Source organism: Coptis chinensis, chromosome 9 (assembly GCF_015680905.1).
Source record: "Coptis chinensis isolate HL-2020 chromosome 9, ASM1568090v1, whole genome shotgun sequence".
NCBI lineage: Eukaryota > Viridiplantae > Streptophyta > Magnoliopsida > Ranunculales > Ranunculaceae > Coptis > Coptis chinensis.
The window spans coordinates 76,281,040-76,419,067 of record NC_141464.1 but is presented as its reverse complement, the minus strand read 5'-3'; the positions used below and the strand labels follow the sequence as shown (position 1 = coordinate 76,419,067).

Below are 138,028 nucleotides of genomic sequence, written 5' to 3'. Positions count from 1 at the left end.
ACTTTTGGGACACTATATAAATCCCCTCTTCATCGGGTCATAGGCAGCTGTGAACGTGAAGATATCGATGATGAAGAAGATCTGTTTGAAGCGATTGATAAGCGTGAGTGTTGTTCATTATTTGATGTTTGGAAGAAAAAGAAGGATTATTACCTTTTTCTTAGAGTGAGTTTTAGTTTTCTACGATTCCCATATTTCTCTCTGGATATTGACTTTGGCTTTGCCTAACAGTAAGTTAATTTCTGGTGCTGCAGAGATGAGTGTCGCGTGACTTTTTGAGTGCAATGAATTTTTTGAGTACAATGCACTTCACCTCTTACACTGCATTTGATTATTGTTATGAGATAGCTATCCAACCGTGATGATGGCTCGAACCGCTTAAAGATGGGATTGGTAGGGTCCTCTTCGTGCAATGGTTCTTGTCCCCGGCAGCTTTACGTGTCATGTTCTTGGCCCTGTCTTAAGAAAGGGAAATGAAGGTATTTATAAGTGCAGAAAAACAACGTTAGTTAAAACAGTTTTCAGAGTGTGTCCATGAATTATCTCCTCTTTTGAAGCCATGATTGTTCTGGGCTTGCCGACGCGAAAGGTTTCGGTAATAGAATTGAAACCTAAAAACAACCAAATAAATAATTTCCTTGCCATGGTTTTTCGGATAAGGAAAACTATACGCCCGATAAAAAAAAAAAAAAAAGAAAAGAAAGAGAAAGCACTAACCTTTTGTTGTTCCATTGACAGGATCATCCATGCATTCAATCAAAAACTCTACATTCCTCTCCATAAATGGATTGGTTGATAGTCTGTAGACGATCATAATCACACCGCAAAAAGAACCTCAAGAGTTCAATGATTGACCAAAACTCAAGGAGTCGGGGTAAGAAGTTTCAAAATAATTAAAGAATAACCTCGTGTGACAGTGTATCGTGTTCGACTTCCAAATCATAAAGGCATTGATAAGTGCTGAATTTGAAACTTTGATCCGATAGAAGCAAAAAAAAAAACGAAAACGTAAGTGAAATATGATTGTATGATTCATATGAAGCAATCGGATCCAGATTCCTTTGCTTCTAGGAGGGATTCAAATGTGGTCTTAGAGTTCTAGTTGTGCTTTTCTACATGAATTTAGAAGTAGAGAAAGAAGGTTTTGGGGGAAGTGGAGAAAGAAGGTTTTGGGGGGACCGTGGGGTATAGAATCGTATTTGTGGGGGACTCATATATAATTCCTTTTTTCTCTCCTTTTTTCGGGTTTTTTTTTTCCTCTCCTGATTTCTCGTGAGTAAAAAGGGTACTTAAAATTAGCCTACGTGGACACCCTCAGAGAGCAGGAAAAGGGACTGCTATTATATATACTAGGTATTATACCCGGGCATATGCCCGGGTTCTTTTATGAAATTTTCATTTCCAGCATTGTGTAATAGGAGTAAGGGTATTATCATGTAATTTAACTAATTGAGAAATTTCATTTCCAACATTGTGTAATAGGAGTAAGTGTATTATCATATAATTTAACTAATTAAGAAATTATTGCGTAATAAATCACAAACATGTAATAAATTTAAGCATATATTTTGCGTTTGATAAGCTTAAAACTTGGCACAATCTATAACCTAATTATTACTCCTAAAATAAGTAATAGTTCCATTAACATTTATTCTACTGATCATCATCATCACTAATGTTGATTATCTTAACAACTTCATCACTCGTCATGTCAACATTAGCAAATGATGTTCGTAATATATTCTCTATTTTCTTGCCCAACGTGTATAATATCAACATGCGTTCTTGATTTATTTCATGAAACGCTTCATTGGCTTCTTGAAGTTGTATGATTTCGTTTGTAGCTTCTTCATGAATCTGACGCAGATGATTGATTTCGCTCCATGCTTCTTTAAGTTGTTGTCGATATGGCTAAGTTCTTTGAAGTTGAAATCTCTGACTTCGAATTGGTACAATTCACGAAGTGATATGAGAGCAGCCCGTGTGCAATGCTTTTGATTTTCAGCTATATTTTGTGTTTCTTCTAGAGTTCCATAACATGTTTGCAATGTTGAAAAATTATCATAGTCGCCACAATATTTTTAAATATTCCTTGTAAAATAGGAACGTCTATAGTCATATTAGATCCAAATCTATCGCCTATAATTTCCGTTTTGTAAACTGGTGGTGTATAAATTTCGTTATGCATTAGTATCTGATTCAATATTGCTTTCCTTGAAATAGGAAATATTTTATCATCATCCATTTTGCTGCACAAAAAATTAAACATAATTAGTAATGCTTAAATTGTGAATAAGTTTATATACATGTTGGCATAATATCTACTATCGTGCGATGCAATATTCCGGATATGGCATTTACCAATACATTTGTTAATTATATATGCTAAAGTAATATGCCAAGAAATATCGTGAGTTCCACATAGCGATATTTCTTTAATATTCAACAATGATAATAATTAGTATGCGAATTCCATGTACGTGTAATCCAAATTCCAACTAATTAGAAACACGTACACGATATTAAATAAATATCGTGAGTTCCACATAGCGATATTTATTTACTATTCAACAATTCAAAAACACTCGCCATTGGCACTCTGGCAGTACTGCTATTTCTGGTTTGGTTGATCATTATTGATAATTTCATCAAGCAATGCTACGACTTTGAGTATGATAAATATACTCAAAATTTGGAAAGGAAGCATTGAAGAATTGTAAATTCTTTTTCTAGTTATCCACGTTTATTTTATTTTATTTTTTTTATCTTACAATCTACTCTAAAAGGTAGAACTAATCTTTTTCCAACTGAAGTTGGTGTTGTGTCTCCGACAACAACTGCATCTTGGAGACCTTGGTACAATTCTGATCTGATCTTTTTATGGTTATCACGTATCCAACGTAGGCGGAGTTCCACCACGTTTGTTTCTGCATCAACAACTAACTGGCTCAAAAGACGTCCACCTCTCATCAGTGTCTGTCCTTCATTTTTTCTATGTTGAAGCCTGTAAGCATAGAATTCTCTAATGCTTAATGTATTGTGTTTTGTCAGCTTACCTCCACGTACATTATTTTTTAAAATCTGCAAATAGAAACCGTCTTCTCCAAATGGAAAAAGAATAGGATACTGCATAGCCATAAAGCTTGGTTGTAACTCATTCATCCTTTTTAAGCCTTCTGATCTTTTCTCGACAATTACGTCTCTACCGTTATTATTTTCATGTCCGTCTCCAACAATTAATCTAGCAACTTTTGCTGCCTCTGGTATGTTGTACTGCCTTGCATCCTTGTTTTCGTGTTCGATGATTCTCAAAGCGCCGTGGATCAAATCGGACTCTCGGAATCTTTCTCTTGTTGTTCTGAAAGATTTTATCAGATTATTCTCAACATTGAACATTTTTATCAATCCGTCAACAATTTCTTTATCTATGTTTTTCGGATCTTTCCTTTTCTTTTCTTTTCAAAAATCCACTCGGTGTTGAACTTCGTTTTACGGTCATGTATATATAACTCGAGCAAATCTTGGCTTCGGCCCGACATTGGCAATAAAGAACCTATCTTATGATGCTTTTGCCCATCAATTTGAAAACATAGGGTCCACAACCTTTTTGTTTATATATTTGTCTATTTTTCCACCCATAGACGCGTCATAGCAAACATCGTATTGTATGACCGTATGTTTTCTCTGAATTTTCTTGATCTAGGTCTCCCATTGTAGTCCATGAGCTGCTTTATAAAAACTTCGGAGGTTCTTTTAGTAATGGCAATTTTACCTTCCCTTGTTGGCAAATGATAGTGAACTTTGGATTCTTGGGTCTCTTATATTTTGTGTTCCTCTCCTCATGCCAAAGTATAGCACCACGGTGAGAGTAGACACTTGAAGGTCCTCCCAAATTCCACGGCGTAGAGAATTTTTCCTGAAAAATGAAAATGCACACATGTTAATAATATAAATTAATTTAGCAAAACAATAATACAATTAGAACTTACTATTGGTGACAACTTTGTCTTGATTGTTCTCGTTGATCCGTAAACATCTCGCCCTCGCTAAATTGTCATCGTCCAGTAGCATTAATAAGGTGTTAACAAATGATTTTGTGATATACACTAAGAAATACATTAATAAGGTATTACCAATTGTATCGTAATCAATTTCCATATGATCATCGCTTGCCAAGGTTGTGGCATTTGTGTATACAAATAAACCTCTTGTGACCTTTGTGTATTGCAAGAGCCAATATCCGGACGATAGATGAGAAAAGTAAGAATCCTAAAAGTTTTATTTCATAAATATATTATCATATTTTCAATATTGTACCTGATTGATATTGAGGAAGATTTGCATATTGAGTCTGCTGGAATAATGATTGTGAGATTGGATGTGATGGCTGCACATTGTTATATCCAATTGCTGCACACATAATGATGTAATTAACTTCTCATAAACGTATATAAATATAATATAAATATGAATTTTTTTTACCTAGTGAATGTTGAACATAAGGAAAGTACTGGTATTGTGAATGTGAAATCATAGGTGATGATTGCACGTTCCTATTGTACTGAAAAGATAATGGATACGAAGGAAAGAATCCATGTGCTTGTGCTTTTGAATGTTGAACATAAGGAAAGTATTGGTATTGTGAATGTGAAATCACGGGGGATGATTGCACGTTGCTATTGTACGGAAAAAATAATGGATATGAAGAAAAGTATCCATGTGAGATAAAGATATGTTAGTTCATGTGCTTGTACATGCTTGTGCTGTTGAGATAAATGAATGTGATAAGAATTACCAAATGCTTGACTGGCGGGTGAGTTTTGTCTCGGTGTGTTATGCATTCTTCTTCTGTGTGTATGGTTTCCTTTTGCTCTCAACTTAAACATTCTTTCGATGCGTGCTTGTTTTGCCTTCAGTTTTTTGGAGATATCCATTTAGTTATGCACTGTAAAATAAATTAGTCAATAAAATAAATATATACAAACTAATATGGCATGCTCTCTGCAGGATGGCTGACTCCTCATGCTACTATGAATGTTATTGTGCTATGAATAATGGAGATCAGCTTATGAAGGCCTCACAATCTAATATATAAGGAATAAGCAAATCTAAACTCATCGATGAAACATTCGAGAGATGGAGGAAGCTTTGTGGATTTGTTATGAATCGTAATCGTTTAGGTTTCACCGCCAATCTTTCCAAATGTTATGAAGCTCAGGCTATGTGTCAAACCAATCAGGTTGTTACATTTCCTACCTTGTCTCGTTTGTAAAATTTGTGCATGTTGATTTTTTCTTCTCCTAACTTTATCTACATAAGTTACTTTAATTTTTCTTATGACGGACAATCAAATTTGGATTCTCTAATTGTTTGAACAAAAATCAATGTGAGTTGGGGTGGTTCGGAATGGAATTTTTATTCAAGTGTAATTGAGGATATAGGTCTATCTATTTATTTCTAGTTCGAGGACTCGTAGTTCTAGGAGTTAACTCAGTTCTAGGACTATTATTTCCATTAATAAGGGTATGGTAATTGGTCGGACTACAATAAAACACTTATTAGCTTCCTTGATCTAATCCATGACGCCTATCATAGGATGGACGAGAAGAACCGGAAATAAACGATTAAAGTTCAATAAGATAGAAATGAAATTGAGATTAATATTGTTCCATTTTTTATTTTTTCACAGGTAAGTCAGTTCCATTCTTTATTTTCGTGCTCAAAGTAAGAATTGAGATGAAAGAGGAGAAAGAGTAAACCCCCCTTTCAGGGATTGGTATCAACTATGTCGTAAGGTCATCGAGCCTCCACCGATTTCGAAGCCTACCTCAGTGAGGCAGCCTTGAAGGAAGGCTAGAAGAGCCCAAGCATTTCAAAGTGGAATACCCGTTGTGCACTAATGTGGACCGTACTAATGTGCGGTCGGTTGGAGCAAGATGTTCGATGCGCATATGTAAAGGCCTACATGGGTATTCAAGTGGAATACTGAGGGGCAATGGATGGTGCCAAGGAAATGATAAGAGAAGCGATTGGAGAGAAGCTTCATGTTTCTTCTTCCTCTCCATCGTGCACAATTATTTATATTGCAAACTTGGGATGTTCAGTATGACATAATACATTCCTTGCAATACAGACCATAGTAGAAGCCATATAATGCATATTTCAATCGCAAGGCCTTGGCCCTCAAACCCCTGAGTTTCAAGTATGCTTTAGTGATCAAGTCTCAGATGACTTCAACAAACTCTTCACTTCCCTTTCTCCCAAAAGACAATATTTTGCAGCAGCTAGCATCTCGGTTATTTTTTACTTTTGCCTTTTTCCCGAGTCTCTCTATTTTATTTACTGTTCATATTCACTTCAATGGCTCTCGAAAGTACCAAAAGAAATCTAATGAAACAAATCAAGGACGCTATGATTAGTGCTACTGGATTCTTACAATGTTGAATGTGCCCAATCTAATTGCATATGTTGACGCATTGCGAGGTATGGTTTCAGACTAAAGTTTTATGGACTAAAGTTTTCTTTTGAAGTTGGTGGTAAGGTTTTGTTGGGGATTTTTCTGGTCAGCTTATGTGTGTTTATTGTTGTTTGGTTTGCTAGTATTGGGATTAGTTATAGGTGGTGTTACAATGTACTACCTTGATGAAGAAATTCGATTCACATATCGATAACCTTAACTTCGATTATACCAAGAGTATTATTTCCATCATCATGTCTTGCCCAAGCGTGTCATGTGGCTTGAATTGTAAAGAGAATATTGAACTTGAAAAATATGTAGGATCGCGTGTTATTGCTCCTAATCAGAATTTGAATCTTGCTATTTCGTTGAAGTTGTCGGAGTTAGATTACAATCAGAAGCTTGGAGATTCCAGGTATATACATTTGAATCACTTTAAAAAATGTTAGATGTTTTACGTTCTATGTGTAGTGATTTTGTTGTCTGCATGTAGATCTAAGTTTTATGTGCTTTTCGTGCTTATGCTAGTTTCGTTGTCTTGTTGCATTCCATCATGTTGGGAACAACTTTCCTTAGAAAGACTACAAAGGACCCTTATCAAAACTTTGGTTCTTTGATTCTTAATTGTACACCATGGTTGTTCATTATATATGTGTGTCTGACTTAATGACTTATCGACCAATGTTGTGTGTATAGGTTAAGGTGAACCTCTTATCGACTGATGGTGAAGTTACTGCCAGTCCAAGCTATCCATGTTGATATACATGGTGGGTGTTAGCAACTATTTTTATCTATTAAACACGGTGGCATATATTAAACACGGTGGGTGTTCCATTATTTATTTTCAAGTTTAACAAAAGAATTGAGATTAAGGCAAATACTTTCGGGTGGACTCGAAGCTGCGGATAGATCAGCAGATAACTTGGGCAGATGAACAAATTATTGTTAATATATAGAAGATAAGCAGCATAATTCAATTGCTAATAGAATTTGTTATCTATTTGTCGTACGGATTTGATTGCTAATAGAATTTGTTATAATAATATTTAATAGATTGTGATGTTATCTATCTACAGAGTTTTAGTGCTACAGAGTTTTAGTGGAGAGATGAGTCTACGTAGGAGAGCTCTGTTATAAGAAATTGCCACCTAGGATTGTGATTGCCACCTCAGATGGACTCTGTTTTAATATATAGAGATGTGATGTGATGTGATATAAAAGATGATGAAACAATTGAAAAGTTCCATCCAAAATTTAAAGTCATGGGGTTGGAAAACCCTATTGACACCTAGACGCAACATAAAAAAAAATTATTTTTACTTGTTTTGTATCTCTACTCCTGGAATTGGATCCAAAGTTAATTGGGCTTCTTGTAATTCCAATAGATTACATCTCCCCCCTCAACTTGATTTGGTTTATAAGTCATTTGGGTCTCCATGTTTTGTTGGATTTGGACTGGTAAGGCCTGACCCATTTCAATACCAACCGCCCGACCCGCTTTATTTTATTATTCCCCTTAATCTCACCACAAAAGTGCCCCGAGATATGTGTAATATATATCTCAATTCACTTCAACGGTAGATTAACCCAGTAGTTATAATCTATACTACTTGTTAGGGTTTAGTCAGGTTTTTCTTCAACGGCCGAATCAATGGGGCCAACATCTTCCCTCTCATTATTACCCTAACCCTAAAAAGTACAAATCTTGACACGTCACTATCTTTACTCTCTCCTTAAAATTGATAAACCCTAATTAATTTCTTGTTTTTTTTTTTTTTTTATATTGTAGCAATGGCAGAGGGTATAGAAGTAAATTCCAATACAGAAAAACCATGTTGTGCTAAGGTATTGTAATTTTAATTGTCTTTAATTGATTTACAGTATTTAATTTTGTGAATTTGTCTAATTTTTTTGATTCTTTTGTTGTGTGGAATAGAGGAAAGAGAGATACTTGAAGTTGAAAGAGAGTAGGGATTTTTTAAGGAGTGCATTGCAAGGTCTCCAGCCGAAAATTATTGACCTACAAAATGAGAAAGACAATCTCATTCAAGGTACATTTTTTTTTTTTTTATTTTTTTGATTAATGTAGATAAATGAATGCAAAAAAAGAAAAAGGCCTAGTTCGATTTAATACCACATGAATTATATTGCTGCGTAATTTATAATAAGGGAGTTAGTAATATTGGTGTTTATGTTATGTAGCTCGTGACACAGAGCGGGCACGAGCTGATTCTGAAAAACAGGCAAAAGAAAAAGAATCTGCTCTTAGAGATGGTTTGGAAAAGGAGATTTTAAATTTAAAATATGAGTTAGCTTCATTAGAGGGAAAAAAGGAAACAAGAAATCAGGAAGATGACGGTGAAGTAGTTCTGCTTCGTAACCGTGTATCTGAATTGGAGGGAGAAATTAATCAACTTGGGGAGTGTCTTAAGGAAGGAAGGAAGGAGGGAGAATTGGGGAAGAAGATCGAAGGAGAGAAGAAAAAAGTTGAAGAAGCTTGCAAGGTTGAAGAAGAGGCAGATTTGAAAGAATCCACAGTAAGGGCTAGCTTAGAAAATGAGATATTGAACTTGAAATCTGAGATAGCTTCGTTAAAGGGAAGTAGGGACACAACAGGTCGAGATGAAGTTGTTAAGGTAAATCTGCTTCAGAGTCGTGTTACAGAAGGGGAGGCAAAAATTTATAGGCTGAATGAGCTTCTTGAGAAAGAAAGGCAGCGCGGAGACTTGGAAAAGAAGAAGGTTGAGGCAGAGAAGAAGAAAGCTGAAGAAGCATGGAAGAAAGAAAAAGAAGCAAGATCAAAAGAATCTTCTGCCAGAGTTGGGTTGGAAAATGAAATTTCAAACTTAAAGTCTGAGATAGCTTCATTACGCGCAGAATGTGCCTCAAGAGATCAAGCTGAAGGTGGTGAGACGCTTCAAATTCAGTCGCGTGTTTCAGAAGCAGAAGAAGAATGTAATCAGCTCAAGGTGCTTCTTGATGAAGAAAGGAAAAGGGGTGACTCTGAGAAGAAAAAGGCCAAAGCAGTGAAGAAAAAAGCTGGGGCATGGAAGTTAGAAAACGAGGCAAAACAGAAAGAATCTGATAAAATGGAAAATGAGATCTCTCTATTGAAATCTGAGATAGCTTCGTTACAGGAAAAATGGGTTTCTAAAGATCATGATGAAGGTGGTGAAGTGGATCTGCTTCGATCTCGTGTTTCAGAAGTGGAGGCAGAAATCAACAGGCTCAGTGAGCTTCTTGATAGTGAAAGGAAAAGGGGAGACTCAGAGAATAAAAGAGCTGAGGTAGAGAAGAAAAAAGCTTCTGATGCATGGAAGCTAGTTAAATCTGAAAAGAATAAATTTGAAGAAGAAAGGAGACTTGCTAATATTGAGAAGAGTTGCGCTGAGGAATGTAGGCTAAAGTTAAATGCATCTCAAACCGAGGTTAATGAGTTGAGAGCAAAATTGGCTTCAGAGAGATCAAGGATCGAGGAGGGACACAGACAGCTTGAAACTGAGAAGAAAATTGCTAATAGAGAGAAGAAACGTGCTGAGTCAGAGAGGGTAAAAGCAGAAGAGCAGGAGAAGTGTGTTGAACAGGAGAAGAAGAAGTTAATGGACGAGAAAAACCGATCTGATTATCTGTCTCAGAAGTTGGAGGAGGTAAGGCAAAGAAGTGAGTCCTTGGAGAAGGAAATGCAGGAACTGATGTCAGCTAGGAGAGTTGAAGAAGCTGTTACTGTCCCGTCTGATTTAAGTAGAATTGCTAGCGGAAATGTTGTGCTTCTAGAAAAACAGCTTAAGTTGGAAAAGAAGCATGTAAAGCATGTGAAAAAGATGGCTAAGCTCGAAAAGGTGCGAAACAATCTCTTGGAGCAAGAATTACGTCGTTTGAAGCAGGACTTTGTCCAATTCTGTTACCGTCTGAATGTTCTTGATGGCTGTTTCTCGGATGGCATTGAAGGTATAGATGCTTCAGCAAAGGTTAGTATCTCGTTGTCTTTTATCTCTCACTTTCCTCTCTATTTCTCGTGTCCTTTCGAATCCCTAAATTGTTACCTGGTTGCCAGTACAAGTTACACCTTTCTGGTAAAGTTCTATTATATAGTAATTTAATTTATATTCTTGTTGAAAAAAGAACCTTATTTTTGAACACATGGTCTCTACTGATTGATTTTACTAATTAAGGTTGCTGCGTGCTTGCATAAGCACTGGATGAGGTTCGCTGAGATGATTTAAAGTGAGTGCGGTTTTCTTTTTTATACGACCTTTGATATAGGATCAGTTTAATTTCTTGATGGAACAAAAGATCAGATGTACTCTGAAAAAAAAACTGTATTTTCTTACTACAATCAAATCATAATTTGTTACTTTATTGTTTTTGGGACTCTTTTTTGATCCAGTAAACCGATAAGAACTAAGAATACTACACTTCTTTGTAATTATATATTGATCGTTTACCTCATCCCAAAAAAAAAGAAAAGAAAAGAACAGATACTACACTTGATCTTAGCCAAAAGGCCAAGATAGGTATTCCTTTGCATAAAAGTGACTTTCTTTTGCTTCTTGTTTTAAACTAGATGTATGATCAGCATTCAGGTGAGCAGATTATTATAGTCGCTGTTTCTTTGTTGTTATAGAAAAGGGTTTTAAGATGGTAAGCATTAACCTGCTAAAAAAAGGTTGAACTGTGAATGATAGGTAATGCGGTTTTAACTTAGAACCGCAAAAGAACACATAGTACAATTCTTCATTGTACAAATTTTGCGGTATAATCCTGCCAAACTGAACTTTCTTCTCAGTAGAATATGTTCTCCAATAATCATCTTGACTAATTGTTTCTTTTACATCTGAGCAAACATTTTGATCTGTAGACTGCAGCCCCAATTTTAATTCTCATAAAAAATATAATAAAAATCGTGTATGGAATGAATTTTCTGGTGGACCTGACTTTTTGCTATGCAAATTCCTTGATGGGTAATACAATTTGGATTGGTAAGAAGTTTATTCTGGTGCATGTGTAAGGCTTCGATAATGTATACAAATAAATGAAAAAAAGAAAAAAGCAGAATGTGTTTCACCTATAGGTTCTGGTTTGTCATGTAGACATTTTAGGTGCCTCTTTTATTTGTTGTCTTGGTTGTTTTTGTTGTCCTCTTTCCTCTTGATGTATGTAGGATATCTCATCCTGCAATTTCTCAGAATATTTATATTATATTTATATACACTTTAGTGATACAAAAACAGAATTTTATTTAGTTCACCTTAATAACTGTTTTACAGCCCCTGTCACAAACTCATTTTCTCAATCCAGTTTTCGAATAGGAACTTTTTGGTGCTTTTATTTGTTTTATTAAAAAAATTTCTTGCTGCTTCATTTTTGTTTTGATCAACCATTCTTTTGTTTCTATGATATATTGGTTTCCAAAGATCACTTTAGTAGTTTCGTTGCTTTCTTTAGCACACTTGTGCTTTTATTAGTCTGTGTCGAGAAAGGGGCCTGAGTTGCTCAAGTTTTCTCCAGCCTCGGAGTGGTGCTGTAGAACACAGTTGTAGCTTTTCTTAGATAAGTATTCTTTAGTAGCTCGTGTTTCAGTTAAAATGTGGTTGGAAAGGTGACAGTTAGATAGGTTTGCTTGTCTGGTCTTTAATTTTATTTAGATTGACATTCTTGTCACTTATCCAGGTATTTCTTTTTCCTACTCTCCGTGAGTTGTATGTATGCACAGTTCAAGTTTAAAACAGTCTACATGTTTTGTTAACCTGGATTTCTTTTACTTTGCAGGTCAGTAAATCCTTAAGGCTACAAAGCTCAAATGTGAACAACAAATATACAGGTAAAGAACTATTTTCGTTGTATGGTAAAAGCCATAATGAGCTTGTGAAGGCTCGCTACACAAACATGGAGGGCTTTGACCATTTTAGGTCCACTGTAGGATGTTCTGCGCCTATGTCTGATGGGAGTGGGAGCTCTACAAAGCCAATATCAGGTATTAGTTCCACATTGGAGTCTCTGAATGGAGGTTCTGTCAGAAACAAGTTACAAAATTCTGCCATATATTCCACTAGCACATCTTTTTCTGATAGACCATCGGTGGGCTCACAGGAAAACAACACTTTTTTTGTCCCAAGACCGGACAATATAGTAGAGAACTTGAAACAGAGGCCAACTATTCCCCTGTTGTCTGCTGAAACAACCAAGCTTAGGATCACTGAAAATCTTGGGGTGGTGGCTGAAGATAGTGTCAGGACTCAAGTTCGTAAAGATGTGGAAAATCCATGTTTAAATTTAATCAACAATGATAGTACCAAAATCGTTTGCAGTCAGTCTGGTCTTAAAAGGAAGAGGGTCTCAGATGAGGTAGAATCAATCGAGGGTTTTGGTACTGGGCATAAGAATGGTGCCTCACAGATAGAAGGGAAACTAGCATCAAGTAATGCATTAATCCTGGAAAACAATGTTGGGACAGCTATCTCTTCTCAATCTGATGGGAAATTGAATGACTTGGATGAAGGAAGACATCCAACTGCTCCTGTGCTGAAAGATATGTGTGCCAGTTCTTTCATATCCAACAAGAAGAGAAGGGCATCTCTGGAGGACATTTTGAAACCTTGTAGTAAAGATGTGGATGAGCTGGTGAAGAATCTAGAAACTGAAGCTACTAAGTATGCCGGAGTCTTCAACCATACTGTATCACAAGCTAATTGTTTTTTAGAGACTGTTCATTCGTGCAGGGATGAAACAGTTGATACTGGTAAAACCAACCCAGAAGCTGAGGAATGCATTGAGAACATGACATTTGAAGACATTATGAAGTTGCTGGAGCTGGATGATGCAGCTGATGAGGAGAAGTATACGATGGCAATGGACACACCACTGTCTCCTAGTCTGCCTGAAATTGATATGCCTGATATGGAGGCATTTGACGTGGGTGACTCTATTATGGCAGAGGGAGGCGTATGCAGGGGCGTTGAAAATGATGTTGCCAATACCGTCCCCCCTTGCCGCTTTGATATTATCAATGCTGAAACTGATACCAATAAGCTGAAGTTCAATAGCTCTGGCAGTTCTCTTTACTCCACAATACATCATTTGGAAGGTCCTGATGTCAGATTTCCAGACTCTCTGAATGACAATGCTGGTATCCATATTGCTACAGATACAGTAAATACTCTTACCCATCAGGTCTCAGAGACTAGCATAGAGATAGTGGTTACGAATCAAGTGCCTGGAAATGAGGTGATGGATGCTCCTCACACTAGCAGTGAGCAACAAGTACACAAAAAGCTTTCCAAATATTTTGTTGCTTTTCCAAATAGCAAGGACAAAAACAGCATTTCTAGGATTATATCTGCTCAAGAAATATGTATATCTTGTAGCTCTATCGTCTCTCAGAAAGTTTGGGTGGTGCAGAAGATTTTGGTTGCTCTCGCGAAGGAAGAGAATCTTGTATGCCAGTAAGTAATTTATGTTATCGTGAATCACAGTTTCTGTATGATTTTTGAAACTTGGTAATGTTTAGCATTTCTTTTCGGCAAAGTAAATGCATTATCGCTTAATAGCATGTTTGAGTAACAAGAAAATTTGTTCTCTTCAAATGTAGGGAGAAAGCGTGTGTCTTCTTTTCGTTGCTGCTGCAGAACTTTGTGGCAGTTACATCAGTGAATTTCGAAAATTCCTTTTCTGATGATATCTACACCTGCTCGGATTCTTTTCTAAATCACATTAAAACAGGTATCCTTAGGCTCTGTCTTTCCCCTTATTCTTTTGAGATCTTTGGTCTTGGATATATATAATAAAGATATGAATTTTATTTTTTCCACCATATAAGTAACATCATAGTTTATACTCTTCTCACAGTGATGTCTGATGTGGAGATGAGACACATACTTCTGGAAGTAATCCAGTTGAACAGCTTGCTTTGCGTCATTGAGAGTTTCCTCGTGGATAAGAGAGTTATGGTGTATAGTGATGTATCTTCAGAAACCCATTTTCCATGTGATACACAAGGTATCAGACTTTTGGATGGCACAAATATATTGCTGTCCTCAGAACCGGCCACTACTCATAAATTGGTGGCCGGGAGCATTATACTGGCATCCATATGTGCGACAACTGGGCACACTGGTTTTATTTGCGAGGCATCGTATAAAATTCTTCTGACACACAAATCTGACTCTTATTTGATGCTTACAATGCTCCACGTATTTGCTTTTCTTTGTGGAAGTAAATTTTTTACTCTAAGCAGTCACAGTTTGATTATGACCGTTGTTAGATCTATAGTTATACTCCTTGAAATAGGAAAAGGGTCGATTGACGGTTCATGTGATTCCTATATTCGACCTTTGAGAGAAAGTCAGCCCAGGTTTCCTCGATGTGCTCATTGCAAATTTTCGGAAGCTGTAGCTTCGGTAGATGATGTTTCAAGGATACTTCTGGAAAAGCTTCAACACTGTGCTCTCACTGTGACTGGACATCAACCTACTGCCTCTGTACAGTTCTGTGTTCCTTCTGAGATGGAGAGAGCTGAACAAAATTCTGAACACAATATAGCTTTTTGTGGCATTGGCTGTGATTCTCCCGGTTCCTTAAATAAATATGGATGGCTTGATACTTCTCAATCTGATTCTATTCCGCATCATGTCAGTGATATTCTTTCCTTGGTGGAGCTACTTGCGTGCTACATGGTATGTACCTCTCTCTCCTGTTGACACTGGTACTTTTTCTTTCTTTCTTCTTGTTCATGTTTGCTCCTCATTATGATAGGTATATCCGTATATTGTTTTCAGAATAAAATGAAATCAACTTCTAAGGACTTAGATTGAGCTTGAATTAGGATTTATTTTAATTTCTTTTCACACAAGCTAAAAAGTATAATAATCTCCAAATAGATGACCAGAAAAAGAAAATTGTACCGGACCAATTGCTGTATTGCCCCATCTTAAAATTTCAAGTTATCGCTAATATCCGATGATTATTTCGGTGCTTGTTCTTATGACTGCAACTTGAAACAAGTGCAGAACCTTTTTTCTACCCGTATTTAAGTCTGTCAGTCTACTGCAACAACGTCAGTATACAGGTTGAGTTATAGACTCATAGTACTAGGTTACTGTGGTCTGCTCCAGAATCTAGAGTATACTTGGATGCCCCTAGAACGTCATTTACGCTTGGGCCAAGGAAGCAAAAATTTTAGGGAGAAGGCCTTGGGAAAGATAATTCTACTTGCTACCGTTGGACTTTTCAGAAGAGAGAAACAACAGCGGTTTCCTGAGCAAGGAAGGAGTGATGGATATCATTCTCACAATCAAAGCATGTCTGTGGCGTCTTATCTGGAGGTTTTTAACTATTTTTTGATAGGTTTAATATCTTGTTTCATTTAAGTTGCAGGTTTTCTCTCTGTACTGGCATCTTGTATTTGAAGTTGTTTCTCATCTGATCCTCTTGTTATTAACTAAATTTCTGTTAGAATTTTGTGATGTGACCAATTTTCTTTTGCTCAGAATTTTAAGTTGTGAAGAGTATAATATAATATATCAATGATTTTTGGGTCTCTTCAACATTATTTTTTAAAATTGTCTGCAGCTTTAATTGTGCCTTTGTGTTTATATTCCCTCCTGTTGTTGATAGTATTGCAATCTGACACCGAATCGTTTATTTCGTGCTCTCAGAGTTGGGAGTGGACAAGGAGCAAAATTATTCCTCATCTTGTAAAGATATTGGAATCATCTGTCTCGGAGAAACTTTCATCTGCTGTAATTCTTGTTATTGGTCAACTGGGAAGGTATGCCCTTTGTTATTCTTTTTGGGATGCTTGCGCATTTGGTTCGACGATAATTCTCTTGAGTTTCTGGTTTACCCTGATTACTATCTATTTGTGGTCTGTATCTACTAATAGAAAATTGCCAACTTTTGAGTTTGAAAGTTGTACACTTCGGTGTTCTTTAGTTGTATAAATTATTTTATGCTAGTTCATACTTGAAAACCATATACAGTATGTACATGTAATACCATAGTACTGAGGTAAAATAATTCAATAAATCTATAAAGCAGTTGTTGTGTTACTAAGATACACCTATTACTAACATCCATGGACTGTTGTTCGGAGTTTGGACAGCACTTCATAAAAGGATGTCATCATGTATTTCTTGTTCTTGTCCCAAATCTGACACCTTATATCTTTATCGCCAAAACACATGCCGTCACTATTCTATAAATGGAAGGATAAGAGAGCAAAACAATTCAAGACGCCAATCTGTAAGCAGATGTCGAAGTCTGACGATCCATTCAAAGACATTGGTACTGCAATTAGGGCCTTCTTGCTGCAGTCCAAGTTCTATATTTAACCAAGTTCTGTAGTGGGGTTCAAAGAGGAAACCATATGCAAACTTAGGCCACACATTGTAAAATGAGACTGATAGATGATAACAATTTGTGCGCATTTAATGTTACCACTATTTAAGATTGCATAATATTTATGATACAACCTGATTATTTATTAGGCTGCTGCATTAGCTATTCATAATTTTAGGAGTTGGGTTCTAGATTAAAGCTCTTGGTCATTTGTTCCTTTCAATGTTCACATGATACTCTTCCTTACTATTATTATTAGTTTATTACTATCCATACCATCCCTTCCAATGGCATGTTTGAAAGCAATTTGTCCTTCACTTGAGGTTTGTTTGTTTAGATTTCAGATTTTGCAAGCCACTTTTTTTCAGTTCACAATCTACTTGTGGAGTTTTAATATGTTTAATTTTCCTTCTCAGGTTTGGTATTGATGATAGTGGGTGCGAACAGCTGGGAGTTGAACAGTTGAGATGTCGTTTGGCCGTCCTTTTTAATGAGAAAACCAAAATGAACTGTGGTCTGCTTATGCAATTTTCCCTTGTTCGTGCTTTGATTGATCTCCTTTATGTAAACTTTGAAGACCTTGTTACAAAGGAAGATATTCCTGTTGCTGCTGGTCGTCGTGTTCATGCCAATCTTGTAAGAACATGGTTTTCTCAGCTTAGTAAAGAGCAAAAGTCTCTGTCGTTTGGCATTCTTCAACCTGCAGGTATGCATGGGAACTGAGACACTCACAGCTGAAAATTCGTTCATTGCCAGTGTGGAAGGCATACCAAAACTGAGCTCTCTTTGAAGAGTTGTTGAGGCAAGCTCTTGGCCTTCGTGATCACTGGATTCTGCCTATCACGTGCCAGTCCAAGATCTGTCATTATGCTGTTGGAGCGAGCAATTGATGTTGATAGCAAATTCCAGTCTTATAAGAGACATGGTTTCTGTAGGAAGAGCAGCAGTTCTGACTGGAGATTTTTCCGTTGGATTATGAACATGTGAACAGAGATGCATGACACAATTGAAGTGAACGCTATTGTACTACCAGCTTTATTTGTGCTCTATCTGCAGTGCTTTTGGAGCTCATAGTATTCCATTTTTGTTGTCTTAGTTGTTGAAAACATCTTTGTGGAATACTGTTGCAATTTTGGGAATAAATCAATCTTCAACCTGAAAAAAGCGGAGTATGTTTCGACCGAGGCATTCTATTAATTTTTCCTCGCTATATTTCTATATTTTGTTCAGGTGATTGTTTCTGCATACAGTATCTGTTTTCTTTTTAGTTCCTGGGTCGAGTAGCTTCTAGCCTTTAACTGCATGTCAAATCAGTTTTTTTGTACCAAATCGGTTGAAGATTTGTTTAGTGTAAATGTCGTTGAAGAAAAAATGCTGAGTATATTACATTGAGCTGGCAGCTTAAACCTCGAGTTTACTAAACCTGATGCTCCAGAGCAAATACAGTTTGTAGGGGCTGTAGTTTGTAGGTGGAGCGTGGAATGTTCATTTCCTGACAATTAATACTTAGTTTAAACCTGTATTACTATTCTTTGAGCTGTTTAATCTTGTCATGCTCCAATGAGCTTAATTTGTTTGTAAATTTGTTATTTTAGTAAAATAACCTACAAGTGACATGTGTGATCGACTTATTGGTTACCAGTAATGCTCTAATGATTCTTCATTCTTGGCAGCTCGGCCAGATTTGGGTTGAAAATGGCGAATATGCAAAGAAAGAAAAGGTAATGGTCACGAGTCTTGATAAGTCTAGGCATCTGTGTCAGTGGATCTGCTTTTTAAACCTCTTCTCTAACGAATCACCAGCTTTCTTGGGACTTGGCTGGTCAGTCAGACCAACTTTTCTTGTTGTTGAAGCAGGTACATCATTTGACACTTTTACACTTAAACTAACTATTCCTTGCAAGTTTGGAACTACAGTCTGGTTCATTAGTTCGTGTCTCAAAAGTCAAAATAAGAGTTTTGTACCGAGTATGTAGTGTGAAAAAATAAGTAGAGATACATTCAATGTGCACACATGAATCTTATCATGCTAACAAGTCAGAAACAATATACACCTGTAAACAGCCAACATGTGGGAACAAACTAAAAAAGAACAGTTCAACCAAACACAAAAATATACACGTGTCGACAACTAAAAGGTCCAACATTGGCTGTAATTTGCTGTCCCGTTCTACAATTTAGCCGCACTTCCAAAACAGAATATACCATTTAACGGTAAACAATTAATACCAACTTTCCAAACCTACCCTTACTTCCCTTAAACCTACTTAACACCGTCATAACGTCCGTCACCGCCCACCGTTAATTCTTGCTTATAATGTTTCCACGGCCTTCTTTTTCATAAAGAAGTAGTTCCAGACTTCCAGCAATGGAGGACAATAATAAGAAGAGCATCATGCAAGGTAGATTTGAGGTTGGTAAACTTTTAGGCGTTGGAACATTTGCAAAAGTTTACGTAGCAAGAAACTTGTCAACAAATGAATGCGTAGCTATCAAGATACTTGACAAAGAAAAGATCATGAAAGGTGGTTTCATCGCGCATATTAAACGAGAGATAGAAATCTTACGTCGCGTTAGGCATCCTAACATAGTACAACTATTTGAAGTCATGGGTTCGAAAACAAAGATATACTTCGTTATGGAGTACGTGAAAGGTGGTGAGTTGTTTAAACGTGTCTCGAAAGGAAGGTTGAAGGAAGACTTGGCAAGAAAGTATTTCCAACAGCTAGTTTCAGCAGTTGGGCATTGTCATGCAAGAGGTGTGTTTCATAGAGACTTAAAACCACAGAATCTTTTGTTAGATGAAAATGGTGATTTGAAAGTTTCTGATTTTGGTTTGAGTTGTGTTTCTGAGCAAATTAGACAAGATGGTTTGTTTCATACTTTTTGTGGAACCCCTGCTTATGTTTCTCCTGAAGTTCTTGGAAGAAGAGGGTATGATGCTGCTAAGGTAGATATTTGGTCTTGTGGTGTGATTTTGTTTGTTTTAATGGCTGGTTATTTACCATTTTATGATCAGAATATTATTACAATGTATAAGAAGATTTTTAAAGGGGAATTTCGTTCTCCGAGTTGGTTTACGCCACAACTTAATAGGCTATTGACTCGATTACTTGATATAAATCCATCGACTAGAATTACAATTTTACAGATTATGGAGAATAGATGGTTCAAGAAAGGGTTCAAGAATATGAAGTTTTATATTGAGGATGATAGAGTTTGTAGTATTGAGGACGAGGATAATAATGTGGATGTGGATACACAGTCTGAGACATCAGTTTCAGAATCGGAGTCTGAGTCGTCAGAGCCTTTGAAGAGAGTTGGTGTGCCCGGGCTTCCTAGACCACCGAGTTTAAACGCGTTTGATATTCTATCGTTCTCGAATTTATCTGGGTTGTTTGATGAAGGGGGTGAAGAATCGAGATTCATTTCAGGTGCACCAGTGTCAAAGATTATATCAAAATTGGAAGAGATTGCGAAAGTGGTGAGTTTTTCAGTGAGGAAAAAAGATTGTAGAATGAATTTGGAGGGGTTAAAGGAAGGTGTGAAAGGGCCATTGTCAATTGCAGCTGAGATATTTGAGCTGACACCTACATTGAGAGTTGTGGAAGTGAAGAAAAAAGGAGGAGACAGTGGAGAGTATGTGGAGTTCTGGAACAATGAATTGAAACCTGGTTTAGAAAACTTGGGACATGATGATGAAGAACTTGTACTCAATGATTCTGTTGTTGGTATTGATTCACATCTTCCATCAGATAGTGAGTAGTACTACAGAGTAGACAGTGGATTTGGGAAAAAGAGTATGTTCCTTCTGGAGCTTATTTTTTGATTTGTTGGGCCTTTTTTGTATCATATGCTTTTGTTTGTCTTTGGTACTTTGTTGTCTAATTTTAGATCACATTGCAGAAAGAAATATGGAATGTTAAATTCTTTGGCGGATGATGTTTGTTTGCATTCACTCTTTTATTTTGCTTGAATAGATATGTGTTGAGTGCATTGATATTTTGATACTGATAAGAGAAATGTTGGAAGGGTTTTGTTTCCAAACCTCACCAAAAGAGATATGCTTTAGGAGCTACCCCTTTAAGGAGTGGCAACATAACTACAAACACAGAACTTCTTGTAGGGATCCTAGATTTGGTAATTCTTTTAATGTTGGTTATTTTCGGTAATCTGATTTAAGCATTTCCCATATACGAATTTGGAATGTTGTTCTGCTAGTCATATTCTGATTGAAATGGGACTGCAGAGTTTGAAGTCTATCTATTGTCAGAGTAATGGATCCACTCTTCAACTCTTCTTGTTGGGTAACTTTTTCTTTGTAATCTTGTTAGTTGGAGAACATATGTGTTATGTCTGTGTTTTGGGAATGTCAGTATATACTTGCTGAGTTCTTTGGTTGACCTGGTGGAAAGAGATTAGTTTTCTATTAGTTATTATCTAATTTTAGGTCTCATTGCAGAAGTGAAATGATAAATTCTTAGGTGGATGATGGGCGTTGCAGTTTCTTTTAATTTGTCTTGAATCGGATAGTGATCGATGTGTTTTGATAGATAATGGCAGAGCTTTGTTTTCAAACCTCATCAAAAGAAATATGGTTTGGACTTCGGAACTGCCCCTTTCAGGAGTGGCAACTAGCCGACAATATTCTTAGAGGAGTTAAAATTGGTGCAGTCTAAATCTTCCCTACAAGGAATATTGGTCAATTAGGTGAATTAGCAACGTTTAGGAATTTTGTAATGTTCATAGATCTCCAATTTAACTTTCCGAGATTATAACTGCTGAAGTTGCTACAGGATCAAAAGTATGCAATGATGTATTTGAAGTCATTGCATTTTATTATTGCTTGAATAGATAGATATGTGTTGAATGCATTGGTAGTTTGATACTAAGAAGAGAAATATTCTTTAGGAGCTACCCCTTGAAGGAGTCGCAAGATTAATTACTGATTACTACAAAAACAGAACTCTTGTAGGATTCCTACATATGGTTATTTTTCGAATATTGATGATTTTTAGTCATTTGATTTAAGCATTTTCCTCTAGAGAATAGAGATTCATCTCTGGTAGATTTATGAATTCTGAATGCTCTTGTTATATTCATACTTTGGTGGATTATGTTGTTTGCATTTATTTTCGCTTGAATAGATTTGTGTTGGATGCATTGATAGTTTGATACTAATAAGAGAAATATTGGAAGGAGCTTTCTGTTCAGACCTCACTAAAAGTAATATGCTTAGGAGCTGCCCCTTTAAGGAGTCGCAACATTACTACTAAAACAAAACTTCTTCTAGAGATTCCTCTCTGGCTTATGTTTGGAATCGGTGTTAGTGTTTGTCATTTGATTATTTTAGCATTTCTACTTATATATACCTCTCTGGTATTCTGATAGATCTAGGAATTTGGGATGTTGTTGTGCTATCGATATTGTAATTGAAATGGGCTGCAAAATTTGGAGTCAATCTACTGTCAGAGTAATGGATCCACTCTTAACTATTCTTGGTTGGGTAAGTTTCTCCTTGTAATCCTGTTAGTTGGAGAACAGCTGTGGTATGTCTGTGTTTTGAGATTGTCAGTATATACTTGCTGAGTTCTTTGGTTGAGCTGGTAGACTGTCAGAGTGTTAGTATATACTTGCGGAATTCTTTTGGAATTGTCAGTGTATACTTGCTGAGTTCTTAGTACAATGGCACTACTGATTATCTAATTTTAGATCTCATTGCAGGATAGATTGTTTAAACGTTAAATTATTTTGGTGGATGATCAATGTGTGTTTGCATTTTCTTGTCTGGAATTGGTTAGTGATGGATGAGTAGTTTGATAGATAACATATAGCAGGGCTTTGGTTTCAAACCTCATCCAAAGAAATATGGCTGCGAACTACCCCTTTTATGAGTGACAACAATTGGTACACTCTAAATCTTGCCTGCAAGGAATACTGGTCACTTAGGTACAACGTTTACTGTTCATAAATCTCAAACTCCAGTTTAACTTCACAGCACAACAAGTGTTTAAGTTACTACAAGATCAAAAGTATGCAATGCTTTCTTTTACAATTGGTATGATTTGATTGAATATTTTCTCATTACTCAAAACAATGTTGATTACACTTTTATATAGTCATTAGCTGACGTAAGATAATTAGTTACTCAAGAATGTTCTGGAACTATCTTTGATGAGCTGGCCCTTTGTCTGTTGACTCTTGACTTGTGTTTACTTGATTCTTTTGCTCAATTCCCTCCCTCAAGCTGAAGGGATTAGAAAGCACTGAAAGCTTGATGGTAAGAAAATGAAATCGTTGAGAAGAAAGAGCCTTAGTAAGGATATCAGCAATCTGATCCTTGGTGTTGAGATACTGAACATCAAGAAGTTTACTGGTGACCAATTCTCTGACATAATGGTAATCAATTTCCACATGTTTTGTTCTTGCGTGAAATACAGGATTGTGAGCTAAGGGAATTGCACTAATGTTATCACAGTGAATCAATGGAGCTGAAGGTAGAGAAATCCTGAGATCCTTTAGAAGTACACGAATCCAATAGATCTCACCAGCAGTTTGAGCTAGAGCACGATATTCTACTTCAGTTGACAATCGAGCAACAATTTTTTGTTTCTCAGCAGACCAAGATAAAGGATTATAACCAATGTAAATACAGAACCTTGTAATTGACCTTTTGTCCATTGGACAACCTGCCCAATCTGCATCACTATATGCTTGTATTATGAGATTGCTCTTTGTAAACCATATGTCATGATGGATAGTTCCTTTTAAGTACCTGAGAATTCTTTTCACTGCTGATAAATGAGGAGCTCTCGGGCTTTGCATAAACTGGCATACCATGTTGACTGCAAATGAAATGTTGGGTCTGCACCATGTTAAATATTGTAAACCACCTAGGAGTAGCGGTAGGCTTGGCATCTAACATCTTTGTTTTGGTCAACAAATCAAAAGTATATTTTGTTTGAGATAGAAACAATCATGTGGAGTTTTTCCTTTAGCCTCTAGACCCATAAAATAATTTCCTCTAGCCTCTAGCCTTTAGCATCTTTTTTTTATTTTTTATTGTTAAGTCTGTTTTTAAATGAGATTTTAACTTCTAACAAATTATTTTTAATTTTGGTTTTAAAACCCAAAAGGTTTTTTACGTTTTTGAAAAGTTTTTTTTTTTAAAAAGTCTTATAATTTACTTTTAATCTAGAATAATTCCAATTATATATAAGAAATTCAAAAAATTAAAAAATTTTTCGTTTTGAATAGGATAAATTTACTTTTGATAACTCAAAAATGGAATTTTAATCCACACTCTAAAATATACCCCCCAAAGCTTTAATATTAAGATATATATATATATTTTAAATTTCCAAATAAATGAGATCATTAACTCCATTACCATTCGTCCCAAACTTTTGTATCATCACCCAAAGGTTTTAAATGACCATCACCATTATATACCATTATCTCCACCACCATTGATCATGAGGGGTTGTTTGTTTTTTCACCACCATTCAGAGTCTTAAACTTAAAATTTAAGCATTCACCACCACTACTTGTTTGTTTTTTTAAGTAGTTTAAAGATTCATCTTTTAAGATTTCAAGATTCAAACCAAAAATTTCTTCCTATCTTTAATATCAAACAAGAACCACTTCTTGCCCTTTATTAAAACATCCAAGAACCCATCTACTTTTTCTACCACCACTTTTATGGCTATTAAAACCAATATCATCAAAACTTTGACTTGGCCACTTCAAGTTTTTTCATTTTTTGGGTGAATGATATCCACCACTTAAAAAAAAATTACATATATATTTCCTAAAAATAAACAAAATATGAAAATTATAAAATATATTTGAAAACATAAAATTAAACTATAAATTTATTTAATTAATATTTTTTCGATTAAATCCATCTAAAAGTCCTTAAATTTAATATATATTTTCTTTAAGATGTAAATCAAGTTAGTTTTTTCTATTTTTTAAAAAAATTGTCCGAATGATTTATATTAAATTTTAAGAGATTAAAATTATTCTTAAAAAACAAACATGTTTTTTAGAATTTAGCAATCAGCATTTAGCATTCAGAGAATGAGCCATTCATAGGCTCAGAAAAACAAATAGCCCCGAGTCTTTCTTAATGAAACTTAATATTAGCAACACCTCCATGGATTTGTTTAATTCTTCTTAATCTATTCTTAAATTGCTATCACCTCCCTGAAAATCCAAAGTTTGTTTTTTGGGTCTCTCAAAACCCAAAATAGGGGACTCCCAAGAAGAAGACGATAGATTTTTTCGCAAAAAAGGTTAGCACTTTTTTATTTTTTTCCAAAAGATTTTGATTGGGTTTATTAGTTATTTTGTTCTTGATTTGATTCTATTAATTAATGATTGATTTCTTATATTCATTTTGTCTCGCGCATAGTAAGACATTTGCTTATATAAATCACCATTTTCTTTAACCCACCACTTAATTAGTACTTTAATACCACAGACTAAATTAAATTTACTTAAGATATAAAAGATCATCACTTGGACGTTTGGAAGGTTAAGTGGTTGATGCACAAGTTCATTTACGCATGTCTTAGAAAGGAGTTTTTTATAGTCATTAGCTGAGTTAAGATAATCAGTTAATCCAAGAATGGTCTGGAACTATCTTTGTCTGTTGACTCTTGACTTGTGTTAACTTGATTCTATTGCTCTATTTGATTGACAGTGTATCGTCTCGTCTCAGGTAGTTTATGTGTATATCTAATTTTCTTTTTTAATTGAATCAATTGTTCATTTCTAATTTGATTCTGTCTTTTACAGGTTTAAACATGTCCCTTTACTTGCGCAATGGGAGGCTGGGTTCAGAAATGCGTTTATTTTATATGAAGACTACTATAGGGATCTCAAGGAGATTGGCGACTGCAGTTGAGAAATCAGAACCGGAGTCTAGTTCGTCGTTTACATTTTCATCTGATAAGATGAAGAGTGGTGATGATAATAATATCTTTGTTAAGACGAGAGAGAAAACGTCAGTGACAATGCCTATGTCGTTCATGACGGGATCAATTGTAGGGAAGAGGTTCTATAAGCAGGTTACTACAAGGGAGTCTGAAGATGGAAATGGATGGAATGTAATGCTTGATTATAGAACGCTCAAGACTCCTTCTAAGAGACCTCTCAAGCTACCTACACTTGCACTTGCTAAGGCCATTGCAGCTGAATGGGAATATCAAGAAAGTGATGGGATTAGACCCTTTATGATGCCTCTTATGAGACTTGCTTGTACTGCACTAGAGAGGGTTCCGTTAACTAGGCTTAAAATTGTTGAACATTTGATGAAGAAGTTTCATCAAGATTTGGTCTTCTGCCGTGCTCCAGGGGATAATGTGCTGACAAAAGGTGTGTTTGAAAAGCAGGTGGAGAAAATTGATCCCATATTGAATTGGGTAGAATCTGAATTTGGTTTTAAGCCTGTTGTTTATTCTACCTTCTTTGGCGGTAAGCAAGAGGATGGTCTTGTACATGCCATAGAAAGCTTTCTGAAAAACACAAATGACTGTGAATTGGCTGCTATTGATGCCATTGCCTCTGCAGCACATTCGCTGGTCATTTCTATTGGAATGTTCCGTGGGAGGTTACAGATTGAGGAAGCCATTGAGTTGATTAGGCTTGAAGAGGATCTTCAAGTTGATCGGTGGGGACTAGTTGAAGGTGGCCATGATCTTGATATTGCCGATCTCAAGGTACAAATCTCATCTGCTGCTGTATTCCTTGGACTTTCGCAAAAATCTTGAGTTATTTATACCCTCATAGTCTCTATAGTGTATGTTCGGGAGATATTTTTGTAGTTGCTTTATGTTGTAGCTCGACCTGCTTCTAAGTTCTTAGTATGATGCCAATTGATGTAAAAATTCTGATAGCTTGAATTTATTTTAATAAGCAATCTTTGTTTAAGCTTAGAGTTTAGATACAGAAAAATCTCGCTTATCTTGATGATGATATTACTTTTTCACACAAATTTCATCATAATCTTGTCATAGCTAGTTTATGCAGTACTTGACAGACTTAATTTGATTAGCAGACGTGAGTTGAGGTTTACTTCCTTATCTATAAGCATAAGTTGATATATATACCCCATAGTTCTTCCATAGCTTTTTGTCATGGAATGATAAGACTAGAGCTAACAGCATATCAACCTATGACTAGTAGATCCATACAAGGATTTAAGATAGTTTCTTACAGTTTTTTGTCGAGGATATAAATTTTTCCACCAATTAGTACTAGAATACCTAATTAGATATTATGAATTGAGATAATTATTTAACTGCATTTATTAAGTAATGGTGAACGTGGTGTTCGTGAACTTTTCCTATAGAAATATGTCAGATCAAATTTATCAGCTGACGAGATTAATTTATCTTAGTAAGAATGGTTTTGTTTTTCTGTCTGCATATCTATTACTCTGTTAGATAAGCTGTGAGCTAGGAAATATCGCTGACGACACAGAGCTAGATTGAGTGACTAGACTTGGTTTCTCCTTTAAGATAGTGATATATTCAGTCTTGGAAGTACACATTTTCTATGCAAAGGATCAATGATTGCATACTCAGGCACAGTTCATTCTTGGATGTTTTCAAGGCTCGCCACACAGTTCATTTTTAGATGTTTTGAAGACTCGACCTAGACCATTTCACCACCATAGCCTTTTATACAAATTCAGACATTCGGTTGCAAACATGGATGTCAGTTTCATTGCTCTGACTCTAACTATAGCTGTTTCCCCAATCAAGTAAATCTCATTTGAGCTTTTTCCTCATCACTTTAAGCTACACCATTTTCGCCTTCTTGCCTTTGAAAGCGTTTATGCAAATGACAGATTGGTACTGACACTGTTACACAGTTAACTACTTGATCGAGCAAAGCTTGAGGTTTTCCTCATTGCTTCAGTATTTTTATGCTAAAATTCACCTTCTTGCCTTTCTAACTGTAAAGGCCTTGGGCTTAAGGGGTTTGTGGGCTGAAAAATAGAAAGGATGAGGGAAGTCCTCTCTCTCACGCTCTCAGAAGTCGAGTTCGACCACCTCTCTCTCTCCGAGGGTTTGGTGTCCCCCTCTCCATCTCAAGTGAGACAGTCAGCCCCCTCTCTCGAATATCTTATAATCTACGGTTTCGCTGCTGCTTTCTCTCGGAAAGGAAATTTAGTCCTTCTATATCTCTTAATTCTAAATATAATTAGTTTTATTTGCTGTTGCAAGGTTAGTTCAATTCCAATTTTATTAGTGTAAGAATATTGGATTCTAGTTGTTCAATTGCTTATTGTTTGTGAGTTTGATTTCTATTTTGTGGTAAACTTTTACGTAAAAGAACCACCTCTCTCTCTCTCGAATTTATATCTATGGTTATGGAATCGGTTTTAGCATTGCTGTTGGAATTTCTTTTCATTGTTAATTCGTTAATTAAATTATTTGGGTTATTTATTTTATTATTTTTGGTTTTGTTCAATTGGTTTGAGTTTGATTTCTATTTTGTGGTAAACTGGAGTGTTAATGTTGGATCGGTTTCATTGTTAATCTTAGTGTAAATATTGGCGGGGTTGCTTGACGTAATGGAGTGTAATGTTGGGTATACTTACTTGGCCGGTGAAGTTGAAGGTTGCATTTCTTTATCGTTTGATATAATAATGATTAATGGGTAGTACTTACGAGTTAAATTAAGTGAATTAGAGACCGTGTTTAGAATGATTATATCCCATTCTTGTTAATCTGTTCTTGTTAGATTGTTCTTAAGTGAGTTGTATCCTTTTATATTGAAATTACGGTTCTTTTGCACGAGTTTTTTGTTCCTTGTGAACCACGCGTTCAAGTAGTATTCTAAAGTTGAATTATCAGGTTCTAATGTAGAGTTGTCGAGTTCTAGTGTTGAAATGTCGAGTTTTAAAGGAAGAACTATGTATGACTTGATCTCTCGAAGGGTACGTAGGCACTTGGCATAACCACTTTATGATCAGTAGAATTGTTTGATTTTTGGATATTTGATTATTGTTTGATTTCGTGATAACGTGGGTTTATATACGTAATTGTGGTGACATAGTACTCTTATTGTGGATGGTCTATTGGAAGTGGATAGAGTCTTCATGTTGAACCCTTGTGGCTCGAATGATGTTATGTTGAATCCAATTTGAGTGGCGTGACCACGTTGAACTCATGGTGCTAGAATGGTGGCTGATGTATGTGACCAGGTGGAACCCATGATGTTAGCATGGCGGTCAATGCATGCAACCAAGTTGGACCCATTAAGCACATGATGGGCGAACTCTTTGGGCTACATTTGTGGGGTAGGAACAACAAGAATTACTATTTAGTTTGTGTATTTGGTTTGTTGTTTACTGCTTTTGGACTTCTGTAAGTACCTCGTAATAGCTTACAATTATTCGTTCACGAGTCTTGAAAGATTCAGATACGTAGGCAACTTTGTTTAAAGTGCAGCCTGTACATTAAATATAATGTATCTTATTTTGATAGGGTAGTTTGCAATAGGATGTGGTTATTGGGGATGTCGTATGTGTGTGATATTTCTATTTGTGTATAATAATCTTATGTTTTGGTTATTGCTTAAGTTGTTAATCTTTTGTTTATGGGTGTATTTAGAATATGTATGGTTAGATGGTTTTGTTGAGATTGTTTTGGTAAAGTAAATTCTAGCAAAATAAATAATGTAAGCAAATCTGTTCTTGCACCCTAATCCGTAGCACTGAAAGTTAAAAAGACGTCTAGTTTCCATCTGTTTCGTATGGGTAGATGCTGCACCTGGTTTGATGGCTTTTATCTTGTATTTTCCAAGTAACACCCTTTGGAGCTCTGCCTCACATGGGAGGGTTTATGGCTAGGCTGAGATTTGACATGTTACGCCCCTTTGGTATAAAAGCAAAATATCACAAAGCAGTATTGGATTAGTTGTGTTGTTATAATCAAGGCCCAAAATATTGAATTAGGTGAATATTTTGATGTACTAAAAAATCGATATATATATATAAGATATATTAGAAATATTAGAGATATCTATTTTTTTTGTTAACTAGTCAAAATTTTGTTTTGTATGTTGATATATTGAAAATATCGTTGATTATATCGAAAATATTATTAATATATCGATCAAAATCAACAATTTATATTGGATATATCAATTGATATATATTGTTATATTGGAAATTGTAATATATATCAAAAAAAAATTAATATTCGGTTGAAATATATCAAAAATATCTATATCGGTGTACTAAAAAAATGATATATAACGGACGATATTTTGGGCTTGGTTATAATTGTAGAAGACCAAGTACGAAATGACCGCATGGCGTCACAAGTTTTGATGGAGTTTTGACTCATTATTCCATCACGTAGAAGCATCTTCGTTGCAAAAACCCAACTGAGACCCTCTTCAGATTGCCCTTAGTTTAGTTTACTCATACATATTGCTATATATCAAGAAGATCCCTGTCTCAATGTAAGTGAAAATTTCTGTACCAAACAAACAACACATGCTGTATTCCCACTGTACAAGTAGCCGCTCAGTTGGATCTGAGCTCCGATTGGAGTTGCAAAACGGATAAAAATGGTGAGGAAAAACCAATAGTGATACAAATCATGCTAAGAATGCAAATGCAAGGTATAGAAGCACTCAACTCCAGCTTCTGATTTAAAAAAAAACAGAAAAAAAAAAATACAAGTAGTTTAAGCAGGTTGTAGTTTTGGTGGTGGTTGCTGCTGCTGCTCTCCTCCTGGCCAGGCCCATACCAGATCTTTTAGAGAAGGTCTCAAATCATGGTTGCAAAAGTTCTCATACTCTAATGTGTCACCAGCCCTTTTTTTCAGCTCCACTACGTGAAATGAAGGTGTAACCTCGAAAATCTCTGCGTCTATAGCAAGCTGTCCCTTTCTTCCTTCCTTGCTGCATTGCATCTTTACCAGACCATCCTTCTTTTTAACCTTGAAGCGTTCTGTCTCTGCAATTTCCTCCAACTTGGATACAATTGCTGCTGGTGATTTTGTTGTTGTGAACCGAGCTTCTGCCTTGTGTTCATTATCTTTCTCAAACAGACCTGATAGATTAAATCCCTGAGATAGAGAGATGATATCAAATGCATTCAACCAAGTTGGTCTCATGGAACTGGTGGCTTCATTCTTCTTCTCTGGTTTTTCATCAGAAGTGGATTCAAACGCTGCTTGAACATCCCCCAGATTTTCCGTTTTTTCTTTTTCATGCGGTTGGGAGTTCTCAATTGGTTTATATCCTTTCTTAAACCAGGGGTTCTCCATGAGCTTATCAAGGGTGATTCGCGTGCTTGGATTGGGATCAAGAATCCTTGACAGAATCTTTCTGACCTCGGTGGGGAACCAATTAGGACATTTGAAATCTCCTCTGCTTATCTTCTTATACAACTCCATGAGATTTGGATCCTGGAAAGGGAGATAACCTGCCAGCAGAACAAAGAGAACGACACCACAGGACCATATATCGGCTTTTGCACCGTCATAACCTTTCTTGTTGATGACTTCTGGCGCAACATAGGCTGGCGTTCCGCATGTTGTGTGGAGGAGACCGTCCTGCCTACGTGACTCAAATAGTGCGCTCAGGCCAAAGTCAGTGACCTTAAGGTTGCCATTCTCATCTAGAAGGAGGTTCTCTGGCTTGAGATCACGGTGATATACTCCTCTGCTATGACAGAAATCAATGGCACCGATCAACTGTTGGAAATATTTTCGTGCGGCGTCTTCCTTCAGCTTTCCTTTTGCAACCTTGTTAAACAGTTCTCCGCCCTTAACAAATTCCATGGCAAAATAGATTTTGCTTTTGCTTGCCATGACCTCGTAGAGCTGAACGATATTAGGGTGCTCAATACGCCTCATTACGGAAATTTCTCGTTTGATCTGATCAATCATTCCGACCTTGAGGACCTTCTCCTTGTCAATTACCTTGATTGCGTCGCTCCGTCCAGATCTTAGATTCCTTCCATGATAAACCTTTGCAAATGTTCCCTGACCGAGCAGCCTCCCTAGTTCGTATCTTTGCATCAATATGGTCCCTTTCTTCTCCATCAGTCCTTCCAGACCAATCCAACGAAATAAACTTTTCAACAACTACACTGTTCTAGTTTCGTTTTCCTTTGTTTTCTCTTCTTGGTCTGAAACTGAATTAACAAACATGCTTTAGGAGGAGGGTGAGAAAGGAAGTTAGGCCCAAGGCAGGTTTATCGTTGGAACTCTCTCTCAAAGAAAAGAAGAGTTCAACACAGTTTTATTGAATGTCAATCCTTCATTGTTTCCTGCTAACAGACTTGTTATTGGCTTAAAATAGCAAAATTTGGGTGCATTTTCAATGAAGGACAACACTCTCTACCTATTGAAGGATGGTATGCTGGTTGTGATGATATGTATAGTATATATATAAATTACAGGTAGCCCATTCAGTTTAAGCTATTAGCTATTAACGGTATGATTTTCATGCAAAATGAAATTATGAATACCAACTAACCTCTAGAGAGAACTGATGGTCATTGATTTGGTGTCCTTATTGCGTTGGCAGAAAGAACTAGAACTTCTCTAGTTCTGTTTTTTATAGGGAGAGAAAGCAACTTGTGGTGTATAATGCAGAAGGATATTGTAGCATGAACAGATTGTTTACCCTTTTTTTATGGTTTTGTTTATGGAGGTTGATGTAACTATTTCCTTATTACCAAAAATAATAAAATGCAAAACCTTTTCTATTGGATCCAAATATATTATCTTGATCGGATGGTGTCATGGTGGGACGAAGATCAGATATATATTCTAGACATCAGACATTTATATTTTCTTAAGCCAATTAGATATTGAAAGTCGACAAATATGAAGGGCTTCGAATTTCGGCATCATAGCAATTTATTTCAAGTCTCTTACATATCCATATTTTTAGACCAAAAGACGTATGTGATTGAATCGTTTGGCGACATTGGCGCATATAATTTTCTATATCCATTCTCCAGACGTTAATCATATCCTACATTCAGTGATGAAGAATTGGTCCTTAAATACAGAGAATAATTGACTATGTAATGTAGCCACACAATAAGTTGGATATCAAGCTATGCCATGTGTCTCAGTGGTAAGCTGAGAAAGGTACACTTTCCATATCGTCTGTGGTCCAATAATGATCGGAATGGACGAGATGAACATAATTTAAAGATATCCACCATCCCATGTGGTATAGCTTTTTGGTTTATTTGAGGCACACATCAAGGACAATAACATAATAATGTATTAACAAGAGCTTCTGTTTGGCCGAACGAGTGAAAGGGGGTCATGCGTAATGAGCTATTAACTATGATTGAATCGCTTTTTGATTGTTGTGACAAGGCCATACCTTTTTGTTGATGTAGGAGAGGGCACCAACTTTGTGAATGACTTCGAAATCTGGACTGAGAAAGCTAGGTATCTTCAACGAATATCAGTATGAGGTTGTAACTATTAATGTATAAGTCAAGAGCATCAGAATAGAAGACTTAAAACAGTTACAACTAGGGGTGTTCACGGTTCGGTTCGGTCCGGTTTATAATGAAAACTTGGCCCGAACCGAATTGATCGGTTCTATAAAATAGCAACCGAAACCGAACTGACAAGTCACTAAAACCGATTAAAAACCAAACCGAAATTCCACAATTAGTTTTTGGACTTTGACAACAACTTTTAACAATTAGTCAGCGGCCCACCGATGGACCCTCAAAATGGAGCCCTCCAGAGCACCTGTTGAGGCCCATGCCTCAGCTACTCTATTTGTAACTTCCTTTTAGCGTTACTTTTGGCTTTTTTAAGCAATATGGGACTAAAACAGTTTGTTGTTCCAACTTGCCATTATCACTATCTCTTCTTCACCAAATTGCAACACACCAATTTCTAACCCAACACCCATTTCTTTATTTCTTTTAATACACCATTGTTTTTCCCAATCTCACATAACTTCTACTGTTTCTTTTTTTCATTATATCTAATTCCAAGCACATAGTCCATTCTCATCACTTTGGTTGGTAATGTTAATAGTTTGTCAAGTTTTTGAGTTTTGGTATAGTTTCATACTTTCATTCAATTCAATTTTATGAACATGAGACGACTTAAAAGTTAATTGCTCAATCCATGCTCTAATCTACGTTTCATACGAAATAGTAACTATGGAGTTTTCTCCTTCACTTTTCATTTCTAACCAAGTTTTAATGGTTGATGAGTTGGAATCATAGTTTTGTGAAGTGGGTCATTGTTAGAATTTGAGAAGTTTGTTTTAAATACTTCTAAAACTTTTAGAATTCTTCATGTCTTCATTTTGGATTATTTTATAAATCAAAATGCTTTTTGAGCATTGAAGGTGAAACTCTTACCATTTTACTTTAGTCCCATATTCAACGCATATGCCCATCAAAGAATATTGGCCCATGTATATGTAGGTGTTCTTAGGTAAAGTTAAGAGTTGGGTGTCCAAGTTGCTGTGCTGACTAAGTTTAGTAAGTCAACATTTATGGGCAGTCAAAAAGAGAAAAATTTAATAATGTAAAATAAGATTAATTTCGGTTCGGTTCGGTTTATAACGGTTAACCGAGGTATGAAACCGAAAACCGCACAAAAGTAGTCGGTTCTTAGTATTGAGAACCGAAAACCGAACCGGTTATATTAGAAACCGAAAAAACCAGTCGGTTCGGTCCGGTTTGGTTCGGTTATTTGGTTTTCGGTTATTTGTGGATGATGACCTTAGTTACAAATGTAAATCCATTTCGGATTCATGTAATGAAATGAAAACAGAATTAGTTAGATGAGTGAATGTAATAGGAACACTATATAAAGTGTATTCATTGTAATGAGAAATTAACAAATGAAAATAAGGTCATTACTCATTTCATCATGGTATCAGAGCCATGTGTCATACGGCCATGAAAACTTCATGAAGGAAGCTCGCTCATAGTTGAGATCGAGTCTCAAACATCAATCTCACTCATCTAAACTCAACTCATTCACAGTTTCAAGTTTATCAGAAAGATAAGTCTTTCAGTTCATCAGTGATAAGTTTTTTTTTTTTTTTTTTTTTTTGGTTGTTCATCAGTGGAATTTGTATTAGTGAATCTTGATTTGTTCATTAGTGAATTTGTTCATTAGTGAATCTTGATTTGTTCATCAGTGAATCTAGCTTGATTTGTTCATCAATATGACTTCATCAGTTGAACAAGTTTTACCTCCATCTTCAACACCATCATCAACTCCATCTTCAAATCTGTTTCAAATCCAAAATATTACAAATTTCGTTCATGTCAAACTCAACAAAGATAATTACATGGTTTGGAAACAATTATTCTTACCAGTTCTTTATAGTCACAATCTAATGACATTTGTTGATGGAAGTAATCCTTGTCCATTTAAATATCTGGGAAACTCCTTCAGTATCAATCCGACATATATCGAGTGGATGAAAACAAATCAAATGCTACTAATTTGGATCAATGCTACAATCTCTAAAGCTGTGTTACCGTATATTGTTGGTCTTTCGACTGCAAAGGATTTATGGTGTACTCTAGAACAAAGATTTTCTGCTATCACTATTACGCATATTCATCAGTTGAAAGATAAGTTACAAGCACTAAAGAAAGGAAATAAGTCTATGTCTGAATATTTGCAAGAAGCCAAACAAATTTCCGATGGTTTAGTTGTTGGTGGAACTCTAGTATCTGACAGTGATATGGTGTATTACATATTGAGAGGTCTTTCAAGTGAATATAAGGCCTTCACTACATCTATCAGAGTGAGCAGGTCTAATCATATCACAGCTGATGAGTTACATAGTTTACTTTTGACTGAAGAAATAATAGTGGAAGAAATGGATAAAGCCATGACAGCTGAACCTACTACTCATGCATTCTCATCAGTCAAATCACAAAGCTCAAACTGGAAGAATCCAAATGTTAATCCTGGACAGAGTAGTGGAACTACACATTCAACTGGAAATACTCAGTTTAATGGTTCCAACAGAGGCAGAAGTCCTCCAAGAGGAAGAGGCAGAGGTAGAGCATCATTCAGGGGAGGTTTTAATCAATAGCAAGAATTCAATTTGAATCAACAGGATTTTAATTCTTCCACAAGACCTGTGTGTCAAATCTGTGGGGAAGTTTGGTCATATTGCCATCGATTGCTATAATAGGATGAATTACACCTACATTGGCAAGATTCCACCTTCTAAACTCTCTGCAATGGTTGTTGGTACCTCCAATGATTCAAATTATGTTGCATTTTCTTCTACAAAGGATTCTAATGCTAAAGATACTCACCGGATAGCTGACTCGGAGCTACTTAATCACATTACTGCAGAGACTACAAACATGACAAACTATTCTCCATATCATGGTGCTGATAGAGTGCAAGTTGGCAATGGGGAAGGTTTGCCTATTCTAAACACTGGTTCTTCTTCATTTAATACACATGATTCAAACTTTACTCTTAAAGATATACTTCTTGTCCCAGATATTTCAACCAACTTATTATCAGTTAATAAGTTTGCTATTGATAATAACTGCTCCATTGAATTTACTCCATGTAAATTTCTTGTGAATGATCTCAATTATGGGAAGATCCTTTTCCAAGGTCCAACTAAAGGTGGTCTTTACCCTATAAGTCTTACATCATGTTCAAAGCATAGTTCGGAATTTTTGAAATTCCGACAAATTCAAAAACCGAAATTCATTAAATTTCGACCCTTGTTACATTCGGAATTTCGGATGATTTCGGATATTTCGACTCTATATTCGGAATTCCGGAGTTTCATTTGGAATCACGAACTATGGTTCAAAGACCATTATTCAACCTACTGCTTTTTTAAGTGATAAAGCGGATGCTTTACTTTGGCATGAGAGACTTGGTCATCCTGCTCAACAGACTCTCTCTTAAGTACTTTCTATCAACAAGCTAACCTTGCAAGGTTCTCGCTTAATCTCCACAGCTTTTTGTCAAGCATGTCACCGGGAAAAAGTCACAAGTTACCTTTTATTTCGCCTTCATCTAGATCAAATGTACCTTTTACATTACTTCATTTAGACCTATGGGGTCCAAAATCCTTTGCATCTCATCACACGGGTTGTAAATACTATGTCAGTATTGTGGATGATTGGTCTAGGTACTGTTGGATTTATCCCTTGGTTAATAAATCAGATTTTGCAAAAGTGTTTGTTGATTTTAAATTGTTTGTTGAGAAGCAATTGTCTCATTTTATTAGAGCTGTTAGAATAGATGGTGGTAGGGAGTTTACTAGCAATATTTTTGAAAATTTTCTAAAACAAAATGGTATTGGCCATTATTTTTCATGTGCATATACTCCTGAACAAAACGGAGTTGTAGAAAGGAAACACAGACACATTGTTGAAGTAGGTAGAACTCTACTTGCCCATTCTCAAGTCCCTTTTCAATTCTGGGTTGAAGCCTTTAACACAGCAGTCTATGTAATAAACAGACTCTCTTCCATAAAGCTACAAAACAAATCACCTTTTCAACTTCTTTTTCACAGAATTCCACATTATTCCTTCCTTAAAGTTTTTGGTTGCACCTGTTACCCTTGGCTCAAGCCATATACCAGTAATAAGCTTCAATCAAAAACCACACCATGTGTCTTTCTGGGATATAGTCTTCAGTACAAAGGATATAGGTGTATGGATATTGTTACAAACAAGTTGTATATATCCAAACATGTGGTGTTTAATGAAAGAGAATTTCTGTTCATAAAACAAAATGTCAAACCTCCATCTGTCAGAACTCATAGTCCTTCAAACTCCAGCTACACTCCTATACAATTAAATCCTCCTTTCTTCTTAAATCACTCTTCTTATCCCTCTGCATCATCTCAACCACTCAATCAATCTCATTTTAATCCAATTCAATCTACTCACATGTCAGAACCCCAACCTCAAACATTTGAACCATTCGTAGTTAGTACATACCCATCATCTCAAACTCAACAACTAGAACCTATTCGTGTCTCAACATCATCCCAAGCTCAAGTTCAAACCTCACAACCAACTTCAGTTTCAATGCCAACAATAGTTCATGGTTCAGATTCAGTACCAATTCATCATTCAACACCATCAAACCAAGTTCAGCATCCATCAGAACGAGTTCAGAATCCATCTCAACAAGTTCAGAATCCAGTTCAGCATTCATCAGTTCACACAAGATCAAAGAGTGGTATTATTAAGCATAATCCAAGATATGCACATAATACCATTGTAACTAAGCATCCCTTACCTCGGGCATTGTTGTCAAAGGTTCAAGATCTCCTCAGAACACCAACATGCTATTCCAAAGCAATGAAAGATGCAGGGGTGGCGAAAGCAGAATGGCATTAGAAATTAATGCCTTACATCATACTGGTACCTGGGAGTTAGTTCCTTATGATTCGTCAATGAATCTAGTTGGAAATAAGTGGGTATTCAAGATAAAGTACAAGCCAACTGGATTGATAGATAAGCTCAAGGCTAGGTTGGTGGCAAAAGGATACCACCAACAGAAGGGCATTGACTACACAGAAACTTTTAGTCCAAATTGCCAAACCACCGCATCGATCGAGTTATTCTATGTCTTGCCTTACAATATGATGATTGGAAAATTACTCAGCTGGATGTAAACAATGCTTTTCTGCATGGAGATCTCAAAGAAGCTGTGTATATGTTGCAACCCCCGGGATTTGAAGATCCTACTAAGCCTCATCATGTTTGTAAACTAAAGAAGTCACTCTATGGTTTGAAGCAATCACCCAGATCTTGGTATGAGAAACTGTATCAAGCTCTACTTGCTCTTGGCTTCACAACTACCCATGCCGACTTTTCTCTGTTTGTCAGACATTATAACAATACTATTACTATAATACTTGTTTATGTGGATGACATCTTAGTCATTGGAAATTCAACAGCAGTGTGTGCTTCAATCATTAAGCAACTCAGTCAGACATTTTCTATGAAAGATTTAGGTGAGTTGAGCTAATTTTTGGGGCTTGAGATTCATAGAAGTAAAGATGTTATATTCATGTGTCAGACAAAGTATATTTATGATCTTTTAAAGAAATCCAAGATGGAGAATGTCAAGCCTTGTTCTACACCTATCTCTACAACAAAAGCTGATTCCTCTACATCCGACTTATTGTCTGATGCAATAGAGTTCAGGTTAATTGTGGGAGCTTTACAATATTTAGTATAGACTAGGCCTGACATTGCATTTTCTGTCAGTCAAGTCTGTCAACACATGCATCAACCAAAAGTAGTTCATTTCACAGCCATGAAAAGAATAATAAGGTATTTAAAAGGTACTATTACTGAAGGTATCAAGTTCTCAAAAGGACCAACTCTGGTTACAACTTATAGTGACTCTGACTGGGCTGGGTGTCCAATTGACAGGAGATCAACAGGAGGTTTTGCGGTATTCCTAGGATCAAATCCCATCTCATGGTCCTCCAAGAAGCAAATCACAGTGGCTAGATCCAAAGCGTAGGTGAATATAGATCACTGGCTCACACTTCGGCAGAATTATATTGGCTATGCATCCTCTTAAGAGACTTAAGGTTTACACTCTCTAAACCTCCTTTCATCTGGTGTGACAACATTAGTGCCATTGCCCTTTCTTCCAATCCTGTATTCCATGCTCGAACCAAACATGTCGAGGTGGATTACCACTACATTAGAGAACTTGTCACTAGTAAGACTATTGATATAAACTATCTATGCACAGAAGATCAAATCGCAGATATCTTCACAAAAGCTTTGGCAGCAGCAAGATTTCAAATGTTAAAGACCAAGCTTTCGGTTCAGCAGCCTCCGTTCAGCTTGCGGGGGTGTATTAATGAATAAGTCAGGAGCATCAGAATAGAAGACTTAAAACAGTTACAACAGAATCCAGCTCAGTATTCCTGTAACAGAATGAAAACAGAATTAGTTAGATGAGTGAATGTAATAGGAACACTATATAAAGTGTATTCATTGTAATGAGAAATTAACAAATGAAAATAAGGTTATTACTCATTTCATCAGTAAGATTCAAAGCTAGCTCCATACCCTCCATGTACTACTGAGAACTGACCTTAACAGAGGTGTCTCCCTATCAGAAGTTGAACTAGTTACTGAACTGAGTGAAATATATGCATTATCCGAACGAATCTTGACATGTGGAGTCCAGAAACGGAGCCAGGATTTTGGGTTAGGGCCTTAGGGGGGGCGCAAGCCAGCAAGGTATATGATGGGGCAGTAGTGCACTACTATGAATTTTTTTGGAGGGGCGTTGTAGATTCAGGAATTTTTGTACTGATTGTGTGGGGAGATTGGTATCGCAGTAATAGTTTGAGACTTTGAGCAACGAGTTTGTAAGTTTCTTTGTTAGACAATTAATAAGTGATTTATGATCAATTGTTCTAATGCCTAAACTTTACTTTTAGCATCGCGTCTCACACATAACTCAGTATGGACGTAGTTGTTGTTGTGTTCGTTGTTGTTGAGAATCAAAGGGAATCTGTGTGATGGACAGCAACTTCTCACTATAATTGATTTATTTATACCTCTGTGATCAAAGCTTGACAATTCAAAATGATGACCAAATTGAATGATTATGAAGTGGTGATCTAATTGTGTATGCCAGCAGATTTGTTCTGGCAAATGTAAAAGTGGAACCGAGCTGCAGTTTCCATGCATTAAGCCAAGTCAGTATGGTTATTGTAAACAAATAAAACAGGGGTCTCGTCAGCCACTTGTAAAAGAGTCGGAGCAAGGAGCAAGTTCTCATATATGTTCACGATCCAATACCTACTGAAAGGTCTTCAACTATGAAGAGAACCACAGCAGTTCTTCGCATCTACAACAAACTTATTCACAAATACACCTAGTGGCCAGTTCGTTCATAACCATAAGACGATTTATATGGTAAAAATTAATCAAAACTCAGCCAATGTAGTACATTGGATTTGGTAGCTTGAAGGTCCTGTTGCCGACGTTGGTTCCTAAAATGTCACTCCACTGATCCCCCATATTCCCAATTATTCTGAATCCTAGTTCTTCAAGCTTTTTTCTTTGATGAGATTTGAATACCACAGCCTTTTGTCCATATTCCGACGGTTCCCTGTGAGCAAATATCATCAACTGGTTAATATAGATCAAAGCAGCTATAGTGGCATGTATAATGTTTTCCAAGGTGTTAAGATCGCCTGCGGTAAGGAGATCGAAGAGTTCCAAAATAATGCATATAACATAACTAACATATATATATATATATATATATATATATATATATATATATATATATATTTATTTTTATTTTTTATTTTTTTTTTTTTTATTTTTTATTTTTTCACTGAAGAAGGAAAACTTCGCTCCTAGGCGTTTATGAGAAAAAGTCTCCTAAACATCTATCCACCACACATCTACCATCTCTTTTAACTAGTGATTAATTCTAATTAATTAAAATCTAAACAAATATTTATTTTATTCTCTCTCCAAATCATTTTATTTTATGAAACAATGAATTTTACCTGAACACCAATCTTTCCCATGTGTGGAAGCCAACTTTCTTTAGATTGGTTTCAGTAGCATTTCTCTGGAAATCTGGTCTTCCTGCAATGAGCACTACCTTGAGACCTAATGACAATAATTTCTCATACAGCTCAAGACTCTCAGGCAATGCTGGTGCTTTAACCGAGTCCACCCATCGATCAAACAATGTAGCGTTATAATGCTGAGCCCTGGAAAATAACTATGATCCCCAATCAGTTACATACATACTTATCAAAGAGGACAGCAACAATATTATCAAAGTCCAAATCAAATTTCAAAATGTCCTAGATATACAATTTCATCATATTTACGGAATTCTAAATCATTGAAAATAGTGTGCAGAACCTTCTAGTTGAATTACTCAAGCCACATTCATATCGTTGGTCAAAATATTGTCAATATCTTCCCCTGATATGAACCTCTGACTCTCTGAGTCATCCATGAGAAGCAGCCAGTAACACAAAAAGAACTGACGTTCTCCAACTAAGGCATAGGGCATTTCGACAGCCATCTTTATGATTAGGTAATAATGGAAGGCTCTGGGTCTGTCTGAACAAACTAATAAAGCGCAATATTAAATTTTACATGTGAATTGAACAATTACCTTAACAATTTGTGTAATGCAAAGTGGACACAACATAACTTATCAAAATGGCACATTAGTGGTAGCCTTTTAGGGTTGGTGAGCCTTCGGGCTATGTTCTCTTTGGGGTTGATAAGCCTTCAGGCAATGTAAGCTTTCGGACTAGGGTCCTTCAATGTAACCGGCGTGGGTCTATTTAACCCTCTAAATATTTTTTTTTTAAAAACATAACTTATAAACAAATGGTCCACACTCTAATATATATTCTTTTAGGTGCCATTTGAATCTAAATTATAAAATATTATTGCAACATTATGTTCTAAGTTCTACCATCCACTAACTTAGAGAACTTGAGTGCAAGAGAACTATTAGAAGTCAGAGTGCACATGCCCTCTATTCCAATACAACTAGAGCGCGCCCGCGCCTTCCATTCCAATAAACAGCTCTCACCGCTTGTACAGTTTGTTTCCTATTTGTTTTAGGATTTCTATTAACGTAGATAGCAACTATTAGAAGTCAGAGCGTGCACGCCCTCTATTATAGTACAACTAGAGTGCGCCCGCGCCTTCCATTCCAGTAAACAGCTCTCACCGCTTATACAGATTGTTTCCTATTTGTTTTAGGATCTCTATTAACATAGATAGCAACAATATGTACGGATTAGGAACTTGTAAACTCTATATAAACAACTGTGTAAACAGTAGAGATCAATCAAGTAAATATTCTCTCAAATTTATTGTGGTATCAGCCTAATTTCGATCCAAACCCTAACCCTAGCCGCTCTAAGCTTCCTCCTCCTCTCAATTCTCAATGGCCGACGACTCAAACACCAATAATGACTCTCTTTCAGGCTCCGATGATCCTTTCTTTGTACACACTCACATAGCCCCACGACTGTTCTCGTATCTCTTCTGTTATCCGGTGACAATTATCTGACATGATTACGGTCTATCTCTAGAGCACTTCGAGCAAAGAATAAGTTTGGTTTTGTTGATGGGTCCGTCACACCTCCCACTACTCCCAAAGAGAAAGCCAAGTGGTCACGATGTGATGATCTCGTTGCTTCATGGATTTTTAATTATGTTACTCCAAATATCCGTGGAAGCATCCTTTGTGCCGACTCTGCATTCGAAATCTGGAAAGATCTAGGTGATCGTTTTTTACAAACTAACGCACCCAAGGTCTTTCAACTGAAGGATTCCGTCACTCTTTTCAAACAAGACAACCATCCGGTATCTGTTTACTTCACTTTACTTATGTTTACTTCACTTTACTTAAATCTTTATAGGATGAATTAAGTTCTTTGTCTACTATATCTACTTGTACTTGTGGTCATGCATCTATTTTTACCAAAGAGATTGAAGATGGTCGTTCTATGAAATTCATGCAAGGCCTCGATGATCTTTTTACATCCATTCGCAGTCAAATTCTCTTAATGGATAATTTTCCTTGTATGTCAAAGATTTACTCTTTAATCCGACAGGAAGAGAAGTAACAAGAGATTCACGCACTATCTCTTCCTTCTGCTCCAGACGCTGCTGCCCTGAGTACCCACTTTAAAAAGCCCAATTGGGCTTCTTCTTCGAAACCAGGCCCGTTCAAACCTCAGCAGAGCAACAGTGGTTCGCAACAACCTAGAGGGTGCGCGCCCTCAGATCCAGGGCAACCAGAGGGTGCACGCCCCTTCTCATCGCGTCCGTTTTACAATAATTGTAACAGAGTTGGACATCATATTGGTACATGTTATAAACTGCACGGTTATTCCCCCAAGCCTGCTCAAGCCAATTCGGTTGCTACGAACTCCAATCCTCATGTTTTCTTCATAGAAGAAAACAACCAACTTCTCAGTTTGCTCGATTTAGGTAGCACCACTTCACAAGCCAACTTGACAGGTATTTCTCTATCGTGTTTCTCTAAATCCATATGGATCATCGACTCTGGTGCTACCAATCATGTTTGTTCATCGTTAAATTTGTTTTCTCATTATCATACTTGTTTAACACATTACACTCTTAAACTTCCAGATGAAATAGACCATTTAATCACTCATGTTAGTAGTGTTATTCTCTCTTCTCTATTGCGTCTTGACAACGTTCTGTTTGTTTCCACTTTTCATTTTAACTTGCTTTCCATTAGTGAACTAGTCAAGTCTCACCTTATCTCTGTCACATTCACTAATGATTCTTGTTTTTTTCAAGACTAATTATCGAAGAAGAAGATTGGATTGGGATGGCTTAATGGGGAACTCTACTATAACACCCCGTGTTTTTATTTAATATTTTTCTAGTACAATAAATAATAATAATAATAAAAATAATAATAAGAGATAAAATAAAATAAAAGGATAAATATTAGAAAAAGATAAGGTAAAGAGGATAAACCCCATTCCCTATTTTTAAGGGGTTTTTGAAAAAAAATGTGTTTACACAGGAGTTTATACGGAGAGTTTTAAACAGTAGAGAGAGAGTGTGTGTGTTTTTACACAGAGAAGAAAAAATAGAGTTTTATACATAAAGGAGAAAGGAGAATTCTTACTGAAAATCTACTGATAGATAGCTGATAGCAGGAGCGTATCACGGGTGAGTGGATTTTTCTTTTTATTTCTCTTTGATATATATTCACTTCTACGATCTATTATCGTAATTATTAATGTATTGAAGTTTGACAAAAGATTGGTTAGAACGGATGATGCAAGTTTGTTTGATATGGTGTCAAGGTTAACAATTAAAATATAATGGGTAATTTCCACGTTGGTTTCTTGTTGGATAATTTCGTATGTATTAATACACTTATCTTGTGTGTGCTAGATTTCTCCTCTTAAATTTTGTTAACGTTTGGTTATTTATATTAACTAGGAATATTTGAGAAGAAGATGAATTGAAAAAGGGTGACCTGAAAAACTACACTGCGCAGTCAGAAGTTTCTTACTAGATGGAGGTCAAATTATTATTGTATTTATTTCATATTTAATCTGTAATTTTATAAGACATTGTAGTCTGACATATTAAAACTTTAAACATATCCAACGGTTGGATTTCTATTGAGGCGCGCATAAGCGTGATATGTCGTAGTGTTTCTACACCAGAAAAACTGCAGTGCGCAGTCTTTTGTTTCTACTTAGATGGTGACCTTTATTTACTCGGATTTGTATGAAATTTAATCCATAGTTTCTTGACACATTGTAGTCTTCCATATTAGATTTTTAGATTTACCCAACGGCTTGATATCTGTCAGGCTTCCATTAGTGGGATTGGTCGTAGTAGAAACTACACCAGAAAATTGATGGGCGCAGTCCTTTGTTTCTACTTAGATGGAGGTCAACCTATTATCGGATTGACCTCAAATTTAAATCCATAGATTCTTGATATCCAGTTAAATGACATATACAAATTTTAGGCAGATCCAATGGTGGGTTGTCTGTCAAGGCATGGATTAACAAGGTTGTTAGAATTAGCTAAAGTTTAAAATGGATATAGTTGGGTGGTTACATGATGACATTAGATGGTCAGTGGTTATTATACTTTCGATATATTCTTACTATTGTGGAAATATTGGTGTGGAATGAAAAGATATCTATATGTTTTCTTTTATCGTGATTATTAAAATATTTGGAGAATTGGTTAAGAACTACGAAGGTTTGATTCCAATTATAAAAGATTTGGATACGTAGGCAGCTTTGAACAAAAGTGTGTGTGTGTGTGTGTGTGTGTGTGTGTGTGTGTGTGTGTGTGATAACTATGTGATTGTGTTAGAAATTACTGTTGTTTTGAGACTACATAAATATATATGTGTGAGATAGAAGTTGTATATGAATATAGACTTTAGTATATGTGGATATGTTTTGGACATTAGTGTGTGTGGACTTGAATTTAGGCTAATGAACTATTTGTTTACGATATTGTGTATATGAGTGTGGTTATGTAAATTGTATCTGTTTGATTATAAGTCTGTTTACATTCAATGATATTTAAGTGCTTGATTTGCCTTGACGCGCGAAAATGACCCTTTGCATGTGTGGTCTGTTTTGACATGAGTAATGCTAATATAATTATAAGTGATAATAATGTTTTAATGTGTTGCCCACATCTTTAAAACTTTCCACGCCTCAGGATTTGGTAATGAGATATTATGAATTGTGATGTCATATGATAGATGGGTATTCATTGAATGTGCCATGAATGACCCAATAGTTTGGACTGCTCTAGAGAGGAACTAAGGTATTCGCCTTGCGGGTTGGTCGTATTCCTTGAATGTACGGGAATATAGGTTTGGATATTCCTTGAATGTGGCGAAATGACTCAGGGCATTCATTGAATGTGTCATGAATGGCCCGTTAGTGTTATGATGGGTATTCCTTGAATGTGGCGGGAATGACCCAAGGTATTCATTGAATGTGCCATGAATGATATGAGATTTTATAGCCAAAGAGGCTGTGATTATGTGTATGGAAAGCCCAGAGATGGCTGTGATATAGTGATACTCGGTGGGAGAGAGGCACACGTGTATGTGTGATTTGGCAAATGTGTGGAGTGCAAATCGTGGAGTAGGAACTAAAGGTTGGGTTGAGTCTGTTTATAAATGAGTCAACAAGATAATTAATAAGCAAAATGAAATATTGATTTTACGTATGAGTGAGTTATTGCCTATGAATATTTATGTATTATGATGTATATGCTTTCTTACAAAGAAATATAGAGGTGGTTTGTGTTAGGTTATGGATGTGAAGTGTGACTGAGAATAATATTATTGAATGCTTGTGATCTTTTCTGTGATTGTGAAATGACTCTAAAATGATATGTTATTATGAAAGCATTAATGACTTGTAATAGTCTGAGATATATAGATATGCACTTGGAAACTTTATGACGTAATGATGTCATGTGAATGACTACCCTTGATATAGGTGGTATGATAAGTAGTATTCCCCGAATATGTGGGACGATCTATGTTGTATTAATTAGACTTCAATGTCTTAAATGAGGTTTGATTATGAATGGAAATTTGACTGACTGAGATAAATCCTTTTATAGTGCTGTCTAACTCTGTTTTTGCAGGAGGGTAGGATCTGTTAATCTTTTATGCAGGGATGTAAATATCCTACCATGAGATGACGTGTTGGCTTAAAGGTAATGTGTATCAAACCAATATTTAATTAAGTTATCATATGTGTATGTAATAAGTGGTATTTCTATTGTGAGTTATCTTGGAAATGTATATTGGGATTGAAATCTTAGTTGGGAAGAAACTATACGCCGTTTTGGTTTGGAAAACGGAATTATATTGTTTTCCAAGTTGAAATATTTTGTAATGTTATATTTATTAATTTGAAAGATTATTATATATATTTTGTTGTTAGTCTACTCATACCAGCAAATTCAATTTGCTGTAATGTTATATTTATTAATTTGAAAGATTATTATATATATTTTGTTGTTAGTCTACTCATACCAGCAAATTCAATTTGCTGACCCATGTTTGCTTTGTTTTGCAACATGGGTGTGTTCTTGGGAACATAGATGGTGGAGTGCAGTGGATAAGGACACGTGATTGGGAGTTGCTCTTGGAGTCTTCTGGTTTAAGATTTTTTGAAGGGTACGCTTTTGTTTGAGACAGATGTAATAGAGTTTGTTAGTTTATTTGTAGTTTAATAATGTGATTAAAGGATTGTTCCTTTTAGTGTTATTTTGATTTCAATTTTGTATATATCGTGTTTGATAACAGAGTTTTGGGTTTTGTTTCACCCCGGGTTTCCAGATAATTGAATATAATTGTTTTAAATATTGTTTGGAAATTTGGGGTGTGACATCTACCATCTTCAACTAGCTTCCGTTTGCCCATCCCACAACTCTACCACCAATAATTTATAGCACTATCGCTTAGGACATCTCTCTTCCACTCCTTTGCAGATTTTAACTAAGCAGTATCCTTTTATTTATAGTTCCAATAATGCTACTTGCCATGTATGTCCACAAGCTAAGCAAATACATTTATCTTTTTTCCATAGTTCAATTAAAACTATTAGACATTTTCAAATGATTCATTGTGATATTTGGGGTCCTTTTCACTTACCATCCTATTCCAATGCTCGTTTTTTCTTAACTATTGTCGATGATTTTAGTCGTGCTACATGAATTTATCTTATGACTGTCAAATTTGAAACTGCCATGCATTTACAATCTTTTTTGCCATGGTTCATACTCAATTTCATTATAAAATTCATTTACTTATATTTGGCCACGGGAACATTGATGGCCATTTTCATGAAATCCAAGTCCTTCGATCCGACAATGGATCCGAATTTATATCCCACACTATGCAACAATTTTTTTCCAACCATGGGTTATCCACCAACGTAGTTGCGTTGCCACCCCACAACAAAACGCTGTTGTTGAAAGAAAACACCGCCACTTACTCAATGTTGCCAGAGCATTACGTTTTCAAGCTCATCTCCCATTATCTTTCTGGGGTAAATGCATTCTCACCACAAGCTATATCTCATTAACAAACTTCCTAACCCTTTATTACATCACAAATCCCCTCATGAGATTTTGTTTACAACATCTCCCGCTATTGCACATCTTCGTGTTTTTGGTTGTTTATATTTTGCTCACAACACTTCCATTAAAAATAAATTTGATCAAAGAGGTAAACCTGGCATCTTCATTGGTTATCCTTATGCTCAAAAAGGCTATTGCGTTTATGATATTACTTCAAAAAAAAAAAATTGCATCTCGTGACGTGCTTTTTCATGAGCATGTTTTCCCTTATCAACACATATCTTCCACACCATCTGACCTACCTGTTTATCCTTTACCCATCCCAGACAATGAAACTTTCGACATCTCTCCTATAGCTCCTGAAATCAGAGCGCGCTACAGCGTGCCATAGATCCAAGGTAACTTCGAAGCCCTCCCCTCCAAATTTGCCCTTCTTCCATAATCAGTGAGCGCAGCGCCCTCGATCCAAGCAGTAACTAGAGCGCTGCACACCTTCCCTCCAGCTGACTTTCTTCCACAATCAGCTCCACCACCCACAGGCCCTCCTCCAGCACCACATGCAATTTTGGACCCCCCTGGCTCACCTCGATCTCATAGAGTATGAAACCCTCCACCACTTCTCATCAAAGATTATCATTTGTCCTACTCTCACCAAGGCACCCACAGTCCCTCATTCGGCCAATCTCATTCAATCGGATTCTAAGATAACAAAGACTTCCACCCCTTATCCTATGGATTTATATGTTTCTAACACTAATTTTTCTCCTTGTCATAAAGTTTTTTTTTTTTTCTAAAGTGTCTTATTTAGTTGTTCCTGTATCATTTTCTCAAGCTGTCAAAATTCCAGAATGGCGAGCTACTATGACTGCTAAAATTACAGTTTTGGAGAAGAATAACACATGAACTCTTGTCCATTTATCCTCTCATCTTAAGCATATTGGTTGTAAATGGGTTTTCAAGATCAAATATCATTCCGATGGTTCTACTGAGCGTTACAAAGCTCGTCTTGTTGCTAAAGGTTACCATCAGATTGCAGGCCGCGATTATCATGACATTTTTGCTCCTGTTGCAAAATTAGTCACTGTCTGATTACTTCTTTCCATTGTTGCTATCCGGAACCGGTTTCTTTATCAATTGGATGTCCACAATGCTTTTCTCCAAGGTGATTTGGATGAAATTGTCTACATGACTTTACCTCCTGGCTTTGCCAAATAGGGGGAGCACAGAGTATGTCCCCTCAATAAGCCCTTTTATATGGACTCAAGCAGGCTTCTTGGCAATGGTTTGCCAAACTATCTACCGCTCTCATCGATGCTGGATTCATTCAGTCCAAGTCTGATTATTCTCTGTTCACCCATATTCGTGGCTCTTATTCTACATTTGTTCTTGTTTATGTGGACGATATTTTCATCACCGACAACAATCCATCTATCATTCAGAACTTGAAGCAAATTTTAGAAGCAAAGTTCTATATCAAGGACTTGGGACGTCTTAAATATTTCTTGGGTATTGAAGTGGCTTGCTCCAAGGAAGGCTTATTCCTTACACAGCGTAAGTGTATTTTAGACATTCTGTCTGATTATGGTACCACTGGTAGTCGCATTTTTGAGTTCCCTATGGAACAGAACATCAATCTCAATACCGATGATGACACATTACTCCAGGATCCTACAGTCTACCGTCGCCTGATTGGGCGTCTTCTATATCTCACGGTTACACGGCCAGATATAACCTACTATGTTTATTATCTCAGCCGTTTCCTGCAGTCCCTACGGACTCCACATCTAGATGCTGCTCATCGTATACTCTGCTACCTTAAAGGTTCGATCAACAAAGAGATTCTCTTATCTGGTACTAGTTATTTGCACATTTCTGACTTTTGTGACTCCAATTGGGCAAGCTGTCCTATCACTCGTCGTTCTACTAGTGGTTATTGTACTTTTTTTGGTTCTAGTCCTATCTCCTGGCAAACAAAGAAACAAATCACAGTGTCACGTTCTTCCACTAAAGCAGAATATCGCTCCATGGCCACTCTTGCCTGTGAACTTCAATGATTGAAGTATCTTTTGCATGACTTAGGCTTCTCTCACTCCTCTCCGATGACCATGTTCTGTGACAATCAAGCCGCCCTCCATATCTCTCAGAATCCAGTTTTCCATGAAAGAACGAAACACATCAAACTGAACTGTCATTTCTTACACGAAAAGATACAAACCAAGTTATTATCTCCTACGTTCGTTCCATCCTCAGATCAGGTGGCTGGCACCTTCACTAAACCTTTCGGCAAGGATACCTTTATGAGATTAATTCACAAATTGGGAGTTCTTGTCATTCACTCTCCAACTTGAGGGGGAGTATTAGAAGTCAGAGCACGCACGCCCTCTATTCTAGTACAACTAGAGCGCGCCCACGCCTTCCATTCCAGTAAACAGCTCTCGCTTGTACAATTTGTTTCCTATTTGTTTTAGAATTTATATTAACGTAGATAGCAACAATATGTACGGAATTGGAACTTGTAAACTCTATATAAACAATTGTGTAAACAGTAGATATCAATCAAGTAAATATTATCTCAAATCTCTCTATAATGAACGATTGCAATTGTTTTTTTTATTGAAAGAATGTTAGAGTAGATCCAACAATACACTATTAGTTAAAATAGCAAGTTTCAAGCCTTAGACTTACCCGAATCCTGTCACAGCATAGTAAGGCACATTAGACAGCAGAGTGTCATCAATATCGAACACCCATACGTCCTTGCCATCTCCGGTAAGATCAAGACTTTCAATGTATAATGTGGCTAAGTTGGCAACAAATTTTGAGTCCTCACCGTAAAGGTCACGAAGCATGTAGTTGCCTACATAGTTCTCGCACTCAACCGGAATTCCATGCCAATAACCAATGTTGTTAGTCTCTACTGCGAGACGCCAACTATCACATGATATGCCCGTGTTGAGGTGGTCATCGGAGTGAAATTTTGACCGGAGGTGAATTGGAAGGGGAAGTCCCCCATGATGAGAAGCACGACATATTGCTACAATGAAGGCAAGGAATATAAGTGATAGTCCTTCCATGGAAAATCACGCAGAGGAACCTATGTATCCCGCTCAGATTGTTAGATCTTTGGCTCCAAATACAAGCTTTCTACACAAATGACCTCGATTATGTGGATAACTACCATATTGTCCAGGACGACTAGGACCACAAATAAAAATTATGTACATGGATCATGTCATAATGAGAACCTTATTTGCCAAAGTTGACGATAGCCTTCTATCGAAAAAAAAAAGTTGAAGGTAACCACAAGTAGGATATTGGCGGATTTGGCGCACATCTTCTTCTTTTGTATATACCTCCTACTGTATCCAGACTACTGAAATGACTAAATTATATACCTCCTTATTTTGAAGCTCCGGATATCGAAGGATTAAGGTGGGTGCCTACAGAAGAATGTTCAGGGATACCGGATACATTAAGGGTTGTAGCATTTTAATTATGATGTAAACTCATTCCTAACTGGTGGTTGAAATTTTTTATCGGATCTTCACAGATCAATACTCGCATTACATAGACCATTCGGGTTACAAACAAAATTTAACCAGTCTACTAAAACTATTGGGTTACGCCTCTTTCAAGTAAAATTTGTTAAATGCTTATGGACTATGACCATTTTGAGGGACTGCTCTTGGATTTGGAGATACATTTTCAAGAATAGAAAATATGCCATCAAGTTAATCAAATATATTGTGGTATGATCCATGGTGCATCAAGGACTCACTCATTAATTCAGAAAAGACCATAAATCTTATAGATTATTTACCCTTAGATGCAAAAGTTAGTTCTCTAATCTCCAATGGATATTGGAACTAGGTAGTACATGATTTACCCGATAATGATTTTAAAAAAACAATTTTAGCCACATATATAAACACTCATTTGCCCGGATAGAGTCATTTGGCTTAATACTCCTTCAGGAACATTTTCATCTAAAACTGCTTATCAAGCACTTAGAATGAAAAGAGGTCAGCCTAACTGGTGCAAGATGGTGTGGGGAAAATTGGTGCTACCCAAACACTCTTTCAATAGTTGACAATTGTCCTCAGATAGCCTTTGAACACAAGATAGACTCATGCATAAAAAAGTCCTTACCAAAGTGTTGCTTTTGTAATCTTGAAAGGGAGAACTTGAAACACTTGTACTTCGACTGTTGTATGCAAGTAAGTAAGGTTTGGGCAAAAGTCAAACAGATGGTTGGTTTTGGGAATTTTGTCAAATCCTGATCAAATGAAGAATGGTGTGACCTCATTAACTTGTGCAGAAAAAAGACCCCCAATTCAAAGCAGATCAAAATTTATAAGGCCTATGCATGTGCAACTATTGGCTATATATATATGGATAGAGAGAAATGGTAGAAGATTTCAGAACAAATCAAAATCTTGGGATCAACTAGCTTACTTTATTATTAAGGACATGAAAATCTATCTGGGAATTAAAATAGTCTTGATGCCTAATGTTGGAGATATAAACACCCTTTTGATAAGACTTGGCATAGATGTTCAATACAAGAACAAGAACAAGACTCCCCTCTATTGCAAATGGAAGCTACCCCCCATTGCATTCATCAAGTTAAATACCGATGGTTCCATGACTGATCAGTATGTTGGCTATGGTGGTATATATAGCAGTAGACCTTAATGGAATTGTGATATTCACATTTACTGGAGGTGGAAATAAAAGATTGGTATTATATATACCAAGAGCTCATGGCAATTGAAGTCAGTCTACAACTATGTCAACAACACGACTTTAACAAGATTTCAGTGCGTGCAACAACTTTCGGGCAGCCATAAAACACACACCAGATTAGTTGCAGAAAATAACATGCACATGTGTATCGAGAAGTGAACAAAAGTGCTGATCATTTAGCAAGGCTTTCATGTTGATGAGAGTTTTATTTGTAATGGTCCTCCTCTCACTAGTGTGTTAACTGAGATAAACGCAAATAATGTAAGAGGAGAAGTTTATGTAAGATTATAATCTTCTAATGTTGTTAAGGGTTTGCCTAACCCTATTAATCCTTTTAAAAAAAACAGTAAAATTTGTTGACCTCGTGGCTTAGTGCACGTAAAATTAATCGAAATGTGATGAAATGTGGGACCACACATGTCACCTTCAAGTCACCTGCACAACCGCACAAGATTACACGATTTGGATCAAACCTTGATAGAAGATATGATCACAAAATATCTGAAATAGACCTCTAAATTAAAATCTAAGTTGTTAGTTTTATAAAGGGAAGACTCCACTCTTTTAGAAACACTATAGACGATTGTGCACTCGTGTTGTGCCTATATAAATCCCTATAACAGAACCCTAATATTTTCAATCAAACAATAAACCTCTTTCTTCTCTAGTGGACGTAGGTTGCCACAATGGCATCAAACCATTATAAATCCTGTGTTTTGTCCCTTTAATTAGTTGTTGTTTGTTATATGGTATCAAAGCGGAGCATTTAATCTCTTCTCTCAACCAACCTCTACTTATTTGAACCAAAAACCATGACAGATCCAAATCCAAATCCAAAGTCTGCTGTAACAATAGAGACTGAGTCTAATCCCGATTAGAAACTGTCACCAATTTTTTGAATGGAACAAACTATATACCATGGTCTAGGGGTGTTTTTTTTATCTCTGGGTGGAAAAAGGAAACTAGGGTTCATTAATGGTGCAAAGGAGTGTCCTGCCCTTGATGATGATGAATATGAGAATTGGGTGTCTAATGATCAACTTGTTCGATCTTGGTTACTCAATTTGATGGAGTCAATTATTGCTGGAATTTTTATTTTCTATGATTCTGCAAAGGAGATGTGGGATTCAATTAAAGATTTATATGGAAACCAGAACAATTATGCCCGTGTTTTTGAATTTCAACTTGCAATCGGTGTTTTGCAACAAAGTGAGAAGACTTTTAAAGAACACCTTAATTGGAAATTTGAAGAAATTGTTGGATGAATTAAACATATATTGTCCACACACCACAAATGCTAAAACTCTTTTGAAACTTGCTGAAGAGGATAAAATCTTCGCATTGTTTCGTAGTCTCAAACCATAATATGAAAATCTAGAAAGCAATATTCTAATGGAAAACACTCTTCCAACACTTGTTGTGGTTTGTGCAACTATTCAGAGAAAGGAAACAGGAAAAAACCATGAGCTCTGAGTTGAAGTCTTCAATCTCTGAATCTAGTGTACTACTTGTAGAAAATGATTTTCGAAAGAAGTCACAGGGATTCAAAAAAGGTAAGGGTGTGGTTCATCTTAAGGGAAAAAGGGAATTGTCTCATTGTGATCATTGTGGTAAAAACTGGCACACCAAGGACCGTTGTTGGGAATTACATCCACACATTAAAAGAGAACTGTCCAAGAAAGATCATGCTGCAGTAGCCGAGACATCAATTTCCAACTCAGATATTAGTCATCAGTTGAGTCAAATTCTCTAACAACTCACTAAGTCCATGCCATCTAGCAAAGGTCAGTATGTCTCAACTGATGTGTCAGGTAATTTACATGCCTATTTCACTATGCCAGAAAATTGTAACTCATGGATAATTGATTCGGGGGCTACTGATCATATGGCTAATTGCCCGGCCTCTGTCCATAATTTTGTGTCCAAGACCGAAAAACATAATATTTCTATAGCCAATGGATCCACCATCCCCATTCTAGGTAGTGGTCAAGTGGATTTTTTTTTTATCAAAGTGTTAAAAGTGATGCTCTTGTTGTTCCTTCCTTCTCTATCCAACTTCTAGCTGTTGGAAAAATTACAAATTCTTTAAATTGTGATGTCATTTTTTCTCCTAACTCTATCGTCTTTTATGATCAACAATCGAAGAGGACGATTGGTGAAGGAATTTATTCCAATGGGCTCTATTATTTGTTGAAGTCTCATAAGAAGGCGTGTCAAGCTAGTGGTTTAGTTGATAGTCGCATTTTGCATAAAAGACTTGGGCATCCATCTAGTCGTGTCCTGTCAAATTTATTTTCACATGTTTTTATAAACTCTGATGATGTTTGTGATGTTTGTCAATTTTCTAAACAAACTCGTTTACCTTTTCCAAACTCGTATACTGTGTATAATAATTTGTTTGAGTTAATCCACTCTGATTTATGGGGACATGCTCCTGTTAATTATTATGATGGCTATAAGTATTTTGTGTTGTTTATTGATGATAAATCTCGTGCTACATGGTTATATTTATTGAAATTGAAGACTGAGGTTGTGACTATTTTCAAAGATTTTCATAATATGGTTACTAATCAGTTTGGTGCTAAAATCAAGATGTTTAGATTTGACAATGACACTGAGTTTTGCAAAGGTATGTTACCTGAGTACCTTCGTAGCCAGGAGATAATTCATCAAACTACTTGTGTTGGCACACCTTAGCAGAATGGTGTGGCTGAAAGAAAAAACATACATCTTCTAGAGACTACTCGTGCTCTTATGTTGGGCATGAATGTTCCTAAGCAATATTGGTCTCATGGTGTCTTAACTTCTGCATATCTGATTAATCGTCTTCCCAGTCGGGTTCTTGGTTTTAAGTCACCATTGGAAGTGCTCAAATCTAGGCCGTTAGATCTCTCTCATCTGCGAGTTTTCGAGTGTGTTTGTTATGTATATTAGTAAGCTATTCATCGAGATACATTCGATGCTCGGGCTACTCAATGTATTTTTTACCACACAGAAAGGCTACATATGTTACAATCCGGCGACAAGAAAACTGGTTATCTCTCGTGATGTACGATTTGTAGAATATGAAGCTTTCTTTCAAGCTCTAGCTGTGCCTGGAAATTGGTCCTAGGGGGAGTGTTTGGCAGATTTGGCACCTCCCAGTAGTTAGTGAAGGTATGGTTCCTGCCGTAGAAGTTATTGAACCCACTGCAGAAGTTATTGGCACCTGTACTGAAGACGCACAGATAGTGGCGCGTGCGCCCTCACCAAACAAGCAACTAAGGGGCACGCGCCCCCTCATTGATTCTCTTGTTGGGCCTAGTACAATTGGGCCTATTCATACTAAAGTGTGTGCGCCCTCACCCACTGAACCACTAAGGCGCGTGCGCGCTCCACCTGAGCCTCAAGCTCTGTAATGACCCGAAATTTTACCTACAGGTAAACCGGTCATTTTACATGTTAGTTCAGTGCCACTCTAGGTAATTACGTACTATATGGCGAGGTTTAACATTTATGTATTTGGCGGGGTTTGATATGAGTTTTGATATGGATTTGGATAGTTGTTTGAATTGGGCTTTTGTGTGGGCTTGGGTAGAAATCTATGCATATTCTATTAAAATGGAACCGATTAATTACTAGATATATGGCGGGGTTTAACGTTTATCATTGGCGGGTGTTAACGTATATTATTGGCGGACTTTGATGATTATGGGCTCTTCATTGATGGGTATTTTTATATTGGGCCTGTTTATTGTATTGGGTTTGTTATTATGTTGGGCGGATATATATTATATTGGGCAGGGTACCAGTAAGGATTTTCTTTTTAATATTAATTTGTTTAACTTTTTTGATATTTTTATGTGTTCTCATATTTTTTATCAGCCAGGTTTTTGCTTAAGTACTTGACGATACGGGGAAGCTGGATATTCGTGTTGGAATTATCTTGGATATTGCCCGTCCATAGTATGAGGTAATTAATGAAAGCACGCAAAAGGTATGCCTCACTTCTATATTTATTTCTTCAACATATTATAATTGTTTATTCATTCAAAAACCAAAAGTTTGTGTGTAAAAACAGATTTTTACAAAAAATGGGGTCTAGTATTAGGTGAATTTAAATTATTCAGAGCATGTTTATGGGTTCGTTATCCCATTTCTTGTGACAAAAATGAGATTGATTTTGTGTGCGGAAGGAGAAATTCCGGTTGTATGATTTGTGTGCGTAAGTTTCTTTGATCTGGACATGGTTGGATTAGTACATCATGACCGAGCCCGACAGAGGGAGTCATAGATGATATTGTAATGAACGCATCTCAGGTAAAGTAACTTGCGGCACAGTTAATGAACAAAATCGTTTTTTAAAATCTATATAGTTGGGTGCGTAAGTTTCTTTGATCTGGACATGGTTGGATTAGTACATTATGGTAGGCCGAGCCAAGGAGTCATAGATGATATTGTAAAGAACACATGTCGGGACAAAAATAACCATGAACAAAACCATTTTGCATAAAACTAAATAAATGTAATTATGTTGAGATAACTATATATATGGATTTCTTGTTATAATCAAGCTAATGCAATTCTTTTGCAAAATCTGAATTTCCATGAGATAACTAAGCATATTGAAGAGACATTTTTGTCGCGTGAAAAGTTCAAGAATAACATTGACAACGACTTTTGTTAACGGTTGACCAACAACTTCCTACATTTTTACCAAGGAACTTCCAGCATCAAAGTTCCATGATATACTTGGAGAGGTAACCAAGTGCAGTCTTAGCATCAAAAGAGCTTTTGGGAATGACAAATAACCATGAGCAAGCTCATTTTGGTTCTCTCTTTCAAAACTGTATGGTTCAGCAAGAAGAGGAACTCACACAACTTATCCAAGCAATTAACGAAGAATTCAACGATGAAGAAAAACTCCGACTTCTTGTAGAGACATCGTCAAACACTTCGAAGAATACCATGGACAACGACTTGTTAACGGTTGATCTAATGCTTCCTACTTCTTTTCCCCAACATGGTGTAACCTTAGTCACCGAAGTCATAGAATTTGTTTTAATAGAAGAAACAAGTTATAATGAGATTCATCTAAGTTGGGAAGCTATGTGTTTTAGAGCGTTTTCAAAGTGCAATATATATTGAATATAATATTATTATATACTAGCTTATAGGCCCGTGCATACGCACCGACTCTTTTCACTACCATTTTAGTCACTAACCCGTTTTAATTTTCTAACAAATTGTTTTAAATGAAGTTTTAATTAAGTTTTAAAAACCCGTTTTTTCAATTGGGAGAGAGATCTTGTTTTAATAGGAGAATAATTAGATATGCTAGATTTTCCATTTTCAATAGGGGAAGAATTCACATTTTAATAGAAGAATGATTCCCGCTTTAATTAGAAGTGATAGAATTTGTTTTAATAGAAGAGAAATTTCCGTTATAATAGGATTCCCGTTTTTCAAATATGAGAGAAATTCCCATTTTAATAGGAGATGACGTGAAATTTTAATAGAGCTCAAAAAATACCCTTTGTGGGAGCTTTAATATTAAAAAGTTTTAATTAAATTTTAAAACCCATTTTTTTAAAAACATTTAGATTTTTTTTTTAGAAAATTGGGAATACCATTTTAATTAGATAACCCATTTTAATTTTATAACAAAATTGTTTTAAATGAAGTTTTAATTAAATTTTAAAACCCATTTTTTTAATTGGGAGAAAAATCCCGTTTTAATTGGAGAATAATTCCCATTTTAATTAAATATATATATTTTCATTTTTCAAATATGAGAGAAATTCCCATTTTAATAGGAGAATTATTCCCAATTTTATTAGAAGTGTTAAAATTTGTTTTAATAAGAGAGGAATTATTAATATAATAGGAGATGAATTTCCGTTGTAAAAAAAAAAAAGATCATCAATTTTCAAATAGGAGAGAAATTCCCTAACCTGTTTTAATAATAAATTGTTTTAAAAATTTAATAATCCATTTTAAATTCCCCAAATTGTTTTTTAATATTTAAAAATGAAGTTTTAAATTGAAGTTTTAATTTGGAAATTAAAACCCATTTTTTGATTTTGGAAAAGAAAAGAGATCCTGTTTGAATAGGAGAATAATTTCCGTTTTAAGTTAACTATTAAGTTGATGACGTGGAATTTTAATAGAGCTCGAAAAATACTCCTTGTGGGAGCTTTAATATTAAGACTAATTTGTAGGCCCGTGCATACGCACCGGCTCTTTTAAAAATATTTAGATTTTTTTTTCGAAAATTGGGACTACCGTTTTAGTCGCTAACCAATTTTAATTTTCTAACAAATTGTTTTAAATTAAAATTAAGTTTTAAAAACCCGTTTTTTCAATTGGGAGAAAGATCCTGTTTTAATAGGAGAATAATTTCCGTTTTAATTAGATATGCTAAATTTTTCCTTTTCAATAGGGAAGGAAGTCCCATTTTAATAGGAGAGTGATTTCCGCTTTAATTAGAAGTGCTAGAATTTGTTTTAATAGGATAGGAACTCCCGTTGTAAAAAAAGGATTTCCGTTTTTCAAATAGAAGAGAAATTCCGGTTTTAATAGGAGATGACGTGGAATTTTAATGGAGCTCGAAAAATACCTCTTGCGGGAGCTTTAATATTAAGATACAAATAGATATAGATATAGATATATAATAGAAATTAAAATTTGTTTAAAAATACAAAAAAAATATATATATATCATTTTAACTATCCTAACTTTTTTCATACAAAGAAAAAGCTATATTAATATCATGGTGTTAGAGCATCTTTAGGAGTGATATCAACCTAGCACCAAATACCAAATTTCTAACAATTTGGTGTTTTTTCAACTTCAGGAGAGCTACATGTTGATGAAAACACCAAACCAAACACCAAATTAGCCAATATTTGGTTCCAGGTTTGATGTTGTATCAAATCACTCACGCGATTTTCCCAAAACCTTGCGGTTTTCCCAACACTGCGTGGGCTTGGGCTGCTAAATGGGCTGCTATAGCGCGGTTTTGGCAAAACCGCGTGGGCTTGGGCTTCTATGGGCATGGTGTTGGCAAAACTGCGTGCGCTTTTTATGAAAATTAGAACAGTGGTGCATAGAACTTGAAAAATTATGAGTTTTGCATAGAAGTTAAAAAATTAATAATTGTGCAATTGAAGAAATTAAGAATTGTGATTCAAAATCGAAAAAATTAAAGAAATTAAAAAACTATGATTATGATTATGATTATGCAGTCCAAAATCTATGATTATGATATAATCATATAATATCCAAAATGATCCAAAACCTATCATATTACATCAAATTTATTTAGCTCTCTTCTTACGCCCTTTACCACTCGATCCCTCTCCTCTCTCTATTTGGATATTCCTAAACTGCTCCTCTAAGTTCCTAACCTGAGAATCAAGATCTTCTCTGTCTGCACGAAAGTTAACTACCTCAGCCTGAAGTTCCTCATATCCATGATGTTGTTACGTGTACACCTACTGAATATCCTCGTATGCTTTTCGAAGTCTCAAATACACGATGTTGGGATTGCTTGATATGTCCGAGAATATGCCTCCTTCCTTTCTTGGCTATAATGATACACGACAGTCCTCATCCCATCAAACATAAAAATCTGGTTCTCATATCTTTCCCGAATCTCAGCCTGAAAATCCAAGAAAATACATTGTGAGTACATATTATATATATAATTAATAAGAAAAATAAAATAACTAAACTCACCGTGGTATACTGATCAATCTGCGGCTCTAACTCATGGTAACGATCACGAGGCACCTCAGGAATGGAAATGTAAGTAGCCTCCCCATCAGATCCACACATGGCAAACATCTGAGGATTACCGCGCGCATTACGTGAGTTTGGATGATATGCATTCAGAGGTTGTGGGTTGTAAACAGGCTGTGGTGGATGAGGAATACGTAGCTCACGTCTCATCCCTTCCAGGCCCACAAACTCGAAGTTGCTAGCCCAACCAACAGGGGGCAACAATGGACCCATGGAGACACGGTTCCACCATCTATAATACTGACCAGCAGTCTGCTCAACAACAAAAGAAGACCCATCTGGCCAAGGACCACCACTGGCATGAACTTTATGAACTTGAATTCTACCCCACGACTTCGCATCACTAACATTTGGCATGGGAGCACATGTAACTCCATAACGTCCAGTCATTTGCCTCCAACATCTGTCGCCATAGTACCAAACTATACAGTCACGTGCGGCAAATACAACTTTATGACGTGACAACACACAAGCATCTTTGCCTGATTGGATCGTCAAAGGCGTGAGTCAAACGCCAAGGTCTCCACACTAATAGATGACAATGATCTAATATCAATCGAAAGACGAGCCATACATACATTATTTCTAATCGCCTCGCGTACGAGTCAAGTGAGGCCCTCGACCAACTACCAAATCTAGGGCGAGTATCAGCAATCATGTCTATGTTAGGATAAAGAGTTCGAAAGTACTCATAAAACCAAATCTCTAAAAGTCATGTGAATCCTGCAATCTGAGGACTTCTACTTCCGAATGTCTGTGAAGCTTTATCTAACGATGCTATCAATGTGGCATATACTGAGCTACCCAGGTCATAATCTCTCATAGCATGCAAATCAGATACATAAACATAATATCCCAACGTCTCAGAATGACCATTGGGAAACAGAACATGCCCAATAAAAAACATCAAAAAATCTCTAACATGTACATCAGCACCCTCACTACCAGGTAGAACAGTCAAAGCTAACTCCGCTCGTGTATCAGGATCTAAGAGGGGGTCCATATATGCAGTCTTAATATGAGATAGCTTAATACCATAAGAATTATAAGCATCCGCACCCAAACGAGGAAAACTCATATACATACTATCCATATTCTCATAATTTGTATGAAAATGGTATCGGTTGGCCTATACCGATACTCAACCAAGAAATCATAGTTAAGTCTAGTGGTGTGAACCCTAACTCCACACAAGGAAAATAAAATGTATGAGTTCTACTCCACCATCTTTCTACTAAAGCTATGACCACTGCCCAATCAGCCTTCTCATAATCTACATCAACCAAAAGACCCAAAGGTGTATACAAAATATTATCTTTAATATGTACAAACTCATCCAAACTTTTAATAACCTTCCACCACTCTCTAACACCATGTAAAGCTGATCTAACTCGGTAGTCAATAACATGCTGATATTATGAAAAAAAATAATGCGTATAAGATAAATAATTAATTGGTCCAACTCAACTAATTAATATTCAAAATATTTAATCAAAACTAATTAATTACCTCGAAAGTATTAGCCATCGCGACTTTCGACCGTGTTTTGTATCACGTGTAGAAAACACAACTTCCATATCAAGTGCTTCTCCAGGTGCAAATTGACAATCGAAGTCGTTCATATGATACTCCAGTACATATAGATGTCTATCAGTCGGCGCGACATCTTCGGGTTCTTCTCCCCCACCGTATTGTACTTCCTCGGGTGTTTCTCTCCCATCGCCAATGTCATGTGTGTACTGCCAATCATCACCGTCGAAAGGTTCAAAATGATCCATATAAAATTTCAAGAGTTTAGGTAGGTTTTTATTTTTTTTTTAACTAAGGAGAGAGTTTTATAATTGTGAGAAAAGGTGAAAGTGACTGAACCGCGCGGCTTTGGAGCTGTTTATATAGACGTAGCACGCGGTGTTCTGAAAACCGCATAGGCTTAGGTCTGTCAGTTGGGCTTTAGTGGCGCGGTTTTGGCAAAATCGCATGGACTATATGGCGCGGTTTTGGCAAAACCGCATAGTTGCTTGGTGAAATTTTAATATTATTCCTAAAGTTGTTTGGTGTTTTTTTGGTTCAAAATTTTTGTGTTTTTTTTGTAGTTTTTCTAAAAATGCTCTTAACATGTTATATGATTTGTACAGTGGGAAGGTGTTCAGTGAAATTTGCTCAACCAAGCTAGCTGTCTAGAGCAAACTTTTGCCTGGACAGGAACATGTCCTATGCCTTGAAGGATAGAACTAACCCACATAGCCCAACACAAAAAAAACTTTCAAGTCAATTCTGATTGGTGTGTTGTATTAAAATAATGAGTCAAATTCTCTCTCCTCTCCTCCTTGTGTGACCGCACCATTACTTGAATCCATAGTTCGATTTTGGAATTTCAACCAAAATCTATTAAATTTTGACTTATTACATTGAATTTTTCTTTCGTTTCAAATATTTCACCTTATTTGGAATTCTGGTTTTTTGAAAACAAAATTCCGTGGCGCCAACGATGCTTAAATCTAAGTAAGTTGTGTTAGTCTTGAGGAGATGTTTGTGTTCACCCATGTCTGGGCAGGGTACGGTATTTTTCTATTTTCTGTCTTCACGTTGTCGTTGTTGCCGTGTATACAAAAGATGACACGACAGCGCAGTTTGTTTTTAAAGTTATATGAGTTATATCTCGTAGAACTTGTGGCAAAGATCTTGAGCGCGCCCATTCTAGGTAATAAATCAGTTTCATTCGACCAAAAAAAAAATTCGCTCGCTTCCAGAACTGATAGTTTTTCACTTTTCACTTTGTTAAATTGTTTGATTCATCGAGGACGCGTACCTTTCTATTTTCACTGTGTTAATTTGTTTTAGGGTTAACTAGTATTATTCAATTCCGAATGAAATTTCAGAATTTTATCTAATATTTCGGTTTTTAAAAAAATTAGAATTTTAAATATAGAGTCAAAATATTAATTATTTTGAAATTAATTAAAATTCCGAATATAATAGGATTGAAATTTGATAAATTTTAATTTTTAGATTTATTGGAATTTCAAAAATTTTAAAATTCCAAACTATGATATTATCTCCACTAAATGAGTCAATTACAATTTCTATTTCACTAGACGGAGAAATTAGAGTCTCTTTCCTAAATATACGTGTAGGAAAACTCTAATTATCTATCTAATAGGACAAAATTTTTAATTGGCTCATCTACTGGGAGTAACACTAACTGCCCCTTTGTTTTAATTTGGGTTGGGGAATATGTGGAGAATGGAGTGACGATAAAAACCTATTTTAAGATCAAATGATCGAGGACCCAATAATCGATGCATTGAAACTTGAACAAAAATTTGTCATACTCCTTGAATTCTTCGAAGTTTCTTAACATCTTCTCCACCAATAAAAGCCAAAATACCCCAAATACCCCTACTCCTAAATATCTTCTCTCATTGAAAGTTGAACAAAAATTTGTCATGCTCTTTGAATTCTTCGAAGAAGTTTTTTAACTTCTCCACCAATAAAGGCCAAAGCACATGAACCCACAAGTACAAATATCTTCTTATTTTGTCATTATTAAGCAAATTATAAGCAGCTCAAAGTATTTATCATTGAAACTCGAAAACATGATTTGTCACTTTTCCTCTGTTTTAGATATTTTCAAAACCGGAGATTCATTTTCTACTAAACCAAGCCCAAGGAAAAAAGCCGAGAATTTGAAAATGGCACATGTTCCTTCCTATATATATCGTATCACTAGCGAGGATTCAATGCCGCTAGGGGTCTGCCTAACCCCAAGCTTCGTTAAAAATTCCACTAGTGTTAAGGTCCTCAAAATTCATTTGCTGACATTTTCTTTTTTACTTGAAGAAAATTGTAAGAAACTACAACACAGCACAAGTTTTCTATGTGCTAAGCAGGGCCTAAAAATATCCTTGTTCATTCCAGTTTCCAACTAGTGGTACATCAAACTTCGAGATGCGTGCTATCATCATATGCAATGAAATATTTGGCTTGACGGTGGGCCACATAGTTTGCTTATAAACACGAGAAACTCCATTCTCCATACAAACTTTCCACCAAAAAAAAAAAAAAAAACTCACACAGCCATTTAGCTTTTGGAAATGGCAAACCATGAAGTCCATGAGCAAGCTCAATTCAGTTGTTGCTTTCAAAATTGGATGGTTCAACAAGAAGAGGATCTCACACAACTTGTCCAGGGAATGAGCCAAGACTTCAACAAGGACGAAAAGCTACGACTTCTCGTGGAGACAAGCATCAAACACTTTGAAGAGTACCATAAAAAGCGACTTGCTTACGCTCGATCTAATGCTTCGTCATTCTTCTCCCCGTCGTGGTGTAGTTCTTTTGAGAACTCGTACCTATGGATCGCTGGTTGCAGACCTTCTCTGTATATTCGACTTGTTCACACACTCTGTGGTTCAAATATTGAGTCACAACTCGGTGAGTTTCTACAAGGTGTAAGGAAAGGAAAGTTAAGTGAGTTATCAGCTGAGCAACTTGGCCTCATTGAGGATCTTCAGAGAAGGACTGTTCGAAATGAAGATAACTTATCGACTGAGATGGCGAGCATGCAAGAAGAAATGGCTGATAACATACTTGTTCAGATGACAAGTAAGTATGGTCAAGAAACTGCTGAGTTCTCAGATAGGGAGGTGAATGGGATTCTTGACTCACAGGAGTTAGCTTGGTCCAATATTTTGGAAAAAGCAGATCTACTGAGGCTTAACACGTTGAAAGAGATAGTTAACATTTTGAGAATATTGCAAGCTGTTGAGTTTCTGATAGCTGGTAAAAAGCTTCATCTATCTATACATCATTGGTGCAATAAAAGGGAGAAGGGAGCATCAACGTCACAAGGTGGACACATTTAAATCTTCAACAAAATCACGTTCATACTCCAGGACGGGTACGAGACAATAAGAAGTTATTTCGGAGCAACAGAATGGCTACCGAATACTTCCAGCAGTAGCCCCTTCCCACCAGATACACATCTGTGCAATTTTCGAGGCTTAGTATGTACCTAAGATGTTCGAAATTTGCACAGATGCATATCTTGTACTAAGTGTTGGTGTGAGAATGTACTTAATAAAATCAGAAGGCAACAACTGTTTGTTTGCTGGGGTAGTAATGTAGTTCCGCCGTTCCCTATGCTATGGACTGCTTGTTACTAGGCTATGTGCGTTCAGAAATGTTTGTCATGATCGTTGGGTGGAGGCCCTTTTTTCCGTATTAAATTATGGGCTTCATGTTAAAAGTGTGGGCCGATTACTGGGCCTAGTTTGTTTTTATTTTTATTTTTATTTTTGTCTCGATAACTACTTTGTTTTTTTATTTTATTTATTTCTACTACCTTAATATTTTAGGTTTAACGTAGATGGCTAGATGAACATGTTAAGCGTGTGTATCATATATATGAACAAGTATGCGAACCGTGCTACGTATTGGTTTTTTTCAAATCTTTAAACCTGTTGTTTAAACATTTTTAAAAAACAATATAAAAATATTAGGAGGGATTATTTTAAATAATATGAAAACTAATTCTAATTTTAGTAAGGTGATAGAGTTTTTTGTAAATTACTTAAAACGGAGGGAATTTATTAGAATAATTGAGGAAGGTGTTTCTAAATTGTAAAACATGAAAGATTAGAAATAGTATATTCGGTTGAGAAGTGTGGTTTTGATAATCCGGCTATCATATAGTGTAGTCATATGAAGAAAAAAAAAAACTTTCTATCCAAAAAATTGCTTGAATTATACTTCTAACCATAATACAAAATATTGTATTGTTATATTGTAATATATACATGTTCATGATTTTGACGAAATTTTTGGAATTCTGCTTAATATTTCGGTTTTTGAGAAATTTAAAATTCTAGATTAAGAGTCGAAAAAATATAAATTTTAGAATGTACTCGAAATATAATGGAATAAAGGGCTGAATTCCGGTTTTTGGATTTATCGAAATTCCAAAATCTTGAACTACGGATCTGTCGTGATTTATATCTAAATAGTATGAGAGAGAACCAATGTCCTTAATCTCAAATTATATGTACTCCAAAAGTAGATACGAAAGTTGATAACGATCTATCGATTGCATATCACATGGTAAAGTAACACTGCAAATCTAATATGGATAGTCACAAAAGTCTCTTATTTTTTTTAATAAAATGTAAGAACTAAATAGTTTTCGAATTTATTTGTTAGCGATTTTTAAAATGAATAAACAGTAAAAACACAGTAAAATCAGGAGTTTTCTCGATTTCACCAACTTTTAACAATTTTTCCAATCTTTGAATGTGGATTCTTTACATGTATTTTCTAGGTATTTATACTCACAATTTTAAATAGCTGTAGAGGAACACCAAGATTTTGCCAATATATTTAAAAGTCTTGAATTTAACATAAACTCAAAGTGTCATTTAAGATACACAAGCAGTCAAGCACACACTGCCCACAACTATTGAATGTTTTAATTTGTTATGGTTTTCACACTTTATTTTATTTTTTTACCGAATTGAACTTGAATTTAAGCCTTGCTGAATCCCGAATTTGGGACTATATTATGTAAATATGTACAAAGTGCATTTTATTGCGTTTTTTTTGGCCAAATTCCTTGCACAATGCACAATGCTATGCGAGTTTTCGTAAGCTTTTTATAACAAAGTTTTACAACAGGCATAATTAAAAGCGTTCAAGACTTCAAGGATTGCTTTGCTTCTACCGCCAAGCAGATTGTTCGATACTGCGGTGTAGATAAGAACATGAAAAATTCAACACCATTCCTTGGGTTGCATAATTCGAACGAAAAAGCAGTAAAAAGTTTGAAAGTTTGAAGTCGGATGTTTGGATATACATTGGGAATTAATTATTTTTTTTTTTTTTTTTTTTATAAAGAATCAATTAATCTTCTAACAAAATATCTTTCCTCTCATTGAAACTTGAAAAGTAACTTTGTCATTTTGCTTTCCATGAATACTTCCAAAACTAGTTCCAATTTATCCGCTTAAGACAAACTACACAAAGAGCCAAAACTAAAGTACTTTCCTAATTATTCTCTACAATCTACATGCACTGATGACTGATGCACCTGGAAAGAAATGTCCAAACTCCAAACTATAAACACTACTATCACGTCCGTTGTTATTCGATCACATAACCATTATTCGTCAAATGGCAGAACATGAGCAAACTCAATTCACTTGTTATTTTCAAAACTGGATGGATCAACAAGAACAAGAAATCACACAACTCACACATGAAATAAACCAAGATGTTGAAGACAAGGTGAAACTCTGCCACCTTGTCGAAACATGTGTCAAACACTATGAAGAATATAATGAGAAACGTCTTGTTTTGGCTAGATCAAACCCATGCTCGTTTTTCTCACCCACTTGGTGTAGTTCGTTTGAGAACACGTACCTCTGGATCGGTGGGTGTAGACCCACTGTACTGATCCAACTCATTTACACTCTTTCAGGTATAGACATTGAGTCCCAACTCGATGAGTTTTTACAAGGTGTAAGGAAAGGAAACTTGGGTGAGTTATCAGCAGCGCAACTCGGTCTTGTCAATGATCTACAATTAAACACTATTCGAGATGAAGATAAGATGTCGAGTCGGATGGCTACTATGCAAGAGGAAATGGGTCATAAAACACTAGTTCAGATGGCAAGTGAGTTGACTCAATACTGTGAGTCAAACAGTGACCTGCATCAGGCGCTTGACTCACATGAGGTGGCTTTGGTGAGTATTTTGGAGGGAGCTGATAAGCTGAGGCTAAACACTATGAAGGAGCTGGTCCATATTTTGACCACTACGCAAACAGTTGAGTTTCTTTTGGCTGGAAAAAAGCTTCAACTATCGATACATGAATGTTGCAAAACAAGGACGCATTAGCATGGGAGTACTTGAAAATGGCTAACAAAATCCTTGTTTTTTTCTTTTTCTGGTTAACTTTTCTTGCATAAAAAAATATTCCTAAGAAAAACAAAAGACCAACGATTTTGAAAATTTTGGTTTAACAAATAACAGGGGTATAAGAGTTTTGAGATAATTTTGTAGTTGGAGAATTTATGTTACTATATGTCATATGTAAAATTAGAATGTTTCTAAAAAGTCTTCTACCTTTTGGTGTAGTGCTGGTAAATGTAAATTAGAATGTGGCTGGGTTGTTTTTCTTGATCGAGTGGCTTCCAAATCCCCAATACATTACCCCTGTTCCCTGTATCATGATTTGGCTCATTGTTGTATAAAAGATGCTCAGAGGCTGGATTTGGACAGTAGTGAGTAATACAATTTAGCATGCATTGGTAGAAGAACTTCGGCCTCATTGGGGAGGCTTTGAAGGCCAGTCCAAGAACCTTATGAGTTATGAATGAGGATCTGATTAAATAGCATTTTAGCACCTATCATGTCACACGCACAGGTTTTAAATGACCACAATATTAGGAAGTAGGATTGGCCTTAAAGGTCCTTAGTATTCTATGGCGCAAAGGCCTAGCCTGATGGGGATATGGCCATATGGGATACATGTACAATAAAATGGTCTGATGGTTGGGGTCAGAAATGGGAATTGAATGATGTGCATCCACTTAACGCAGATTGTGAGTAAGAAAATCTTACGTATTACATTTACCTGATTTACCTATTACCTTGTTCATATCCAATGTTAGGTCAAACAAATGCATTATGCTTGGTGTCAAGTGCCAACTCAGATACTCATCTCTAGAACAATAGTGGCTTTTTTTTTTTAAACCATCCCCCTATTATTTTAAGGCCTACCCTCCCCTATTATTTTAAAGGCTGAAAATAGAGCCCACATAACTCAGATTACATGGAGGAACAGCTCTTATTTTAAATCTGAAAATAGAGCCCACATGCCAGATTACATGGAGGGTGCCAAACCATTCCCAGTACGACTAATCCAAACAAAAACATGATTAAAGTGAGGACTAATCCAAGCAAAAACATGATTAAAGTGAGATCTGTCAAAAGCAGCATCAAAATTAACTTTAATCCATGGAGGGGAGGGTGGAAACCAAGAGTTAATATTAAAAGATAAAAGTTGAACAGCATAAGAGATAAAGAGAAAAGCAGAACTATTTCTTTCTCTTTTCATATCAGACAAGTTCAAAATGTATTTCAAATATATATATAGGTTTGAATTCCATCCTAACTTTATTTCTGGCCAGCCAAAGTTCATATAAAAGATGGAGACACATATATCCTCTTCTGCATATATTTTCATTCTTAGAGGAGCACCAGCAGATGAACTGATTTACCCAATCTTTAACTTCCCAATCAGAGTGAGCATTAATATCCAGCATGACATTTGAGACATACCACATCATCTTAACCCATTTACAGGAAAAAAAAACATGAGAAGCAGTTTCAATACATCTTTGGGGCAGAAGGAGCAAGTTATATCTCCTTTGAATTTGAACTTATGTAAGACATCCCCCATAAGAAGTCCACCTATGTATAATTTCCATATAAACAGCTGAGTAGCAGCATCTAAATGATGCTTCCATAGCTTTTTCATAGACAAATGGTTGAAAGAGGAGGAGAAATATATATTGTCTTGCTTAGTAAGAAATACATATGCTGATTTAACAGTGAGATAACCATTCTTAATAAGAGGCCAAATAATATGATCAGGGGAGCCTGATGGTTTAATTTGGATTCTATTGATGGATTGGATGATTTGAAAGGGAAACAATTCTCCCAATCTATTTTGATTTCAGGATAGGAGAACTAGGGAAAAAAGAGAGCTAACCTCGAGGTCAAGAAGAGTTGGGCCAGAATCCGGCAGGTCTTTGAGGATAATAGGTTTACCTAAAAAGGTGTGTCAACACCCCAAATATTGTAATTTGATGAAAATCATCTTCAGTCTTTCACCAATCATCCATCACCACCAAAATATGTAGTTTGACATTTTCAACAGTCTCAAGGGTTTTTGAAGTGGTGCGTGGGCTTTTTTTATTAGGCCCAAGCAATTAAACAAGTGCCTGTGCAGCTATGCTACCTCGCCAATTCTCATAAGTAATGAACAATATTATATTTCACCGCCTCATGAAGCTCAACATCAATAGACAAGATTAATCAATCAATGATGTTCAACATCAGAATCAAAATCCACTAAACAACATCACCATCACCAAGATAATCCACCTCCTTGTTCATATTTCCCTAAATCGAAAAATCTATACAAAATGTTACACGGTCCACCACACACAAACACATAGTTGGTCAGGTCAACCCGAGCCCACCAGATATTGAAAGTCAGAAAGCAATACAACTAATAAACAAACTTTGCTTTCACTGCTCTTCACTCCAAGTCCAAAGGAGTGAAAGTAAAATGTCTTGAAGAACAAGGAAAGAAAGCCACAATATTAATATAGAATAACTAAAGCTGCTGCACATCACGGTGATGTTTACCTAGGCTGAGACTTCAAATATTAATGTGAAAATGTTGCAGTGTTGCTGCGTATTAAAGAAATAAATTACTGCTAAAGATAAATCAAATATCCGGGCATCCAGCTATTGCACTAAGTATAGATTTGCTTTGCCGATGGTTATATTGATTCTATGGACCAAAGCACACTCCATTCTATTATACATTTATAATATATGATGCAATCAAAAACATGTAAAGGCAAGCGTATGAACAAATAATTTTCAAACTTCTAGGAAAAGCTCTTACATAAGAATGACAACTTTGGAATGAAACTACAATATATTTGCTACATAGAGTCTACTTAATAAATAAAACTTCGTTCTATATGTAACTCGAGAGATAAAATACAACGCCATAACTTAAAGACTGCTTCTTTCCCGACTGGTACTTCTGTAAAGGAGCTACAGTATTACTCTTCAGACTCTGACGACACACTATATATATACCACAACTGACGATAATTTAAACTGACATTCTAAATGAATTAAACATTGGATACGAGGATATGGGTAATCAGCAGGCAAGTCATTGGATCTGTGTCTTGAAGTTGGATTTTGAATTGCCTAGTTATACAGGATATCATTCTATATGTGAAAACTAACGGTGGAAGCAACTGCAGATTTTGAAGTTCAATGGGATCCAAATAAAGAATATAAGACATCTAGCGTATATTGTTGACTGTAAGAACAATGAATTCACTCTCTCTCTCTCTCTCTGCCGAACAATTCTAATCCTCTTTTTTATCCATGACTTCACTAGCATGCACAACCAAGTATTTAGTATTTGAGTTTGAAGACAACTTCCTTGTTGTTTTGGAACGGGAAGCAACTGTTACTGCCTCTTCTCGTGTTCTCAAGGACTACGGGATTCCATCGGAAAGGTCTTCGGATTTGTTGGAGCCATTTGTAGATTCATCAGATGACAAATACGTAGCCGATGAGGAAATTGGGGACAGTCCAGTGTCCAACCTGGAAATTGGATTTGATGGGCTCCTTTGGGTTTGAACAAAAAGAAAGATGCTCCAGAGGCCAACACCTATTTAAGGCGGCAAACAAAGAACTTGAAGAATGCAGAATTTGGAGATTGAAGAATTCAATCAACTACAAGGCCATGTCAAGTTTGCGCCATAATTCATTTCTGTGCCACATTTATCCCATTTCTATTCAGTTGGGGGGATGCAAGTGCGTGGCATAAGTGGCTGCTGCATAAATGCATGTAATAGGTTGCTGCTGCAAAAGTGTTTGTAGTAAGCTGTAAAATTGTTTGTAGTAAGTTTATGCTGCAAAAGTGCTTCTAATAAGTGGCTGCTGCATATTAGTGAGGTATCATTTAATCACGGGAACAAAATTTTGAAATACCATTTAATTTAGGTAATTTTGTATGAAATTCACTTGATGCCCAATTTTGTATAAAATTCACTTCACCCACTCATACTCTATGGCATGGATCAAAATATCGCCGATATATATTGGTATTTTAGTATCCCAACATCGATATTTTCGATATATATCCACCGAAATAGAACTTTTTTTTTCCGATATATATTGGAATTTCCGATATAATCGATATATTTGATATTTACAATATATATCAATTGACTTTTTGACTATTTTTTAATATAAATCTGATATTTCTAATATATTTTCAATATTTTCGATATTATATTTCTGATATATCCGATATTTTAAATAGTTTGGACTGGTTACCAAAAAAATAAATATATCTGATATATATCAATTTTTAGATACACCAATATATTTATCAATATCGATATTTTGGGCCTTGCTTTATGGTAAAAAAAGTCATAGTCCCTATCCTCTAAAAGGTAAGTGAAGTTGTGAAGTATTGGACTTAAGTGGTGCCTTTGTTGTCGATAACCGGAATACAACCTTAACAGAGCAGGCATCCTGTTGATTTTGTTGATGGTCACGTACATGTGACAGTCAATGATCACATGTTCACGCATGGAGCCAATGTCATAGACCATCATGCCTGGCCGAATATTTGCTGGAAACGAAAGACCAAGAAACCTTACTATGCTTCTCAAATGTATCTCAAAACTCATCTGGATCACTCACTGAGCAAGTTCCAATGATTGGTGTCACTTCTTACCCAAGCTTCTGCGATCTACCTATTTGGTTTCCCGGGAATTGTCACTAGACTATGCAGGTTTGATCAATTGTTCACCATACATGCATGTTCTCACGATCTCTATTCTGGTATTCTGTCCAATAGTCCTGCAGTTCCAAGTCTCATTTCGTTCTCCACACGTACTAGTATTACCCCTCTTGAGATCCAAAAGACCAAACCACAGCTCCTTCCAAACCAGGCCAAGAAGGTCGGTGTAAAAGAATAGGAGAGATATAATTGGCTTTGGTTATTTTTGTGTTTATTTTGGCGACAATTTTACTAACTAACATTGGACCTCTGTACAAGAACCCTTTGTAATGGTGAAGAGGGTAAAAAAGCAGTATTCGTAAACTAATATGCTATAGAGTGCACAAACTACAAGTATAAGTATGTTACATGTCTATTATTTCAATATAATGCTCCCTCGAGCTATTTGTGAGTAACTCGAACTTGGCTCATCGAAGGCTCGACTCAAACTAATCCGCACACAAAAGTATGAGTCGAGTTTGAGCTTAATTTAAAACTCATTCTAGATAGCAAGTAGTTCGAGTTCGAATAGCTCGCGAGCCACTTATGAACTACTTGAGTCGAGCTTGAGTAGTTCGCGAGCTACTCGTTTTATAAACCATAGGTAGTATATAATTTATAATTTATACGTCATTTTATAATTTATACCCAACTATAATTTACAATTTATACTAGTTTTAATGTTTTATATACATTTTTTTTCGAGTTCGAGTTCAAACGAACATAACTGAACTCGAACTCGAAGTGAGTCGAGGTGTAAAATGAGTCGAGCCGAGTCGAGCTTGAACTTCAATATTAAGCTCGAATGCGAGTTCGAGTTGAGCTTCTGCATGTGCGAGTCGAGCTCGAGTATAGCAAAACTTCGACTTCGGGTAGCTCGATGACCAGCCCTAATGCTACGGAATTCTACCCCAATCACTGAACTCCTTTATTCCTCGAGATTTTTACAACACCTTGTTACTTGGAACTAACGTAAACCACTAAAATGTTTAACCGTGAGATTCTCACGGTTAAGTAAGAGGTCATCCCTGAAGGCCGATAACACCTGAGGAAAGATAAATACCTATATTAGAAACATAATCAAACCAGTGAAACTTAGTTGATACGATAACAAGATCTAGAAGTTGGGCGCAGGCAGATTTAGATGCAGCAAGAGCAACAATATGCTCACCACAGGCAACCCTCCCACCAGCATTTCCGGTGACTTTGCTGAGTTCATGACCCCCTGGGAAAGATGAAAATACACATGTAAATACAAGCAGTATCGTGTAGGAAACATGAAACAATGACTGTGTCATAGAAGAGGCACATATTCATATATTACCAAAGGGGTATTCATAATTAGGAGTTTGAACACCTTTTGCTTCCCCTCACCCCGCCCAGGGGCGGATCTATGAGTTGGCTGTCCGGGGCTATTTGCTTCCCCCCCCCAACTTTGCCCCCCAAAAAAAACACATATATAGTTGTCACTATTCATGAATTATACCCCCCAAAAGTCAAAAACCAAATAGCAGTGACAATTAAGACCAGTAGCCCCTCCTTGTGGTGAATCCTGCATCCGCCCCTGACCCCGCCAAACACACACACACACACACATGCACCCGCACTTACTTGCTGTTGAAGATATAGAAATTCAAATGTGGTGAAATTACCCTTTCCAAGATCATCAGGGTCAGCATGCACAACAACAGCTCTTCCAATAATGGAATACGGACCAATGAGAGAAATCTACAACATTGAGGACCGGTTATTCTGTAACCTGCTTATGTATAACTATCTGAAATTTGTGCATTACTAGTAAAAATGAGCAAGAAGAGAGAAAGATCAGATATATAACCTGTTCGTCAATTATGGTGAATTCAGCAACACCTGAAACATGCGACCAATCTATTTATACTACTCAATTCTTCATTGCTTCAATGATTATGAGAATGCCACCACTGAGTATTGTAATTATAATTGCAATGAAGTCTGACTTTGTTAATGAGTATTTCACATTCAAAAGCAATTGTACCCAGTTACGTATTCTATTGCTATAAACTCAGCAATAGCAGCAAGATTACCAACAATCATATGAATGGGAACAGTGATGACCAAGATGAGAGAAACTGCAGCAGAGCAACACAAAGCAACTCAAAAAAATAAAAATACCATCCCAACCAGCTGCGACATTTCCAAGATCACCAACGTGACGTATTTCATCCTCAGGAGTGCCGTGCTCTTTGCCATCTGGGTCGAAATGAGGACCTTCAAATTGAACAATCAAGAAAAGATAAACAAAATGCAACACCCCCTCATTTTAGCTGAAATAAGAGACTTCTTGACAGTGCCACTCACACCTTCACTACCATTAAGCACAGCAATAGCTTTTCCCATTTTTATCTTTGATCTATACAAGAATTTTCTATTCAGTACATATATGTACAAGGAAGAAAATTATCTATATAGTTATGAACACGCGAAAGACAGTAAATACATACAACAACATATTGATCAAGAAACTAGAAACTAATTAATAGTAACAAGAAATACTATTGCAAAAAAGAATACAGACCCTTGATCTAATAATTCAGAAGTATTTGAATCCATTGAAACAAGAAGTACCAAATTTAGAATCAAGAAAGTTTAAATTGAGTATATATAGTAAGGAAAAAGTTGAGCTTCCTAGCTTGCATATCAAGCTAAAATTCAAGCCAAAAGAATAAATGGAATCTATTCTCCAAATGTAATTTTCAAGAGTCAATCTTACCAAAAAAACGAAAAGGAACAGGAGAAGTGAGATACCTGAGAACACCGCTTTAAGAGAAATTATCCGAAAATGCAACATGTAGTATCAGTACAAGTTCAAAAGGGAAGGTGAGACACGTAGTAAGCACAAGCACATTAGCACATATGAATATGACGAAAAAAGTCAAAAGAATTTAAAGGAGCGTCCTAGCTTGCACATCACAGTATACAGAGATTCCAAACCCTCATTCTGGATCAGGATATTTACCAAGGTAAAAAATTGTAACAGTGGATTACTTCCAAAATACAGCAAAATCATCCATCTGGCATTTTGGTTTTACTTCCTTTTCCTTTTACCCCCTTAACAGTTAACACGCTGTTGTTATTTTTACTACCCAGAAAACAATTCTAGCTGAAACCACAATTGCCACTGAAATAGAATTCCCGAATTCTACAAAATTCCTGAATTCTACGAATAAATTGCTAAAGAAAATAAGTTTCCATCAAACAGACAAGACAGACTTTATTAGTTCATTCTAAAGATAGAACTTAGGAACAGACATCGAAACAAGTACACGAAAAGTTCTTTTGTAACTAATAAAACATCAAATGCTAAAAGGAAAACCGGAACTCAAGAGCACCACACAGAAAAACCTCCTTCTTAATACTACTTCTATCTTCCATAACTTTATAAGCCCTGCCCTGCTTCCTTTAAACCTTCTTCTCAATGAGGTTCTCAATGAGATCTGCTGCATCCTGAACAGTTGCAATAGTCTGCGCGCTCTCTTCTTCGACACTGATCCCAAACGCCTCCTCAAGTCCCATCACAATCTCAACCTATTAACATGAATGCCATGGTGAGTAAGTTAAAGGACGTAGATAGTGCAGACACGCAATATGAGCGAGAATATTGTATATCATGGAAGTGTCCCACGAAACCATAAAAGTTCACAAAATTGCCAGCCAACATGTTTAAGATGGTAAGCTATGGAGAATGTAAAGTTGCTGAATAATTACCGTATCGAGAGAATCAGCTCCAAGGGAAGCAAATTTTGACTCACCCGAAACAGCAGAATCAGCTGGCAATGCCAACTGCTTCCTTACTATTTCGCACACCTTTTCAACTGTCTCAGGTTTAGCCTGCACACCAAAATAAAGAATTAGCATTTGCTACAGCTGCGCTGCTAGTATAGCAATCTTTACAACCTACCGAATATATGCATGCATGACCTAGGTAGCAGAAAAGTGGAAAGGGAAGTGTTGATTCCCCTAAAGGTGAACAAAAGGAAACCAATTTGGTATCAATCTCCAAAGAGCCAGATAGCGCAGTCAAATTCTATTTAGCAAGGATTATATCAAGAGTGAAAGCACAACAATACAACTGTGTCATTAACTCACTTACCTACATGTCCTTTTTTATCTTTGGTGTTTGGGATGGGAGGTTTACCCACATGAGTTCCATCCCATAATTCTACGAAACAAATTACTGACATTGTCGAATTAGAAAAAACCTTAAAACAGAGCAGCATGCTTCTTTTTCTACAATTTGAAAACAATAGATACCAAAAAAAATTTAAAAAAATAAAGTTCAATTTTCATTTTTAGGTTCATATTTCTTGTTACAAAACAGAAAGTTATTATTCTTTTGTCTTTCAGTATTTTTTTTTAAATAACTCAAACACGGAGTTGAATACATTAAACAAATAGCTGTACTCGTGTTCACTACATTGCAACAGAATACACAAAACTAATAGGTGACTAATTATTACTCAACAAAAATCACTAAACTGAAATTTAAACTCAAAGTGCGTAACAGCATTGTAATTAGAGATACATACAGCACAAGAGACTCGGAAACGGAGGGGCCCTTGTCGCAGCGAAAGCGATGGGAAGCTTTTCCTCTGAGTACAGAGTGAAACTGACTTCAGTCCTGAATACCTGGTTGTTGCCTGCTCAAAATACAAAAAACAAACACTTGAATCATAATCCTACTACTAATTTTACTCTATAAAGAGTCAGCAGTCAATTGGTAATCATTTGAACACAAACATACAAAAAAAGTTTCATTTTTTACCACAAAAATCCAAAAAAATTGAGCTATACACTAAAAAACAATAAATGAACATAGTGATGCCATAAAAAATCACATATTAATAATAAAGATGAAGATCGTGATAATAGTTATACCTGAGTAGCACACATGAAAGAAGAAACAAATACAGAATTTCCCGCAAAAGCCGCCATAGATTTCGATTACAACGAAACAAACAAAATGAGATCTGAGATATTCTGAGAAAACGAGAGCGAGACGGAGAGCACGAAGAGTGTGACTACTGAATTAGAGTGAATGTGTTTTTGAGGGGTTGCCAATTATAGAGATTTTATATTCGTTTTTTTTCGCTTTGTTTATATCGAAGAGCTCCAGTCGACGTACATTACCGAGTATGTCCTTAGGGTGTTTTGGAGTGTGGGGTTGTTTTTTGGGGTTGGTTGGTAATTGTGGGATAAAGTGGTTGTTGTTTTGGTGAGCTGCGTTTATGAGTAGGTATTCCGTAGTCATGCTTGGACTGTTTTCATTGGTTGGACCGCAGAGTTCAATTCTACTAGATGTGGGACCATGGATTATTATCTCGAGTTTGTTGAAATATTTTGTTGTGTCATTTCAAAACTTCGACATATCAAACACGTTTTACGATATTTTAAAGAGTTAAAAACGCTCGATGTAGCCACTAGGTATGGTGGTATACTGATTGATGGTTTGATACTTAGCCTCTGTATTAAGGATAAGTTCCAACTTCCAACATCTATAGATTACAGACCCAAATTAAGGCATTGAATTAAGAGATTTTGTATCGTAAAAAAAAGTTGTAAGAGCATCTTCAGGCACCAAGTAGATAGAAATAGAAGAGCCAGCTCCAATATTCCATAGAAAACCATTTTTGATCTCTTTCAAAGTTCTGATGATGCCTTTAAAGAAGTAAGAGGTGTCCTTAGGAAGACTTTTCATATCAATCATATGTTGTCATTTTGGATAAGTTTTCTTAAATAACATAGCCCATTTGGAAATCTTATCCTTAATCATCCTCCAACAATGTTTGTTGATCAGAGCTTGTCATATCCCTTGCTTTCCTGAACCCTAGACCTCCATTGGATTTACTTCTACATAATTTGTCTCAGCTAATAGTATGATAGGAATGACTGAATGAGATGTTTTATAACCATTCCACCATAAGTTTTTATTAAGCTGATCCAACTTATCTGTGATCATACAAGGAAGAAGATAAGTACTTTCTGAACTAGATATTCAAAATTCTCACTTTTCTTTTTCCCCGGCAAAATAGGAACTCCCAAATAAACTTCCTTCTCATCAAATAATCTCATCTTCCATTTTTTCAAGATACTTTTCTGGGTGTGTATGGAAACATTCCCACTGAAAAAGGCTCTTGACTTTTCAAAATTCACTACTTGCCCAGAAGCTTCACAATAAGTTCTAATAAGATCCATCATACAGTCAGATTGTTTTAAGTCAGCTTTGCAGAGAACAATAGAATCATCAGCATAGAACAGATGACTGATACCAGGGGCCTTTTTCCTAATCTTGATACCAGAGATAGAATCAGAGCCTTCAGCTTGCGCAATAAGTCTAGAGAGAGCTTCTGCAACAATGATGAAGAGGTATGGAGATAAAGGATCTCCCTACCTGACACCTCTCTCAGGATATACTTTGTCAAGGGGGGATCCATTCAGCAGAACATTATAAGAGACAGTACTAAGACATTGTTGAATCATTTTCCTCCATTTGGCAGAAAACCCAAGTTTACCCAGAATTTGATCCACAAAGCACCACTCAACCCTATCAAAAGCTTTTTTCATATCCAACTTTATGGCCATCCAGCCTTGCTTATGTTTTTTCATCTTTCTCATAATATGCATTACTTTACTTGCAAGCCCAATGCTATCTATAATAGATCTACCTTTGACAAAGGCACCTTGAAGGGGGGAGATAAATTTGTGAAAGAGTGGTTTTAGCCTGGTGGTCATGATCTTTGAGATAATCTTATAGGAAAAGTTGCAGCGGACCACGGGTCTAAATTTGGTGATGTGCTCAGGATTTGAAATCTTAGGAATAAGAGTGATGAAAGTCTCATTTAGACAAGAAGCTAACTTATATAGAGAAAGTGAAGAAAGCTTTGACTGCTTCAGAAATCTCAAGATGGATAGTATCCTAATACTTTTGATAGAAAATACCCTGGAATCCATCAGGGCAAGGAGCTTTAAGGGCACCCATGCTTTTAATGGTAGACCAGATCTCAGCATCAGAAGGCACTCTAGTTAGCAAAATGTTTTCACTTGGAGTGATACAGGGATCAAAGAGATTCAAGATATCAGGGTTGGTATTAGGTTCATTAGAAGTAAAAATATTCTTGAAATAAGCATTGATATTGAGCCCAACCTCTACTTTTTCTGTATCCCAACCACCATTTTCATTTTTGAGCTTTTCAATACTATTTTTCCTCCTTCTATAGATAGTAGACAGATGAAAAAATCTAGTATTTCTACCTGCATCCTTGACCCAGTTTGTGGTTGATTTCTGCTTTCAAAAGCTTGTTTCCTTATCAAGTAAAACCTCTAATTCTTCTTGAAGAGATAGGAACTTGGAGTAGTTTACTGCTACCTCCATATCTTTAGAGAGAATATTATCCAACTCCCTTCTAACTGTCTTGATATTAAGATAAACATCCCTAAAAACCTCAACATTTCATTTTCTCAATTTCTTAATGGTATTTTTTAATCTATTGTGAACAGACAAAGCAGAGGTACCAGAACAGTCTCCCCCAGAAGTATCTTCCCAAGCCAATGCAATAACATCTTTACAAGAAGACTCTTTAGTCCACATTTCAAAAAAATCTAAAAGGGTTTTTTGTTTTTTGGAGGGAATTATTGAGATTTATAGACAGGGAAAAATAGTCAGAAGAGAGGATGGAAATATTTTGAATGAGAGAGTGCGGAAAAAGTTCTAGCCAATTTATGGTGGCTAGAGCTATATCCAATCTTTCTAGGATATGATCTCCAAAGAATCTTTTATTAGCCCAGGTAAACCTTGATCCTTTAAACCCTAGATCCATAAGCCCAAGGTCATTAATAAAATCATTAAAAGCATTCATACTTCTATACTGAGTACCATTACCACCAACTTTCTCTAAAGGAGAAGAAATAGAGCTAATTAAAGTCACCAAATAAGAGGACCCAAAGACCAAGAATTCGCAAGGACATCTCACGCAGCTCATCCTAGACCCTCTTCCTCTTATAGGAGATAGACTCATCATATATAAAAGAGAAAAACCAATCAGAATTTGAAAAGTAATTAGAGAGTTTTCCATTTAATATGATTAGTTGTAGCTCCTAAAATTTCCAGCTGAATGTTTTCTTTCCAAAAAATAGTCAATCCAGCTGCAGGCACTATACATTTACCACCATACGTAATTTTCTTACCAACTAGAACCATTTTTTTTTCCCGTAGCCATGGTTTCAGACAAACAAAGAATATTAGGATCTGAAACCATAATCAGGTTCTTAAGAGCTACCATTGTCGAGGCCGAACCAATTCCCCAACAATTCTATGCAGTTGTCGTCATGGCTCTAGAGGTGACTGAAATGGGTCAGTCACCGCGAACCCTTCTGAGTTGTTTAAAGCAGCCACATTGAGTCCCTCAGAGCTAGGAATGTCAGGACCCGAATAACTAGATGAATTATTAAACCCATCATCAGACTCATCATTAGAGAGAGAGAGACCATTTGAACTAGAAGAACCTCCAGAACCAAAAAAACCAACATTCTTATCTGAAGAATTAAAACCAGTGTCAAAAGAACTAGAACCTTGTGAACCATAAGCACTATCACCAGAACCCCAAAAACCAGAACTAGATGACCCAGAACCCTTAGAGACAGTGTCATGAGACCCAGAGCTTACCGAATCTTTAGAACCATAATCTGCTAAAACCAAACTCTTTGAACTCCTAGAATCAGATTCTCCTGGACCATAAAAAAAGACACTTGGGTTACTTGAATACTTGCTAAAGGAATCACTCTTGATTAACTCAGAAGGAGAAGGGGAGGGAGTGATTCCCATAGAACCATCACCATCAGAACTTGACATGATCTCTTTTCCTTCTATATCTCAATCTATAAGATATTGGGTTCTCAACCTCTTTCCTTTTACTGTATCATCTTCCTCAACAGAATCATCAACTTTCCTTTTGTTTTTAAAACTTACAAAAATCTTCCTTTCCTCACTTCCACTGGCTTCTTCGTAATATTACCTTTCTCCTCTTTTGAGAGAACATGTGAGGTGGGAAGCCCTGAGAGGATCCTGAACTATCACTCATTTTTTATCTCTTAGAGTTTCTAAACTCATAGGAGAAAACTTTTGTAGAGACCATAATCCTTTTGCGAGAAAAATATTGTACTTCTTCAGAGATGTCAGCGCATGCTTGTGAAGTCTCCAAGGTGTAACTTTTCGTTTCATATTCTTGAGATAATACAAAACTACCAACTCCCGAAATTTTCTTGGAAACCACATATATGCTTCCTAGAGTGCCAATTTTTTGAAAATATCGACTAGATTTTTGACAACTTTCCTTTTGAGAGGGGCGAGTATGGAATCGAAACTAAGAGATCACGATTATGGAGTTTTGCATGCTTGTTGGGTATGAGGCTTGGCCAGAGAAACCGGGCTTTTTCTAGCTTTTGGGCTTAGATTGGGCCGAAGATAAGAAGGAAGCTTTGGGCTTAAAGTGGGCCTAGCTAAACTGGAAAACATAAAGTCCATAGAAACAGGTAAGGAGTCCAAAAGAGGTTCGAGAGAACATAACTTCTATCTTTGGACTCGGATGGCCCGAGAAACGGACTCTTGAGGGGGCCCAACATCCATATCGCACAAAGCAAGAAAATCGAGTCCTCGAAAAGCCCATTAACCAAGGGATCCGGGTGGAGCCCAAGATCCATATTGACCAAAAATCGATCTGCATCCCCAAGAGAAGAGTCTAGCCCAAGACACCTTCCGTGCCCGGCCCGACAAACAGAGGTGCCACTTGTCAACAACTCAGCTTGGACGCACTCACCTTAAGGATCTCTGTAACGCCCGTATTTTTAAATACGTATTTTTATATTTATTAATTAATTAAATTTATTTATTTTCAAAATTCGTCGGATTGGACTCGGGATACGTGGGCCTGATTTTTTGGGCCCGAGTCTGGGTTGGGCTTGGGTTTCGGACCCGAGTATATAAACACATTTTTCTAGAAAATAGGGTTCAGAGAAAAAATAAGATATTAAAAATGGAGGCAGAGAGAAGCTGGTTTTGCTGGAGCGTTGGAGCGCGACGAATCGGGCTAGGAGGATTCGCCGAGTACATTGAGTGAGTAGTAGCTATTTTTGCTATTTCACCGATTTATAGTTTTCGGGTATACAAACAAGATTTTTACTTGTCTAAGGTTTACGTTGATTTTCTGTAGTTATTCTCTATAATGTCCGAAAGTGTTAAACGGGCTAATGTTAGCATCGTGTTGTTTTTTTTATTATTGATTCAATCCGCAAAGGTTTGAAGAGCAAAGCTTCGAGGAGCCGCAATGGCGCTCCTCCGTCCTTTTTTCGTGTGTCATTAAACTTTGATGGGTTGTTGGGGGTTGAGTACGGTGGTTGGGCTGTTAGGAGCCTTGAACAAAGTCCAATGGCGCCGAACGTCCATTACTGCGTTCTTGAAAATTGTTGGTTGTGAATTTATTGGTGCGGGTTTGAGCTGTTTTGGTATGGTGGGTTGGTCTATGGATGGGTGTGGATGTTGGAGTTGTGGGAGGGCTGTCGGAGGTGGTTGACGCCATCAATGGCGGGCCTTGACGCCCCTCCAATAAATCGTTTTTGTTTATGTTTTGATTGTTTTGTTGATTGTTTTGGTTAGTGTTGGTTGGGGTTTGATGTATGGGTGTGAGGGCTGTTGAGTGAGGGCGGTTGTCACACCCCGAATTCCGATAAATCAGATAATATAGATGATATCCGACTCCTCGATATCCGAGATGTGACAACAGCTCAAAACCCAATCTATATCATAACCCTTAATGAATAATAACACATGCGGAAAACAAATATAGTAAAATACTCAAAACAATCCACTCATCATTATGAATACTTGTGATCAGAATTAAGTTACAAACTTCTTCACTTAATAATAATACGGAAAAATAAATTAAACATATATCCCCAACAAATTTCCACTACATCTCTGAGGAAAAATGAAACAACATCTTATTGAAAATAAATGCTAACATCAATCACGAGCACAAATACCACCTTCTCGAACATCAGCTAACCCTGTCCAGGCTGATCGACTATGTTCATATAAGAACACACCCGATTAGCAAACATGCAAATCGGGTCAACATTATAAATAATGTTGGTATGAGTAGCCTTAGAAAACCATAAAGATATACATAAAATTTCATTCTCTACATGGCAGGTAGTTCCTCCATCGAGGCGCCTTAGCTTAAGGTAGTTAGTTCCTTCATAAAGGCACCTTAGCTTCTAACTATGAGTAAATAACTTATAGCATCCTAATACTTACCGTTATGCATGCTCTATCACAGAGTGGGTCCTCTCTGCAAGAATAATTAGTTTAACCCACTCTCCTGCAAAGCAATTTGTGATAATCATATTATAAATTGAAACTTAACTTGCTAACCACACCAAAGGGAATAGTAACATATCCGTAACATTTATCAAGTGTCCCTAATAATACGTCGTCTCTATGTTTTACCTAGTTTTCCTGGCTACCACAATCGCTACCCAACGCCGAACATGTACATCCACATGCCTCCCCTTACATAATGAACCACTCCGTGCGTAACCACCCGGACGGGGATGCCGCCACACCAGGTAAATCCTCACACGGAAGCAATTATGTAAGTAATGCCACTATTCGGCATAAAATATTGCGCATCATCGTTCTATTTTGCGAACGGAATAATCAAGCCACTATTCGGCTGCGCCAGAAGGGCCGCCCGAAGGCCATTCAGATTAACTGAAACGCCAGAAGGGCCGCCCGAAGGCCATTCAGCTTAACTGAAACGCCAGGAGGGCCAATCACATGAGTTGTGGTAGCTAGGTTCTAGGATTTTCGTTACGTAATTTATTCAAGTGTATATATCTATGCATCTTAAAATTTCTCTATCTTCACGTGTCAATATTTACACAAAATCAACGTCAAATCTATATTAGATACTGACAAGCAAGTTTATACAAGTGTCACCCACATCCTATCATCGGATTGGTCCATAATATCAATCTATAATATTTTTAGAAAAAGTCAACAGTCAACGGGTCAACAGTCAACCCAACAGTCGACGGTCCTAACCGGTGGTCATTCCACCCGGTCCTCACCCAAATCCATATTTAAAAAGTTCAAACCCTGGTCCTAGGCGACTGGGTTAAACTGACCCGGGTTAACCCGGTCCATAACTGATCTGGCCCAACTAGAAATCTCAATTCTAACTAGATCCCATGCAACCCAATTCAAATTTTAGGACCAGCCCACATAAACCTTGCAAACCGGCCCAACCAGAACTAATAGGGTCGGCCCAACTAATTAGTCCTAAGACCAAAACAGTTATACACCGCCCGGGAGCACTGGATCGTTATCACTGTCATCCCCTCCACAGCAACAGCCACTTGCTTCCAGCCACCCAAACATCCTTCACACACCACCAAAATCGATCTAAACAAAAATGGAGTGGGTGAAAAACCACGCGACTTTACTTCACCACTCCACCCCCAATTTTCAGTTTTTAAAACACTTCAAAATTCTTAGATCCGACCGCCATTAGTGTTCTTGGAGCTTTTCCAACCCCCACAAACTCTCTACCACCACCATACCTCATACCAACAACCCTCATTACATCAAAACAGTTCAAACACGAAATAAAATAAACAATCACAATTACTCAGTAACTCAGTAATGGCCGAAAATGGCGTTTTTACAGAGGAGGTTAGGGGCTCGCGCCTCCCTTCCCCACCACCTAATGGTGTCGACATTACTAACAATTCTTCAGAGTATAAACATGTACAGGAAAAGAAATCCATGGTTGTTCAGAACCAAAAACGGCATGAAAAGTAATAGAACGGTGGTTCTTCAGTAAACTGAAATGTAGTCTGTGTATGTGTCTAGATGCGAGGAACAAAACCGAATCACCACTAACAATAAGAATAATCTTTGCAGAGAAAAAGAGCAGACAATGAAGGATGAACAAAACATGGTTTTTAAAGTCCAAATCTGATGTCTATATACGGGAAAAACCGAAAAAGATAAACTACTCACCGTATGTGTTAACAGCAACAGAAAATATCGACGAAAATAATGAAAGATCCAATCCTAGCTAGCTCGCGAAATCCGTGTTCTTCTCCGCTGTTAGCTTGTGTGTGTTGTGTGAGGTTTTTCCAGAAAAACAAGTTTCTCCGGAGACACTCTATATTCTACTTAACTTCCAAATTACTACATATTCTTATATCCTAACTATGGAAATATTATTTCTATTAACAGTATCATATATATTATGTTCCTTAAGTTAATACCTTGTTTCCTTTTTATTTAAAGCTTACCAAAAATTAAAGATAAATTACCCCCATTCAAAATTCAAAATGCTAGTTTCCTATCTTATCATTATTCGAAATTTCTATATAGTATTCCCTCCTTAACTATTTGGTATTCCACATGCTAGCACGTTGACCAGAAAATATCTGATCAAATACAGAAAATATTAAATATTGGTACGCAGATAATGTAAATATAAAAATAGGGGTCTTACAGCTATACACACCTTAAAGGGATCTCGTCCCGAGATTCAGCAGTAGAGGACACTAAGCGAATAACTCCGGGTGCGCGATTCTAACCTTGTCCTCTAACTCCCACGTAACATCCTTCTCATCTTCACTATCCATCCCGGGGGTACGAAGATGTATCATGACTTGAAGAGGACTTTCTGGTGGGAAGGTATGAAGAGAGATGTGGGAGAGTATGTGTCTCGTTGTTTCACATGTCAGCAGGTGAAGGCAGAGCATCAAAGGCCTTCAGGTTTGTTGCAACCTTTGGAGATTCCCACGTGGAAATGGGAACAAATCTCAATGGACTTCGTGGATGGATTACCTAAGTCCCGGCAGGGAAATGAGTCTATCTGGGTTATTGTGGATCGATTGACGAAATCTGCTCACTTTATTCCAATTGGGGTACGCAATGAAACACCGATAGTTTGGCAGTGAAGTACATTCGAGAGGTGGTGAGACTCCATGGCGTACCTGTTTCCATTGTCTCTGATAGAGATCCCCTTTTTGCATCAGAGTTTTGGGGAGCTTCCAGTGCTATGAGCACGGCTAAACTTGAGCCCTGACATATCACCCTCGCATGATCGGACAAACAGAGCGGGTGAATCAGATATTGGAGGACATGTTGCGGGCATGTGTCCTTGATTTTGGAGGCAGTTGGGAGGAACACATTACTGTCACACCCCGAATTCCGATAAATCAGATAATATAGATGATATCCGACTCCTCGATATCCGAGATGTGACAACAACTCAAAACCCAATCTATATCATAACCCTTAATGAATAATAACACATGCGGAAAACAAATATAGTAAAATACTCAAAACAATCCACTCATCATTATGAATACTTGTGATCAGAATTAAGTTACAAACTTCTTCACTTAATAATAATACGGAAAAATAAATTAAACATATATCCCCAACAAATTTCCACTACATCTCTGAGGAAAAATGAAACAACATCTTATTGAAAATAAATGCTAACATCAATCACGAACAGCCCGCCACCTTCTCGAACATCGACTAACCCCCGCCCAGCCGATCGACTATGTTCATATAAGAACACACCCGATTAGCAAACATGCAAATCGGGTCAACATTATAAATAATGTTGGTATGAGTAGCCTTAGAAAACCATAAAGATATACATAAAATTTCATTCTCTACATGGCAGGTAGTTCCTCCATCGAGGCGCCTTAGCTTAAGGTAGTTAGTTCCTTCATAAAGGCACCTTAGCTTCTAACTATGAGTAAATAACTTATAGCATCCTAATACTTACCGTTATGCATGCTCTATCCGCAGAGTGGGTCCTCTCTGCAAGAATAATTAGTTTAACCCACTCTCCGCAAAGCAATTTGTGATAATCATATTATAAATTGAAACTTAACTTGCTAACCACACCAAAGGGAATAGTAACATATCCGTAACATTTATCAAGTGTCCCTAATAATCGTCGTCTCTATGTTTTACCTAGTTTCCCGGCTACCACAATCGCTACCCAACTTAACATGTACATCCACATGCCTCCCCTTACATAATGAACCACTCAGATGCGTAAACACCACTTCCGGGATCGCGCACCGTAAATCCTCACCGGAAGCAATTATGTAAATACCGCCACTATTCGGCATAAAATATTGCGCATTGAAGTTGGGGATTTTGCCTTTTTGAAGGTGTCCCCTATGCGTGGTGTGATGAGGTTTGGGAAAAAGGGCAAGTTGAGCCCTAGATTTATTGGACCGTTTGAGATTGTTGCTCGTGTTGGCAGGGTGGCATATCAGCTCGCGTTGCACGCTACTTTATCCTCGGTGCATGATGTCTTCCATATTTCCATGCTTCGAAGTGTGTGTGAAAGACCCGACACGCATTGTTGAGCGGTCGAGATCGAGATTAATGACGATTTGACACACTTTCGGTGAAACCTATCACCATCGTGGACCGTGGCGTGAAAAACAACCCGGCGACAAGTGAACTTGGTGAAGGTGCAATGGAGTGAAGATGAGAAGGATGTTACGTGGGAGTTAGAGGACAAGGTTAGAATCGGCGCACCGGAGTTATTAAGCTTAGTGTCCTCTATCTTCGCTGAATCTGGGGGCGAGATCCCTTTAAGGTGTGTATAGGCTGTAAGACCCCTATTTTATATTTACATTATCTGGCGTTACCAATATTTAATATTTTCTCGTATTTGATGTATTTTCGGTCAACGTGCTAGCATGTGGAATACCAAATAGTTAAGGAGGGAATACTATATAGAAATTTCGAATAATGATAAGATAGGAAACTAGCATTTTGAATTTTGAATGGGGGTAATTTATCTTTAATTTTTGGTAAGCTTTAAATAAAAAGGAAACAAGGTATTAACTTAAGGAACATAATATATATGATACTGTTAATAGAAATAATATTTCCATAGTTAGGATATAAGAATATGTAGTAATTTGGAAGTTAAGTAGAATATAGAGTGTCTCCGGAGAAACTTGTTTTTCTGGAAAAACCTCACACAACACACACAAGCTAACAGCGGAGAAGAACACGGATTTCGCGAGCTAGCTAGGATTGGATCTTTCATTATTTTCGTCCATTATTTTCGTCGATATTTTCTGTTGCTGTTAACACATACGGTGAGTAGTTTATCTTTTTCGGTTTTTCCCGTATATAGACACTGTAGCTGGACTTTAAAAACCATGTTTTGTTCATCCTTCATTGTCTGCTCTTTTTCTCTGCAAAGATTATTCTTATTGTTAGTGGTGATTCGGTTTTGTTCCTCGCATCTAGACACATACGCACTACATTTCAGGTTCTTGAAGAACCACCGCTCTATTACTTTTCATGCCGTTTTTGGTTCTGAACAACCATGGATTTCTTTTCCTGTACGTGTTTATACTCTGAAGAATTGTTAGTAATGTCGACACCATTAGGTGGTGGGGAAGGGAGGCGAGCCCCTAACCTCCTCTCAGAAAACGCCATTTTAGGCCCATTCTTGGAAGTCTTGAGTAATTGTGATTGTTTATTTTATTTAGGTGTTTGAACTGTTTTGATGTAATGAGGGTTGTTGGTATGAGGTATGGTGGTGGTAGAGAGTTTGTGGGGGTTGGAAAAGCTCCAAGAACACTAATGGCGGTCGGATCCAAGAATTTTTGAAGTGTTTTAAAACGAAAATTGGGGGTGGAGGGTGAAGTAAAGTCGGCGTGGTTTTTCACCCACTCCATTTTTTTTTAGATCGATTTTGGTGGTGTGTGAAGGATGTTTGGGTGGCCGGAAGCAAGTGGTCAATTGGCTGTGGAGGGATGGGATGATAACGTTGATAACGATCCGGTGATTGTATAACCTTTTGGTCTTAGGACTAATTAGTTGGGCCGACCCTATTAGTTCTGGTTGGGCCGGTTTATAAGGTTTATGTGGGCTGGTCCTAAAATTTGAATTGGGTTGCATGGGATCTAGTTAGTATTGAGACTTCTAGTTGGGCCAGATCAGTTATGGGCCGGGTTAAACCGGGTCAGTTTAGCTAGTTGCTTAGGACCAAGGTTTGAACTCTTTTTAAATATGGGTTTGGGTGAGGACCGGGAGGAATGACCACCGGTTAGGACCGTCGACTGTTGGGTTGACTGTTGACCCGTTGACTGTTGACTTTTTCTAAAAATATTATAGATTGATATTATGGACCAATCCGATGATAGGATGTGGGTGACACTTGTATAAACTTGCTTTGTCGATTATCTAATATAGATTTGGCGTTGATTTTGTGTAAATATTGACACGCGTGAAGATAGAGAAATTTTAAGATGCATAGATATATACACTTGAATAAATTACGAATCTAAAAAATCCTAGAACCTAGCTACCACACTCATGTGATTGGCCCTCGGGCGTTCAGTTAATCTGAATGGCCTTCGCGCGGCCATCTTCATCCGGAATAGTGGCTTGATTATTCCGTTCGGCGAAAATAGAACGATGATGCGCATAATATTTTATGCCGAATAGTGGCATGTTTGCTAATCGGTGTGTTCTTATATGAACATAGTCGATCGGCTGACGAGGTTAGGCGATGTTGAAGGTGGCGGTATCGTTAAGTGATTGATGTTAGCATTTATTTTCAATAAGATGTTGTTTCATTTTTCCTCAGAGATGTAGTGGAAATTTGTTGGGGATATATGTTTAATTTATTTTTCCGTATTATTATTAAGTGAAGAAGTTTGTAACTTAATTCTGATCACAAGTATTCATAATGATGAGTGGATTGTTTTGAGTATTTTATTATATTTGTTTTCCGCATGTGTTATTATTCATTAAGGGTTATGATATAGATTGGGTTTTGAGTTGTTGTCACATCTCGGATATCGAGGAGTCGGATATCATCTATATTATCTGATTTATCGGAATTCTGGGTGTGATCTTCGATCTCCGAGGTGTGACGCACTCTCCACTTCCAAAAGCCCATAAACAGTTTAACATATGCGGATAATTAAAAACCAATAAAATTTTTAACTTATACAAAGTCCTCTTCCTTATAAAACAATTTACAAATGAAAATGCAAATAATATTATCTCAACTGAAAATCTATATCACTTCAAGGGAAAACAAAACTCAACCTGAGATGCAATGCTAACGCAAACCACAAGCAGCAACCAATCTTCTTCATCACTAAACCTGTCAAGACTTATCAACTATGTTCATTTAATGAACACACCCGATAAACAAACATGCAAATCGGGTTGACATTATAAAAAATGTTTGGTGTGAGTAATACCCTAAAATACAACATATAATCTACATATATATAGACAATCCATAATGGCAGGTTAGTTCCTCCATCGAGGCCTTTAACTTTCAACGACTAATATAACATCCTTAAGAATACTAATTAAAGGCGGTGGTTCCTCCAATCGGCTTCTTTAACTTCACACTAACCACACAACAAACTATACTCATAATAAATAAGGCATGTAGTTCCTCCATCGAGGCCTTAGGTTCAACTAAACAAATAACCAACCAAACATATTATATACATTCATCTATTTAAAGATACATCATTAACCAAGATATTACCATAATTATATTATTTCGGGCTTTTCTTTGCGTGTCCCTAAATCACGTCGTATCTATGTCTTACCTAGTTTCCCCGGCTACCACAATCGCAACCCAACGCCGAACATGTACATCCACATGCCTCCCCTTACATAATGAGCCACTCGTGCAATAACCACCTCGGCGGGATGCCGCGACACCGTAAATCCTCACACGGAAGCCAAATCTATGTAAGCATCGCCACTATTCGGCATAAAATATTAGCATCATCGTTCTATTTTCTAACGGAATAATCAAGCCACTATTCGGGTACCGGAGGGTCGCCGAAGGCCATTCGGATTAATCAAACGCCGGATGGGCAGCCCGGCCATTCAAATTTTAATCGAACGCCGGAAGGGCCAATCACACGAGTTGTGGTAGTCGGGGTCTGTGGATTTTCGTTCGTGAATTTATTCGGTGTCATACATCTATGACTCATAAACATTTCTACTATATCACGTCGCGGTCAATTACCTTATTGCACTAAGCCACAATCTCTAGAAATATCTCAATATATCTCATAACCATATTTCATACTTTCACGTGCCAATATCTTATTGCACTACACCACACTCCCCGTGAATAAATATTCACCAATGCTATATTAGCATCTCACATATAAAATAATGGAGTGTATATACATTTTTCCAAGATATTGCATTAATATAAATATCCCAACATATGATATCATGTCATAATGCTTCAACGATATCATCATACATTTTTTTTATAGCGTAGATAGGAATATAATGTCTCCTAACATCTCAATATCGTCCGTCAAAATACACAACATCAACTGTCAAATCTTTCTTAGATAATGACAACCCAATATCTGAGGGCCACAAAGATTTTATTACTATATGTGTCCATATAATATACACACAAAACGTAAGACAAATAAATGGGTCCATCCAAAGTTCTCAATATATATATATGCTTTACACACTACTCACGTCAAATCTAAATTAGATAATGACACACAAAGTTATACAATATGGACAATATTTTATTACTATATATATCCATATAAACAAACATATGAAAAACTGGAAAAGTCAACATTTCACAGTCAAAGTCAACGGTCAAAGTCAACAGCCAACGGTCAAAGGTCAACACCTCGTGGTCAAGGTCAAACTCAACATGTCCTGGTCAAAGTCAACATGTCCTAGTCAAAGTCAAACTGTTCTGGTCAAAGTCAAAGTCAACATGTCATGGTCAAAGTCAAACTGTCCTAGTCAAAGTCATGGTCAAAGTCAAACTGTCCTGGTCAAAGTCAACATGTCATGGTCAAAGGTCAAAGTCAACCGTCAAAGTCAAATTGGCGTTTCCGTGTTTGACAGGTTCAGAGTCATAGCCATGGTTCATGGCTAAGGGCAAAGGTGCAGGGCTCATGACCACGGTCCTGGTTTGGACCCAACTGGCCAAGCCCAAACCTTAGAACCCGAAAGTCTAAAAGTCCACTTATTTATTTTACCTGACCCCATTGGATCTATTTTAAGTCCTATGGACTGGCCCAAGCAATATTAAAAACGGGCCCAAAACGGTTAAGGGGTTCCTTCTAAAATACAAAATGAAACGGGCCATAGACTAATATTAGAACTGGTCCCAAAACTTAAGTTAAACTGGTCCAAAAATACAAAGGATTAATCCGGCCCAAAACAACTTAAAAGGAAATGGGCCCAACACACTTAAAATGAAATGGCCCCAAAGACTTAAAAGAAAAATGGCCCATCCCAACTAAAATAGAATCCGGCCCAACATACAAATAACATTTTGGCCCAACCAAATAGGCCCAAGCCCAAGAGAAAGATCAGGTCGTCTTCCCCCTTCTCTCTCTCACCATTTCGCACCAAGGTCGATACCACCGCTACCACCCACCGGCACTCCAACCTAACCCAAAACGGTTCGGTTTTGAACCCCCATAAAAACCCCATCTTCCCATACCCACAAAAATCGATTTCCCTCACCTCCAAAACTCGACCCCGCCATTTGCCGTTTCGCGACTTCCCACGACCCCACTCTCCAACCAACAAACTGACATTCATCCCTAACTCCTCCGACATCAACCCACAACCCATCAAACCGACAAATTCCAACTAATCAAAACTACCAAAAGTTCAAACCACCACAGTATGATAGGGGACGCCATTAACGCCTCCTTTAAAGCTTCACTGCCCCGACATCACGCAAACATCAGCCCAACAACCTAACATTCATCCCCTTACTACCACCCCTCTTCAATCAACAACAAAACAACAAAAAAAACAATTAAAATAAACTTTACTGGCGTTTACTCTGGCCGCCATTAACAGCTTGCTTCGAGCTTCCACCAGCGCCCATCTCCAGCGCTCACACCCTCTACACTAGCTACCCCATCACCAACCACACTTTAATCAATCTACTTCAACGACACAGTATAACCAACAATATACCGGACAATTGTTTGTTTGGGCTCGCACCGACGTTAACGAGCCCAATCAAATCTTCAACAGTTCAATGTCGATTCCGAGTTCTAACCACTAACGACAGTTTAACAAAATTTAACAACGACAATTTACTGTTTAACAAGGACAGGACAAAAATTAATAACCGAATAATTAACTTGTTTCGTGAAATTGAAAACTAATCTACTCACCTTAATGAACAGCTCGACAAAATCCTCATAGTCCGAGCCGTCGCGCTCCACCCTCCAGAAATCCAGCTTTCATGCTCTGCCTCCATTTTCATTATTTTATTTTTCTCTGAACCCTATTTTCTAGAAAAATGTGTTTATATACTTGGGTCCGAAACCCAAGCCCAACGCAGACTCGGGCCCAAAAACCAGGCCCACGTATCCCGAGTCCGATCCGACGAATTTTGAAAATAAAATAATTTAATTAATTAATAAATAGAAAAAATACGTATTTAAAAATCTGAGCTATTCAATTATATACATCTCAAAAGAATCTGCGTCGAGATTCGAAGTAAAAACTATCTGAACAAAAACGTTGGTTATTAACTTAGAACCTATACAATAATGCACGTTGATTAAACTTAAACAAGATAACATTGGTATTAATTATTATTAAATAATACCCGAATATATATCCTCATGCCATTACAAAACCTATTACAGTTTAACTGTCTATATTAAAACAAATTATTACTATCACTTAAACACAAGACAAATATATCATATCTTTTTAGCATGCAGTTTCTTGACACGTAGCAGACTCTACGAAAAAAATAATATTCTACGAACTAATCAATAATATGGAGAAAGTTCATCCCTAAGATAAAATATTATGGAGTCTTTTATATCATGCATAAAAGAAAATTAGTGTCTTAACACACTTAAAACAAAATGTCACTCATGTCATTGATACTACAATAAAACTTTATATTTACTTTAGTCATACTTCCAGAAATATTAAATTTTAAAACCACCCATTGAATCCTAATTCATACTTGCAAGTTTCTCCGGAGACACTCTATATTCTACTTAACTTCCAAATTACTACATATTCTTATATCCTAACTATGGAAATATTATTTCTATTAACAGTATCATATATATTATGTTCCTTAAGTTAATACCTTGTTTCCTTTTTATTTAAAGCTTACCAAAAATTAAAGATAAATTACCCCCATTCAAAATTCAAAATGCTAGTTTCCTATCTTATCATTATTCGAAATTTCTATATAGTATTCCCTCCTTAACTATTTGGTATTCCACATGCTAGCACGTTGACGGAAAAATACAAATCAAATCTGAGAAAATATTAAATATTGGTAATGCGAGATAATGTAAATATAAAAATAGGGGTCTTCAATGTGGGGAGCTTGAACCAAGCTTTAATGGAGATCGAAAATTTTAGATCTAGATTGAGGAGTATAGGAATTGAATGATTTGGGTTTTTGTGTTTGTTAAAGTTATAGGGTTTGTGATTTGGAGTCAAACCGCTAGGTTATTTTTTGGGTGACGATTTGGAATTTGGGGTGGTCGATTTGGGGGGTGGTGGCTGTTGGTAGCTAGAAGATGATGAACAAGAATCCGATTGGGCTTGGCGGGACCAGTTTGGTTCATTCAATGGGCGGTTTATTTTGGTTTTGTTTGGGCGATTTTGTTTGGGCGGTTCTATTATTTCATTTTAAATAAAATCTAATTTAAGTTGTTATGGGCGAAATTCAAATGTTTGGTTGGGCGGGATTGTGTTTAGTTTGGGCGGATTAATCCTTTGTTTCCTGACCGGTTTCATATTATTTTTTTTTACCGTTTAATTAAGTTTTGTTTAGGCCTTCTCCAATCGTTTTTGGGCCGATTCGAGATAATCGTTTTGGGCGGCCTCGATAATCGTTTTGGGCGTCTTTAATATTAAATGGACCACCCATCCATTGGACTTAAAATAGATCTATATGGGTTTTCCAAAATGTTTAGACTTTCTAGTTAAAGGTTTGGGCTTGGCGATTAAGGTCCGAACCATTACCTCGTCATGAGCCCATGAGCCATGCACTTTGCCCTTAGCCATGAACCATGGCTATGCGTGAACCTCGTCGAACATGGAAACGATAGTTTGACTTTGACTGGAACCGATTTTTGACTTTGACCATCGGCGCCGACTAGAGGGCGAGTTGACTTTGACCTTTGACCGAGGGACGGTTGACTTTCACCTTTTGACTTTAGCCATGAACCATGGCTATGACCACTGAACTGTCGAACACCTGAACGACAGTTTGACTTTGACGATGATAGCCGGTTTGACTTTGACCATCGACGATTGACTTTGACCTTTGACCATGGACGGTTGACTTTCACCTTTGACTTTGGCGATGACCGGTTTGACTTTGACCATGACATGTTGAGTTTGACCTTGACCATGAGGTGTTGACTTTTGACCGCGACTTTGGTATTGGACCGTTGACTTTTGACCGATTGGAATGTTGACTTTTCCAGCTTTTCATATGTTTGTTTATATGGACAAATATAGTAATAATGTATTATTCGGATATTGTATAACTTGGTTGGTCATTATCTAATTTAGATTTGACGTGAGTAGTGTGTAAATCATATACATATTGGGCTTTGATTGTGGATCGTGGATTTTTTATTTGTCTTCTACGTTTTATGTGTATATTATATGGACACATATAGTAATAAAATGTGGGAAGCTTGATATATTTGGTTGTCATTATCTAATAAAGATTTGACATTGATATTGTGTATTTTTGACACGTGGCGATATTGAGATGTTAGGAGATATTATATTCCTAATAATGTTATAATGTATGTGATAATGTTGAAGCATTGGACATGATATAATATGCTTAGGATAGTTGTATTAATGCAATATCTTGGAAAATGTATTTACACCATTATTTTATATGTGAGATGCTAATATAGCATTGGTGAATATTTGCCCACCTGAGTGTGTGTGTGTAGTCTGATAAGATATTGGCACGTGAAAGTATGAAATATGGTTATGAGATATATTGAGATATTTCTAGAGATTGTGGCTTAGTCAATAAGGTAATTGACCCGCACGCGATATAGTAGAAATGTTTATGAGTCATAGATGTATGACACCGAATAAATTCACGAATCGAAAATCCTAGAACCCGACTACCACAACTCATGGATTGGCCTCTTCCGGCGCTTCGCTTAAATTTGAATGGGCCTTCGGGCCTTCTTCGGGCGTTTCGCTTAAAATTGAATGGCCTTCGGCGCCCCTCCGGCGAGCGAATAGTGGCTTGATTATTCCGCTCGCAAAATAGAACGATGATGCGCAATATTTTATGCCGAATAGTGGCGGTGCTTACATAGATTTGGCTTCCGTGTGAGGATTTACCCGGTGTCGCGATCCCGCCAGTGGTTACGCGCGGAGTGGCTCATTATGTAAGGGAGGCATATGGATGTACATGTTCGGCGTTGGGTCGCGATTGTGGTAGCCAGGGAAACTAGGTAAGACATAGATACGACGTGGATTTTTAGGGACACACAAAAGAAAGCCCGAAATAATCTAATTATGGTAATATGTTGGTAAATGATATATCTCTAGATAGATGATTTGTATATGGTTAATGGGTTATTTGTTTAGTTAGAACCTAAGGCCCTCGATGGAGGAACTACATGCCTTATTTATGATGTGTATAGTTTGTTGTGTGGTTAGTGGGAAGTTAAAGCGCTTTCTCGGTGGAGGAACTACCGCCTAGATTATTGAACTTAAGGATGTTGTATTAGTCGTTAAAAGTTAAGGCTTCTAAGAGGAACTAACACTGCGATATGGATTATGTATATATATGTATAAGTATATTTGTATTTTAGGGCTACTCACACCAAAGATTTTATAATGCCAATCCGATTTGCATGTTTGCTTATCGGGTGTGTTCATTCAATGAACATAGTTGATAAGTTTTGACAGTTTAGTGATGAAGAAGATTGATTGTTTGCTTGTGGTTTTAAGTAGCATCAGATCTCGTGTCAGGTTTTGTTTTCCCTCGAGGTGATATAGATTTTCACCGAGATAATATTATTTGCATTTTCATTTGTAAAATTGTTTTATAATGAAGAGGACTTTGTTTAAGTTAAAATTTTTATTGGTTTTAATTATCCGCATATTTTAAACTGTTTATGGGCTTTTGAGAGGAGAGTCGGCCACACCTCTGGAGATCAAGAGTCGGGGACAAATAATGCTTTTCCGAATTCTGTCGAAATTCGGGGTGTGACAATCTCTCACAGGACTGTCTTTTGTCAGATCAGGAATAACAGAATTGCCATATGCAAATTATCATTGGTAGATGCCTCAGAGAAAGTAACATCCATATTGGGAATAATCACGTTAACCACAGACGGCAAAACTACTTCCTCTGCTACCATTATCTTCTCCACCAGGACATCATCAGAATACCCAGAACTAGCTTTAGAGGAAAGTCTAGCAGAAGAAATCTACTTACCTTTCCTATTGTATGTTTGCATCTTGAGATCCATTGGAACACTCTTTTTCAACTTATCAGCCTTAGGATCCCATTCTAGAACTTTTCTGGACTGAATGCTAATCCCAAATTTAAAAGGCGCAGCTTTAATTCTATTTGAAAAAGGAAGAACAGAAGCTCCAGGGGTTTTTTTGATACCCTCTTTAAAATTAAACAACGGATGATTAATAAAATCTTTGCATTCCTTATAATCATGCACAATCAACCCACATCAACAATAACAAAATATAGGAATGAAGCTTCTCATATTTGAAAAAAAATCTGAACAAACTTATTTTTATAAAGATTAACCACAACATTACTCACCATCCTCTTCCAGATAGGATACATAACTTGACTCGAAAAAGGAATTACCAACATCAGATCCTCCTACAAAATCAATAGCGACAACTAACCCAAAAGCATAGCCAATTTTATGGATATTCTCCCAAGTAGACCTTTCGAGAAGGAGACCAAACACTTGAATCCACAATCTAAACTCCTGAAATCTATAATTATTAGTAGGATTATCAGGAATCCATTGCTTGAGAGACATAATAAACCCATGAACTGACCATGGACCATTTTCAAGAACAAATCTTAATTCCTGTTCATCTTCAAACTAAAATTTGAATAAACCTTTAGATAAGAAAGTAATCAAATTTTTTGAATTAGTATTCCAGGATTTCACTACTTCATTTTTAATATCTACTTCATCAAACTTCCTCGAGGTGAAAAGCTTACCAATCAGAGTTTTCTCTCTTTATCATTAATGGAATTCAGACTAATCTTGTCTGGAAACTTATTTATCCTCCACATAGACTCCATCTGGAGATGAAGACGGTGAAGCTCATCCTCTTCACTCTCATCAAGAATAAAATCAAGATCTAGACAACTCATATTTGAAAATACATGATAAAAAAAGAAGATATGGAAAAGAGAGATAAAAAAAACTAGAGAGGAGATAAAGAGAGGGAGATAAAAGAGATTATAAAGGGGATTTTAAGAGATTGATGGAGGAAGAACGAGAAAGATGAGATCAGAACTCAGGAAGAGGGAGGAGAAGAAGGGGGAAGGAAGTTGCTACGCTCATATTTTCCCTCTCAGCGTAAAGAGTTAGAATAGTGGCTTTGTTGAGTACTTGAGTAGTGAGTTTGTCAATTTCCTCTCATTGGCCCTTGGGTAAAATTAAATTGTAATATTGCCACTTTTGAATTCACAAAATTACTTCACATGATTTAAAGGAGTGAATATCTAAGAGTAATCAAAAAATTTATCTAGACCTCGGAAGATGCAGGCGATACGATTCCTGCCTATAAGTAACTCCAAGATGACCACTTTCTTTCGTCCTTCACACAAGTACCATTTTTGAAATGGTGAGGTTTCAGCATGCTCAGTGCCGTACAAAATAGGGAAGGAACTAGGAATACCCCACTTCTTCTTGTTCAATGTTCATGAGCTTCTTTAGGCATTCGAACTTGCATTACTAAGTATTTTGATGAGGCAGCAGATAAAATGAGGCTTAAAACTTGGAATGTGATTCTCTTAACATTTTCTCATGAATACAGATCGTTGAGTTGCTAATGGCTAATAAAATAAGAAGCTTCATCTCACCATGCATGGGTGGTGCAAAAAGAGGGAACATGTTACATGTATACCTCTTCCATATGAATATTGTAGACTAGATCATCTGCGCCTGCGACCAGAGGTTCAACCGCGCGCTCTACCCCTCGCTTTTATATAACGAAACACCAAGTTTTAACCTAGCACGAACACTATTTTACACTCGTGACTGTTTGCCTCATTGTGGTTAACTTTAGTTACTGTTCGAGGATAGTCCTACATTAATTTGCTCATCACCATTCACCTGTCTCCTCTATAACTTCCAAGTTGAATATGTAATTTTGGATTGTTTGTTTAATATGATCAGAAATTTGAGTCGAAACTAAGTTTTATTAGTATAGTTTACGCAAATCATTTTCAATCCCTTAAGAAGCGGGAGCAATCCCCTGGCTTACCGTGAGAAATACCTGGTTGGCACGGCAGGACTCCGTGGTGACTAGGACCACTTGAAGAGCGTGGTAGGAGAATTTTGATTATCGATATCTTTAAGCCTTCAAAATTTCAGCCTTTAGCTTAAAACTTCCATCATAGCAACATAGCCAACACACATTTATGCCATGATGGTCGGAATTGCATACTTGTTCGAGCTACCAAAACCAACTGATTCATACATCATCATCAGTGCCAACGCATGGTTTGTGTGTTCATGTTAACTGTTAAGTACGACTTCACTATGGTCTAAGATTCTGAGCGAATATAAATAAAAGTAAGTGCATTGCAATTTGGTTCTGTTCAGGCTCTGTTGGCTTTGTTCAGCTCTCTAGTACATGGGCTCTCTTCCAATTCCAATAAACTGGAAAACATTCACTTTTAGGCCGAGTTCATCCTGTTGTCGGCCTTCAAATGCTAGGCAGACTTTGTTATTCAGAAACTGAAACTATTTATTTAAGACGACTACATCTGAGCATTTTCTATCTTGATTTATATACAGTATGTCAGTATACCATCTTAAAGTATTTAAATCTACGGGTCTATGCATAGTTTTCAATTATATTAACAATTACTATTGCGACTAACGGGGAAGCTATCAACAACAAACTAGTTTAACCCTTAAAGGTTTGAACTTTATACTAACAAAGTATTCAACAAACTCTCCAAGCAACTACCCAAGACCAACAACAATATCAACATAAACAAACATAAAGAGACTATGTAAAGAACAAACATACACAAGACGATGATTTATCGTGGTTCGCAAATGTGCCTATGTCCACACGGCGAGATCGATCGATGGTTCAACTAGATGAAGAAGAAAGTTACAAGAGGAGTTGTTTTGATTGTACACAACAATCAACTCTCAATCACTCACAAAGAATGTTTTCAACAAGTTTTCTCTCTTTCTCACTCTTTAGAAACCCTAGAAAAGTTCTCTCTAATCCTCTCACAAAGAAAAGTTCTTTCACTCTTTTCTTGATCCCTTATATAGTGGGTTACAGAGTTGACTTATGGGTCGATGATATATTATATGTATCATCCCCGACATACACGATGCTATATTGTATGTATCATCCTAACCAACAATTCCAAGAATAATGGTGCGAACCAACAGGCCCAACAACATGATGATATATTGTATGTATCATCTTGACCAAAGAATTCGAAGAATAATGGTGCGAACCAACAATTCTTTCATAAAGAAAAAGTTCTTTTACTCTCTCTCTTGATCCTTTATATATTGGGTTACAAAGTTGATTTACGGGTCGATGATATATTATATGTATCATCCTGACATACACGATGTTATATTGTATGTATCATCCTGACCAACAATTCCAATAACAATGGTGTGAACTAACAGGTGCCCAACATGATGTATATATCATCCTGACCAGCAATTCCAGTAACAATGGTGCGAACCAACAGGTGCCCAACAGGATGATATATTGTATGTATCATCTTGACATACTTCTACTGTGCCATTTTAGCCCATTTATCAACATTCTCCACCTCGGTGAGGTTTTAACACATAAAACTGAGCCGAACACTATCCACCAAGAAACTAGTATTCAAAACCACATCTCGAACTCGCCGCCAATTTGCCCCGCAGGGCTTTGCCCACAAAGAGCCATACCCATAATGAGTCTTGCCCACGAAGAGCCACCCATACAGAGTCATGCCCACAAAGGGTGTGTTGTGCCCATAAAGAGCTATCTTCACAGAGAGTCATGCTCACAAAGAGCAATAATGCCCACAAAGGGCCATGCCTACAAAAGACATCAATCAACAACACAATAAGTGGATCTGGAGTTCCTCCAACCAATGTTAGAACTCAACTCCATAGAGAACCTTTTACAACCAATAACTCTCTTGCCCTTAGGCAATGAAACAAATTCCCAAGTACAAAACTTGTCATGAGCCTCCACCATTTCCTACAAATCCACCGACCAATCTTTGCAATGACCATCTCTAACAACTTCTTTGAAGTCGTTTGGCACATCACCCTCGATATTCAGTACGTATGTAACTGAGTCCGGTCAACCATAATTCTTCACTGGCTTATCATGCCTATACTTCGTAACTTGTTTCACATTTCGCTTTGGCTTTGATCTAGCCAAAGCTTACTCGCTTCAAGTTGTTGTAGCTCTACTTCTTGTTGAATAGTTTTTCATTAAGAACCTCACTCTCTATAGCATCCTCTGACGCTTCCATCTCAATCACTTGAGATTTTATAGAATCACCACTATCTCCAGCCTTCTCTGGCCTGCTAAAATGTAGCACCAAAGTCTCATCAAAAGTAACCTTACTGCTGACTAGGAATTTGTGGTTCTCAAGACACCATAATCCGTATCCCTTTCCTCCTTTTGCATAGCCTAAGAATATAACTTTCTTAGCTTTAAAATCAAGCTTACTATCCTTCATGTGGTAGGAAGCACTAGATCCAAACACACACAAAGTATCATAATCAGCTAGTTTCCCTATCCACATCTCATAAGGTGTCTTGCAGTCTATCGTCGGAACTGGTGATCTATTATACAAGTAACACGCCATGACCACTGCATCTGCCCAGAACTCTTTGTCAAGATTGGCATTGGAAAGCAAACATCTCACTCTTTCAAGCAATGTTCAATTCATCCGCTCTGCCATCCCATTCTGCTGAGATGTGCCCCTAACTGTCCAGTGTCTAGCAATACCCTGTTGCGCATAGAAATCCTTGAAAGGGCCATAGGTATACTCAGTACCATTATCAGACCTCAAAGTCTTCACCTTTCTTTCTGTGTGTTTCTCAACCATTGCTTTCCACCTTTTAAATGTCTCGAAAACTTTATCTTTGGACTTTAAGATATATACCCACACATAGCGTGTATAATCATTGATGAAAGAGACATAATACCAGTTACCTCCCTTAGAAGCCACTCTAGAAGGTCCCCATATATCCGAATGCACATAATCCAGGATACCTCTCATCTTGTGCTTGCTTATACCGAACTTGACTCTGCATTGTTTGCCATAGACACAATGCTCACAAAATTCCATACTTGGTTTCTTCAAGTCTTTTAGTAGCCATCGCTTGCACAACTCAGACAATCCGACCCCTTTGGCTCATATACCCAAGGCGCATATGCCACAATTTTGTGCACTTAGAATTATCACCACATATACCCACTGCTATATCGCTTATCATTGTACTACCCAATAAAGTATACAAGTTTCCATATCTTTGACCCTTCATAATGACTAAAGAGCCACTAATGATCTTTAGGACTCCACCATTTTCCATAAACTTGTGGCCTTTAGAATCCAAGGTACCAAGAGAAATGAGGTTCTTTTTTAATTCGGGAACATGCCTCACATCGGTTAAAGTCCTCACCACACCATCATGCATCTTGACTCGTATAGTTCCAATCCCTACCGTCTTACAAGCAACGTCATTACCCATCAAAACGGAACCTCCACTCAAGTTCTCACAGGTAAACCACTTCTTATTTAAACACATGTGGTAGGAACACCCGGAATTAAGAATCCACTTATCGGTCATGTGGTCGACTTGTGTAGGCACCGAAAGACTTACATCATCCCTATCAAATCCGTATAAGACTTGCTTCACTCACGTCCTCATTCTCCAACTTACCACTTATTTTATTACTCTTTTTCGGACTAGGGCAATTACTTAGATAATGCCCATTTTCCTTGCAATTGTAGCACCGTACATGTTTTAAAGGTTTCTTATAACCACCCTTCCACTTTCTTGTGGGAAGTCTTCTCATTCGACCTCACTTTTTGTCGACAATTCTTGTGCTTTTTTTTTTATCAAACTTCTCTTCTTCAAACATTACATTTGACATCTTGGGAGCCATTTCTACAAGTCACACAAAGTAACCCACAAGAAAACTCACTCGGGAATTTTATCAAACACCTTGTCTTCACAAACTTGAGCACTATGGAAGTTAACCCAAAACTCAAATTCCAAGGTTGTAAACCTCGCTCTCATACCAATAGTTGTGATTAACGTGGAAGCTATCAACAACAAACTAGTTTAACCCTTAAAGGTTTGAACTTTATACCAACAAAGTATTCAACAACTCTCCAAGCAACTACCCAAGACCAACAATATCAACAAAAGCAAACATAAAGAGACTATATAAAGAACAGACATACATAAGACGATGATTTATCGTGGTTCGGCAATGTGCCTATGTCCACACGGCGAGATCGATGGTTTCACTAGATGAAGAAGAAAGTTACAAGAGGAGTTGTTTTGATTGTACACAACAATCAACTCTCAATCACTCACAAAGAATGAATCACTCACAAAGAATGTTCTCAACAAGTTTTCTCTCTTTCTCACGTACTCTTTAGAAACCCTAGAAAAAGTTCTCTCTAACTCTCTCACAAAGAAAAAGTTCTTCCACTCTCTCTCTCTTGATCCCTTATATATAGTGGGTTACAAAGTTGACTTACTTTAGATGATATATTATATGTATCATCCCCGACATCCCCGACATACATGATGTTATATTGTATGTATCATCCTGATCAGTAATTCCAATAACAATGGTGTGAACCAACAAGTGCTCAACAGGATGATATATTGTATGTATCATCTTGACCAGCAATTCCAGTAACAATGGTGCGAGCCAACAGGATGATATATTGTATGCATCATCCTGACATACTTCCACTATGCCATTTTAGCCCATTTATCAACAATTACAAAACTGTGTTAGCTATCAGCAGATTATACGTACTTACAGAAATTCAGAATGTGAAGAAGGTACTTACATGACCAACCAATACTTACGCCATATTATGTTGGCAGTATTGACGTTGATTCAATTGTGTTGTACAAAAATCACAGTAAAATTAAGACTAGACAGATAGACAATAACCACTTAGTATGGTAAAAGAAGCAAATAATATACCATTATACTAGTCTCTGCCAAGTGCCAACTATGTAAAAATGTTGCAAAAACATCTTAAGCACATAGATGTAAGTACATCTACTCCAACACGTACTCTTCTCCAAACATCAGATGTATACAACATGTGTACTTACTCTTCTGATTCTCCTCATACAGGCATTGAGGATCTTGATCCTTTAACACATATACATGTACCTTCTACATACTCAATATCCATAATATATCACATTGAAATGAGTGAAAATTTCAATTTCTTGGTTTTGCCAAGTGTCTAGAAATTTGCTCATAAACTCATCTCCATCTTTCTGACAGGTAACTCCAAATTATTAACATTGTACAGTCGACGTGAGATTGGAAAGAGAATTTTATCACCCTCGAGAACTTTCATAGAGAATTTTCGTTTAAAAGTTCACACATGCCTCCCTGTGTAAGTTTTTAAGGGTGGTCAATCTCCTCTTTTGTGTTTCCTATCTCATTAAGATTACCTTGTGTAATCAACACATTGTTAAATACACGAATTTTACTTAATAATATTTATTTAGCTAATTTTCTAAATATTTTAAACAAATTTTCCTTTAAGTCCTTCCATGTTGATTGTACTGTCTTTTGCCCCTCTCATGAATTGCAAGGTGAAGCTTCATATTTGCCACAAGAAAATCAACTGCTTGTAGTGGTGTGAGAATTTGGATCATCTCTTTCAAGGTTTTTAGCCTCAGCTTATCTGCTTCTTCCAAGACACTAGCTAGCCAAGGCCAGAGGACTTGCATCAATAGCGTGCTCAACATCCCCATCCGTATCACTAGGATTATTCGATGTATATGCCATCCAAGCTAACAGTTGATTAGCAATGTTCTCCTGCAAGCAAGCCATCCATGTCGAGAGCTTCCATCTCCTACTCTTTGATCGTTTTCATTGGAGTTCATTAATATGGTTCAGTTGTGTAGCCGAGAGTTCACCAAGGTCTCCCTTACGCACACCTTGCAAAAACTCGTGTAGATGCAACTCAAGTTGTGCACCACATGGATTAAACTCATCTTTCACTACTAAAAAAAGGGGTTGTTATCTCAGTTCTAAAATTAGCTTTATCTCGGTTATGCTGATAAGCGAGATAATATGTCCTATAAATGAGATAATATGTCCCATAACTTAGGTACTAACTCTGAGTATAAATATGTTATCTCGCCTTTTACTTAACCGAGATAAAATATATGGATTTTACCACTGGTGGTGTGGAACTGATATAATAGGAAATATCGTTTATCTCACCATTATGGAACTGATATAATAGAAAATGTCGTTTATCTCACCATTATGGAACTGATATAATAGGAAATTTAATTTATCTCGTATTGAACTGATATAATTGATATTATACCAAATATCTCGGCACTCAAATGATATAATTGCTATTATATCAAATATCTCGGAATAAATTTGGCAAAGAAAACAGAAATCACAAAAAAAAAAAAAAAAAAAAAAAAAAAGGGACACACGCGATAGATAAGGAAGTCCCGCTCTACAGGACTCTCTCACGACTAGCACGAAATAAGGTACGAAAATCTGATTTTTCCTTTACTTGTATTGGGGTTTTTTTTAGAAACCGATGGTTTTCTTCTTAATTTTGGTGAATATATGTGTCAGAGCAACCATCAGTTTTTCAGAAATCGATGGTTTTCATCAGCTAGCTAAAAGGAACAAAAATCGGTTTTCTTAGAAATAAAAATGTTCTAACACCTATCTGATGCAAGTTATATGTTTGTTGAAATGCTTCGTAGAATTCCAATTTGCTAAAATTAAATTTTGCATCATCAACAAATTTCAAAAATTAGACTGAAGTTATTTAATTTGTGTGGAATTTAACTGTAAATTGATTGACTCCATTCAAGCTTTCCCAGAATCAGCTTCTCCATTGCAAGTATATGTGCTCTGCCGTAGGCATTGTCCATAATGCAAACAAAGTCATTAACCTCAGGTGCCCAAATCTCCTCATGTTGCCAAAGCTACTGCGGTTTGGCTAGATTCCGAACTAACTTGAAAGAAGTCTCTCATGAAGAATAAAAAACAGCTGAAATCAACTCATCAGCTACGACCTCAATGCCCTTATCAAGCTTGCCCTTTCCGAAGACGCCGGCGATCGAGGTACTCTCCTCTCTCTAATAATTCACTTCTGCTTCACCACCAACATTTCCATGTAGTAAGCTTCAACCTTTCTTTGCAGCCAAATGAGTATGGCAATGCCTTAGTGGTGCCCAGGGATTGTCAAATTCCAGTAGATATTGAAGGTTTAGCTTCCCAAAGAATCATTCGTGTGGTATTTACTCCGACCAGCTGTTAAACAAGTTTTTGTTTCTAAGTATATACATCAGTTGTCTTTCATATAGGAATGTGGTCAACCTAATGCTCCATCTAGAGATAACATTATGGATTACGATGTTTTAGGTCCCTAGAAAATAAAGTATAGTCAAGCCCAAATAATTTTAAGCTTACATAGATTGTAGGCTTTGAATGAAAATAAACAGTTTACAAAAATCTCGAAATTGGGTTTTTATGTTGCTGTAATTATGTGGGCAGACTTTGGTTTCCATGTGTTCCACAAATCTGTTTTTATGTTACCTGGAGATCCTCTTATGTGAAAAGTTGTGTCAATGTGGAAACACGGTGCATCCCAAATAAAGACAGGACAAGAAAATCCACTTCCTAAAATTTTGAATGGAAAGACAGCCTATTTGAGTATGTACTTCATTTTCTGTATCAATTATTGCAATGGCATCAGAACAACAAAATCCCAAAGAATTGTTAGTTCTTGAAGGTCAACTGCTTGCGCTTTTTTTGTCTAGTACCTTCTCAAACTGAAAACCTTGGTCATACTTCAGTCTTCAACACATATTACCATTTGTTCTTATGAGGTATACATCATAATGGTATTGAAGTCACTACGTGGATAAAAGGAGAGAGATATTTGCTTTTGACCTCGTGCTCTAAGGGGTTTTCTGTCAATCCCATGCTTGAAAAGCTTCTATTTTATAACAAGTAGCTGCACCAGTTAGGGTGTTAAAAAAGAGCTGTGACATAGTTTGCTTTTAAATATGGTAAATAGTTCTTTTATTATGTGCTTGCAAAACTGACATTCTGGCCTTATCACATTTTCGCATGTTATATAGACTTGTGTGTGTTGGAAAGTTTGAAAATGGTTATTAATCTCACACTTTGTTGATATATGTTTGTTGTTCTGTCAAAATGTTTCAACTTATTTCTATGCAAAGCAAAATTTAACTGAAATATTTTATTTATTTCAGGATTTTTAAGGTTACTTTATTTATTTCTAGAGTACATTGCTCTTTTCCTTATTTTTAAGGTTACTGTATATGAGTTGCATATTTCTGTTTGTTATTTTGATATAAATACCTGCAAATATCTTAGATTACTTTTTTTTTTCAATTGTTCTAGCTGCTGAAGTAAAGGCTGGAGAGCCCTTGAAGGTTCCGGCTGTGGAGGACTCGATGTTGCATATTTCACAGGTTAAGAACCTTTACTTTATATCGGATATATTTTTGATTTAGCAAAATGGGTATATCTTGATTTAGATTGTTCTAACATCTTTAATCAATTAATTAATTTTTAGGCAGCACTTGGTGAGGTGAAGAAAGAAAGAGGAAATGAATCAATCCTCCTTTATGCAACTGTTGATGGTAAAAAGATTGTTCTGGGGACACTATCTACTGAGAAGTGCACTCAGATAACTTATGATTTGGTATTTGACAAAGACTTTGAGCTTTCACACAGCTGGAAGAATGGGAGTGTTTACTTTGTTGGCTACCAAGTTGAAATGCCAGCTGAAGAGTCCGACGATGATCAATTTGGATCTGGTGATGATTCTTCTGAAGATGATGAAGTTCCTCCTCTTGTCGCTGCTGCTGCTGCGAATGGTACTATATAGTTGTCTCTTGTTGTATAAATGATACTCATCTGTCTTTTGTTAGCTATTTATGTTTCGTTGTCGTTTCTTAGGGAAACCTGAGCTCAAGGTTGAAAAATTAAAGGCTTCTGCTGATAAGGCCAAAGTTGTGAAGCCAGAAACTTCAGTAGCTAAACCTAATGCAAAAATTGCTAAACTAGTTAAGGATGATAAGCCTAAGGTTAGTGATGATGAGGATGATGATAGTGATGATTCTGATGAGGAAGATCTTGAGGAAGATGATTCTGATGATGAGGTATTCACCAAAAACTGAATCATCTGTTGGTGTGTGTAGTAAATTTAATATAATTAGTCAAATTCTGCGTATTTGATAACTTGCCATCTTGTTGCAATTAATATATTTTGGAGATAACTACTGCATCAAAATTCTGAGTTTCATACAAATATTGCAACAAAATTCTGAGTTTCATATTGCAAAACAGAAATAGTTTGCAAACCCACTCTAGAACAAAGACTTGCAACCATTGTCAAATAAAGCATAACATGAGAAACTAACAGAGAAAACACCAATGCAATAATCTAAGACCTAGGCTTTTCCTTCTTCTCCTTGAAGAGGGCAAGGAGAGACACACCAGATACCTTGACCACCTTAAACCGTACTCCAGGAATATCACCGACAGCATGTCCCTTTCGTCCAAACCCTGCAATCAGCACCTCATCATTTTCCTCGATGTAGTTCAAACAACCATCATTGGGTACAAAAGCAGCAATCTTCTTCCCATTTTTAATCAGTTGAACTCTTGCACACTTTCGGATGGCAGAATTTGGCTGTTTAGCCTCAATGCCTATCTTCTCAAGAACAATGCCTTTTGCATGTGAAGATCCAGCAAATGGCTTTTTCCACTCGTTTCCAAGATGAGACTTTTTGTAGCTTTTGTCAGCCCACCTCTGCCTTCTGCGGTGGGACTTCAGCTTGCGTCCAGCTCCCATACCACGTGTCTTCCCCATGATTGTTCGAGTGTGAGTTTGCTTTTCTGTTGAGATGAAGAACGCGGCAGCTCTCTACTCTTTTTACTCGCTCTTTTTAAGGGAGGATTAAATTAAAATTTTAAATTAATATATTTTGAATTAAAATTAATATATTTTGTGTTGTTGTACAAGTGTTGGTATGTCAATAGACATGGTTGTATCATGATATTCATATGATCTGTTATGATTCTTTTTTCTGTGAACTTTAATGGCATGTGCTCTGCATTGTGCTTTGGCTTGTTGTGCAACGGCTGCCGCGGTTATTTTATAATAATAATGAGAGATGATGCAGTTTGCAATTTGATTAATTTTCATGTTTGCATTCTCTCATTTGTTGTTTCTTTTAATGTTGACAGGACATGCTTGCAGCTGAGGGTGATAGTGATGAGGAAGATGATGATTCCTCTGAGGAAGATGAACCCACTCCCGAGGTAATAACTGACTCTTTCTTTGTTGAAAATTATGGTTAATGGTTGCATTATTCAGATGAATGTGCACACTGTAGATGTTTGTGGTTACCTCAGTTACTAAGTTCATATTTTTTTCTTTTTCCCCTGTTTTTTTTTCTTCTTTCCTTCTTTTAGGTTAAAGCTTCAAAGAAGAGGCCTGTCGTTGAATCTGCTACTTAAGACCCTGTTCATGAGAAGAAAGCAAAGTTAGTTACTCCTAAAAAATCAGGTAATTGCTGCGTTCTTAATTCTATGATGTCATTATGACTCCTTTGAGTGTGTCATTAGTTTCAGGAATGTGAGAAGGTTTCATTGATACTTTTTGGCAAAACCATGTGGAATCTAGTTTGGTGTTCTGGACTTCTAGTGTGCCATATCTTTGCAAACTATTTGTATGTAAGGTGTTTTATCTTGTCTTGGTGTAATGATCAATATTATTTTGAAAATCCTCTGCTCCACGAAAGCAGTATTGTACGTGAGATGTCTCTCCATTCATGCGATTTATCTTTTATCCCCCCTTCTTTAGTGTGCCATTCTTATGCAGTTTTTATCTGTGTAAGTTCTGCACTTCTACTGTTCGTGGAGCAGCATTCTTTCACTGACCCTTTAACAAAAGTTATAATGGTAGTTTTGTGCATTAAAAGTGTTTTAGAAGCTTTCCATTTTCTAATACCAGTTGTATGTGTTTGGCTGTTTTGAATGGTTAACCTCTTTAGAACCTAGTGTTCTAGGAAACTAATTGTTATATATGCAAGAAGCACTCTTTCTAAACCTTTGGATTTTTGTTATCTTGTCTAGAATTTACTTACGTTTACAATATTTTCAATGTTTGATTGTAATTCTTCTATACATAGATTCGAGAAAAATGCTTTTTCACACGTTTTATGTCAATTGATAGTGCTCAAACAATTGAGGAAAGGATGAAGAGTTAATAAAACGAGCTATTGACCTTGAATCCTTGATGATATATAATTTTTAATTATTGTTGATGGAAATAACTCTACATCCTTTTTCTTTGACATATACATGTTTTCTCTTAAACGAACATGTCCTGGCCACCGTTCCAATTGATATGAAAGTAGAAGCACATTTCTTCGTCAAGGAGGTCGACATTGCCGGAATTTCTCTTGCAGAGATGATATTTAACGAGATCGATCCCTCATTGGAGGTATGTAAAGGTATGTAGGGAGTCTTTTCTGCAATTCCTATCTCTATTATATTTATTTTAAATGCACAAAAGCATCTATTTATTAACAACGTTTTTTACTCTTAGGTCAAGTGCTTTAAGAAAGATGGAGATTCTATAAGTAAAGTGACACAGTTTGCAAAAGTTTCTGGTAAGGTCACTACTGCAACATTTTATACTTGTTCAACCCTTTCTTTTTGCCCTTCTTCTTTTGTTTATATCTATCTTATTGTGTGGTTCTATTGCTTAGAAGTTACTTCTAAGCAATGTGAGGACCCCGTGATCTATCCTACCGTGAGCTTCATTGGGGTGAGATAGCTTCGAGTGACACACATAGTAATTATGTCCTTGAGCAATCAAATAATTCTATTTTGGTACAGGCCTCCACTAAAGATGCACCTCAAGTTGAGTCCTCAGTTGCCAAGTGTGGAGATAGTCTTATTGACATCAATGACCGATTCCCTCGAGATTTCCCGTCAGATATATTTTCAAAGGAAAGATTGACTGAAGAGTCCTCTAGCATAAGTCCGTTGTACAGTGATGGAACTGGATTGAGCATAAACATTGGTCATTCTTTCAGAAGTTAGCACAGGATGAGTTTGTTAGAAATGATGTTTCTCTTATGGATCAGGGCCATCTTGGATATTTGTCACCACTTACTAAGTTGATGAAGAGAGTCTTGGAGCCTATAATTTTTCACAGCTGACAACCGACGTGAATACTTTGGGACCTGTGGATTCTCAAATTTTTTTTGAGTAGGAAATTCAAGAAGAACCATCTCAGAAGGAGGAAATTCAAGTAGGAACCATCGTATATAATTTGATATAATAGTAGTTGATACAATATTTGAGTTTCTATATATAATTGATTGATCACTAGTACTCTTTTGAAAGTTAAGTTTATATTGACATTGTTCTTTCTTATATTAATGAAATAAGTTCTTTAAAGAATTTACTTATGTTGGGTTGCTTTTGTTAATTGGTATTGATGTTTTTGTGAATATGAAAGGGAATGTGGTGGTTTAGGACCAGTCTTTATTTGTTTGGTTAATTGTCATGAGCAATAGCAACAAAAATGACAAAGGGTGAGATAAAAGGTTGTCCAACAATCTCCCTTTCCAAAAAAATTTATCACGGTTATTTTTTGATATTATCTCGGTTTCAATAAAAAAAACATCTCAGTTTTTTTCTATACTAATTGGTTTCAATCAACAATTTATCTCGGTTTTTATTTTATATAATATCGGTTTATTTAGAAAACCGAGATAATATATTTAGATAAGATCTCAGACTTATGAGATAATTTAGTAGCTTATTATCTCGATTTTATAGAACTCTATTATCTCAGTGGATTTTATCTCGGTTGTTTTTTTCTAGAAAACCGAGGTAAAAACTCTAACATCTCACCTTTTAGCTGAGCTTATAAACCCTTTTTTTAGTAGTGTTTATGGAATAAACCTTTACCACCTGCTATGATGTTAAACTCAGATGGTACTGTTTGGGCAATAACTCACCTAAACACACTAATAAAGTCGTAACGGGTGTTTACTATGGTAGAGGAAAGATTGAATCATGTGGTTGCCTACGTATTCAGAGTGTTTTCCATAATCAAGTCTCCATATGCATAGTTCTTTGTAAATGAGAAGTCTTATTTATATGTGAAGGAAATTATATTTCTTGTTGTTTAAAGAATATAATTTCCTTAACAGTTGAAAAGTTTCCACAATTGTTTAAAATCTTACCAAGCTCTTTAAAATGAAAAACATCTAGCCATCTTTGCATCTAGATTAGATGGCCGATTATGTGGGCAATGTAAGTAGGCGCACTAGTGGACAATGAAAGTGGGTCACTCTTTCCCCTCACACTAGTGGGCAACACAAGTATGCAACCCTTGGTACATAACAATGGTCGCCAGGGGGAATAATAATATGGTGGTACATACAGTACTTTGTCACTAGCTAATAACTTCGGGTTTTGGAGGTATAATCACTACTAAAAAAAAGGCTTATAAGCTCAGCTAAAAGGTGAGATGTTAGAGTTTTTACCTCGGTTTTCTAGAAAAAAAACAAGGAGGTAAAATCCATCGAGATAATAGAATTCTATAAACCGGAGATAATAAGTTACTAAATTATCTCAGAAGTCTGACGTCTTATCTAAATATATTATCTCAATTTTCTAAATAAAACCGATATTATATAGAATAAAACCGAGATAACTTGTTGATTGAAACCAATTAGTATAGAAGAAAACTGAGCTGTTTATTTTATTGAAACCGAGATAATATCAAAAAATAACCGTGATAAATTCTTTTGGAAAGGCCGGGAGATTGTTGGACAACCTTTTATCTCACCCTTTGTCATTTTTTGCTGGTATTGCTCATGACAATTAACCAGCAAATAAAAACCTGTCCCAAACCACCACATTCCTTTTCATATTCATAAACATCACCACCAATTAACAAAAGCAACCCAACATAAGTAAATTCTTTAAAGAACTTATTTCATTAAGATAAGAAAGAACAATGTCGAACATGATCTTAACTTTAGTAAGTGGAGACGAATATCCAAGATGGTCCTGAACCATAAGAGAAACATCATTTCTAACAAACTCATCCTATGCTAACTTTTGAAAGAATGACCAATGTTTAGGATCATGGTTTTCCATGTTCATGCTCAATCCAGTTCCATCACTGTACAATGGACTTATGCTAGAGGAGTCTTCAGTCAATCTTTCCTTTGAAAATATATCTGACAGGAAATCCTGAGGGAATCGGTCATTGATGTCAATAAGAATATCTCCACGCTCTGGAGCGGAACTGTTGCATTGATGTCAATAAGAATATCTCCACGCTCCGGAGTAGAATGCTTGGCAACCGAGGACTCAACTTGAAGTGCAACTTTAGTGGAGGCCCCTACCTAAACATAATTATTTGATTGCTCAAGGACATCATTACTATGTGTGCCACGGGAAGCTATCTCACCCCAATGAAGCTCTGGTAGGATAGATACAGGGTCCTCACATTGCTTAGAAATTACTTCTAAGAAATAGAACCACACAATAAAAGAGAATATAAACAAAAGAAGAAGGGCAAAAAAAAGAAGGGTTGAACAAGTATAAAAATGTTGTAGCAGTGACCTTACCAAAAACTTTGCCAAACTGTGTCCCTTTACTTACAGAATCTCCATATTTCTTAAACCACTCGACCTAAGAGCGAAAAACGTTGTTAATAAATAGACGCTTTTGTGCATTTAAAATAAATATAATAGAGATAGGAATTGCATTAACGACTCCCTACATACCTCCAATGAAGGATCGACCTCGTTAAATATCATCTCTGCAAGAGAAATTCCGGCAATGATGTCGTCCTCCTTGGCGAAGAAATGTGCTTCTACTTTCATATCAATTGGAACGATGGCCAAACAAGTGACGTCCCCTAGAAGCAACCCGATAAATAGAACACATAAATTAATGCACTAAAGATCACATATCGAATCCAATAAAACCAACAATTTTAGATTTGAATAGTTTTATCAACATTTAAAACATTTAAGGAAAGGACATATATATAATATGGTACAACATGAGTGGGGTTGTGCTAAAAATGAAGTATAAAAAAAAAAGAGTGAAGCGTATGAATTATTAGAGAAAGGAGAGTACCTCGATCGCCGGCGTCTTCGGAAAGGGCAAGCTTGATAAGGGCATTGAAGTGATCTACTAATATAGCTGTGCTTTTCCCATTACAATAACTAGCTTTATCCACACAACAATAACAAAAGGTTCTAACTAGGTGTGTTAACACGTAATTGATGGTCATACAACAATAAAAGAAAATTCTAACTAGTTATTGACCAACCTTTGAGCTTTAATTGGGAATCGGGTGGCGAGAAAGCAATAGAGACAAACAATACTTTTGCCTTATGATAATCACTTGTTACAGGAGCAAATGTTGCATTCCTTTCTCTCGATCGCATCCTCTTGAAAAACTGAATCAGAGTTCTCATAAGTCCTTTTGCCTAGTGATGTTACACCTGCCTTTTAGTGCTAGATCATGTTTACGATGTAACCTTGAACTACACTTGATGAATTTGATATATCGGGCTTTTTCTTCCACTCATCACCCTCATGAGTTTTAAACCTACCTTTACCTCGATAGTCACTAGCACAAGTGCAAACATTCTCAACAAGTTAAATGAACAAATCATTATCAATCATTTATCTTATTTCAATTCTAGAATTGTTTTGGAACTCCCATCTAACCCTAGATACAAACAACGTATAAAATGCCCAGAATGATTTAAGAAGCTCTTACTTCATTTCTAGAAATATTCCTCAAAATAGGTCCGTGCACTGAAAGAGGGCACACTAGGCTTTCTAGCCAACTTGTAAAAGTAAAAACATTCCCTACATTCATCCAAATCACACGTAACTTGATTATTTAGAAACTAGGTTATGTAGACTTACTTTTTTAGGTAGAACTCAAAGTTCCAATCTCAGCTCATCTAGAAGAAAACTTAGGTCGAAAACAGTAAAAATATTGATTTTCAGCAAACTAGATTTCTGACGGGCTATCTTCGGAATAGTACAACTCTTTCCACATATATCTGTAAGCAGCGAGGCTTTTTGCGTTATAAAAATAACACACAGACCTTACTTCTTTATGTTTTACGAAAATTCTCAATCTCGTTCTAAATATGCTAAAAGTAGGCTCGAACACAGTGCGCAGAAACTGATTTCTGACGCACTGTTTTCTGCCAACCAAACTTTTAGGCATCGTAACTATCTCCACAGGCCTCGGAAAGCACCGAGACCAACTGGGTTGGAAAGAAGACACACGGGTCTTACTTTTTCATGTTTTAGTATGGGTTTGAATCTCAGCCAAACTGGGTGAAAACGTGGCTCCAAAACTGACGCAGATCCTGATTTTCAGAAGACAGATTTCTGATGGTGTACTTTATCGACTTCCTAACCTTTCACACTCGCAATCAAATGAAGAACGACTTATTGTTATAAAAAGCATACCCAAGAAACATGGTTTTTCATGTTTTGAGGAAAATCTAACATAAACTCGAAGTATACAAACATTAGCTCCAAACAGGACACAAGTACTAGTGTTCCAGTTTTTTTGTTTCATGAATGATTCAAAATGTTCAAAACTTAAAAAATGGATACAAGTCACAAATACAACTAAAATTATATTCTCTGATATTTCAAGATGCAAGTCAACATTTCCCACATGATTTTAATGATACTAGGCAATCGAACACAGTGTGCCAACTCATGACCAGATTATATACACTTGATAAACACCACCTGAACAACAATATATACACACCAAAATTTATGTGAAGAATACAAAAAGGTGAGGGATCAACATCAACTATAGCACAAACGTTAAGCAAACCATACAGTTAGACAATCATACCACATACTCAAACAATTAAATCAACTAAGCAATAATATCAATTGGTTCAAATATCTCCTCCACCATAGTCCATGATTTAGTAACTATGTATATTCATAAAAGCAAATCAAAGAAAAATAATGGTATAGGTAAACCCAAACTTTCAATTCCAAATCCATAAGAAATTGGTAGAATGATTACTCACCAATTAGCAAATTCCCAACTCCAAGAATCGATTTCGAGCTACCGAGCTCCAAGTTTTGACGTCAAAATTCGACGATTTTCCGCTTCCACCTCCTCATCTTTTCTTTCCTTATAATATTTTCTCCTTCTTTCTGACTCTACTTCTTCTCCCTCTTTCTAATTGGAAAAGATACTTGGTTCTGTACTAACTAGTGGCTAGCCCAAGATTAGATATTCGGTTTCTAAAAAACCCAATCCATAAAAGTAAAGTAAAAAATTAAATTTTCATACCTGGAAGGAGTAGGAATTGTTTTTGAGTTGGAGACGGCAATACAGATGAAGAGAGAGTTGAGTTGGAGAGGGCAATATAGATGAAAAGGGAGTTGAGTTGGAGAGTGGAGAAGCGAGATGCTTGGGAGGCTGGGAGCACAATGGGGCGCGCGGTTGCCATCCTGAGAGAGTGTGAAAAGTGGACGAGAAGAGGGGTGGTTGCCATTATCTAATTGTGTCCTCCTTTTTTGCGATTTCTATTTTCTATTAATCTATTTTGCCTATCTATTCCGAGATATTTGGTTTAACATCAATTATATCAGTTGAATGCTGAGATATTTAGTACAATTTCAATTATTTCGATTGAGTGGGAGATAACTGAAATTTCCTATTATATCAGTGCCACACCATGCGAGATAATTATATTATGGTTTATCTTGGATATATAAGAATCGAGATAACATAATTCTACTCATAGCTAATAACTAGTTTATGGGACATATTATCTCACTTATCAGCATAACTGAGATATTTATAATTTCATAACCGAGATAAAAACCCCCTTTTTTAGTAGTGAATTGGGTATGAGAATGGAGTAGTATTACTAACCTATATAGGTTTTTCAAATCAAAGATCTATTTTGATTCAAGAGCTAAAGGGAATTGCAGAAGGTATGAAGGCATCTCGATATGATGGTTGATGTACGACATTTGATGGTAAACTCTGACTCTATCTCTGAGAGTAGTTCATATAGTTAATGGAAAAGAACCTACTTCGTGGTACTGTAGGAATATCATGCAAGATATTATTCTTCACAAAAGAGATTTTAGCTCTCTAGTGATTGAGCATATACATCTTTAGGGAGGGAAACAAAGCTGCTGATTACATTGCTAAATCAGTAGATATGAGTTTTGTTAGCAATTTATATTGCATAGGTCCTATGGAGGATGAACTGAATGTAATAGTAGAAAATGATGCTAAAGGAATTGTGTACAACATATTAAAATGAATGCATGTTGGGGTCTGTCATAACCCTTAACAATTTTTTTTTTAAAAAAAAAAAAAAATTGTGCACCATATAGTGTGTAAACAAGTCGAATCGATTGGGAGGGCCGGTCTACACCTTGCTAATGTCAAGTAAGAATTTTCAAAGGAACTTCCCCAAGAGGGACAAAAAAAAGTATGGAGCATTGTCCTGGGCAAGGATAGCTCGACTTGCACCATATTCTTCGTAGTGTTTCATGTTGATTTCCTCGAGTAGGCGAAGCTTTATTTCATCTTGTAATATCCCGTACTTTTTAATTAATTAGTTTTGATTATCATAAAATTAGGCTAGAGGGGTCAGTTAAGAATATTTAGTAGTCTTAAGACTCGGGTAAAAAAAAATTAGGATTTAATACTTTAATTTGACCAAAATAGAAAACTGACACGTCACCTAATTTTACAAGAAGTAGATGAAAATATCCTCATATTGCAAACAACCAAAACCGACTAACTACTCAAAACGTAGTGGTTCTACATAAAAGAAACCTTTTGAGATAAGAACATCAAGTCATCAACTATTTGTACGGGGATTAACCAATTTATCTCCCCCAAATCTCTCAGAAATAGTTATCAAACCAGAAATATCTTCAGTTTTCGAAATAGGAAAAACTCAATAACAAAAGAATATTTTTGAGTGAAAAGTTTTAAGAAATAGGGAAATCTATCTAGATCTAGCCGAATTGGCTTTTATGAGTTTAGAAATCAAGTGTTTTTTTACGCTTAACAGAATTCTTCTGAAATAAATGGATTTATAAATGAGGACATCTAGGGTGCGCAGGGTGTACTCGTGCCCAGGCTTTTATGCCCTTGGACAGTACTTTGTGGAGCAATACACCAATACCTTTTGCTGTTATGAGTGGCCTAGATTCTGAAATAGTATACTAAGAACTAGCCTATACCATGCATTTTGAAATTTAAAATCATAGAAAGAGTTATTTCCAAGCAAGAGAAGTGACTTGATTAGACAGCCAAACCCCTATTTTTCTGACGAGCTACAACATAAAAAATTTGGCTACAGAAAACCTTATTTATGGCTAGAGCAGAGGAAGCAAATACAATGACCTTATAAAGTTATAAAAAACAAGCATTATCAAAATTCAAACACCATTCCACATTACATGCTACCTCTCTTCAAAAGCCTTTACAACAATTATTTGCATTCTTGTGAATCAAAACAACGGAAGTGAACAAATAGTGCATTTCAAAATGCATGCGTTACTCTGGTTGACACTAGCAATACCTCTTTGATTGCTTTTTAACTATAAGATTCCCATCTTCAACTGAACCCATCTCAATAAAAGGCTTGGTTACAAACTTATAGGAACGTTAAGGTAATGGCCCCATCGCCATTTTTCACATATGTGCGCTTAACTTGGCCAACTATAGATTCATCACAAAATGAACAACAAGTGTATCCATACTATACGAAACGACTAACAACTCAATTATCCCATTGAATTGCAACACAAACAAAAAAATGTGGATAAATAATTTGTTGTGTAATGTTGATTTAATGCAGAAATAAATAAAAAAAGCTATAGTGTACCGACGTTAATATAATGCATTTTAAAATGAGAAAAGAGTATGACCTCAATAATACCGGAGTACTAACGAAATTTATGTACATTGAGATTGTAGAAGAAATAAATTTGAAATAAAAAGAAAGAATTTAAGTGAAGAATATGAATCACAGAAACTATGAAGTAGTTTTTTTTTTCTATGAAAAACGGTTAAAGGGTAAAAAGAGAAGATGAAAAAGTTTGAAAAAAAAGGTTTCGTTGGCGGTCTTGAGTCATATCTCCAAATTCGAAAACATTTTAAAAAATAACGATTTTTAGTAATGAAAATAACTAAAATGGTATTAAAACCCAAAAATAATCCTTCCGGGTTTTTAAAAGTAATTTTATTTTTGAAGCAGCTCTGTAGACCAATTTCTTGTTTTGATTATTAGTTGTTAAAATTAGCCTAATATTGATATGAGTTTGGGCTTGGACACTTTTTTGAGTACGGTTGTTTTATTGGGCTTGTTATAGGCCTAATTGTGTGGGTTAAATATAATTAGCTTTTAGAGTCCTAATAATATAAGAACTAGTTAATATATAGATTTAGAGTGCGGTCATAAGTCAAAAATACTAAGAGATGAGAGAGAAGGGAAGAAAGTGATTGCTAGTAACCAAGATTTGCTTTGGAAGGAAAGTTCACATTGCTTTGAGGCAAGTACCTATTTGTTGTTCGTCTTTTTTTAGCTTAAGAATTATTGGTTGTCTTGTATTTTATGTATGGTATGTATAATGAATTATATGCTCATATGCATGTTGTTTTGGTGTAGATATACAATATATATCTTACTTCTTTAAAGAAAACGGGGGGCTCTACAGTAAAATTCATCACATCATTCATTTTTCTTTCCTATTTTGCCCCTTGCCAAATGCCAATATTACAGTTCATGCTATTTTTGTTTTATTTTTATTTTGTCTTTTTTGAAGGGGTCGAATTGTATTTTCATGTTCATAAATTATTAAAGAAAAATAAACTATATTCGGTGGGGTCAACTACGTCGGAAATTTTTTTGGGAATTGTTGGGATTGATTACGTGACGAAGACACGTACAAAGAGGCTAGTCCATGATCTGTTAGTATTCAATTTTTTTACTTGTTGCTTTTAGTCATTCTTTTCTACTGCACATTTTTTCGAGATTGTTTGTCTTACCATGTTATTACCTTTGTTGATGATTAATGTATGTACGCCATGTGCTTAGCCCATAGTTCGTGATTTCAATGAAATTCTCGTAATTCCGCCCAATATTTTGATTTTTGAGAAATTTGGAATTCCGGATCAAGAGTCGAAAAAACATGAATTTCATAATATACTCGAAATATAACGGAATAAGGGCTTAAATTCCGGTTTTGGGATTTGTCGGAATTCTAGAGATTCCGAAATCTTAAACTATGGTCTAGCCTATGTATAGCTTATGTTTTTTTAAATAGTAAGTAGATACTTACATAATCATTCATATTAATGTACGTTTGCATACTTGTTGAATTTATTTTGAGATTCTTTGTAATATTAAGTATTGTAGGGGAATTTTCGAGTATCCCCTGATCTTCCTTTGTGCCTTGTGATATATAAGTTTTTACTTGGTAAAGAAGGGATGAGATGATGGTGAGTTCAGGGTTGAACCGCCTGGCGGCTGCCTACGTATCTCCTTGTTTATTTAGGAGAATCAAATCCTATTTTATGTAGTTCCTAAGAGTGAATCCCTATGGTTTATATAGGAAGAGCTTTGACAGTCCTAGGGTTAGGGTTGTCATCACCGCTTGTGAGTTCCCTTCCATCTTTGGACTCTACCTTCCTATTGGGAATTCTCTCCTTATGGAAGTCTGAATCTAGACCATAACTTATGAGAGGTAGGTTTACTTGTTGATCATAATGTCTCATCGTATATGGAAATATTATATCTAAAAGGTAACTCTTAAAGACAGGGCATCACGATTCCTTCCTTATCATCAAAGATCGCCTTTTTTTCTAGTTTCCCTCGTTTAGAATCATTCCATATCGATTCCTAATGACTTGAGAATCATTATACTTAGAGGATGATCCACGTGTGCAGCACATGTCCACTAAACACTCTTGCTAAGCACGAGATCACTTATTCACGAAACCCGATCGATAGTCCTTGTCTCATTCTAGACATCTATAGTCTTAGGTTATTTCCCATACACGTGTCATCTATCCAATGACAAGAAATCTCCATTACAAGTATTGTCACATGCTTTTGTCTTTATACCACTATTTGTTCCAAACTTGTTTCTATATAGTATAATATTATATTTATCCAAACTTGATGAAATCTTGTACTTAATTACTGTATTGTCTAATAGTTTGAGTGCACATGTGTGTCTTATATATGTTAGTATTTATTCTAAGTTTTGCTCATAACAATATATTATGTAGAGTCAAAATATTAGTTTTGATATTGTAAGAAGTGGATGTATATAATGTCTGTATATATAGACTGTATTATAAGGTATTTGTATGTATATATGTACACTTATTGTATACAAGAATTGGAAACGTTTGTTTCTTGGTTTGCATTGTGAAATTAATTTAGGTGTTAGTTGTTGTCGGTTTGGGATCTATTTTGATTACGGTAATGCTAGGCATTGCTTCTAGCGAGTTTGTAATAATGAACATTAACTGTAAGAAAATTGGTAATGGAAAACAGTTCGTCGTATTACTCAACCAATTGATAGCATGACTTGGTGTGCTCTGGACACGACCTTTCATGAGGACAGTTGAGGGCATTGTGTAATTTTTTCGAAACCATATAAAGTGAAAGAGAAAACATTTAATTAATATATAATTGGAATTGTGTGTTCTAGATATGAGTGTATTTGATTTGTTCATCTAGTTTTGTAGGGTTAACGAGTATTGCCCCCCACTAGATTGGGGGGGGGGGAGGGAATCCTAATTTCCCCATCTAGGAGGGGGAGGGGGTAATACTAGTTAACCTAGTTTTGTTTACTGTACGTCTTCCTGTTATCACATGTTATTTTATTTTAACACGTATGTAAGTGTTACTGATAATTCTTATGTTAGGATTAGAAAACAATATTATAGTGCACTTGCTGGGCGCATTGATTTACGCCCATTTTTTCACCATTTTACAGGTTAGTGTGATTAAGAACATGGATCATGATAAAGTTCTGGCATGACTCTGGCATCAGGTTGTTCAGTTTAGGTCGTTATAATTCATGTAAAGAAGAAGTTGTATTTTATTAAAAAGTGTTCAATGTTCTTTTATTCTTTTGTAAGAATAGTAGTAATAATAAATAATATTTTTTTAGTTGTATATTTCTTGACCTGGAATGTTCTTTTAGTTAATGTTCCCAGGCTTTGGTTTCCGCATTTTGTTGGCGCCTCTCCATATTCCTGGAAGTTAGATTGGCCAAAACAATAATGAATGCACCAAAAGATTCTAAATTCCAAAAGATTGTATTCCAAATTCCAAATTTCTAATAAATAATAATTCTAATTTCAAAACAATAATATTAGCAACCAAAATATTGGATGCTTATACTTGATGTCATGCATCAACTTTTACAGTGAACATTATGGCATTAAAAAGAACGGTCTACATTTAGACAGATCTCGGATCAGTTAATTAATCCATGTTGTATTAAAACTTGTTTAGTTGTCACTTAACCTTCCATGTTTATGATCTCTTCTTTTGCCCCACTCGTGCACTGATAGATGAAGCTTCATAGTGGCCATAAGAAAATCAGTAGCCTGCAGTGGAGTGAGAATGTTGATAATTTCCCTCAAGGTTTTCAGCCTCAGCTTATCTGCTTCTTCCAAGATACTAGCCAAGACCAGGGCACTTGTGTCGAGTGCACAGTCTACATCTCCATCTGATTCATTAGAATGATTTGAATATAGGCCACCATAGCTAATGGTTGATCTGCAATTGTTTCTTGCAAACTTGCCATCCAAGTGGACAACTTCTCCTCTTCTTTGATTGTCTTGCAATGTAACTTGTTTATAAGGCACAATTGTGAAGCCAGGAGTTCACCAAGGTCTCCTTTTCTTTCACCTTGGTAAAACTCGTCTAGGTGGGACTCGAGTTGTGAACCACTCAGTGTATAAATAAGTCGAACCGCTAAGGAAGGTCTACACCCGCCTAACCATAAGGAGGAGTTTCCGAAGGAGCTGTGCCAAGTGGGGCATAAATGAGAATGGAGCATCAATATAGGCTAGGATCGCTCGACTCTCACAATATTCTTCAAAGTGTTTCATGGAAATTTCAGCCATATGTCTGAGCTTTATGTCGTCTTTGGAGTCTTCTTGTAATGCTTTGAGGAGTCTTTCGAGATCCTCTCCTTGTTGAGCAACCCAGTTAATGAAACAACAGCGCGATGAATCTTGCTCGGAGCTTGTCATCTAAAGTACGTGATCCTTGTATGGAGAAGTGAGACTTAGAGTGAACATTCATTGATGAGTAGAATAAGCAGATCACTAGGCTCTATTTATACAGAGATGTGTTGTCCATATTTGCACAAAGAATGATAACATCAATGCCATTTATATCAATGTTCTAACATGTTCGTTTGGATTTGTCGAGTTCGGTCTGCACCAGAACCCAAAACCTAAACCGTACCATTACATTTTAAGATTCGAAGAGATGCTTTTGTTTACTACATTGTGCAGCATCACATGAGACAGTGCGAATTGAAGATTATAGAGATTTTCAAAGGAATGGCTGAGTTCAATTCCCCGTCCTTTGGCAATGGTAACAGATTCAATGTCTTGAGCGAAGCTAATTCACTTCTACGAACAGTCAATTGGACTGATCTAGTTGACGACAAGGATAGTGAGGACGATGATCAAGTGTTGGAAACTTGAATGAAATTGTGTCCTTATGGGTTTGAACCCATGAACTTATGTCTCTACTACTCTCTAATGTGGGGAGCTTTAGTCCCACATTGGTTACTAAACTTAAGTCTCTTAAGTTTATATTGTTTTGTGTCCTTATTGAGGGATAGTGTAGAGAGATATAAGGATGTGCTCGCACACACAAGGCCGCCTTGGTTTGGGGGCTCTCAGGAACTTGGGAGTTCTAGAAAACCTTAGTGCGAAGCACAATTAACTACATAAACGGTTTTAGTGAGCTCCGTCAATTGGGCTAAGTATAAGGAAGGGGTAGAAGGGCAGGTTTAGAAGAAAAAAGGAAGCAAGTCCCAGGGTAAAGATGTGGATCTTACCCCTCTTCCACCCAGGACTAGAAATATTCCATCACGATATAAATGAACTAAATTTATTCACCGGAACCTTCAGTATTTTTGTTGGAAACTAGTTTATTTTGGTTATGATTTTGTGTTCAAAGTGGGACCTTAATCTAGCCCAAGCGGTGCTTCACCCCTATATTGTAACCTTATATTATTATTATTATAATATTCACAATTTTCCTGCGAAAAAAGAGATTTTCATAGCAGACCAATATATGCATATGGTCCTATCTCTGTTATCAATTTAATTTCTTATTGCATAGTACATTTTTAACAAGTTAGCACTAGTTGAAAATGAGAAGTAGCTACATCTGAATCTTGGAAATTGACAAGGTGTGTTTTTTTTTTCTTGTAAATCAACATATATTTTATATATTAAGAAGCAGAATTTACATATAGTCTATCCTCTTCCTATCAGCCATATAGGTGGTAGCTGGACCCATTCACAAGGAAGATGGATATTATTCATATACAGACTATCAAAAGATGCAAGGATATGTGCAACTTTGTTTCATGTACGTCCTACACAATTTGTAGTGACGTTTTCAAAACAACCAAAAAAAGCTAGTACGTCATTTAGGATGAGCTGTGATGTCAATGAAAGGTTCAAATTCTTCCTGTAGCGCCCCGATTTTCCAGACAATTGAATATTCAGGTAAAAGAATCTGAATATTCAACAATCTAATAAACCAAGACGTGAGCAGGTTTGACTCACACGAGTCCAAACTAGAACTAAAATATAAAACCCCCTCTGAACATCGTGTTCTAAAAAAATTCGTGAGAGTTTCCTCCGTATTTCTAACATTTCATAAATTTACAACCTATCATAACCTGAAGATCACATAATATACTTCTATTTATTATATTAAAACCTCAGCCGTAAACCCAACTACTAAAAGATATTGATTCGTGGCACTGACTACTTAACCATCTCGACAAATGCTAGTTAAATCAAGTAGGCTGCGGTGCCCAAACCAATCTCTTACTCTAGATCGATCTTCCACACTAGGAACGCTCCTCAACGTCATAATTTCTACATAATGGATGCATTCTAATATAGATTCATTCTTAAAGACAATAAAGAAATAATAATTTATTACAACACGCTCTTAGACGGAATAACTTTGGAATTTAAAATAAATAGGGAAAGGAACCGTTGTATCACTCAGAGTGCGCTTCATTCTCGTTAAATTGTTCTTAATTTGCTCGTACGCATTTTCTTGTCTTATGGGAGCATCTGTTCATCCCTGTGAAGATATTCCAACGCTCAAGGTTGGATACGTAGTCAATATATAGTAATCAACTTGAAACAAAATTGAAAACAAAAGACAAGGTTAACACATACCTTTAGCGTGCTGCTTAATACCACTTACCATTTCCTTATTAAATCCTCGTGAGTGCATCGATTAACATAAACTCAAGAAAAACGTTAGCATTCCATATAATTCTATATATCCATGCATAACACATACAATTATATATTTCTCATACCCAATTTCAACAGCGATAAAAGAATATTAAACATTCGGTTTCCTTTCTCAAAGGGGTAGGGGTTTCCTATGGAAGCGGTGAGCGGTGGCTGCCCTACGTACCCATTTCGGGATCAAGCCAATCATAGTTCTCTTATTGGGATAAGGATCTATAGGAATGGATTAAGCCATTCCGATGAGGAAGGCGGTATAGGTTCCTCACTCTTGTTCTAACCATATAACGTCCACTAACCGATTCTTAAACTTGAATCAAGATACTATATCGTGACGTCCCTTTACTTTTAATCTTTTGAGGATTTTGCCAAATTCTTGAGCAAATCGCTACTATATATATATATATATATATATATATATATATATATATATATATATATATATATATATATATCACGGGCTTGCTACTAAATTGAAATACTTAATCCTACTTATCTACATAATGAACTAAAACTGATTTTCTGAGGATGTGATCTCTACAACATGGAGATCATCTCCCACAAAAAATCAGCTCCTTTGAACATTTATAACCCCACCAAACCTTACTTACAAAAATTGAGTTCAAATTTGAAATTTATCGATGGTCCAGAATTTTAACACTCTTTTGACAAGACTAGACATATCCGATTGAGGTGATTTTTTGTGGAGATACTATCCATAGTAGGTAAGTCATCTCTACCAAAAATCAACCTTTAGTTCAATGTGCAAATCTTCTTTTGGAATGCGTATGTCAATTTAGTATATCAATTTTGTATGTCGACGTAGCGAGCCCTATATATATATTACCCAACCTTTAAGCTTGAAATTCCAAAAAATTGAACATCCCCCAGACACCTCCTCTTGTACGCCTGCATAAAGCTTCATTTTCTTTTTCTCTATTTTTTCCCCAAAATATCTCGTATTCCCGAGAGAGCGAGGCCACCTCCCTCCAGACCTCTCCCTTTTCTTTTTCCCACCGGTCGAAATGTACTTGCAAATTCAATAGGTGTCCCCTCATTTCAAATTTTGAACCCCCCCCCCTTTCCGATTTGGCTTTTGTATGGTTAGAGACGAAGAGTCTGTTCCTCCCTCCCTTTTTCCTTTTTTTTTATCCTTATCCTCCCCCCCTTCCTCAGAGACACAAAAGCAACCCAATATATATGAACAACCCATGTAATAGCATAAGCCAAATACATTACGATAAAGCCCAAAACAGTTCTAAGCCCACATAATTTACACTAGTAATATAAATAAGGCCCAAAATACAATTGGCCCAACATAAAATTACCCATCAATGAAAAACCCATATCAATTAATCAAACCCGCCAAATGATAAATGTTAAACCTCGCTATATAGTACGTAATTACCTAGAGTAGCACTGAACTAACACGTAAAATGACCGGTTTATCCATAGGTAAAATTCCGGGTCATTACACTTCCACTCCAAAAGTTTTTTTGCTGCCTAGGAACTTGTCTCCACCTCTATATTGTTTGAAGTGAACTTCCTACACCAACTGATTCCTTTGAGTAAGGCTCTGCATACTGCCTCTTCATAGCAGTTGTCCCATCCCTGTTCTCTTCCTACAACAATATAGATTCCATAAGAATCTCTTAAGACATAGCTATAATTAGATTTGGCTCCCTGTTTTTTAAAACTTGTGTTAGTATCGAGTTTATGATAATTCCCCAAAGGGGGTTTCCAGTTCTGGTATTTTTCTGGCATCTGTATGTAGGCCACATGAAATGCTCACATTTGAATGATTAGAAGCAAAAAAGTTTTGAACTAAAATAATTAGTTTGTACAAATTTGGTGGAAGTTTACTGTGGAAGATTGAACATCTTTCTAGCCAGATGTTCTAGTACAGCATCAGGCATAATTTTGTCCATGTTTCATTGTCAATGGGCCACCCTGCAGGTGGTGCAAACCACATATCTATCCACTCCTTTACATGTAGGTTATCAAAATTTGATATATGGATCAGCCAAGGAGTGGCATACCATAGGGCTCTTGTAAAACTGCATTTCAGAAGGATATGATGAATGGATTCTATATGTAAGCCACATAGTAGGCAAGATTTATCAGGTATATATGTACATGAATTTGCTAAGATGATCTCTAGTAGGAACAATATATCATAATAACATTTCCAAGCAAATAAAGAGGCCCTCAGGTTATGAGTATTTTTCCAGAAAACTAGATTAGATTTATAGTAGAGGTAACTTCACTAAGCTTAATGTACATAGACTTAATACTGAATTTTCCAGTTTTTTCAAGATTCCATTTAAGACAATCTATAGGATTACTTCTAGGCAGAAAGATTTTTGGGATCTCAGGGCAAGTTTTGTTGTCAAACAAACTATTTAAGATATTTACATTCCATGTCCTAGTGTGTTGATCAATAAGCTAAGGTCAGATACCATGAGAGGGATTTTATTTACAGCTAGGTGGGGTGGTATTTTATAGTTAAGAAGACTAGGGATCCAAGAGTCAGCCCACACATTTATGTTCATACCTGTTCCAGTTTGCCATAAAGAGTTATCTTTAATGTTTTGTATCATGTGTATCATGCCAAACCAAAACCAAGAAATCCCTTGATTACTCTTAGAGTGTAAGACATTACATTTGGAGAAATACTTACCTTTAAGCTGTTTAGATAGGAAAGAGTTTGGATTAGTGACAATATTCCAAATAATTTTGAAGAGATGAGCATGATTAGTTAGAGTCATATCTCTAACTCCTAAACCCCCATTGAGCTTTGGTTGGCAAATGAAATTATAGCTTTTAAGATATACATGATGCTTCTTACCTTGTGGAGTACCCCACCAAAAATCTCTTTGAAGAACATTTATTGACTGTGTGGCATGCTGTGGTAAGAGGAAAGTGTTCATGCATGTGAAACAAAGGGATAGCAGATGAAATGGATTTAATTAGCACGCGGTTCTTGTCTTCCGGGAGAAGCGGACTTGCTTTTCCATCCAAAGAATCTTATTATTAACCTTAGAAATAACATTAAAGATCTCGGACTTTGGTTGGCCCAAGAACCCCCATATTTTTTTCTCCAATTGCAATAGACCTTATGTCAAGATATTTTTTGTCAAAGAAGCTTGATCTTGTGGCATATTTTTACTGAAATATGGACACCATATTTTGTGTAGTTTATCTCTTGGCTAGTGATTTGGTAGAAAGTGTGTTTCGACCAAATATGATCAAAACACCAAGTGTTGATGAAAAAAGACGAAGAACGTAGAAAAGTAATTAGAAAAATGATGGTGATCGGGGAATGATGAGATCAGACCTTGCGGTTGCCCTCACGTACCCAAATTATCGATTGTGGGATCAAGTCTCAAGAACGTGGTTCGAATGAAAAATAGTTTGATATTTATATAGGTAGAGTAGAGAATCCTTGTATCTCAAGTAATCTTGTAAACGAGCAATTGTGATAGACTATAACTTTCAACCGATAATTATCTCTTTGATAAGAAATGAATCGGACATAAATCAATGTACATTAGTGGCAAAGCCATGTGGCTAAGGTTCACGCAGACACGTGAGTTAATGGGCCCGTACATTGATCCATGGTATTAATGAATTGGGCTTTAGCCCTGTCGGTCAAACGCGAATAAAGTGGAGATTCCTACCAATGGGCGTTAACCACGTAGGTGGGGGTCGAAACACGCCCCTCTTTGGCATCGCGAACAAAGTTCATATGGCAAAGAAAGAAAGAAAAATGGCCGGAATGTATAACGAAGTGTCGTCGCGAAAAGAAATAATTCAAAATTGGTTGTCGAAAAAAAATTGTGAATTATCGGAGCGAAAAAAAATGTCAAACTAACGATCATCGAAACGCAATGTAATTAAATAAAAGATGGCGAAAATGCGTAGAAAAAAAAAAAAAAATAAAATAAAATATGCACGAAAATAAATTTCAAAAAGAAATTGATTGCGAAAACTGTACGAACGATTTCGTAAAAAATACGAAATTTGAATTGACGATCGTGCCCGGTGAATAATAGCGATCGTGGATTATATCGTTAAAAATTAAATGTAGGGGCAGTTTAGTAATAATAGTAATAAAAGGAAGTTAAATACTAATTGGACTCAAAGTGTGCGGATGAGATAAGAATGTGGAGGAGATAAGAATTGAGATTAGAGATGGAGTTGGATTTAGAAAAGAATCCTATCGGAACTGAGAAACAGCTCGACCTTATATAAGCGGTGTGCCCACATATCCCAATCCAGGAAATAACAGTCATTCTCATCAAACAAAACGTCGTCACAACCTGACGAGAGTTCTGCGTGGAAGTTCCCAACCAACATGACCTTACTCCAACCCAAAATCCCCCTCCAAGTTTAAGTGAGACAGAGAAAGGAGTCGTGGTTTTAAAAACAAGTGAATCGTCGGCTGCCGTATCACCAACACTGCTGTTGTATAACGCTTTGATTCTTCGTCGCGTCGACCAACAGGTACGTCTCTCTTCATTAACCTTTGTTGATATATAAACTTGTGACAGGCCATCGGTACGCGCTCTCGCCGTGAAGCTTCGTGTTCATGCGCTGTACGTGCGTTTGCATGAAGCTGTGTGCATGCGATGTATGTGCTGTCTCCATGAAACGTTGTGTGTATAAGGTACTCACGTGATAATGATATCAGATTTGTAAAAGATCAAAAATCTTATGTCGCTGCTGAATAACTTGGTTCGAATCCCATGTTTGCTCTGTGAATGCGATACTGATGATGGCGCTCAAATTCGAAAGTGAAATTAAAGAACATGATATGGTGAAGTGCAAGGAAAAGAAGGGCACCGTACCCACACTTATTTAGTTTGGCCCTGTGCAACCGAAATGCAAATATCAAACATGATATGGTGTAACGCCTGTAAAGGAAGGGCACCGTACCTGTGTTGCACCGATATGGCCCACTGAACCCGGTTTTTGAGCTTTCTGACCCGATTTTTTTTTTGGTAGAAACGACCGTACTATACGGGCGAAATATAATTGAGAAGAAGAAGATGCATTGACGATCGTAGATTTGATAAGGTGGAAAGAAGGTGACAGATATAACGAATACATACACGAGGCCACGGCATAATCTAGCTTAGGATCGAGCAGCTTCAAATTGGATCGGCTAGGATATTAAACTTAAATTATTGAGTTTCGATAAAACTTAAATTTGGCCTGTCGAAGAAGACGAAGAAATGGAGAAAAGTCGCGGAGAATATGACAAAGCAATTAGCGGGGAAACGGATATGTTAGTATTTTTTTATCGATTATCGTAAAATTTTGGTTAAGTCTAAAAAACTGATGAAAAGTTTATTCTTGTCGTCGCAGGTAGAAACGACGACATTACGGGCAAAAAATATCGAGGAAAAAGTCGACAAAGAAAAGATTTCGAGCGGAAAGATCTCAATGCCTTATAAAAAGAAAGAAGTGGAGAAAATTTTATTTCGAAAAATTTGACATTTGACGTAATCAAAAGTTTAAGCCACACGTAAAAACGGTGGTTTTACAAGTCAAATATATTTACAAATAGTCAACGTAGAAAAGTTTCGTGCGCGAGGTGGTGTCGCATAATGTCGTTGAAGAATTAAAGAAGCTGACAGAAGTTTCGTCGAGAAAGATCAGCTAAATGTCTTAGAAAAAATAATGAAGCTGTCGGAAAAAATTTAACCGAAAGCGCTAAGCGAAGCGAATGCAGATTTCGAAGAAGAAAACGAAGATTGAATCAAGCGACCGTAAGAAAATTGTATGAGTTGTATCAGTGAAAACTGATAAGAAACCATTAGATTTTCCCAAACCAATGATTATGTGATTACGTGAATGTAATACCATAGAGCTAAAAATTCTTTTTTAATAAAACAAAGTATGTGTTGGCTATTGAATATCATTGTGATGTTAGATAACATACCTGTGGAAAACTGACAATGTTGTTGAATTATATAGATGACACGAAATAGAATGAAACGCCCCCAATGCTAACTTTAAGCTTGCAAAATTAGATTGAGCGAAAAAATGCTCCGATGCAGAACTGACGAAACGAAACGGGGCACTTCATCAGATGTTGACATAGCGAAAGTAAACCGACTAAGCGGCGTAAAATCGTTCAATTTAGGTGATGAAATTAAATGTGGTAAGTTCGTCGATTTTTGTCGTAGCGATAATACGACTAAGCGAAAAAAAGCGTTCATCTTAGGACCCGACGAAATTAAAGGTGGTAATTTCGGTCGATTTTGTCGTAGCGATAATAACGACTAAGCGAAATAAAAGCGTTCAACTTAGGACCGACGAAATTAAACGGTAATTTAAATTGATTTTGTCGTAACAATAGTAACGACTAAGCGAAGCGTAAAAGCGTTCAACTTAGGCCGACAAAATTAAACGCTTGTAATTTACGTCCGGATTTTGTGGTAGCGATAGTAATGACTAAAGGCGTAAAGCGTTCAACTTAGGATCGATGAAATTAAACGTGGTAATTTCGGCCGATTTTATCATAGCGATAGTAACTACGACTAAAAGGCGTAAAAAAGCGTTCAACTAGAGGCGACCGAAATTAAACGTGGTAATTTCATCGATTTTGTCGTAGCGATAATAACGACTAAGCGGCGTAAAAGCGTTCAACTTAGGAATGAAAATTAAACGTGGCAATTTCGTCCGATTTTATCAGAGCGATAGTAACGACTAAGCGAAAAAAAGCGTTTCGACTTAGACCCATCAAATTAAACGTGGTAATTTCGCCAGATTTTGTTGTAGCGATAGTAACGACTAAGTGAGCGTAAAAGCGTTCAACTTAGACTGATGAAATTAAACGTGGTAATTTCGTCAGATTTTATCGTAGCGATAGTAACGACTAAGCGAGCGTAAAAGCGTTCAACTTAGACTGACGAAATTAAACGTGGTAATTTCGCCAGATTTTGTTGTAGCGATTATAAGGTTCGCTAAAACCAAAATTATATCATTGGAACTGAAGTGAAAGAACTGCTTCTTTATTGATTACCGAGTCTTAAAAAATGCAAAGATAACAACGGAAAATACATGCCTGAACTTGAAACAAATTAAATATTATATTATTTTATTTCTCCAGGATAACGGAAAAACACAACTAAAATCTACTTATAGAACTTGTGCAAATGAAACGCATTCCACGGCTTATCGAGAACATTCCCATCTAAATCTCGAGAAAATAAGATCCTTTGGTGGCAGGGTGATCTATGATGTATGGACTCGTCCAGTTTCTCCAAATTCTACCGGAATCTATCAACCTCGTCTTTCGACGAGTACCCGATCATCTTTCTCAAACACTTTAAGTCGAACTTTCTTATCATATTTTCGTTTCATATCGGCTTTGATAATCTAATTAATTGTTGAAGACCAACATCTCTTGTCTCATCTATCAAGGCTTTGGCTTGAGCAAGTGCTTGATCATTCGATTCCAATTCCACATTAGAAGTTCGTGGTTGGTGTCATCAACTTCTGTAGGCAAGACCGCTTCCGTCTCGTAAGCAAGATTAAACGGAGAAAATCCAAATGAATGCTTAGGTGTGGTTCGATAAACCCACATAACCGTAGGAAGTTCCTTAACCCAATTTCCTTTGGCCTTGAAGAAGTCGCGGCAGGCATTGCAAGAATGGATTTGTTAGTAGCTTCCGCTTGTCCCATTAGCTTGAGGATGGTATGGTCGCCGAAATTGTGATTAATCTTCAAGTCGAACAAAATTGTCGAATTTCTTCGGTATCAAATTGTTTGCCATTGTCGAAGTCAATGATGTTGGAATACCGAAGCGACAAAACAATGTCTCGCCATAAGAATTTTTAACATCCAAACATGGATGCGGGCTAAGGGCATAGCTTCGACCCAATTGGTAAAATAATCGATTCGCGGCGGTAAGAAACGAACACCGCCAGAGCTTTCGAAGAGGACCGGCGATGTCAAGACCCCACTTTGCAAACGCCGAGGGCTGAAGATTGGATGAAGTTCCGTTCTTTGAAGATTTCCCATGTTAGCATATTTCCGACAAGGAACGCGACTTCTCGGACAAACGCTTAGCATCCTTTTGCATGTACGGCCACCAAGATTCCTTGTGTCATTGCTCATGAGCGGAGACTTAAGCCGGGGAGTGGTTCCCCACATAGGCCTGAATGAATTTCCGCCAGAGACGAGCAAACGCTTCGAAATTTCTGAGACAACAAACATAGGGGTTAAGACTTGTGCCTTTGCGATAAAGTTGCAACGGCATCGCTCTTCAAGTCGATATGGGACAATATTTCCAAGCATCGCGTTTGACACATCACCCACTTTTATGATCGGGAGGCAAGATGTGATCATGTAAATATGTGATATAAGGAAGACGCCAATCATCTTCGTCACAAGGTGTAAGTGGAAAACTTAGCTCTATATCGGGGAACCTCTCGAGCATTGTCGAACTTCATGATCGTCGTCGGTATGGACCGAGACAATATCATTAACCCGGGATCATTGTGGTCATCGATAGCATAAGTTGTGGATCAAAGCGTTTTCTCTGCAATGATAGCTTGATTATCAAGATCAAAACAAGCTTCCGAGTCGGCCACGGAGATATCAAATTGGCATAACGTGATTCCTCGAGAAAATGTCTTGATGAAAAACAACTCGAAGTGATGTACATATCGTGCACATCCTCGATGGATGATCGATACTTTCGGTTCCTTTTGAAATTCAATGGTTATCTGGCGAGGCTTATCCGGAATTTAACCGCCGATATAAATAAGCAAGAGAATCCATGTCGCGACGCCATGACGCGGATTTTACAATCTTGATAGAATCAAAATTTCGAGCAATCCAATGAATTAAGTCCACATAAGCTGCCATTCTATCGTCCACGAGCTACATATGATCCACCAAACCGGCTAGCGACTAACTTAGAATCTGTGAATAATTGTAGTTTAGTCGCCCCAAATCGAAGAAGCGACGCGAAGCCGCTAAATGAATAGCCCGTCAGTACTTTCGGCCTCATTATTTTGAAGTCAAAACCCAAAACGCGACCGACTTCTCAATTTTTTCTCCATTCGGCCGCAAGATTACACCCCAATACGAGAGCCATACTTATTATCGCGAACCATCGGATAAACAATCCAACAATCAGCAGATACATCTGATAAGTTTGGCAAATCATCGTCCCTGAGAGGTAATGGCGTGTTGTCGACGACATTCTCTTCGTCTAGTAATGCATAAGACATAAGAATATCCTCAATTGGAAAATCAGCCATTAAGCGAAGCCAAAGCTTGTCCTTTCACGGTGTGGCGGTTTCAAACACAATGCTATAAGCCCAGGGGTAACTTTCCCATTCTGCGAAAGGCGACTTGATTCCCGAAAGCATTACTGAAAAGCTTTCGGCAGTGGATATTCCAGATAAACTTTGACGACTTCGTCCCTCGGAAATAAGGTTTAAGGCGTCGGGCGGCATGAACCAAAGCCAATGCAATTTTCTCCACTTTCGAGAATATCTTGTTTCAGCAAAGAAAGAGTCTTGCTAACAAAGAATATATGGGGCGTCCATCGCCACCGTTGACAAATAAGGCGGCACTTACGGCATGATGGGTGGCGGCTAAATATCTGGACTATAGGTTGCCCCGTTCTTTGGACCGGCAAGAACTGAGGTTGGACTAAGTATGCTTTCAAATGACGAAATGCAACTTCACAAATTCTCCAAATTCTTCGCGTCTTTCAATGTTTGGAAAAAGGGCGGCATCGATCGAATCTACCGAGATAAAGCGATTTAGGGCGCAGCAGCGTCCCGTAAGTCGTTGAATTTTTTTTTTTTTGACGTCGGAGAAGGCATTTCAAGGACGATTTCGAATCTGATCCGTTTGCTTCAATTCCGCGTCTAGTCATCATGTATCCTAAGAATTTACCGGATGATAAACCGAAAGAACACTTTGCCGGATTCAAACGCATTTTGAAATTGGAGAGTCTGTCGAAAACGGACTTGCAAATCGATAAGATGATCGGTGCTTACAGTAGATTTGACAACCATGTCGTCGATGTATGCTTCGACCGTCTTTCCCAAGTAGGTCGGAAAAATAGTGTTGACTAGCTTTTGATATGTGGCTCAGCCGCTTTTCGGACCGAAAGGCATTACACGGTAACAATAAATGCCTTGGTC

At 36.7% G+C, this 138,028-nt stretch overlaps 9 protein-coding genes, 1 long non-coding RNA gene and 5 pseudogenes across 28 annotated transcripts; 6 read left to right on the top strand and 9 right to left on the bottom strand.

The window, feature by feature from the left end:
- Positions 1-8,031: 8,031 nt before the first annotated feature.
- On the top strand, positions 8,032-17,956 carry MEE22 (maternal effect embryo arrest 22). Of its 2 annotated transcripts, XM_086581917.1 has the most exons (10): positions 8,032-8,153; positions 8,247-8,302; positions 8,394-8,508; positions 8,660-10,425; positions 12,227-12,278; positions 12,378-13,899; positions 14,046-14,176; positions 14,303-15,129; positions 16,111-16,223; positions 17,209-17,956. In XM_086581917.1, the coding sequence occupies exons 2-10, from the start codon at positions 8,249-8,251 to the stop codon at positions 17,513-17,515; spliced, it is 4,887 nt and encodes a 1,628-aa protein (XP_086438043.1). In that variant the 5' UTR covers positions 8,032-8,153; positions 8,247-8,248; the 3' UTR covers positions 17,516-17,956. The 2 variants fall into 2 exon arrangements, with proteins under 2 accessions (XP_086438043.1, XP_086438041.1); XM_086581915.1 differs by having other exon boundaries at positions 12,227-13,899.
- On the bottom strand, positions 10,822-10,975 carry LOC147478167 (U2 spliceosomal RNA; annotated as a pseudogene).
- A 724-nt stretch (positions 17,957-18,680) lies between the features above and the next one.
- LOC147478165 (CBL-interacting serine/threonine-protein kinase 12 pseudogene) lies at positions 18,681-23,724 on the top strand (annotated as a pseudogene). Its single transcript, XR_015207365.1, has 2 exons — positions 18,681-20,592; positions 23,233-23,724. The product of XR_015207365.1 is annotated as a CBL-interacting serine/threonine-protein kinase 12 pseudogene (transcript).
- Positions 23,725-24,904: 1,180 nt separating this feature from the next.
- On the top strand, positions 24,905-29,402 carry LOC147478164 (ATP12 protein-like protein). Of its 7 annotated transcripts, XM_086581909.1 has the most exons (4): positions 24,905-25,089; positions 25,500-25,517; positions 25,595-26,517; positions 29,013-29,402. In XM_086581909.1, the coding sequence occupies exons 3-4, from the start codon at positions 25,603-25,605 to the stop codon at positions 29,076-29,078; spliced, it is 981 nt and encodes a 326-aa protein (XP_086438035.1). In that variant the 5' UTR covers positions 24,905-25,089; positions 25,500-25,517; positions 25,595-25,602; the 3' UTR covers positions 29,079-29,402. The 7 variants fall into 7 exon arrangements, with proteins under 7 accessions (XP_086438035.1, XP_086438034.1, XP_086438039.1 ...); XM_086581908.1 differs by lacking the exon at positions 25,500-25,517; XM_086581913.1 differs by lacking the exons at positions 25,500-25,517; positions 29,013-29,402 and adding an exon at positions 28,894-28,929 and having other exon boundaries at positions 24,906-25,089.
- A 984-nt stretch (positions 29,403-30,386) lies between these two features.
- LOC147478163 (CBL-interacting protein kinase 5-like) lies at positions 30,387-32,472 on the bottom strand. The gene is made up of 2 exons (XM_086581907.1): positions 32,306-32,472; positions 30,387-31,961 (listed from the first exon to the last, which is right to left on the bottom strand). Exon 2 carries the CDS (start codon positions 31,867-31,869, stop codon positions 30,505-30,507), a length of 1,365 nt encoding a protein of 454 aa, XP_086438033.1. The 5' UTR covers positions 31,870-31,961; positions 32,306-32,472; the 3' UTR covers positions 30,387-30,504.
- An 8,097-nt stretch (positions 32,473-40,569) lies between these two features.
- Positions 40,570-51,890, bottom strand: LOC147478162 (acid phosphatase 1-like). The gene is made up of 3 exons (XM_086583757.1): positions 51,123-51,890; positions 41,336-41,545; positions 40,570-40,926 (listed from the first exon to the last, which is right to left on the bottom strand). The coding sequence occupies exons 1-3, from the start codon at positions 51,509-51,511 to the stop codon at positions 40,749-40,751; spliced, it is 777 nt and encodes a 258-aa protein (XP_086439883.1). The 5' UTR covers positions 51,512-51,890; the 3' UTR covers positions 40,570-40,748.
- Positions 51,891-64,701: 12,811 nt separating this feature from the next.
- Positions 64,702-66,308, top strand: LOC147478161 (protein DOG1-like 1 pseudogene; annotated as a pseudogene). The gene has a single exon (XR_015207711.1). The product of XR_015207711.1 is annotated as a protein DOG1-like 1 pseudogene (transcript).
- Positions 66,309-68,129: 1,821 nt separating this feature from the next.
- On the top strand, positions 68,130-68,855 carry LOC147478160 (protein DOG1-like 3 pseudogene; annotated as a pseudogene).
- A 5,472-nt stretch (positions 68,856-74,327) lies between these two features.
- On the bottom strand, positions 74,328-76,658 carry LOC147478159 (superoxide dismutase [Cu-Zn] 1-like; annotated as a pseudogene). Its single transcript, XR_015207233.1, has 5 exons — positions 75,724-76,658; positions 75,410-75,441; positions 75,225-75,300; positions 74,744-74,797; positions 74,328-74,617 (listed from the first exon to the last, which is right to left on the bottom strand). The product of XR_015207233.1 is annotated as a superoxide dismutase [Cu-Zn] 1-like (transcript).
- Positions 76,659-76,796: 138 nt separating this feature from the next.
- On the bottom strand, positions 76,797-78,837 carry LOC147478158 (acyl carrier protein 1, chloroplastic-like). The gene is made up of 4 exons (XM_086581719.1): positions 78,487-78,837; positions 78,138-78,248; positions 77,317-77,439; positions 76,797-77,136 (listed from the first exon to the last, which is right to left on the bottom strand). The coding sequence occupies exons 1-4, from the start codon at positions 78,541-78,543 to the stop codon at positions 77,011-77,013; spliced, it is 417 nt and encodes a 138-aa protein (XP_086437845.1). The 5' UTR covers positions 78,544-78,837; the 3' UTR covers positions 76,797-77,010.
- A 5,609-nt stretch (positions 78,838-84,446) lies between these two features.
- Positions 84,447-86,864, bottom strand: LOC147478157 (uncharacterized). The gene is made up of 2 exons (XR_015208123.1): positions 86,666-86,864; positions 84,447-84,683 (listed from the first exon to the last, which is right to left on the bottom strand). It is a non-coding gene; the product is annotated as an uncharacterized LOC147478157 (long non-coding RNA).
- Positions 86,865-107,601: 20,737 nt separating this feature from the next.
- LOC147478155 (histone deacetylase HDT1-like) lies at positions 107,602-113,514 on the top strand. 5 transcript variants are annotated; one of them, XM_086584593.1, is made up of 11 exons: positions 107,602-107,715; positions 108,052-108,304; positions 108,384-108,476; positions 109,613-109,683; positions 109,788-110,091; positions 110,174-110,376; positions 111,467-111,541; positions 111,695-111,788; positions 112,642-112,737; positions 112,833-112,896; positions 113,126-113,514. In XM_086584593.1, the coding sequence occupies exons 4-8, from the start codon at positions 109,666-109,668 to the stop codon at positions 111,737-111,739; spliced, it is 645 nt and encodes a 214-aa protein (XP_086440719.1). In that variant the 5' UTR covers positions 107,602-107,715; positions 108,052-108,304; positions 108,384-108,476; positions 109,613-109,665; the 3' UTR covers positions 111,740-111,788; positions 112,642-112,737; positions 112,833-112,896; positions 113,126-113,514. The 5 variants fall into 5 exon arrangements, with proteins under 5 accessions (XP_086440719.1, XP_086440721.1, XP_086440722.1 ...); XM_086584595.1 differs by having other exon boundaries at positions 107,620-107,715; positions 108,061-108,304; XM_086584596.1 differs by lacking the exon at positions 107,602-107,715 and having other exon boundaries at positions 107,836-108,304; positions 112,642-112,727.
- On the bottom strand, positions 110,498-111,170 carry LOC147478156 (small ribosomal subunit protein uS12). Its single transcript, XM_086584570.1, has one exon. The coding sequence runs from the start codon at positions 111,087-111,089 to the stop codon at positions 110,661-110,663; it is 429 nt and encodes a 142-aa protein (XP_086440696.1). The 5' UTR covers positions 111,090-111,170; the 3' UTR covers positions 110,498-110,660.
- A 1,712-nt stretch (positions 113,515-115,226) lies between the features above and the next one.
- Positions 115,227-118,865, bottom strand: LOC147478154 (uncharacterized). Of its 5 annotated transcripts, none has more exons than XM_086584830.1 (7): positions 118,620-118,865; positions 118,351-118,537; positions 116,598-116,727; positions 116,402-116,494; positions 116,044-116,177; positions 115,885-115,948; positions 115,227-115,781 (listed from the first exon to the last, which is right to left on the bottom strand). In XM_086584830.1, exons 3-7 carry the CDS (start codon positions 116,713-116,715, stop codon positions 115,660-115,662), a joined length of 531 nt encoding a protein of 176 aa, XP_086440956.1. In that variant the 5' UTR covers positions 116,716-116,727; positions 118,351-118,537; positions 118,620-118,865; the 3' UTR covers positions 115,227-115,659. The 5 variants fall into 5 exon arrangements, with proteins under 5 accessions (XP_086440956.1, XP_086440960.1, XP_086440958.1 ...); XM_086584834.1 differs by having other exon boundaries at positions 115,227-115,736; XM_086584832.1 differs by having other exon boundaries at positions 118,351-118,533.
- Positions 118,866-124,832: 5,967 nt separating this feature from the next.
- On the bottom strand, positions 124,833-125,386 carry LOC147478153 (protein DOG1-like 3). The gene is given in 2 exon segments (XM_086586179.1): positions 124,833-125,078; positions 125,081-125,386. Coding segments are annotated over 2 exon segments (552 nt in total).
- Positions 125,387-138,028: the final 12,642 nt, after the last annotated feature.

Bases quoted from the DNA above. Each gene is read 5' to 3' on its own strand.
- MEE22 (XM_086581915.1), top strand. From the start codon at position 8,249: ATGGCAGAGGGTATAGAAGTAAATTCCAATACAGAAAAACCATGTTGT. The intron at 8,509-8,659 runs GTACATTTTTTT...TATGTTATGTAG, and splicing joins GAAAGACAATCTCATTCAAG to CTCGTGACACAGAGCGGGCA. The intron at 16,224-17,208 runs GTATGCCCTTTG...TTTCCTTCTCAG, and splicing joins GTTATTGGTCAACTGGGAAG to GTTTGGTATTGATGATAGTG.
- LOC147478164 (XM_086581908.1), top strand. From the start codon at position 25,603: ATGTCCCTTTACTTGCGCAATGGGAGGCTGGGTTCAGAAATGCGTTTA. The intron at 26,518-29,012 runs GTACAAATCTCA...GTATGTGACCAG, and splicing joins TTGATATTGCCGATCTCAAG to GTGGAACCCATGATGTTAGC.
- LOC147478163 (XM_086581907.1), bottom strand. From the start codon at position 31,869: ATGGAGAAGAAAGGGACCATATTGATGCAAAGATACGAACTAGGGAGG.
- LOC147478162 (XM_086583757.1), bottom strand. From the start codon at position 51,511: ATGGAAGGACTATCACTTATATTCCTTGCCTTCATTGTAGCAATATGT. The intron at 41,546-51,122 runs GTAAGTCTAAGG...GTTATTTTCCAG, and splicing joins TATGCTGTGACAGGATTCGG to GGCTCAGCATTATAACGCTA. The intron at 40,927-41,335 runs GTAAAATTCATT...ATTTGCTCACAG, and splicing joins TGGGAAAGATTGGTGTTCAG to GGAACCGTCGGAATATGGAC.
- LOC147478158 (XM_086581719.1), bottom strand. From the start codon at position 78,543: ATGGCGGCTTTTGCGGGAAATTCTGTATTTGTTTCTTCTTTCATGTGT. The intron at 78,249-78,486 runs GTATAACTATTA...TATTTTGAGCAG, and splicing joins CTTTCATGTGTGCTACTCAG to GCAACAACCAGGTATTCAGG. The intron at 77,440-78,137 runs GTATGTATCTCT...TTTGGTGTGCAG, and splicing joins GTTTCCGAGTCTCTTGTGCT to GCTAAACCTGAGACAGTTGA.
- LOC147478155 (XM_086584593.1), top strand. The intron at 110,092-110,173 runs GTACTATATAGT...GTCGTTTCTTAG, and splicing joins CGCTGCTGCTGCTGCGAATG to GGAAACCTGAGCTCAAGGTT. The intron at 110,377-111,466 runs GTATTCACCAAA...TAATGTTGACAG, and splicing joins AAGATGATTCTGATGATGAG to GACATGCTTGCAGCTGAGGG.
- LOC147478156 (XM_086584570.1), bottom strand. From the start codon at position 111,089: ATGGGGAAGACACGTGGTATGGGAGCTGGACGCAAGCTGAAGTCCCAC.
- LOC147478154 (XM_086584831.1), bottom strand. From the start codon at position 116,715: ATGCGATCGAGAGAAAGGAATGCAACATTTGCTCCTGTAACAAGTGAT. The intron at 116,178-116,401 runs GTACTCTCCTTT...GGTTGCTTCTAG, and splicing joins CGAAGACGCCGGCGATCGAG to GGGACGTCACTTGTTTGGCC. The intron at 115,949-116,043 runs GTATGTAGGGAG...TTTCGCTCTTAG, and splicing joins AGGTCGATCCTTCATTGGAG to GTCGAGTGGTTTAAGAAATA.